This window comes from Watersipora subatra, chromosome 7, assembly GCF_963576615.1.
Source record: "Watersipora subatra chromosome 7, tzWatSuba1.1, whole genome shotgun sequence".
Taxonomy (NCBI): Eukaryota; Metazoa; Bryozoa; class Gymnolaemata; order Cheilostomatida; family Watersiporidae; genus Watersipora; species Watersipora subatra.
In genome coordinates, this window is record NC_088714.1 from 46,451,028 (window position 1) to 46,589,999 (window position 138,972).

Sequence of the window (138,972 nt, forward strand, 5' to 3'; positions counted from 1 at the left end):
TGATCAGAGCTATCATCACTCTATGAGATGATAATAAGCTATATAGTTTTTATATAATAAATCTGTCTGTTAACCAAACTTAAGTATTGACTCAACTAGATTGTTACATGTGTATGTACCTTTATATACCCAGTAGTTACATGTAGTTAGCAGAGTGTGCAAACAAGTGTTGCAGTGATGTTCTGCCTGATTAAGAGTTATTTCCTCGCAGCCATGCTCTCTAATACATAGGGTAGACAATCGTTGTATATTACTAATCACATTCGAGGCTTGTTCTATATATTCGATATAGAAAGTGAAATTTTCTGTAAATTATAAAATTGATTGTGTGCGGTTTGGTAAAGCAATCAATCTATGCTCTTTATGTTAGTGATAGACCATTAATCATTAACAAATATCTTGGCTCATATTTTCCAGTTCTGTTCCATATATGCGTACGCATGCTGATTGTTGACAAACCTTTTATAGCTCATGCATGGATAGCAATTATACAATTGTGTAATAACCAAATTTTAAAAGTTCTGACATTTGGTTTTTTGTGAAAAAAGTACCGTTTCATAACCAAATTTTAAGCAGCATTTTAAAATTAAAATTCTGTAAAACATTCTGTTTTTAGTTCACTAAGCAATATCACTCACACCAACCAGCTTTAACTTCAGTGCGTGGCTCCACTCCGGCGATCGAGTCCTTAGATGGTGATCCCTAATCATCAACGCTATGCACTAGTAATCAGGAGTTGGCAACCTTTTCCACTAAAAGAGCCATTTGGACCCGTTTTCTGCAAAAAATAACGCAGCGGGAGCCACAAACCCCCTTTAGTACTTTTAATTAAAAAAAATACTACATGTAACTTTTTTGTTTAACTTTTAATGCTTTTATACCATGATTACACCATAAAACGCAAAAGTGTGGCATGTATAATGATTTAACTGTTGAGAAAGCAAAATTACACTTTTGCAAAGAACAATAAAATACCTTTGGCGGTTTTATTGGCGCATAAATTGTTATAAAGTGTACTACCTGCATTAGTGTTGTTGTTTGTCAGTAGTGTTGTTGACATAATATCAGAAGGTATCTCGTAGCAATCTGGCCCTCAATGCGAATCCGGTAGTACGTTTTCTGTACTTTTATGCTAAAGTTAAAGCGGCGTGACGATCATGTGACAAGGTACTAATAATAATTATAGAACAAATAATGACGCATAACAAACAACAATGTTTGATTTATCACCACAATTACATTTTTTTAAATTATATTACTAACTCTAGGGATAAAGCTTCTACATTTTCATGAATTACTAGGCATATGGTGGAAAAGGAAAAAAATCCAAAGTCAGAGGGAGCCACAGTGAGGAGATGAAAGAGCCGCATGCGGCTCTGGAGCCACAGGTTGCTGACCTCTGCGGGACTAGTTCAAGGTCAGGGTGTGGTACGTTCAATGCATATTTGTAACAACTAGTCTCAGGTATTGCTTCAACATCACTTTTGAATCTTAACATGATAAGTACAATTGTACAGTAGTTGTTACCTGTATATTTATTGTTCTCCCTGTTATATACTAGTGCTAGCCATGAGAGACCATCATGTGTAATCTTTGTGTGCATAATTGTTTTATAATGGTCTGGTAGAGCGCTTGGCTGCAAAGCTCTGATACCAAAGTTCAAATCCTGTATGGAGCAAATATTTTTAACATTCTTTGCGTGGCTTTGGACAGACAGACAGACAGACAAACATGGCTATTATTATAGTAAAGACTAACTGAATGCCCGGTGCTGCACAGATAATAAAATAATTACCCGCTGAATTTGAGTAACTTAAGCTAGTAATTTAAGCTAGTTTAAATCTTTATTATAATAAAAGCCATTTTCGTTTGTCTGAAGCCAGCATGTGCTTATAAGTGTGCTTATAATCATTACGTTACGCGCCATGATCTCTCACGCAATCATGATCTTCAGGTGCGCTAGAAGTAACCAATAGTATTTTTGCAAGCGCTTTGAGGATGCGTATTTGAACTGGTGTGCTAAGTATGTGCACAATTATTTAATTATTCATAGTATTTACTATAATATTAGCTATAATCTTTACTATAATCTTAACTATAATCTTAACTATAATCTTTACTATAATCTGTACTATAATCTTCACTATAATCTTTACTATAACCTTTACTATAATCTTTACTATAATCTTTACTATAATCTTCGCTATAATCTTTACTATAATCTTTGCTATAATCTTTACTATAATCTTTACTATAATATTTATTATAATCTTTACTACAATCTTTACTATAATATTTACTATAATATTTACTATAATCTTTACTACAATCTTTACTATAATCTTTACTATAATCTTAACTATAATCTTAACTATAATCTTTACTATAATCTGTACTATAATCTTCACTATAATCTTTACTATAACCTTTACTATAATCTTTACTATAATCTTTACTATAATCTTCGCTATAATCTTTACTATAATCTTTACTATAATATTTATTATAATCTTTACTACAATCTTTACTATAATATTTACTATAATATTTACTATAATCTTTACTACAATCCTTACTATAATCTTTACTATAATCTTTACTATAATCTTTACTACAATCTTTACTATAATATTTACTATAATATTTACTATAATCTTTACTATAATCTTTATTATATTCGTTACGATAATCTTTACTATAATCTTTACTATAATCTTTACTATAATATTTACTATAATCTTTACTATAATCTTTACTATAATATTTACTATAATCTTCTTCTCTACTGCAATAAGAGCCATATATGTCCGTCCTTTCGAAACCATGGTTGGAGGTTAAGAAAAAATATTGCATCATGCAGGACTTGAACTCGCAACATTTAGCATAGTAGTCTGGCACTCCACCACCTGAGCTAAGCAACCGAGAAAGTCTCCGTGAGTAATTATATAGATAGTTATTATCTGTGCTTTATCAGCACACCTGATGAATTCTCACAGCTCACTAGCCTGCCAAGGTGCTAGTATAGATAGGTTTTTATTAACATGGATGGTAAACTTAAAATTACTTTTGGCAAGATTTGACAGCATACCTCAACAATATAAAACTACACGTGTAAAACCTAAAATTTGCCAGAAATATTTAAAAAATATACAAAACTTTTTTGATTGTAAAAAAGAATACATTAAGTGTTCGCAGGCTAATGATCACACTATATACATTTGTACACCAATATTAAAGTTATATTCTTGTATCAGATGGCTTGATTTAGAACTTGGGTCAAGGTGAAAGAAGAAGCATTTCCCTTTCTATGAATGGCTGTGATTTATCTGTGGAACTCTCACTCGATGTTTCATTCTCAGACTCCTCTACTGAGATCTGTGACAGCGACTCATCATCCATTTTATTGGGCTTGTTCTGTCAAGCAGATCGAACGTTAAAGCATTGAAGATAAATTTATAAATAGAACTGAATTAGGTCAAGGTTAAGAGTTGGGTTTTAGTAGCAACAAATTCAGAGTATACATAAGAATACTAATAATTTATGTTATCCTTTTCGTAGAAGGTAAAAATTGAGCGAAAGATTTGTTTTAGCCACTATAAAATTGAGTAGGAAACACGCTAAAAATTGTATAGCAAAGTATTTCTTTCTGCTGCAGAAAAATTAAGGGATGAGGTGTTCTAGCAATATTATCATATATCATTTTCTACTTTAACACCCCTGGTTATCCTTCATACAAAAGCAAGATAAAACAGAGCGGATCGTTCGAAAGTGTCCTCACTTAAGGCTGGTTCACACTGTATCGCAATATGTCAAGGTTGCCCTCTTGGCCATTGTTCATCGCTCATGTGCACAGTAAACCCATGGCGTCGCCAACGCGAATACGTTGGAAAGCATTGCAGCTGTCAAACTTTTCCAATATTTCTTCAATCAGCCACGGCGGCATGTAAAATGTGCACCACTTCTCTTATGCTGATTGGCTGTCCCGAATTATTTAATCTATATTTCCCTTCATCATAGTTGCTGCGGGACTAGCATTTCAGCAAGTCAGTAACTGCATTGTGTAATGAGAACTTTATGCTGCAAACTATTGGCTGATGTAAACGTGTATGTATTGGTGATAGCGTAAACAGCATTATCACAGACAATCACCTATGTATGGTGGGATTACCGCCGAATTACTGCGAGACAGTGTGTACCAGCCCTGAACAAAAGAGGAAAGGTTTATGATTTTAGAAAAAGAAACCAGCTTAAAAGCATTAAAAATTTCTTATCTTATATTTGTTAATCAATCTAATATTTTATCAATATTTTTTGTAAATATACCTCATACAAGTAACCGTTGTTTCAAGATGATACACAAGGGAACAGTGTTTGTACATAATGATCTTTAAAAGTGGAATTTCATACACTTCTAATAATTTTATATCTTTATTTTTGGCAACTTTGATGTGTTTGGTTATTGGAGTTCAGAGGCTAATGAAACAACAGTCCCTCTATCCAGTTGCTGATCAAGCTAAGGCATATTATATCGCTATAGCTAAACATTTGTGGTGTCAAAACCATCCAATTTATCAAGATCGTTGTAGCATTTGTTTAAAGTAAAATTTAGTCATCAACTCTGAATAAAGACTGGAAGAAGATCGATTGGCTGATGCCATTGTTCGAAATACCTTTTTCCAACAGTGATTGTATGACAAGTAGAGGGCAGTGGCTATGAGCAGTGGTATGGGGGTGAGAATGATGCCCCAAACAACTGGAGCTATTGCTAACTCAAGGTCTGGAGAGGCAAAGGCTTTTTGTATAACAAAGAATGGAATAGCAGAGTTCTGGAGTCCTGTCTCTATCGACAGCGTCTGAAAGAAGATAAAGTTTGTTAAATAGGCAGCAAAAAGAAACGTTTTGTATCTACTGTCAGATGAATTCTAGATCCTACCAACTATATTGAAGTAATATTTTTCTTTGTAACTTTTTGAGAACGTTGATAAAAATTATTTTTGTAATTAACCCCACAGTATCCCATGCAACAGATATGTGACAACAGGTTTGTAGAGTTGTCCTACCACAAATATGCATATGAGTGGAAAACTGTTTAGTCTAGAAAGTCATCATTTAGCTACAAAATGATAAAAAATTTGATTGGTTTACAATAAGTCATGTGACCTGGAACTATGTTTATTCATTTTCCTCTGAATTTAAAATAACTTGTACACTAAAACTATCAGGCATGAAACATCAAAATAGTTAGTAGAATAGTGTTAAATTAATAGTGTGTAAACTAGAGCTATAATACAAAAATAAAATTTTAGTTTCTATATCGTAAAGTAAGAGTGGAAATTGATGCGAGTTGAAGTAACATTGAATATTTTTTCAATTTCAATCTGAGTATTGCAAGGTTAAAACTAGAAACATGAGAAGCTAACAGCCAAGGCTAAGTTTTAATAAGACAAATTGATAAAGTCAAGGAAAATTTTGAGCAAAATACAGCAAGAATAAAGTAAATACAAATAACTGTTGTTTGATTTTCTTCTAGGCTGGTGAATAAGAAATGTTGGCAACCAATTCAATTATTTCGCATTTACACCAAAAGTAGCCTAATAACAGTCGACCCTCGTTGAAACGGACCCTGTTGGTTTGAATATTGGATAAGCACGATTACGCTCAAATGATTGATAATTAGCTTTCAAAAAAATAATTATAAAAATAACGAGTTTTAGTAAAAACTTGGTAAATTATTTAATATAGAAAACACTTGTATATTGGAAGCACTTATATGAATCTCTCGCAAAAAGTAAAATACGTTTTTCAAGCTTATCATTTGTATGCTATTTGACTGGCATGATGACGAAATATAATTTTATATGATTTATAAATATTCTATAAAACCACAACATACGTATGAAGGAGTAACTTATTCAAAGCTTAATTAAATGAATGTGGCAAGTCGTATCATTTTCAATACAAATGTGGTATTTTATATGGTGCACAATGGGCTCCCAAAGTCAAAAAATTGTCTATATAGCCTAGACTATTGTGATGCCAAGTCACTTCCAACATTCATAAAAATGTGATGCTTGTAGCGTGCGGTTGCTATGACCTTCCTAAAAGTCAACAAAAACTACTGTTTAAAATTCAATCCATAATCCTCGAAGACAAATTTCTCAGTTTTTTGTGTGGACCATATTGACCAACACCATTTTCAATAAAAAGCTGTATCTCAGGTTAAATTGTTTCGAATTCTATTCCAAAAGCATTTTTGAAAAGCTGAGAGATTTCTCTATTACATAATGCTAAAAACTAATTTCATAATCTGGCTTCATTTATATTGAAAATGATATGACCTGTCACAAATATTCAAAACAACAAATCAGTTGTAATACTTTGGCGAAAATTGTCGCAAATAATTTGTCATTGCAGGAGTTGTGTAACCTTTGTAACTATTTTTTTAAACTTTCACAGCTTAAAATTTTTTTGCTTTTACAAGTAAAATTTTTCAAAGTATTTACAGTACAGTGCACAGTATATATTGTAATGTATATAGGTCTTATCAATGTGATCTTTGCGGTATACATAGACCTATATATAGGCCTACGGCTTAAACCAGACGATCTATTAAATCAGACCCCTATTAGCCAGTTTAGCAAAAGTAGACTTCAATAATGGTAATCAGTCATTATCGTAAGTACTTCCAGCAAAACTGCCGATTATTTTTCATTTGATGTTTTATGCTATTTTCAGGCAGGTAGATTGCTTTGGGCATCAATATTACGCTTGCAAACCCTCATCAAGTGAGCCCAACTAAATAATTAAAAAAACAAAAGGAATGCAACTCCTGTTTGTCAGCTTTCTATTTTCAAATTCACAACATCCTGTAATTCAGAATTGATTCAAGATGATTAAGAATAACAACATTGAGTCAGTTATCTGTGAAGGTCATTTCCATCCACTCACCATCTAACAGTAATAAACTATAGTACTACCTTTATGAGTTTCCAATCAAGCCTGAACGCAAAAGCAACGAGTCCTCCAAGAAGGAAGCCGCCATACGGCAGCAGTGCCGCTGTCAGCATCACATCTAGTTTCATCATTTCAAAAACATATCGGCTAGAATAGATTCCACCCGTAAATATGAAAATCAAAGCTATCACCATGGCAACCTGCAAGGTAAAATGAGAGTAAGTCATGACCAGAGAAATGTTTTGTTGTAAAGACAGTTTCTAAGACCACAACTTACAAACAAAAATTTGAAAACTCGTGTAATATTTGTTTACTTCATAATCGTAATTGTAATGATTATAATAATTGTATAATTGTAATAATTGTAATAATAAAGTAATTGTCATTTCAAATATAGTTGGCGCTTGCTTAAGAATTGTCCGTTCTTGTAGTTAGTAGGAGACAATTTCCTAAGCTACAATAGCATTGGCATAGTTAATGCATAGGATGCATATAATAGTATAATGAACAAATGTGAATCAGGAAAATGTGTTTTTAATCTTGAACATGTTTTGCTTGTACACTCTGTCTAAGAACTATGACTGACCTTTGACCCAAGTGCCTCTCTGGCCAATATGAGTACTAGTGGCATTTTATGTTAGATTAACTATTTACCGCGATGATAACATCGGGATCATATAAGGTAACATTGTGGCTTTCTAAGTGTAAAGGATCACAAGGTTTTCTAAGACTGACCCTGAGGCACTTAAATAAGATAAAGTACAAGTCATACTCACTTTGAGAGACTTTCTAAGAACTTGGGCTATTTTAGGCAGCTTGTACTGGATTAACACTCCGATGCCAAGAGGGATGCTGATAATGCCTAGAGTTTGTGCAATCACAGTAAAAGGTATGATATTCATCTGAACGTCTCCAGGAAGAGTGGAGCCCAGTGTGTAGATCCAGAAGGGTATGAAAGCTGCAATACACAAAATGTGAAGACTGCAAAAGAGGAATATTTAGTTAGTCTGGGAGGTCCAGTTTCTGGCAGCTAAGCCACCAACTCAGTTGACTAAATGTATATAATTTGGGCCGTTCTGTATGATAGTTTTTAGACTAGCAATTAGTGAATCACAGAAGGAATTTATTCAATTCTTATTCTTATAGGGTATTAAAACAGGGCATACATTGTTTAAAAGTTAACAATTTGCTAGCAGTCTGGACATAACCGAAAAGTGTAGGTTTATCTTTGTTAACAATTAATGTTGTACTAATTGCTAACATAATTAAGATAGATGGATTGCTTTCCTAAACAGCACAAAATCATTTTTATAATTTTATAATTTACGGAAAGTTCCCCTTTCTATATTAAAACAAGTCTTCAATATGGTTACTCATATTAAAGTTGTCTACCCTATGTAATAGAGAGCATGACTGTGAGGGAATAACTCTCAATTGTGCAGAATATCCTATTATGTAGGTAAGTAATATCAATTAGTTAACACTGGCTGCAAATATAATACTCATATTTGCAGACGATATTAACTAATTGCTAGGCGTATAATGGTGTAACAGTGTAATCCAGTCAATGCAACCTATAAGCAAGAAATGAATACAGTTTACGAGAAAAAATATGCTTAATGACGTCATTAATGCTGATTTTTTACTGTGTTAGTTTATTTATACTACCAACCATTTTGCGAAATATACATATAATAATATTTATAATATAATATATATACAACAGAATTCTAAATATAAATTTTCTAATCAATTACAAATTGAATAGTGCTAATTTTACTGTACAAACAAATATAATATATAAATATCAAATATAGAAATAAATATTGGTGTTATATTTTTAGCAAAATATAAAAAAGTTTTTTATAGTTTGTGCACTAGTTGAAGAACACAGGATGTAGAAGAACAAATTTGAAGGATTAGAGTACTGATTTTGAGAGTAAACATTCATACTGCATCTATACACTGATGTAAGTATTTGCAGTGAGCGGTCTTGAAAAATGCCTGACAGTTGAGATCAAAGTTGTACTGATATTTTATGGCAAAAGCCTCTCAATATCACACCTCAGTACTATGTAAGAGTTATCTCTGCTACCAACAGTTATCAGCTGTAGACAAGAACAGTTTAAACTGTCATGATGCTAAATTGAGAGGAGATCGGTTTAAAGAAAGTATTTGATAGCATGAAACAGGTGCTTCAAGATGACACAAGAAAACAGTGTTTGTACATAGTTATCTTTAAGATAGAAGCTCAATACACTTTCAGGAATCTTGTATCATTCATTTTTGGCAATTTTGATGTGGTTGGTTATTGGAGGAGCTCCAATTGTTATCAACTAACTTCAGAGGCTAATAAAACAGTATTCCCTCTATCCCATTGTTGATCAAAGTTCTGTAGGTTAACATTGCTTATGTGTGTCACATTACATTCTGTTTTATTTCATGATTTGTATGTGAGTTCTTGGTTTGAAATCACTGATCTCCAAAATCACCAGAAAACAAAAAGGAAACAACTCCTGAATGGAGTTACTCAGCAAGAAGTGAAACAAACACAGAAAAGGAACCTGGGTTTAGAGGCAGGTTGGTGCAGCTAGAAATAACAGTGCTACTCATTTCAAAAAATTTTGTTCATATCAATTTATCATGCACTCATGTTTATTTTTAAATGAGTAAACACATAACATGAAATTTTGCCGAAAAATAACGTGTGGCAGATATCAAGTTTATAATCTACCTGCACAGATGCTTTCTCCTATGGATTACACTAATATCGGTGAGATTTCCAGGTGCCGATGCATAATCCTCAAGACTCTGATAGTAAACTCAATGATTAGAACGATAGGCTAATAATTCATGGCCTCACCACATGCCATACATACTCTAACATTGTCTCTGATAGGGCATATCTAAAGATTAAAATAGATCATTTCATCCCAAGGTGCAAACTGCCAGAAATTGTGGTGAGGTGAAAACTACATAATATAATTACTTGACCACCAAAAACCATAATCATTAACTTGATCTGGTTTAATCAGCCTTCCAGTCATTACATCATAACGAACTTTTTTGGCTTGAGTCTGTTGCTAAAGTCACTACCAATTGATTAAAACGAAAGGGTTTGTTTGCCATTTTTCACAGTATTTTATGTTGACAACATATTTATGCTTTCAGAAAAAAAGGTCTTGGAGTTTATTTTCGGATTCCACTTAATACAACCTAAAAACAAAAAGACTATTTGTTAATTTATCTGTTTTTGTCGAATAACTTGTACATTAAGGAAAAATACAAAATAGTCTGCAACTACCTTGATGATGTAATTTTTTGACGTCAATTATTTTGATGCCAATGTTCAAACACTGTTTTTAAACACTGAAAAAGTCTAAACAAGTCTGGCTCGGTGTATTAAAAACGGTGCCCCACATCGGCGCCAAATAGTATCATTCTAAGATTACATTGATATATAGAATGTTATCATCATTCATCAACTATGTGTTCGCAATAACCTTTTGGAATCTTCTGCAAATGGGTTGCAAAACATTGTTTTTTGCAACTATTATATTGTTATAATTTTTAAAATCGAGCCCCTGTTAAAACTGCTTTCTGTATATAATATATCTTAACTTAATCTTACTAGCACTACAACAACTTCCGTATCAAGGATTTAGCCTGAGAGTTCTACAGAGTGGAACAAAGATTACTAAGGGGTGGTGAGCTGTTTCGTGTTTCCCTAAATAACTCAGCAACAGTCAGATTTAATAATAGAAATGACTCACCTAGACTGAGAACTGTTGAAAGAAGAGTCATTGTGACGCTAGTAGCCATATCACCACCCAGCAAATGTGTGTACATGTTGCTAGGTCCTCCGCCAGGTGCGATTCCAAGCATGAATAGTCCTAGAGCCGTGCCTCCGGTGTAACCTTGCAGCCAGACTATTCCGTACGCCAACTGAAAGGAGTGTTCAATAGTGAGTCCAGTTATTCATGTTTGGTTGATCTTCACCAATCACGCTTCTTAAATTCAGCCTGACACACTGACAATACTGACTAGCTAACAATGCCGTCTTATCTTTACCAAAAAGCTGGCGAAGTCTTCAATAATTATTAATAGCAGTTTTGCATGATGAACTATGGTACACGATAACAGAGGCGGGTTAGGTGCATCAGCAAGTGCTCCGACACAAGATCTCCAAAAATATTCTAATGTTTTAGGCTAAGATGACCTAAAGCTGTCATAAGAACACGCGTTGAGTGTATACTAATAATATTGTATTGAATTGGCTAGTGAGTCATCGATAGAGTAATTATCTTGTAGTTCACATGTCTATGAAAGGGGAGCAGAGAGGGCAACTCTAAGTTTATGGAAACCCATAGTACCCAATCTATGGTCATGCATAGGGAATCCAAACAGACAGCAACTAGTCTTCCGCTGTTGCATAAAAGACTATTTATTCCCATTTGCTGAAAGGCCAAGCTACTGATTGATTGTCAAGAGAGTACACGTGAGAGAGCTCAGTTTGTGGCACAATGTAGGAAATGTTTTAACATTGTGACATTTTCTAGTAACTTCTGGCAGCTCAGGGGCTCAGGTTTGATATAATCACAGATTAACATACCTAATGACCAGTGCCAAACAAAGCAATGACTCAATGCAGGGAGGCAAGAACAAGGACTGACCTCCCTGGGATGTGACAAAACTGGTTACTTACCTAAAATAGTTACTCAAGTCCCAGGGTTGTGACGCATTACAACTGCGCTGCAGCATCACAGTGTAGTGTAATGCAGTTGCAGTGCAGTACAGTGCAGTGTACTGCAGTACACTGCACTGTACATAGCTGTACTGCAGTGTACACTGTACAGTGTACTGTACTATATACTGTACAGTGTACAAACTGATGGTTTTCATTAGATGTCAAAAAGAAAAAATGTTTTTTAAATCTCGATTTCAAATCCCACTCGATACAAACTTGTTTCACAACATTCAACCATTGTTTCAGATGGACAGACCTACACGGCTCTTATTATAGTAAGGACAGTCTATACTTCCTTAGCTGGTGCTATAGAGTAACCTTAACTCGTAAAGGAGAGTCTTTTAAACAGGTGCTGTCATACTGACATGGTGTTGATACAAGTTACTTATTGTTGGCAAGCTTCTAAGGTGTCCAGATGGAGTAGGACGTTATTCTAGAATATTCTGGGAAACACTAACAGTTTCTGCTGGACCTTGTTCAGAAAGTCAACGAGTTTATGCTATCGTTTATACAAGCTCCAACATTCTGCGGTCAAAGATCATACAATCAAAAAAATTTGTAAGTACTTTTTACTAATGGATTATTTCTGTAGCAAGCTATCTAACCAAGAGCTGTTACAAAAATAGTTATTTAGCGGTCTAGAACCCCTGACCTGCAAACAAAAGGTCAACGTTCAACTCTCAAGAAGACTACTGGTGGGAACAGAAATGGCATCCAATCTTACATTACTCTCTACAACTGGGCATGTCCCCAGTCATCGAGATTTCCTTGCCACTGGGCTCAGACATGTTTGGGCTCTGATATGTTCGGCCAAGATCACAGAGCTGCTGTTTGTATAACAATGGCTCTTAAAAAACATGCACAGCCTCGGCTTGTAGTATGCTAAACGGACATACTCAATATTCGGGAATTTCCAACACACGATACTATTCAAAGGTAGATTCTCTGAGTGTATATGACATGGCGTGTGCAGCCTTATACTCACCAGAGGCATGCATAGAGACTGACAGGCTGTTGACACTGCAGGCACCTTTATTAGTCTGAGCACTTCCTTCGCTGTCTTCAGATCTATCTCTGCTCCCATAGACAAGGTGACAAGAAGCAGCTGTACAAAATAAAGAGGTCCAAGACATAATTGTGTGCTCCAAGCTTACAATAGACTTTGCATGGCAGGCGGAAATAAGCCAGAGAAGTGTTAAATTATTCATGAACCGAGATTGGCTGTGGTTTCTAAAATTGATTTGTTATAATTTAGAGAGATTTTGAAGAATGTTGTTAGATTTCAAAAGCTTTTTTGAAATGATGGATGCTTTTCGTGGACGGAAATTAACTGGCTTGTCCGGAGCTCCAAACTGAATAAAGTCCTTTCTTTCAAGGCAGTTTACAATTTAATTCATTTTCTCCAACATGTTTAGCTGTTAAAAATGGACTTATACAAAAGATTTTGTAGATTTTATCAGAAAGTATCAGTATCTTTCTGTTATTTGAGATAGGTTTTCATGTTGGAGACGACCTGACTGCCAAAATGTTTCAAGATTAAAACCGGCAAAATTTGATCATGGCTAAAATATCCAGAAAAAAAACACATGCGAAATGATGTCACTAGTTGTTATTGTTGTGATAGTTGATATCAGCTATTGCGTTCAATGTAAGTGTTACGTATCTCTATTCTATTGGTCTCTTGGCAACTATAAACATCCTAATCGCGCTTTCATTTGATCTGAACGTTTTACCCGTGATCAAATTTTATCGTTGTTAATCTTAAAACATCCCGGCAGTCAGATCACCTCGAACATCAAAAACTTGCAAATAAAAGAAAAATACCCATAATTTCGGATGAAATCTACTAAAATTTTGTGCAAGTTTATTTTTAAAACTATGAATTTGATAAAAAAAAAGCACACACATTCGCTGTTACTCAAGTCTGCACCTCTGACAGTAGTAATGCTCATAGCATTTCAAATGTTGCCTTTAGTGTTCTACAACTGCTTCAAGTTTGATGTAGCTTTGGTAAGCAAGTGGTTCCACTCACCAGAACGTAGACAACATTCTCAAAAATCTTATCTATAAGACTTTTCTCTCGAATGACGGCCATTTTCAATGTGATGGTTTCACTAGCCAGTGTCTTGTTGTCCAATGGCTGATAGGGTAAGCTGATCAATAAATTAGTACGTCCCAGTTCCTTCGCTTGTACTGAAATGTGCACAGACTGTGTTGTGAGGCTGTGAAACTAAACCAGAAGCGTGGTAACAGAGAGTAAATTGACAAAAAATATGTTTTTAATTATGCAAAGAGTTTTAGAGCAAGTTTTGTCTGAAGAAGAGAATTTCTCAAAGCTCTTTCGACATAAGATAGTTTGTGATTGGATGATCAGCAACTTTTTAATACTAGTTTAGCAAACAGCAATGCCGCCGGAATATTTGTTACTGAATGAAAAAGGTCACTCCAGCTACAATCAAGCGTTGAGGAAAAAAGGGCATTTGAGTAAAAGCTTCCTGTCTACAGGTGTTCCTTAGATGAACCCAATTGTTGTGTTTTTTGTAGTGTATCAAAATATTTATTCTTGTATATAAAAACCTGCAATGATAAGACATTGCTGATTATGGAACAAAGGAGTTGATGAATACAATATATTCGCTTGTATATTTGGAATTTTATCTCAATTTTCTAGATTTTTCCAAATGACATTTGAGATTTATATTTAGACATCGCATGCATCATAACAACATTCTAATGCGTGGCAAATTCTTTATAGAGGATTCGTCTACTCATGTGTAGTATAGCGCTCAGAAAACTTTTGGGATTTAAGTCTCTTCTGCCAGACTACTATAATTTGGCTTAGTATTTATCAATCTAATAAAAATATTTGTTATGATGTAATCATTATAGAAAATAATAACATAAAAAATAAAAACTGCATAATATAACAAAATATAAAAGCTGCAAAAAAGTTGTTTCCCTTAGTAACTATTGGCAACTGATGCGTGCGTGAAATGGTGGTCCACTTTCGATCTACCACCAGTAGCGAAGTGCCAAAATAAGTGTTTGTCTATTTCATGAGTATTTTACAGTAAACATTCATATTTGTTTTGTTGGTGAGATATCTGTGTTCATATGGAACACTCATGCTTGCTCAGAATCTTACACTTCAGATCAATAAAAGAACCAAAGGGCTGGTCAGATATTTTGAAACAAGAACTAGTTGTCTTCTCATGGGCTTAAGTTGTGAAACCTTCCTACATTGACTCACAGGGATGGGAGGGTATTTTAATACCTTACTACTAGAATTCTGAAATATTATTCCAGAGATAGGATAATACTAATACATTGTATTAGAGAAGTTATCTGTTATGACATCAACAGTACAGTTACAGGAGCTTGAGACTAACACAAACTGCATTCCATTAGTTCACACAGATTGATTTAGTTATCTTAATGTTTTACACATTTTCAACTTCGACATCTTTCACAGGCCTGTTAGTTCTATCTGTTTTTGAACCTAGTGATTTCATTCTTTGCACTCTAGAGATGACGCAGAGACAAGTGTTTTGATATCAGATGCAAATAACTTTCAAATAAGATAACACTTGAATGAATCATATTATTTTCACTAAGGCAAACGTATTTTAATATTTCACTACTAGAATTCTGTGAAGTTATTTGAGAGATAGGATATTACTAACATATTATATTAGATACGCAATCAGTTAAGGCATTAACAGGAGATGATGTTGTCTGTGAAACAAAGTTTATATATAGCAGTGGAGCGCAGGTGCTGGGGGGCACAATAAAGGGGCGTGTTACTCACTGTTGAGACGGAGACCAATAGAAAAGCTTGAGTTTGCATGAATTAGTTCTGATTCTTCGCTCTGATTGGCTTCGGCTGGAGAGAGAATGGACGACTCCTACAACAAATAGTTGATTATCCAAGGGGATTAAAACAGAAAAAAAGCTTATTGTAAGAAGTATATCGCAATGTCTGAATATGAATATTAAAACAAACAGTAATTCTTTCGAGTTTCATACAATCAGAAGTATATTAGTCTGGTAGTCACATAGAGCCAATAAAGAAGGAAAGTGATTAGTTGAAATGGGCAATACAAGCCTGGTTTCTGTTATAGTTATTACTCTATTAGCTCTTAGAATGAGAATTTATTATACTTGGTGAAGCTTGATTATAAACATAAATTATGTTATAATTAAAATTATTATATGATTTTAATTATATTATAAAGATAATTATAAATACCCAAAAAAATTATAAGTACATTATAAATAATTATAATATATTATAAATTTATAACATATTATGCATATACTATAAATGATTATATATTTCTAAAGTTCTAAATTAGAATTGATCAATTGATAAACATTGCATAAACATTGCAAATTGATAAGTCAGGTGGGCTGCACAAGGAATCAACTTAATCTTGGTAAGGCTTCAAGGCTAGTGGAGAAGCGGTTAGATTTCCAAGAGAGTAGCTTTTGAAATAATATATTCTGCATATTGCATTTACTGCTAGACCCCAAAATACTTTAATAGTGAAATAGATTTGTGCATTAATCTTTGATTCATTGCCCGTAAAAACTCTTTTCTACAGACGTAAAAATTTATAAACTTATAGGTTAAAGTTTTGACGCATAGCAGCACACAAACATACAAATAGTTAGTACCTTTATGACTGTCTATTCATAAATATAACTAACTTCTGACAACATGTCAGCTTGGCAACGTGTCAGGAAGTCAACGTGTTAGAATGTCACTATGACATCATATCAGCATGTTAGCATGTCAGCCTATTCTGATACCTTATGACTAACCCATTAGCCCTATCAAACAGCCCTACACTGCTGAACTATCCTAAGACGTAGCGACATTTGATTAGCAGGAGGTTTTATACCAGCAACAACACTGTGTTCTCGTGAGTTTAAATATCAACATTCTTAACTTTTTCCCTGAAGAGCAGGAGAATGACCGATTGTTTCAGTTAAGATTTAAACTGCTTGAGGGACTAGCATTGTTTCGCAACTACGATGCACCTGAGAGCCGTAAAGAATTTTAAGCATACTTACCTGTTGAGCTGGCTTAACTTTAAATACTTCCAGTTTACGTCATAAAAACTTCTACTGAAAAATCTGACCACTAATTCTTACGAGGTGTCTAGACAATAATGGTGGACTTGGTCTGTGGTTACTTCTTTGTAACACAGCTACTGGTGAGTTATAATATAAAGAAAGATATCGGGAATACTGTGAATTATTTCAATATTTGAATGTTGCAAACGTTTTTTAATATTACAAACTTACACTTTGTTGATACCTTATAGTGAGTAGCCTACAAGTTTTTCCTATTTATTAATAGTTTTCATTGTTTTCCGTTAGTTTTTGTTAGTTTTTGGTAGTTTTTTGTTAGTTTTTGTTAGTTTTTACTATGATACTATTCTTGTTATTTTTATATCTAAATAGAAAATTTAAACTACATACAAGGAGTTCCGCTATACTTTCATCTTCAATGGTGATCAGCACGTCTCCTGATGGCACCCCTGAGAACTGAGTGGTGATGTTGACATAGAAGGTAGTCGGGTCAGACTTCCAAATGAGGTTTTCTAGCAGATCTGGAGAGACCTGTACGTCTACACCAGCGCTATGAGTTCGGTTCAGCTGGTCACCTATTAAAGAATGTCAGAGGGATGTAAAGTGTTTGTGTCTTTAGTATTGTTGGCTACTTATTCTGGTATGAAAATACGGTAGAGAAGTGTTATCAATTGTTTTTGGTTTTTGAAATTTGGTGCGTATAATCAACACACTTTAAATAATTATTTGTTGATTCCACCAAAGTAATGACTTCTTTGTTGTAAAAATAAAGGCAATTGAGAATTTCCAAAAAATAAAAGCAAACATAAAGAAGACCGAACAGATATACAAGAAAATGAAAATAAAAACAATAGTTTAGCTGAATTTCTCCCAGTTCATTTTTTAACTTGAAAAATAAATGGTTGTTCATGAAAGTACAGTTTGCATTATAAGTAATAAATAAAAAGATTTCTGTTCGTGTCAAAACCTAACAAGCTGCAGACGCATTAATCCTTTCATACTGCAAGGTGACCTGACAAGGCATGTCATATTTGTCATCGAATTATTTCCCAGGCTTCTAAAGAAATGGAAAGGAATTTGGAAACAAATATTGTGGTCTGAATTAAGTTTACTTATGTCAATGTGGCCAATCAGAGCCAGAGGTTTGATATAGAGAGAGCTTAATAAGGTATGATGGATTGATAGGAAGATGAACATAACTTCTACATTTGCATTTGAGATTATTTTAACCCATTTAGGAATGTTATAAAAAACTTAGTGAATCTAAAACACCCATATATTAGACGGATTAAAATAGAAGACCGGTATGCAAATTAAGCGACCCAAATCGCCATGGATACAAGACAGGCAATGTAGTCGCTAACAATTAGGGAGCTTACAAGTGTAAAAAGGCTTTTCAAATCTTAATTGCTGTTTGCTTCTGTAAAGTGGTTGAAATGTAATTACCAGCTAGTGAGTTACTGATTAGGAGAACCTTGTACGAATAGATCAATGACTTCCCATAAATTTCAGGTAAGCTACCCAAATGACAAGACAAACTGAATAGGGCAATTCGAATCCCAAATACTCTAACGTTGCGGCGGTCTGAACACCTTAGCGTTATCTCTATGAATAAATTCTATTTTGTCATGCGCTTGTGTGTACTCGTGCGCGTGTGTACTAGTGCGCGTGTGTGTGTGTGTACGCGCGTGTATGTACGCATGCAACACATGCGTGCGTGTGTACACATGCATGCGTGTGTACATATGCGTGCCGGTGTGTGTCATCAAAAATATTGGGTTTCAAAACTCCATCCGGGTTCTGAGAACTGAGAACCAACCTCTCAAACAGCGATTTGAGTTGAAACTCAAGAATTCGCCTTCGCATACATTTAGGGCACTTGTCATCATTTCCAAATTGTCATTCAATTGTCATGAACGCGCTTGTGGATAGTTGCTGAAAATTGTGTTTGATTTGTGTTGAAAATCTACACGCGTTTTGCGGGCCATCTAACAGAACATGAAAGAAATCTCGGGCAACACCGGTCTTGCAGCTAGTATCAGAATATAGTAGCATCCAGCTTGCGATTATTTGTTTTGATGACCATAAACAGGTGCTTTCAGTTAATGTGGCAAATGAAAGATGGCATGTAGGTGTTGATAAAACTGCTTTATTGCCGTGAAAAGCCAAAATGTGGAACTGATGGTTTTGCTTTCTCATCTGGACATGAGTTAAATCTATGTTGCGGCCTGGCATGACATACACACACACCCAAGTATTTGTGTAACAATGATATATATGGTAGGGCTTAGAGCCAAGATGAATTTAGCAAATTTCTACATTCATTTTGTGGCATAGAACTGTTTTTGGTTAAAATAGTCGTGCCTGGAATATTCCGGAATAAATTTAGGAAGAATCTGGGACTTGTTTGTTTAGCAACATCAAAAAGATGCTATGATTGTTTCCAGAAATACTATCTTACTTACAATGAAAGAGGAGCTTTGAAGGTTTAAATATTTCTAAAGTGGTTAACAGGAATTCAGTAGGAGCCAAGGCTAAAAGAACACCCCCCCCATTTTAGTAGAATGCCTGTGGTCACAATGTTGTAATATGGTGAATTACGAATGGAGGTGACATAACGCATTGTTTAGCCTGTCAAAGAGAGATCGTTGAACCTTTGCAACATACCACCATTATAATTGAACATCGGGTGAATTACAGAGGCTCTGATAAGCATAGTCACTAAGAACAGGTGAACATCTTTTACTTTGCTTAATTTAGTATATAAATATGTTAAGTTTCCATACAGTGATTGCGGCAGTGACCTCTGGGCAGCCATTGCGACAGCGCTACGTTGGACCGACAAGCAGATCGTGTTTCCATTGGCCGCTATAGTTGAACGATGCTTATGCAACACCCTATGTCAAGGCATGTCAGCAAATACAAGTATTTAAACCAACAGGAGAGCAAGACCTATGTGCACACACTGGTGCGGCGCTGTTGGTCACTGTTTCCATGGCCCAAAGATGGGCATCACACAGGTGTTTCGCTTCCAAGCAGCGACGCTGACTTTCGACAAGAGAGCGATATGGCTGTATCCATGTTGGTATTGCGGTGCCACATGGAAGTGTGTTGCTAGGCTATCGCTGTATGGAACTGGGTATCGCTGGATGGGGGTGATCATAAATAATAAAGTCTCATAATTTCCAGCCAGTTGACACGTCGAAAACAAAATAGGTTTGCAAAGAAATAAACCAACAGGTGCATATAGCACAGCTGTCATCCTAATCAGGTAGGAAGTGATAGCAGTTTGCGATGTAAGTAGATCTTTTTAGGTTACATATATTTGAAAGTTTTATAGTAATAAAGTTTTATGGTTTCTGTTTTAACTTTAAAAAATGCAAAAATGTTTTATATATCAGACCTTCATGTGCATAAATGGGAGCAATTGATTTCGCTATAAAGTCTTTAATACAAACAGGATATGGCTCAGTTAAAATTTTTAATGACTTCCGTTTCCATTATAGGACAAATTCTTGGAAAAATATTCAAACAAGGAAAGACACTTTTCAAAGGATTCAATCTTCATAGAGTTGCAATTTGAAAAACATTAAGAGATGCTATGAAAACTAATATTTAAAGTGATGAAATGCACTGATTCATTCAATAGTGTTTCACACTCAGACAATAGAGTTTTATTTGGTGCATGCATTAAGTAACGTCTGCGAGTCTACAGACGTTGAAGATTTTATTTCACGCATATATAATTCTCAGACTACGAACTTTCTAAACAACCAGTTTTCACTGGCTGGTTTAACTCGACCGAATAAATAAAACAAACTCAATGATTTTTGTAAACTATAGACAAGAGTAGACGAACCACAGACTTTTTTCACTGTCCAATCAGCAGTTTTACACTAAGTGACAAAGGATTTTAGCGTTAATTTTAACTAATAAAATATAATATTTTATTATATTTTGAAGTAAATCTGAGATTTCGTTCATTTTTAGTCAAATATCTCAAAGGTGGAGGTTTAAGAGGCGCTCAGGAATCAGACGGAGTTTTGAAACCAAATATTTTTAGTGATCTGCCGGGAGACAAGAAGCATATGTGTGTAAATTATGGATGAAATCGACCAAAATATGTGGAAGCAGCATAGCATTTATGCTGACAAACAAACACACAATCGCATAGATAGTAACAAAGTGGAAATCATTAATATGAATATTTTAGAAAAATTAATCATAAATTATATTCAGTAACCTATATTGCAAACAACTACAATGATTTTTGCAGTATATAGGTAAACATTTAATTATTAATGCACTGTTATTAAACCATGAACATATAAGGCAGACAGTGCAGTGGCCGTTCAACTCCATCAACCATGTACATTCCGCTGATCCGAGTAATGAACAAGGTATCAATGATATATATTAGGGATTATGCCAGGGAGAATAAATCAAAGTCGTAGGGTCAAGTTGTTAAGTTTGAGATGAACTTCATAGACCAATTTTTTTGGAAAGATGAAATACTCAGTAATAGCAACTAGGCTAGATGATGCAATAGGAATAGCTTGCAATCTGAATTAATTAGTCAAAATCCTACACTGAGTTTTTCATTAAATGCTTTGCTCTTGGAGATCTGAATTTGATGCACTCGATAATGAATCTTACCTTCCCAAGGTGGGGTGTGAGCTAGGACTGGAAATAGTACAGCTTGAGTTCCCAACATTACCATATGAAATGGGCCGATGTTAGCCGCCCCCACTCTAGCCATCAACCACATTGCACAAGTCAGTGAGGTCATCAGCAAACCAACGGAAGGCTTCATGATCAAAGCTGCCAAATAAAACATATAAACATAACGAGAGGTTATAAGATATTTTATCAGTTCCTTGGTCAAGGTGCAATTCCTCAGACCACAACGCTTGACTACAAAAATGTATTTGTGGTCAGCAGGCAGCATGCAGCTCAGTAAAATCAATACTACAGAAGTTTCAGAGAAATTCCTTAGCTAGGCTTCATGCATATGCTACAGGCGCTGCTTTGTCCAGAGAATTTGATGTTGCGGGTAAATGCGTGTTGGTATTTGACTTCCTTGCAAATATCTGTTGCAAAGGTCACACATATTGCGGTTAAATCAGAATATCATTGCAGTCATAAAAGAAACATTTAATAAAACACATATAAAAAATAAAACTTGTGTATACAGTCAAATCTGTGCTTTCGATTATCTCTTCAAACAAATTTTCGGAGTTACATCATGAACTTAGAGGAAAACTTTGTTTCGGTGTACAAATTTATTTCCAACAAACAATGTTAAAATTTTCTAAACATTACAACAAGTAAAAGATAAAAATATAATAAATAACATAAAAATAAATACATATATATATTTATATATATTATATATAATACATATATAATATATATTACATATAAACATGTATATATATTTATGTATATAATTATATACATTTACATATATATTATATATATAATAGACATTATATATTCATTATATATAATATATATTATATCTAATACATATATAATATACATAAATTATATGTTTAATATATATTTTTTTGTATGTATATAAATAAACATATACATATATTAAACATATGATTTTAAACTACATGTATACCGTAGATGGTGCGTGTAACTACACGTGCCTACCACTCACTTTATCACTGAATTTATGCACTGCTGAGGCTACAAATCCGTTTAGTTGTCTATAAAATAACATAAACAATGAAAATATATTTTTACTGATCATTACTTTATTCATTGTTTGTAAATATTTTAGGTTTGTGAGTTTAGTTGGTTTACATAAGCTTACATCATACATTTAATACATACGTAATTACTTAATGTATTTATTGTTTTTGTTTCCTTTGAAATGACTAAAACAAAATACAATGTGTTCTTATAGGAATACTTGCCCCAACACATGACAGTTTAAAGTACAAGTAAGCTTAACCTAAGTCAGCGGTGATTGGAGTGGCAGCGCTTTATGTGGGTTAATCTAATCAGCTGACAGATCTCCAAGAGCTGATTGGATGGCAGCAAACAGAACATTTAATTAAAAAACTCAAGAGTAGCGTTTGGGCTAATTAATATGTACATAAAATAGTTTTGTTTTTTAAAATATTTTTAAAAAACAAAATAATTTTGTTTTTTTTATGTTTGAATGCCCTCAAAATAAACTTACATAAAATTTTAGTAGATTTTATCAGAAATTATCAGTATTTTTCTATCATTTGCGATTGTTTTTATGTTTGAGCTGATCTGACTGCCAGGATGTTTCAAAATTAACAACTCGACAAAACTTGATCGAAGTGAACATGCTCAGATCAAGCGAAAAAGCAATTATGATGTTTATAGTTGCAAAGAGGCTGACAGAATAGAGACATATAACGCTGCAACATAAACTCAATAACTGATTTCAACTATATATATAGCAAGGATAACAACTAGTGATGTCATTTTGCATGTTTTTTTCTACTAAGTGTTTGAACCATAATAAAGTTTTGTCGATTTTTATCTTTAAACATCCTGGCAGTCAGATCACATTAAACATAAAAACAATCACAAATGATAGAAAAATACCGATATTTTCTAAAAACAATGTACTACAATATTGTTTAAATTCATTTTTTAAGTGACTATTAAGAATCTGTTAGGAACCAAGGCTACAAGTACTCCCACCCATCTTAGCAAAATAGCTGTGGTCGCAATGCTGATGAAATGGTACATTATGAATGGAGGTCACATAATGTATTGTTCAGTAAGGGAGATAGGCTTCTACTGTAACATAAGCGCACAGACTAGCCAAATATCCCAACTGGCTGACTTCCCAAATTAAAGTATCGGAATTTTCTAATTCGATAATAAGTTGTCATATCCTGCTATTTGAGAGTATTGAAGAGTTTCTCAAAAGAAAGCTTATTGTACAACTAGGAAGTAGTTGTTTAAAGAATCATCAAACCTTCAAGTGTTTAGATTTCATCACCCCCCCTCTACCTTTGACGACTCCGTAATTATCCATTAAATTTTCTTTCAGACGACATTCAGAAAAATAATATGTTTGCCTGAGTGATAATAATATGATTCATTCAAGTGTTATCGTATTTGAAAGTTATTTGCATCTGATATAAAAACACTTGTCTCTACGTCATCTAGCGCAAAGAATGAAATCACTAGGTTCAAAAACAGATAGAACTAACAGGCCTGTAAAAGGTGTCGATGTTGAAAAATGTGTAAAACATTAAGATAACTAAATCAATCTGTGTGAACTAATGGAATGCAGTTTGTGTTAGTCTCAAGCTCCTGTAACTGTACTGTTGATGTCGTTACAGATAACTTCTCTAATACAAAGTATTAGTATTATCCTATCTCTGGAATAATATTTCAGAATTCTAGTAGTGGTATTAAAATACCCTCCCATCCCTGTGAGTCAATGTAGGAAGGTTTCACAACTTAAGCCCATGAGAAGACAACTAGTTCTTGTTTTGAAATATCTGACCAGCTTGCTGGCCCTTTTATTGATCTGAAGTGTGAGATTCTGAGCAGGAATGAGTGTTCCATATGAACACATGTCTCTCACCAACAAAACAATTATATGAATGTTTACTGTAAAATACTTGTGAAACAGACAAACTCACGTTATTTTGGCATTTTGCTACTGGTGATAATTTGAAAGTTTACCACCATTTCACGCACGCATCAGTTGCCAATAGTTACAAGGGGTGACAACTTTTTTGCAGCATTTGTCTTTTTTGTTGCTATTGTCTAGAATGATTACATCACTATGAATATCTATGTTATTTTGATAGATGCTAAGCCGATGTCAGTAGAGGCTTCAACACCAAGTTCGCCATGCACTATACTACACATGAGCAGACAAATCCTCCATAAAGAGCTTGCCACACGTTAGGATGTTCTGGTTATCTGATGCCTAAATATCATCAACCTCTAATGATCATTTAATGATACATTTTGGCGCGAACAGTTCAGAAAGTTCTGATGATAATCAACATGCAAAAGTGGTGTATGCTGTAGCTCTTCCATTCCAGTTATGAATCTCTTGTAATTAGGACGTTGCAGGGTTTTATGTGAACGAATAAATACCTTACTTTGAAAAAAAGTTAAACATTACCTTTACGTTTACATTACCTTTACATAACAGTTACCTTACATTTAAAAAGTGCTACAAATGGTTTCACCTAAGGAACACTTGTAGACATTAGGATGTTTAAACAGACATTCTTTGAGAACTTGGCTAAAATGGTAGATTGAATAATCTTTATTTTACAGTTACATGTAGCTCACTGTTAGAATTGCAAAGGCTCACCTACTTGGTGAAGGCACTATCCAGCTAGTCACTAATTCTGTGGAATGATTTAGACTGTGTAACAACCTCTCACCATTTATTGCTATGATTATTATAATACTGTTTCCTCACCGCTATGAACCCAAGTGTGAATGTTGCATAACTTAAGCTTGAATATCAAATAGGAGACTGGCACCCTTGTTCCATGTAAAGCACTCTATCATCACCAGCTGGCACTGATCCTTGAGGGTATGCGTGTAAGCCATGTGCGCTAAGAGATTTTTGTCATTGATTTTACCTGTGAGCAGCTTTTCATTAAATTTTACATATAAATTATACATTTTTTTATTATGTTGTTTAACCAAACATTGAGCGGAAGGTATGAGTTTACAATTTGGTACTACACAACTACTACGACTATTTGATACACATCTATTTGTACGGTACACAGATGTATATACCTGTGTACCATACTGGTAGATGTGTACAAACTAGTGGCAGCAATTTAGTCCAATATGTATGTCCTGTATATACATACATACATATTGGACACATTGGCCATATATAAGTACATGTATATATATTGAACATATACATGTATATCTAATATATATAGATTGGATCTATTGTATATATCCAATCTATTGTATACGGATTTACAATATATTGTATGTATATATGTACAAATAAAGTTACCCTAGGACACTTATATTTCGCTAGTATTTAATTTCATGAGTAGCATACAGAGTAAAATTTCGCTGTAACTTAATTTTGCAGCTCTGATGAGTGCGAAAATATAGTGATTTGAAAATAAATGCAGTTGAACAAACATAATTAGATTCTTCAGGTCCAGTTCAGTGGTAAGAAAATAAGAAAAAATTTTCAATTTGGGACTAGTTTATAATTGTGAACTGCAGGTAGAATTGTGTGGGCGATATCGATGATGCAATTTGATCATGCAACTGCCATTTTTTTCTTGGACTATCAATGAACAAAGCTATTTAATTTCGCGTTTTCGCTCGTTCGTTATGATAGTTTATTTTTGCGAGAGGATGACTCCGTGAAAACGCGAAAGTTAGATGAGGTGAATACATAAGTGTCCTAGGGTAGTCTGATTGTGGTGACTTCATGTATAAAGTGCTCTACTTGAAAAGGAGCAAAATTAAAACAAGTTATATGTACAAATATATTGGACGATTGACATCGAACCTATTTTTTAATATATGTAAATTCATTCATCAGAATAAACAGTGCATACATATATTATATATACACACATATACACAATACACATATATATTTTAGCAAAACTAAATTTGTTAATGGTTCAAAACCAACAACTGTGTTGTAGACGAGAGAGAACATACCCCTGCACAATCTATTACAGTGACCTTATAAATAAGCATAAGCTTGCAAGGTATAAAAGCATTGTCCACACCTTAGCAAAACAACAATTATAAGTGAACTTACAATACGCTGAAGTCTGTCCGATATGACCCTAAAGTTTCCAACAAATACAGAACTACGAACCTAGTTGTAAACACCTTGCAAGAAACTGCAGGTTACAGAAATGCATGGGTTTTGAAGTCAGAGTAACATATATATCCCTGATTGACCTATCAGACGTTAGGAGTAGGTATACATTCATTTCCATTGGCCAACAAGCGCTAGATGCAAATGAGACACCAGAGTGAGAGAAATAGATGGTGAATTAAAAAGGCATAACATCATGTTCACTAGCATGAACTGCGTGCAAGCTGATCTCATGAAATGCTGTGCAAGGCAGGCGCTACATCCTTCACCACAAAATACTATTGGCTTAGCAAATGAGCCATTCATATATCTCAATGACAATAAATACATGTAAAATAGATAATTAACCGACAGGAAGAAGCATTAGAAACTCGTTGGCAACAATGAGACACATCCATGTTGATTTATACAGAGGAATGAGCAGCTCGGCTTCTCTTCGCTTATGTAGATTGTCACTTGATATAACCGATGACCATTCTGCAACAGACAAGGTCTATATCAATAAATCCTTTATCACTTTGTCTATTAGCCAGCGTAAACACTACATTGCCACTTATTTGACCAATTTCGATTTTGACCATCCCTCCCTCAGGGTTCCCAAAAATACTTATTTCAAAACTACATCCTGAAAGGCGAGCCCCTTTTAAATATGCATTAGAAACGCGAGAATGCCCCTTTGCATGCACTCAGGACAATTACCTTCCATGAACGCGTTCGTAGATTGTTGTCGCGAAAGCGGTGTAGCAATTTATGTTAAGAATTTGCACGCGTGCTGCCGACTATCTGATCAAAAAGAAAAAAATGCTGGGCAACACCAGACTTACTGCTAATCACACACACACACACACACATATATATACATGAATATAAATAATATAAATATATATATCTAAGTGTTTGTTTATTGGTTTGTTGATATGTCAAATGCCCAGTAATAGCGACGCAATACGCAAGCTTACAACGCTTGCTAACATTACGAATGAAAAAGTTGCTTCACACTGCAATCAAACTCGGAAACACTGGTTTTGTAGACAGGTGAGCTAACCCCTACACCACCTTGCCATAATATGAAATAATTGTGGACATACTTATTACACCTGTCAATCTTTAATGGCGCACAGGACTGTCAGTGTACTAGAAGAAAAACACGTGCCTCAGACTTGCCAAAATGCTATAAACATATGTATATATAGCATGAACACATCTAGCATAAAATGCTATAAATATATGTATATATAGCATAAACACATATAGCATAAAATGCTATAAATATATGTATATAGCATAAACTTAATTAAAATTATAGCACATACAGAAATAAACACCCTCCTTTGGTTAGAACAGTGAATGTTGTACGTGTTGATTAAAAATTAACTTTCTGCACAAAAACATTTTTATTCCCCATGCAACGCCAGGCTCAAAGCTAGTCACATATAAAGTATAAAGACAACTACATTAGGTGACATTCTATGCGCTAAGCCTCGTTAAAATGTAAAACTGTGACAATTGCCAACTGATCAACAACACTTGATAAGATCATTTTGGATCAGCTCCGTAATATCATAATTCTATATGTTGATAAAGACCAAAGTATAATGGCACCAGCCATTTCAATGATGCGTTATGGTCAATGGCGTGGATTGCAGAATTCTGCTATTGTAATTTTATTTGGATCTTTTATTCGTTTTAAATTTACCCCTTATATAAATACTCAAGTCAGAATTTGACAACAGCTCGTCTGCCATGCTCTATGCTATGTGACGTGAAGACTACCATAAGCGACAATGGCGACTACCATAAGCGACAATGGCGACTACCATAAGCGACAATGGCGACTACCATAAGCGACAATGGCGACTACCATAAGCGACAATGGCGACTACCATAAGCGACAATGGCGACTACCATAAGCGACAATGGCGACTACCATAAGCGACAATGGCGACTACCATAAGCGACAATGGCGACTACCATAAGCGACAATGGCGACTACCATAAGCGACAATGGCGACTACCATAAGCGACAATGGCGACTACCATAAGCGACAATGGCGACTACCATAAGCGACAATGGCGACTACCATAAGCGACAATGGCGACTACCATAAGCGACAATGGCGACTACCATAAGCGACAATGGCGACTACCATAAGCGACAATGGCGACTACCATAAGCGACAATGGCGACTACCATAAGCGACAATGGCGACTACCATAAGCGACAATGGCGACTACCATAAGCGACAATGGCGACTACCATAAGCGACAATGGCGACTACCATAAGCGACAATGGCGACTACCATAAGCGACAATGGCGACTACCATAAGCGACAATGGCGACTACCATAAGCGACAATGGCGACTACCATAAGCGACAATGGCGACTACCATAAGCGACAATGGCGACTACCATAAGCGACAATGGCGACTACCATAAGCGACAATGGCGACTACCATAAGCGACAATGGCGACTACCATAAGCGACAATGGCGACTACCATAAGCGACAATGGCGACTACCATAAGCGACAATGGCGACTACCATAAGCGACAATGGCGACTACCATAAGCGACAATGGCGACTACCATAAGCGACAATGGCGACTACCATAAGCGACAATGGCGACTACCATAAGCGACAATGGCGACTACCATAAGCGACAATGGCGACTACCATAAGCGACAATGGCGACTACCATAAGCGACAATGGCGACTACCATAAGCGACAATGGCGACTACCATAAGCGACAATGGCGACTACCATAAGCGACAATGGCGACTACCATAAGCGACAATGGCGACTACCATAAGCGACAATGGCGTAACCGAATCAACATTTACAAGATGAACTTACACAAAATTGTAGTAGATTTTATCAGAAAGTATCGGCAATTCTCTAACATTTGCGATTGTTTTTGCTGTTTGAGGTGATCTGACTGCCAGGATGTTTCACGATTAAAATCGTCAAAACATGATCGCAGTTGAAACGCTCAGATAAAAACACGTGCAAAAGACGTCACTAGTTGTTATCGTTGCAATGGTTGATATCAGCTGGTGTGTTCAAGTTTCAGCGTTACGCGTCTCTATTCTGTCGGTCTCTTTACAACAATAGACATCATAATCGTACCTTTGCTTGATCTGAGCATTTTAACCACGATTTTTCAAACGTGATCGAGTTTTACTGGTTTTAATCTTGAAACATCTTGGCAGTCAGACCACCTCAAACAGCAAAAACAATCACAAATGTTAGAGAATTGCCGATACTTTCTGATAGAATCTACTATAATTTTGTGCAAGATCATCTTGAAACTTTATGACAATAATTATATCAACTCAACGATTATCGATCTTTGGCGCCCCCATACGAGTTGATGTTTATATATCTTTTAATGTAACAATTTTTTGTCTATCAATCAAATTTGCGTCGTCTACAGTAGCTAACTGACCCTAACTTATCATAAATGAGTCCTGTTTATTTTGAAATATATGTCAACAATTGCCACGCGATACAACATCTGAAAACCCTCTATTCCTCTCAAAAATCATCTGGCTTCCCTCTGAGCCTTCTTAGAACCTCCTTGGTCTTTCCTACCCTTTTCTACCACCTTCTACTTCCCTTTATCCCTCTACAAAACTCTGAAAAACTTTCACCTATTCATTTGTAATAAGGAAACCTAATTTTCACAAACGATATTATCCGACTGCCAGACTTGGTGATATTAGACTCACAAAATAGACACATTGGGTGACTTCAATACTTCATGATTTAAATAACATCTACAAAACTTGATAAATGATGTATTACAGCCTTAAACAAGAAAGAAAACGCGTGACTAAAACTGGCCCAAACTAAAGTTGTGTTTATACCATATGGCGATTACTTGCAACTCTCGGTGAAAAGAGAATACATTCATCTAGGTTAAATAGCAAAACGCTCAAAAGATCTGGAAGAATTTCAAAGAAACGCAAAACTAGTTGCAGTGATAAAAATGTCTGCGGTAGTCTATCACTGTCCGGCACAAAAGACAAAAAGCAGACTCGCTTATATTTCTGGTGAATCATGCACAAAAATTTAATATTTTTCTGATACTCACTGCTGGTTCATTGGAGATGATAACCACACACTGTCAGTGAGTGTGATTCATCTCACTTGTCAATATGTAACCAACAGCAAATACTTGGCCTAGTTAGCTCAGTGTAAAACTCACGACTAAAAATTTTCAACTTACCAGCGCTTGGCATTTCAGCAACTTGATACAAAAAGATACCCTTTTAAACAAAGCTTTAAAACATTGTTGATGAAATATCAAACATGTTTACAGAAATAAGCTACTGTATTACAAATCATAAAGGTCAACAATTTCTCAGTTACAATACTTTTGGTTTTTAGCCGATGAGATACTCAGAGTGCTTTTACACCATGATGATTTGTGGGAGTTGTGGTTTCGCTGAGAGTTTAAGTTGGAATGGGATTTAGTCTGTTTATGATTTGAAATATGTTATGCAAAGACTACACTAAACAAACTCAAACCCCGGCTATACAAAATGGATCACTTTTTTAGCCAATGAAATACAACATTGATATCCTTTTCCATTTGCTTGCATTTTTGGAGCTATTAACATTGCAAGATATGATGGGTCAATTCCATGTTGTACTCTGTCAATGATGGACAGCAAAAACGGACAAACAGTATGTAGCATTTCAACGATCTTGCGTCGGTGACTGAGACAAAGCCATTTTCACATCCGATTTGGATTTTACCCCGAACAGACCACCAATATATCGTTTTGGTATAAACCGACCTTCATATGCTATTGGTGAGCTTCATAATTAGGAGCAATGTGAATACATTTGCATGAAAACTGAATGCTGGTGGCTAAAAAGATGCAATGTCTTTTTGATTTTGCATGAATGTGTTGACAAGAACACTGATGAACATATTTCCTATGATAAAAGAAGACAGAACGATCCATCCAATGATGTAAAGTACAACTTCATATCCTTCTACAACCTGAAAATGACTCAACCTTCCAAAGGATTTAATAAACTATGCATATGCCCTTAAAGTCTAAGACACACAAAGAGACAACTCCGGACAACTCTGGCCTTGATATCCAAACTGTTGTATGGTGACTGGGTAGTCTGATTCACGTAAATGTTGGATTAAGGCAAATGTTTTTATATACAAAGGAGTTGTCTCTCTTTCTTTAGGTGAGCTATTCAACAAGCAATTTTATACTTACGTATAGGTAAGTTAAGGTAAGTTAGGTAAGTTAAGGCTGCAACCTTCATCATATTTGTGTGAAATATTTATAATATAATTTATTTAAAATAGCCATAATATAATTTTAGCCACAATTTTACTACAATGCCGTAACTGTCAGTGATACACACAAGTAGTGCAAGAACTGATAACTCATATAACATTCCCATGACTTGAGAACATATATAAAGGTAGACCTCGTCTAACAAGGTACTCGGTTAACGACAACTCGGAACAATAACGGACTTTGAAACTGCTCCAGTATTTGTTTAACACGAATCTGTTATAATTACGACGATTCAGTAGCAAGTCAGTTGTGAGTGTAACTGCATGTGTATGATAAGTTTAAGGCAACATAACCACCCTCTCCCCATCTCTCACTCGGCACCTTCCTATGTTAGTCATACACTTTCTAGGATTATATCAGTGTGTAGGGTTCGGTTTCAAGTTCAATACTCTTATATCTTCTCTAAATAGTGCAGAAAATCCAAAATACTCCTCAAGAATTAATAAATTTATAATAATTATATATAAATAAATATACATAACTATATATAAATATATACACATAAATAATAAAAGGAGAAATATTAGAAAGTAAAAAATACTGTCTGTGCTGTAGTACACTACCATACTATTGTCGAATGGTGACAAATTGGCTAGGCCCATTTACTTCTGATATTCTAGTTTAGCCTAGGTATTCAAAATCTTGCAAGTTATTACTACAATATCAAATGAGACTTGAATATCCTACCAAAAACCTAAGTAAAGATTTAATGCATGAAAAAAAAATTAAAATACAATATATTGCCAAATGATGTTGAAATAGCCGATTTAACGGCCAATTTTAGTTTATCGACAGGTTTTCTGGTATGAACTAGCGCCATTAAATGAGCACTGCCTGTATTATAATTTTATCTCAAGAAATATGTTTTTCTAGCGTTCCACCAAAAAATTGTTAGAAATGGTTTGTTAGTTTGTTGTCAATAACGACTGCGTCTGAGTACAAGAGCACAACCATACATGGTAATCAGGTGCTTCCATTGAATCATTAACTGCAGTGTACTTAAGATGCAAAGCTATAGTAATAACAGCGAATCATTTGACATTTGCATATGGGATTTGATACTCTTCAAGTCTTTCTACAAATGAAATGACTTTCCAGTGCTTTTTTTACGCTTGCAACTCTATGATAGATCAGCTTCCTGATATAATCCCCTCAACCATTGTATATGAACTAGGCTCGTTTCTTACATGAATAACGAGTGCTTACAATGACGCGCCACACAGATTAGCTGTTAATTTGAACGATTAACGGTTGACTTGCAACAAAATTCACATTACAGTTATTTGGTATCAGAAGATTCACCATGCCTTACTCTGCTGTGTTGTAGGTGCAAAATATGTGGAAATATGATTACAAGCTCTTAAAAGCTCAAAAACGAACAGTTAATTGCAGCCATCACAAAACTGCCGTAGGTTGGAACCCCTCCACAAAATGGCTCAAATTTGACGTCGTAGAACACAATATGCTTCTGTTTATACTTTCATGCAACCTCATTCGTAGAAATATTTTCACAAATACACTTCACACATTTAATAAAACCATGTCTATTGTACTTATGCGTCTATTTCATTATTATTGTAATGCTGGCACTTTGAGGACTGATATCTCAAAACTTGGCCAGAAAATTAGTTTAATTTTTTAACCTTAACTAGATGAGGTGCATATCATCCTCTGATAAACATGAGGAGCCTGTTGGTCACCTGTGATAGTCAAAAATGCTGCCGAAGTTGTTCGCGCCATTTGGCAGAATATGGATCGCACGTTCAAATGATGACTAGATGATTAGACCAAGCTGAAACGAAAATGTAAAGTAGCGAGCATCTATACAGGCTTTGCAGTAAAACTCAAAGTGATTATCATAAACTAGTGCTACAAAAAGGGTTACATTGAGCATTTTATTGGCCTTTCATTTCACGTGATAACATCACGTGTCAAAACAATAACCACGTCGAGTTGAGTACGTCATCAAAATAAAGGAATTCCAACATACGGCCATTTTTTTAACTGTTCATTTTTGAGCTTTAAGAGTTTGTAATCACATTTCCACATATTTTGTACCTACAACACAGCAGAGTAAGCCATGGTGAACCTCTTGATACCAAATAACTGTAATGTATATTTGGTTGCAAATCAACCTTTAAGCTCCTGATAAATTTTTCTTCGGAGTTAAAAAAAATCTCTGTTTATCATGATCAGCAAAGACTATTACATCGTTGGTTTTCACAAATCACCAAATACATGTATATCTGGCTATCCAATGTAAAACCTCTACTTGAACATCACCTCTTATAGAACACCATTACAAAAGGGTTGGAAAATATAGTGCCACCCTTTAATTGAACGCCACCTCTATTTGACCGCCACTTTGACTTTCTTTAATCTCCACAAACCCATAAAAAAGTGACCAGTAAAAGTGTCCACAAAATGGTACTAATAAATTAATAATGGCTCATTTACACCAATAACAGTTAATTCCTTGTTGCTGTAGTGATTGTCATGGTTCTAGTGGCAGTGTACCTGACAAGATCGATTGTTACAATCATCAGAATTACACTTTGATTCGAAGTCACTAAAGTCTAAATCCGATCCATTGCTTTAAGATTCATCCATAATGTGGTTTACAATCTTACCTGAAGACTTAAAAGTATTTGGATGAACAATAAGAATACTCTTCAGGAACATATAATAGTACGATATAATAGCATCTATTGTTATCGCATATCAAAGTCCATTTTCTAACTCCAAACCTTGATGGTTTTATCTTTAAACTTTAAAAGTGAAATCGGAATAATTAATTAATAATATTGAAATAATAACTGCCAAAATATCGAAACAATTAATAACTGTATCCGAAAACATTTTTTTAGTTATAGTAGTACCATGTTTAACTCGATCTGATACTTAGACGTATATGAAAAACGGTTTAGCAAAAATGCTGGGGCGGACAGCATTAACGTTGCTTCACCCGAAGGAGAGTGCAAAATGTAGGTGACATTAGTATCGCTTCACCCGCTTTTTGTTCGGAATCTATCTTTCAAAATTCTGATGAGCTAGTCAGAAATACAGCGCCGATCTCTGTTTGAACCGTTGCCTTTAATAAAACGCCACCATAGGGGAATGGTTGGAAAATACAGCTCTGTAGCGTTCAAATAGAGGTGTCACCGTATATTATTCACTTACTTACTTTGCTCTCAGTTTATTGTATACACTTTCACTCTATCATATAAACTCTGGCTCTATTGATTATAGGCCTACTCTTGTTTGTTTTCTATATATAATTTCTGTTTATTGTCTATACTATCACTCCATTGTCTATACTATCCCTCTATTGTTTATACTTTTGGTCTATTGTCTATACCTCTCACTCTATTGTCTATACCTCTCACTCTATTGTCTATACCTCTCACTCTATTGTCTATACCTCTCACTCTATTGTCTATACCTCTCACTCTATTGTCTATACCTCTCACTCTATTGTATATACTCTCTATACTATATATATGAAAAATACAGCGCTATGGCGTTCAAATAGAGATTTTACAGTTTTTATATACAACCTACTATAGTCATACCTCGACATACGAGAGATTTGAGGTACGTGCAAAATTTCGAGCAAATTTCTGCTTTGAGAAACGAGACAAATTTGGGATACGAGCCGGTTCTCGAGGCGGCTGCTAAGTGGTCAAGTGTGCGAGAGGTCAATTTTGACAACAGCATTGCTAAGTGCTTCTCATCGAATCAGTTTAGAAAAATTTCAAAAAGGCCGGCTAAGTATGATAGCGAAAGCGAGGCATAAAGCCAGAAGATAATAGAAAATAAAAATGAAGAAGACAAAATTGGAATTAAGATTAGTGTAAGATTAAAAATTATCTTTAAGTGTGTGTTTAGTAAGCTAAATTTATTTCAGTTAAATATAAAGTTTATGTAATGTAGCGTCACTAGAGTCTAGTGTACCAAACGCGTTGAGGGCAAGTCACTCTCACACTGCCGTTAGCGGCTACCGTCTGTCTCAAAAATAAGAACTACATACAGTACATAATAATGTTACATTTTATTGCATATCATTACCACTGAATAGGTATTTGTTACTTTTTGAGCGTAGTAAGTAAATTACAACAAGTAAAAACACATTTTTCCTTCGTAATATCCTGTTTTAGGTAATTTTTTTGGAGTGTGAGAACGGTTTAATTTGTATTTAGTTATTTTATATAGGAATTATTGCTTTGAGATACGAGAAAATTGACATACGAGCTCAGTCCCAGAATGCATTAAGCGCGTATGTCAAGGTATGACTGCACAATCAACAACGAACTACCTTGTAGTACAATACTGATTGTGCAAGATTAAAATCACTAAAATAAAATTAACAAGAGATCTGACTGCTAATTTTTAAATCTTAGCAATGAAATGATTAGCTATAATTTCTATCACTGTATATTTTCATACTAACACCTGCGACTAAATAAAAACTTTTTTAAAAGCAGCCATTGAAAGAAAAAAAATCATTACTATCACTAACACATAGAGGCAAATTTTACTTATACGCAGCAATTGCTAAAACAATCACCCTTTTCCCACATGAGAGATGCTGTTATCAAATGTTACACTTTGCTAGATCAGTTGCAGGTTACCACCTTTAGGAATGTTTCGGTTCTTGAATGCTATCTACCGGCAGCATTCATATAATGTAAGGATGATAATAACTATATAAAAAGATCACTAATTAGCATTTGCTATTCTGATGCTCTCAAGGTACGTATACTCGCTAAAGGTAAATGCACTCGCTAAAGGCACATGGCCTTGCTAAAGGTACGTGCACTCGCTAAAGATATGTGTACCAGATAAAAGTACATGTACTCACTAGTGGTGCATGTACTTTTGCAGAGTTGGTACAGCCCTAGTCAGCTGGTCTCGACTAGAGCTGCTAATCAGACAAGATGTACATTCTAACAGCCACTTTTAAACTTTAAAACTGCGCGAAGGATAAGACATATTCACATTGCTAAAGCACTGCACCACGGGTCAACCTAGCTTAGCTTGTTTTAAGTAAAACCTTTAATATTGCTTTCTAAGATCATGAACTTATGCTTTCAGCCATGATGGTGAACAGAGAACGGCATACAGACAGTAAAAGCTGCATTGTAACTGAAAGTACAAAAGAGTGTGTTGTTTTCACCATATGCACCACCTGTTGTTCACCTATTTTTGGGGCTAGCAACTTGACCGAAGGGAAACTGTGCACAACAAGCGAACCAGCTTTTCTCTCACACGGTATGCTTACAAGTGAGCGTATGAGTGTTTCATACGACTCTGACAATCATATAATTTTGCTGGTGTGAATTTGATTAATCGAAAACTTTCATGCAGTTGCAATCCACCTATATGTACGTTATATGAAATACCCTTTGCTGCAATAATATCCTTCCATCCATCTGAAGCCACGGTTGGATATTAGGAAAAAAGATTGCTTTCACAGAAATTGAACCTGTGACATGTGGCACAGCCGTAGGGTACACTAGCCCCTGCACCAATCATTCCCATTTCTGTGTTTTATAATATTGTTCATGTAGTTATTCTCAATGTTTTATCGACACACTCGATGAACACTCTCAACATTCGAGGCTTTCAGATTACTAGTGCGTGTGATACATGGCTGCTAGCTTCACAAGTTGGGATTGAAAAGAAATAATTTAAAAGCACATTACTAGATGGAAGCGTTGAAATTGTATTCTATCCGATGCTTGGACAAGACCTCAAAAGTTATAGCAAATTTTGTGAACTCTTACGTCGTTCTTACCTTCATGGAACCGAAAAAAAAAACTTAACAAGTTCCGAATCTGCCTTAATCTAATCCTGAATCTGTCTTAATCTGATTCCAAATCCATATTAATCTGATTCCAAATCCATGATAATCTGAACCAGTTTCAAAGTGCAATGCCTTATGTTATGTAATATGCTGAAACCTACTGGTCCATGTAGAACATAATATATCCAGTCTCTTCCCTTCTCTTGCACACCTCTTCCACATCGGTGATCGTAACTCGTGAGTCATCGTAGCTCAACCACAAGTTTTCCTTCACGTTGTACACATCGTTGATGTAATGACCTGGCAGGAGAATTATTAATCATATGTGCCATGAAATCAAGTAATATGGTTGATTCAAGAATGAGAAAAAAATCGCTTATTTCATATATTCCAATGTTTATTCCATAGAGCTATTTAAACAGCTGCCTCAGCAATTGGGTTTTACCAAGCAGTCCATTATTTGCAGCGCGTCACTAAAGTTAGACCAATCTCCTAAAAGATCGAACTTGATAAAATATAAAGTTGTGATAAGTGTCAGTTGGCCGGCGACTCTTTGCAAGATCGATCTTTTCAATCAGATTCATGACGACCGGACTCAATCTACTGTATTATTATTGGGAGTTGTCGGCTATATATTCATTCTTTCCGTTACAAAGCGCAGAGAACGAAAAATGGCACAATTATTCTGAAGTTTTGGAAGGTGGCTGAGCAGCTCAGTTGGTTAGATCGTTAGTTTAACAAACTGAATGTCATGGAATTAGGCTGTTTTATTGCCCCATTTCACTGTAACACTTTACAAATTGTCTGCCATATTTATTATTTGGGACGATAAGACAGCTCTTTTTACACAATCAGTAATTTCAAAGCCGAGTTTCTTTCATGAACAATCTTTTTCCTGACATCCTGATATGACCTTTTAATACTCTGCATCGATACTAGTTATGTTGATCTTCGCTGGTGCGATGTCAGTCCATGACTACATTCTATCGATCTTCCAATTTACTGTTTACCTTTTATCGATCAAAGTTCTGTCATGGAACTTGGCTTATTTATGATGAGTGTCACATGGATGCATGTCGATGTTCTTTACACAACGCTTTACACACCCCGACTATCTGTTAAAAATATCCCTTCTTGGGCATGTACTGCCCAGGGAATTAACCCGCATGAGGTTATTTTCAAAAATCCTTTCCAATTTTTAGTTACCAAATGAATTATTGCAAGAATAGGCTTATTAGCTCCGTTACTTTTGAAAACGGAATAAATGTAATTGTGATAACATAATGAGACAAAGGAAAAGACTTCCGAAAAAACACTAATATGACAAGCGCACAGGTTGCAAACATTGATACCACAAACTAGCAGCTTGCGTAGCCAGACTGCAGTCTTACAGTGACTGCATTATTAGTTGATATCCCATATCGTGTCTTTATAAATGCTAATTACAATAGTATTATTAATTCTAAAGATTGGACAAGTTGTTATGATAGAAAAAACTTAGAGAATATATACAGAACGATTGTAAAGATCAATTTGTCACTTCTAGTCATAGCTTTCTCCACTGTTAATCATTACAAGTGCGGGAATGTCATATATTGGACAACTTTTTGCTTACAAGCCAAATCTGAAAAGTTTTGAATGTCTAAGTTCGAAGAAAAAGTTTAAGCGATTTATAAATCTCATTGTATTGGCTAGACTAAAGCCATCTCCTGTGAAAAAAAACCACCACATTTTCGATGCTGTCACGGAAATCCTGTTATACAGCCAATTTTAACGTTTTTAAATAATGCACTTTATAGTTACTCATCAAGGAAGAGTACAAAACTATAGGGATATATTTGTACATACCATATGAGGAACTGGAACCCAGATGACTGACGACTCCAACCAACTTGTAAGAGTAGCCCAGTTCTGCTCCGGTCTGAATAACACACAGCATATGGAGGTTGATACATGGGCAGACAACACATGGTTAGATAAATTATTGCTTCGACTCGGTACAACAGCTACTACCATTGCTAAACAAGATACAAGTGAAAAGACAAAACTTGGCTGAGGCCACTGAGAGGAAGATCTGGGAGAGATGCAGTAGCAATGAACATATGTTAGAAATGCTTTAGGTCTATTTTTAATAATCAATAAATATGCTTTTCGTATTATTTTGTTGTAAATAGAATAATAAAAAACCGTGTTTGCTGAACAAAAATATTAAAAAAAATTAGAGTAGATTTTAGTTACCTGCCCATTTTTATAATTCTATAATAAAAAATACTATCTTCACCAATTAGGTATAAATATTATCTTTTTTCTGACATGCCAACAAATTAAAAAAATTACATTCTTATAAATTATAAATTCTTTGCTTGCAGTTTATCATTAACAATGGAATAAAATATCTGCTTTGAGAAAGACAGAACCATCTACAGAGCGAGCAATTTTTGTACAGCTGCAGATGGTCTACATACTTTGTCATCGAAAACTACTAGACTAATGGTTTGACAAGGAATTAAAACAAGAAAATAATTCTTTGAATAAAAATTAGCAAATGAGTTCATAGATGTGTGTTATATTCTATATTAATATATGTGGTTATTATTGTCATTATGTGGTTATTATGGTTAGTATATGTATTATGGTTGAATCTATGAAAACCTGATGAGAGTATGCATGAGGTCCCATGAATTGCCAGCACTTTGATGAAGCTAAAAAGACCTCCAGTTGTAGAGAGAATGAGATGAAACGAGAGAAGTCAACTAAACTAAAGTTCTCCACCAGTAGAGGATAGTGTGTGGAGGGTTGACAAATGTAGCACTGAAATGAAGAAAAAGAATAGCAGGAGACATGACAAGGAGGGTGAAGATGTGATGAAAAGAAATAACAGGAAACATAAAGAGGATGAAGATGTGAAAAGTAAGAACAGGAGGCAGGAAAAGGAGAATAAAGATGTAAAGAGAAAGAATAACAGAAAACCCGCAATCAGAATTGAGATTTTAAGCATTTTTATTTAAAGTTTGAAATTGTTAGAAATCGTAGAAAAATTGACTTTTTATGGCTTATAGTATAAAGTCTTTGAAGGTCAGCTTTGGGAATTCCTGGTGTGGTTTAATCAACAGTTTACAACCCATTGTGACGCTGAACATAGATTAACTCACTGAAAGGTACGAGGAACCCATGCCAACCACCTGTTAGAAATAATCAACCTCGCAATAGCACTCTGCAACTGACCAAACTGATATTTTTTGCATTACGATATCTGATAAACCTTCTAATTGTCCCTTTGTTCAAGTCATTTTCCTGGATTATTGCCACTCGAACAAGCAGATACATCTTAGATTTCAAGATAACATGACGGCTTTCCACTTGTTATTTTTTGCAAAACACCTTTAAAACCTGCACTGTGGAAAACAGCTGGAAGACTTGAACAACTATTTCATAACAAAATACGTATCGGCTGAACTTTCGTGGGAATCGAAACTTATTTCAGCTCTGCCAGAAGAAACGAAACATACCACTACAATCAAGCACACCAAGTAAAAACCGACATTAGACAAACTATGATAATTTTCAAGTAAAAACTGACATTAGACAAACTATGATAATTTTCAAGTAAAAACTGACATAAGACGAACTATGATAATTTTCAAGTAAAAACTGCCATTAGAGAAACTATAATAATTTTCAAATAAAAACTGACATTACACAAACTATGATAATTTTCAAGAGAAAATTGACATTAGACGAACTATGATAATTTTCAAGAAAAACTGACTTTAGACGAACTATGATAATTTTGTACAGCCCAAATCATTTGAGGATCAACTCTGACTGATCAGAAAAAAAAGAATAACACGATAATGTACTGTTTATTATGAAGTTGACTTCTATATATGCAATCGATATGTGGACAGTGAAATCAGTTCGAAAATCTAACGACTGCGAGTTAGCAGTTACTTTTTTGTAACATTTAGACGATGCCGGCGTTAAATTTAGTGTCACTCAAGAATTTTACAAGCTTTATTCAGTAATATTTATGCTATATTTATACTGCTTGTATTACTGTATATTTATACAGTAATATTAACACAAACAGAAAATTTGAATTTGTCATTTCAGTTTGCCCTTTATTTGCAGATGTGCTGTTCTCACACCTAATTTGTAGAGTAAACATTGGTATGGAATTTAATTAATACTAAGATTAGAATATTATTGTAGTAGTAATATATATTCAGAAATGTCTAGCGTTACTAGAAATTCTTTGGTTGTTTTTATCAAACATGTTTAACTACTACAAAAAGCGCATACAGAATCTTCAATATTTAGCAACACTTAATATAGCACATTTTTGCGATGTAAACACATAGCAACTATCCAAAATATCGCAAATCTATATATCGTAAAACCTCTATTTGAACGTCACCTTTATTTAAACGCCACCTCTAATAGAATGCCACTATAGAAGAAGGATTGAAAAATACAGTGCCACCATTATATTGAACACCACCTCTAGTTGACCGCCACTATTTGACATTCTTTGATCTTTATGAACCCATCATAGAAAGAGATCAATAGACAAGTGTCCATAAAATAGTACTAATAATGACTTGGTTAAATTAATAACAATTAATTTTTTCGTTGTTACTGTAGTGGTTGCTATGATGTTAGTGATGGTGTACTTGAGAAAATTGATCATCACAATTATCAGAAGTAAACTATGATTCTAACTCACTAAAATCAAAATGATGTCCATTGTTTTCGGATTTGTCCTTAATAGAGCGTACAATCATACCTGAAGACTTTCTGATGAACGATGAGAATACTCCAAAGGATTGTACGACGTAATAGCATAATTGTTTTGGCATATTTCGACATTCAAACGTTGAAAATGTCTTTAGCAATTAAAAAATATAATGTCCGTTTACTAACTCTAAAGCTAGTTGCTTGTTTAACTCAGTCTGATACTTCGACGCATATGAAAAATGGTTCAGCAAAAATGCTGAGGCTGACGGCATTAATGTCGATCCACCCAAAGAAGAGTATAAAATATTAGCGACATAAGCATTGCTTCGCCTGTGATAGGGTTAAATTTATCTTCCCAAAATTCTGACGAGCTAGTCGAAAAATACAGTGTTATACCCTTTATTTGAACGCCAATTCTAATTGAACGCCACTATAGGTGAAAGGATACAAAAATAAACGACATGGTATTCTAATAGAGGTTTTACGGCATATATAAATTTTAACAATTGTTTTTTGTTTGTCTTCTGTTGTTTTTTGTTTTCTGTCTGTCCATGTATACGGTTATATTGATTAAAATCTAGCAATGTAAAATCCACTTTGCAGAGGATTTCATCTCGGAACCTCCTGGTCCAAAGACCAGTCATCTCAACCGCTGCACTACAATCGTTCAGCTGACCACAACAAAGAATGATCGTAATGACATTCATTACATCGGTTACAATACTCAAACCTAAAGCGTTTGGGGTTATCAACTAGCACAGTTGATTGTTACATGTAATGTTTAAGCTGGTTTCAAACATTGCTATTGTTTTAGTAAAGATTTAGACTACTAGCTTACGAGGTGACTCACTCAAATTCATTGAGTAATTATTTTATTAACCATGAAACGCCAGGCTTTCAGCTGCTACAAAAACAAAATTGAATAAAGTGTGCCACTATATTAAGGCCAACCGAGGGAGACAAATCCACATATCAGAATATTGAATTTAGTGCTGTATGACATTTGTAGTGTTTTCATTTCTCAATATTTCCAACTGGAATTTTAAATATATGACCCAACAGCTCTCGATGAATGATTCACCTTTAACATTCATAAACAGATGTATTTTAATCACTTTTCTCAAACTGCATGTAGAATAAGTCGGTGTGTTTGACAATAGAGTCAAAATAATTTGCGCTTAGTGCTTTTTCACTCTCCTTAGCCTTATAATAATATAAAAAACCACCAATTATGTTAACCAAAAAACATTCACTTGTTGCAGGATTTCCGGTAATAGATACACTCATTGCGAGCCAAAACATTCCTGCGGTTCTTAAGACTCCGCTACTTACACCGACAAAATGCGTCTTTTGTATTGGCAACATTAAAATGAACATGTTGGCGTATGTCGGCAGAGATAAAACCGATGCACCTGACTGGCTGAAACAGTTTAGTGCAACGAACATAATCTTAATTACCTTACATCTATTTTCAACATCAGCTAGTTTAATCTAAAATTTGCTGTCAAATGTTGGTAATAACAGGGAATGTTGGTAATCACCCAAATAACTATTTGGAAATGAACAGAGATATTCTCATCAGGCCGCTAGACTAAATTGGACTGTTTAAAGATGAACTCAACACAGAATTTTAGAAGATTTCATCAGAAAGTATCGGCATTTGTTATTATTTGAGGTAGTTTTCTAAGTTGGAGGTGAACTGGCTGCCAGAATGTTTCAAGGTTAAAATTGACGAAACACGTACAAATGATGTCACTAGTTGTTAGCATTGCTATAGTTGATATCGGCTATTGCGTTCAAGTCGGAGTGTTACGTGTCTCTATTCTGTCAGTTTTTTACAACTATAGACATCATAATCACACTTTCGTTTGATCTGAGCGTTTTAACCGCGATCAAATTTTGTTGATTTCAGTCTTGAAACATCCTGACGGTCAGATCACCTCAAACGTCAAAAACGATCGCAAATAACAGAAAAATAATTATACTTTCTAATAGAATTTACTAAAATTTTTTGCAAGTTAATCTTTATGAAACCTTTCAAATAGTTCTTCACATAAGTAAACTTGTTGAAGCCAAATTTTTATTTATTTTTGATTCATGTTATGACACCACACAATTTTTGTAGTAGGCTGTTTTTAACATTAATGTACAAGTTGTCTTGAACAAAAATTTAGCAAACCAAATAGCTGCACAAATGTTTCCGCTATCAAAAATTCTTGATGATCAATATTGGTTAATAACTATGCTGACGATACTCCAATAAAAGTATAGTATTCCCTCGTTTATTATGGTTAACAGAGACCAGAGCCAGCGCGATGGTGAAAATCTGTCTTGAAAGTAGCATTGCGCTTATACTGATGTACACACACATATATATCATTATTATTTTAAAGCCATTTAATGGTATAAGTACCGGGGTTAGATAGATATGAAATGTATTCACACCGGTCAATACTGTTTAAAGCAAATAAAATCATGAGATAAAAAACAGAACAAAAAACAAAAATAGTAAAGTGAAGTAAATTATGTGTATTGAAAAACAAAGCTCTTTTTGCATAACGCTGTTCAGGAATGTAAATTGGCAAGGTGTTGGTGTCTGGTATAAGGTGTTGTTGGTTTTTGTAGAGAAGTAGCAATATAGTGGACGGTCAGGCAGATTGGAGATACAATTAAAATATTTTAAGTAGCAATTAATTAAAAAGACATTTAGCTCCTAAGCATTAGGGGCAATTAGACACTGGTCATAGCTGTCCATATCAGGCAGCATAAGCCTAAAGCATGATTTTTGAAATCATTCCAAGTTTTCTTTATCGGTTTTCGGTACACAGAGATACCAGCATGGAGCAGCTTAAGACAACATGGACGATATATGATTCTAGTAAAAGAGTGGTAGGCTTTTTTGTTTTGCACTTTTCTTTCTGAGCTGAATTGGATTATGAGTTGATGGTCTAGTTTTTTAGATAATAAAGTCGACATGGCTTAAGAACCTACAACTTAAATAATTGTCTATTTGTACGCCTAGAAATCTGATACTGACAGTATTTATATGTTCACATCGTTTATGCTAACACAAGGGCTGTATACGGTTTTCCTGAAGGTTAAATTGATTGTCTATGACTTGGAAGTATTCAGAGAAATGGAGTTCTGTTTACACCAATGTGATGCATAATCTGCTGCGTGCTGTAGTGAGTTTTGACAAGTATATGATATTTAGTCCTGGTTGATTCAGTGACTGACACTCCCTATCAACTTTACAGTATTATACAAGGTAGTGTTACCAGCATACTTTATATGCTTGACACTTGGTGTGAGTTCATGCACAAAAAAGTCCATAACCAAGGACCCAGAATGGTATGTTGGGGGATTTTGATCTTGCAGTGTTCGTACGATGAGGTAGAGGCTCCGTATTTTACTCTTTGCGTACGGTCTGTGGATAAACCTTTTAAAATAATTACCAAGAATGGTTTGGTACTAAGCATTAGCAATTTTTCAACAGCTAGATGGGGCAACATCTTGTCGAAAACCTTGTTGAAATCTAACAAAGCTTGTATTGCCAGTGTGTCTTCGCTATCAATATGGTAGCGTATATCAGATGTGAGCTTGACTAGAGCATCTGGCGTGTTACGGTTCTTGGTAAAAGCAAATTGGTTAGCTAGTGTAGGAAAACGGACTATAACGTGCCGGGAGATAACAGCTTCAGCAATCTTTCCAAGATGGAAAAGAAGAGATATAGGTCTTAATTGCTTGAAGTTTGGTGGTGATTTCACTTCATTTACTGGGATCACCTCAACTTTTTTTCCAAAATGCTGGAAATACTGTTTATGATGTCTGTCATTCGGTCAGCAAGAAGATGGACATTGTTTTCGCTTACCAAGCTAGAGAAATAATTTCTGTTATTTGATTTGGAAGGATCAATTTTGATCAAGTTTATAAACTCTAAGGACGCCAACATTTACAATAACAGGTTTACTGTCCAAATCAGAATGGGTGGGTATATAATGTTTATGATCATTGAGGCATTATGAGTTGAGCTGCTTAACAAATTGTGTGGAATTCATTCAAACTCCATCCATCGCTATAGTAGTATTAATACTGTACAGCTGTACATATAAAATGTAAAAAAATTTATAAATAGATATATATATATTAATATGTAAAAAATAAAAAATATACTTTACAATACATATTTTTAAAACTATTTTGAGACAATATCAAGGTAGTTTTATGGATGTTAGCTTCATCCTTCGTTATGTGGGTACTAGGCCTATGTATATATTCAGACCATGGTTTTTGTGGCTGACTCGAAGCTAATGCCTACCTTTATCTTATCTAATAAAGTCATTTTTTTATTCATTGGATGACATTTTCCTCTTTTTCATAGGTTCATTAGACAATTTTGAGAGCCAAGGATGAAGGCATGAGGTTGAGGCATGATGAAGGGTGTTACAAAGGCTTTACACTAACACTTCATAAACTTAACAGGAAAACAGCACACCATGACAACTGCTATCACAATGCTCGCAGAGGAATCTCATTAGGCCAGAGTATAAAAGAGATTAAAGGAACTCCATTTATTTTTATCTTCAAATCTTTTGTAATTTTTCTATTTTTACTAATTTTTTTGATTAATATTTTTCACCCTGTGAAATACTAAAGCTCGGAAAGCTGAACCTTCCCTGTGAAATACTAAAGCTCAGAAAGCTGAACCTTGAAGTAACGGAGAGAACACTGTAACAGCAAACCCAGAAAAGATGTCGTGGCCTTCGCACGACTGCGGCTAATTCTCCCTGATCAATCTGTTTGTCAACACGATGTATCATTTAGCAGCGTCAGTACTCCAATCACTACTCCACATGTCGGTTATGCACTCTGCTGATGTGTGTGTAACCAGAACTTTACAAGAATGATGCCTTAAGAATAGTTTAAATGTGATAAATTTAAACAGTGATGCTACTAGCTATGACCTCTCTTAGCAGCTACATCAAGGTCGTCACACAAGGTTACAATGCTTATTTTCTAACCAAAAGAAACACTATCTTGTTTTGGAACTTCTTCTTCCGGCTTATTCCATGTAGGGGTGCCACTGCAAATGGTATATCATAGTACAGAATATCTTGTGACCATTTGCTCATGGGATTTGACCGAGGAGTAATTGTGGTTGAATATCCTTCTAACACCAATAATGGTCCTTCTGGGATTTGAACCACTGACCTACTGATTATATGCCAGCGCACTAGCCACTGAACCACAGCTATCATGTTTTGCAACTGACAAATGGAATATGAGTAGTTAAATTAGACAGAATTGTGATAAATACATAGTTTGTATGCATAACTGTTTATTGGCATTGGAGGTCATCAGCAAAATGTTTTTCATTACATGCAAAAAAATAAAGACAGAAATCAGGAATTAATGAGTGAACAGAGTTGTTTTAAAAGTTGGTAATCCGTTAATATTGTCCACGTATCAACTGCATATAGAAGTCAACTTCATAATAAACAATACATTATCGTGTTATTCTTTTTTTGACCAGTAAGTTATTCCTGAAATGAGCTGAGGAGTTGGGATAGTGAATTGAAGGATGTAGTAACAATCTTCAATTCACTATCTCGTTTCCTCGACAACTTATTTGAAAATGTTCATGAGCTGAAACATACGATGGTGTATGTTAATAGTGGTAGCCCTTTGAAATCAGAAGTAAATTCAGAAGCGATAGAGCACACTTTTGGGACCCGGAATGCTTGAGCTATGGCAACAAAAACCAAGCTTAATGTAAAATAGACATGAATTATGTTTCTAATGCAAGTACAAAAAATTGATTGTCTAACTTAAACATTTCTATGAATTTTGGGAGAAGATTTTTGACGTAAACCAAATAACTGCAGCTACTGTATTATTGTTTTATAAAAAAACATATTGTTTTGCAAGCAATAATTCAAGATCAGACATATCTTGTGACATATTATGTTTGTTGCACAAAATTAACGAGCTTCGCATTAATTAAAAACTTTCAATGAAAGTGCGCCTAGATTAAACCACAAGTCATAACTCCTAGAAACATCTGGCTGGAGTGATTTATGTTCAGGCAAGATATTGAAATGCATGTATCTCTTTTATTTACATAAACCGGTAGAACGTGCAGTATATTCCTAACCACACTTATGTATTTATAATTTATCATCAACATAATTTAGTGTTATGTATTCAGATATCATCCATACAAATGATAATGCACTAAAATTATGGAAATTGATAGCACCAACTCAAGCTGTCACCAAAGAATATGATTGCCAACAATATTTCTGATTCAAGGGTAACTCTTTTGGCAATGTGTATATACTAGTATCCTGGCAGTCTGGTGTGCTTAAAGAAATCATCACGTGTATTGATAAAACAAAGATAATAGCTACTTGTAAAATTATTCTAAATGCCGGAATGTGGTTGATTACCGCAGGTGTTAGAGTGTGGGTCACCAGTTCGAATCCTTGCAAAGGAATCTTTTATCCTAACCTCTAACCCTGACCGCGGACAGACGGACAGAAACCGCACTTACTATAGGAAAGATTGACTGTTAGGCAACATAAATCATGGCTTTACATAATAAATATGAACTTAAACAAAACTTTCATAGATTTTATCAGAAAGTATCAGTATTTTTCTATCATTTGTGATTGTTTTTGATGTTTGAGGTGATCTGACTGTCAGGGTGTTTCAAGTTTAAAATCGACAAAACTTGATCGTGGTTAAAATACTCAAAAGAAAACTACGTGCCGAAATGCCACCAATAGTTGCGCGGTTGCCTGTCTCTCTCATTATTGAAATCAGCTATTGCATTAAAGTAGCAGCATTACATGTCTCTATTCTGTCAGCCTTTTTGCCAAAGTGCAACTATAATAGATGTCATATTCACACTTTCGCTTGAATCTGAGCGTTTTAACTGCAATTAAGTTTTGGCGATTTTAATCTTGAAACATTATGAGAGTCAGATCACCTCAAACATAAAAAACAATTGCAAATGATAGAAAAATTCCGATACCTATTGATAAAATCTACTAAAATTTTGTGAAAATTCATCTTTAATGCAGAAAATATGACGGTTTTTAGACAGGATGTATGATAGCTTTAGCATGCTATTGTCAACACAAACCATGAGCTTATAGTCTCCAGGTGTCCTTACACTTTGACAATTTTATGTCCTTTTTAGAGAAAAAGGTTGTAATTGTATAATTACTTACATCAATGTTCCTTAACCTTGTTGGACATACAGAACCCTACCAGTTTCTTATGTACTTTCACTACAATGTTCTTCATTAAAAAATAAAATATGATTATTCTCACATTCAAGATAGGTATATTGTTTTACTGGTGCACAAAATGAACTGCGCATTAACATCACTGTGTTCAAAGAACGAAGCCAATGCAATGCATGAACTCACAGCAAATTACATATTTTCATAGAGACATGACCTTGCGAATCAGTGTAACGAGACTTCTGCAGCTGCTTTTGAAAGACTAGTTCAGAAATTCGTGGCTTCACATTGGCAAGTGTAACTCTGATGTCATTTTCAAAGCAAAGTTTGTTCCTTTTCTCCATTTGTACGCCGGGTATCCGCGAAAAGGATAGCTCGCAAAGATATATATTGTTAAAAAATGGAATAAAAATTTCCTTAGATTATTTAGATAGCCCTTACAGGGCTTTCTTAGCAATGGCAGGATGTTACCATTGATTGCCTGTGTCTTGACCTCCACTGAACCTCTGAGACTGACCACTGAACACCTAGGGTTCGATCGAACCATGGTTAAGAACCACTGACTTGAATATACGAAAACCAATGACATGCACACAAAAATTGGTAGGAATGTATCACTACAGCTGGAGCAACAGAATCATATATGAGAGCCAATCAGTACGCAGTCTAAATAGTAGCAAGTCTACTTGACCATTTATAAGACCGCACACAGAAATGGTTTATTTAAGCATTTGATTTTCCAATACTGAACAAATTATGGAATTCCTGAAATACCGAACTCAATGTAAAATGTTCATCAGCCAGATGGCAACAGAGCAACAACCAGGCATTTTAGCCGAACAGTCAAAATTGGACACTTGTTGAAACGTTGTCACGAGAGTAAATGCTACTGATATTTAAAGAGCAACAGAATTCAATCCGAGGATTATGAGAGTTAGTTGACGCTAAGAAGCGCTAAGCTGATAAGGTGATTGTAAAGACAATTCTTAAACCCTGTATAAAAGTCACGCACTTGAGCGGTGTAAAACCTCCAAGGTGATCGATGAGTTAATTTTTACTTCTCAAAACCAGAAGATATTTGAAACATTTCACTTCATCATCCTTAATGGAATAAAGTTTCATAAAAATCCTGCAAGCAGCAAGTGTGACAGGCAAATTACCAGTTATTCTGAGATTTAACAAACTTAAAGATTGACTTGCAACAAAATTCGCATTACAGTTATTTGGTATCAAAAGATTCACCATGTCTTACTCTGTTGTGTTGTAGGTGCAAAATATGTGGAAATGTGATTACAAGCTCTTAAATGCTCAAAAACGAAAAAGGCGCCGTAGATTGGAATCTCTTTATTTCGATGATGTAACCACGAAATTTGGTTATCGTCTTACCACGTATGTTCTCACGTGAATTGAAAGGCCAATACAAAGCTCAATATAAAACTTATCGTAGTACTAGTTTATGACAAACACTTTGGGTTTTACCGAAGACCTCGTATCAAATATAGGTGCTCGCTACTTTACAGTTTTGTTTCGGCCTGGTCTAATCATCTAGTCGTAATCTGATCATGTGACCCAATACTTCGCAAATAATTTCTGCAGCACTTTTCGATTATCACAAGTGACCAACAGGCTCGTCATGATTATCAGACAATGATATGTACTCCTTCAAGCTAAGGCTAAAAAATTAAACGAATTTTTACGGTAAGTTATAAGATATCAGTGCTAAAAGTGACAGCATTACGATGATGATAAAACAGATGCGTAAGAACAATGGACATAGTTTTATTGAATGCGTGAAGTATATTTGTGAAAATATTTCGACGAATAAGGTTGCATGAAAGTGAAAACAGAAACCATCTCTCATAACTACATCACATTTGAGCCGTTTTGGAAAGGGAATCCAAACTACGACGGTCTTGTGTGGCTGCGATTTTCTGTTCGTTTTTGAGCTTTTAAGAGCTTGTAATCACCTTTCCACATATTTTGCACCTACAAAACAACTGCAGAGTAAGACATGGTGAATCTTTTCATATCAAATAACGGTAATGTGAATTTTGTTGCAAGTCAACCTTTAAAGATTGACTTACAACAAAATTTATATTACAGTTATTTGGTATCAAAAGGTTCACCATGTCTTACACTGCTGTGTTGTAGGTGCAAAATATGTGGAAACGTGATTACAAGCTCTTAAAAGCTCAAAAATGAACAGTTAAAAAACCGGCCCACATTTCTACATATTTTGCACCTACAACACAGCAAAGTAAAATGTGGTGAATCTTTTGATACCAAATAACGGTAATGTGAATTTTGTTGCAAGTCAACCTTTAGGGTTGTTTAAAAAATGAAAATTTTACAGCTGCAACTTGATCTGCCACCAAAGATAAGTGCTGCCAATGTGACAGAACTTATGTAAAGGCAACCTATTGTGAGATTCCACAAGCATTTTTACAGCAACACACCGACCTTTTATGGAATTTCTGAAAAACAAATATTTAGTGTAATCGTAGTCTCCAGGTGACAATATCTGAAATGCATGACAAATTATCTCATTGGGTCCATGATAACCACGATAACCATGACAACTAAGCTACAGAAAGTTGAAAAGACTTCAAACGCTGGTACTGCAGTCATCAGTTGAGTGTAAAAATAAGAATTATGACAAACAAGATTGTTAAGCTAAACAGATTGAATGCTGCCGACTGCTGACATCAGTAGAATACTGTTATCCAATTTTCGTCTTTAGAAAGCTTTCAATACAGAAAGGCTTGTCAGAAAATCTGGTTATCAAGTAACTCTCACATGAAAGTTACAGGTGTGATTAGACGCAAAAAGAAATGCTTACTATAAGACCTGGTAAATTTTACACCAGATAGCAGATGAAGGTCCGCACAACAAATTAAGATACATTTAGAATGGGCCACTATTAAATTTAAGGGTGAGCAGCTTGAATGACTGAATTGCTATTCTGGTCATATAGGTCAATATCCGTTAGCTTATTGTTTATTATAGTAAGTTAGCGTTGTTTTTGGTTCAATGGAGATTATGATGAAAAACTGGCATGCAGTTATGACAAAGCTGTCATATGAACAGAAGAAAAAGCCAATAACAATTTTTCTTTTCTCTCATATAGTACCCACTAGTGAGCTTACACAAGATGATCTGCTTGCCCCAGAAGCACTTCAGAACAGATTTCTTCTTACAATGAGCACTCAGTGGCTCCCCAAGATATCAATATCTGCATGGTTACGAATTACATCAATAGGCAAACGTCTACGTACAGTATACAGCCCGATAAGTTGATCCTCTTTTTCCATAAATTCCATTTAACATAAAGAATTTAGGGAAGTTTTGGCGCATTATGTAAAAAACTCCATACAATGGAAAGCGTCGAGTCAGAGCAAGTTATCAAAACCGATTGGAATAACAAGAGTCCCCCGTTAGCCTTAAAAATATCATTTTCTCTCTTGCTGTCCTTGGGGAAAATGATGTATAGAGATACGTATTACGCAAATATATTTTACTTTAATTTAAACAAACAATATTTTTTGTACGTAGTATAGACCTAGCTGTGGAGAAAAAATGTGAACAAAGTAAATTTATATTGACAGGGAATCTGTGCGCTTCTTAAACCATAACTGCCACGAACAACTTTTATCGTATTTACTAAGTAAATCAGACATGCTGATTCCGATTTTGTAATTAAAATAAAGATTAGGCCACTAACTTTCAGAGTAATAAAGGATTTTTTATAGCGTTTTAATATCGGTCTCGAAAACAACACGATCGGCATAACAAGCTCCGCCCATAAATACTTGACGTAACCTAGCTTTTTAGGAACAGAAATTACGTAGATATGTTTAGACCGATTTAGAATAATAGAGATGGGTGTTTTAAAATCTATTAATATCTAAATCCAGCTTTAAAAATAATATCAGTCTTTTCTGAAAGGTAGATGAGCTATTTAGCATTGCATATTTAAAAAGCGCGATAACAACGCTAGCTCGTGATAAAACCGCGCTTTTTGAGCTCGTTTTTCTCAGCGTCCAGCCCATTTAAACGTCATGTAACAAGCTGCGAGCAATTTTAAATAGTTTATATCCCTTTCATAAAAAACTGAAACTATTTTACAGGCTGGATTTAGATAATAATGGGTTTTAAGACACCCATCTCTATTATTCTAAATCGGACTAAACTTTCCTAACTTCCGTTTCTGAAAAAGCTAGGTTTCGTCACATATTTATGGGCGGAGCTTGTAATGCCGATTGTGTTGTTTTCGAAACGGATATTGAAACGCTTTAAAAAAGCCTAAATGACTTTGAAGGTTAGTGGACTAATCTTTATTTTGAGTACAAAATTGGAATCAGCGTGTCTGATTTACCTAGTAAATACAATAAAAGTTGTTCGTGACAGTTATGGTTTAACATAAAAGCATCGTAATGATGGACCCTAAATCAAGTGAAAGTGATATGAAAAAAGAGAAAAGTTGTCAATACAAATCAATAATACCTCTGTTACTGTACAGTCATTAAATTAGGAAGTTATGTTTGGTCTTTTCATTTGGAAGGGCAGAAAGGGTGAGTTTTAACGATTTTGGAGTGTATTAGGCTACCTACATATATTTTGCACTTTGTATAACGTAAAATCCCTCAGCGTAAATGTTCCTGCAATCGATTATTACATTGTAGATGAAAAGTGCAAAGCTGACAGGTTTTGAGAAACAATGAATAAGCTCTCATGCAAGTAATTTGAAAGTTGAAAGAAAGCTATCATTAATATCATGAGGTGAAATTGATTTCTTTGCGTTCAAGGATACAGGCCTAACTAGGCTTATTGATCTTACAACTTTTTGTAACATTTATTATTTATCTGCCCTTGTCCAAGGTTATTTCCTGCGTTTGGGTTTATCTTAGGTCAGCCTATACAACTCATTGACAGTATAAGCAACGAGTGCCAAACTCGGGTGCAAAAAATGTACCTTGAAACAAAAAGTGACCCTGCAAGTGATACAGAATGTTTTTTCAACTTCAGAGCCGGACACAAAATTGTAGTTTTTCTGTAGTTTAATCTCCTGTAAGTTTTTGTTGCTTAGAAACTACGTGACAGAAGAGGGTAGGATTCGGTTTGTACTAACACTACTTATCATATCAAACCAGATTTCATCAAAATGTATTTTAGGACAGCAGCCAAGAGAGGACGATTGACTTAATAAATAAAAAATGAAGTGAAGAAAAAAGGCTGATGAAAATTGCTACACAGCATTAATTTTTTGTCAATTCCATGCACCGTGTCTAACCCTGGGAGATTACTAGGTTGAAATGGTACAAACAGAATGACTTATAAAAATTAGTTCAACATGCTTATCAAAAATAACTAGCTTCATGATATGGTGATATAATTGTTTGATTTAGATTTTGAAGGTAGATGGTTTGAAAATTGCCACCATTTAAAGAGATATTGCCAGTCGTATAAACAATATAATGGCGATTTATTTCACACCTGACAGAGTGAAATAAATTCAGAGTGAGCGATACTGGAACTGAAACACACGGGTTAGTTTTATAATAAGCTTATTCCTCTGCCTTCCACACACGGGCAGCCATGAAATAAATGTTTCTAATTATTACAAACACAAAACACTTTCTCTTTGAGTTAAGATTTTACAAGTGTTTTTTTTAACATAATATCGCGATTTGATATTGCAAATTTACAACCTCGAATTGTCTGGTGATTTTTGGGAATTGCAAAGCTCTAAAAATGACATCGTAAAAACGGAAGTGTACCATCTCTACAACATAAACTGTGAACAACTCAACTTAATTACAACAGAAATTATTCACTACATAATTTTTAGTAAAACTATAATTTCTAAAGCTCAAAGAATTTCTGTTTAATACTTTTAACCATGGTGAAGGTTGCACGAATTCTATTAATTATGTCATATCACTTATAGTCTCACATAACAATGTTCCTCTCATATCACTTACACTCTCTTAAACGTGTTTGTGGGCAGCTAAACGTTTGGTTTCTTTTCACAAAATTAAAACAACAACGCCAGCAGACACTCCTAGAATGGAAACCTCCTTTTACGAAAAATCCGAACGCAAAGAATTTATGTAAAGTGTTTGCTTCATACTACATAAGAAACTCCATATAACGTAAAGCGCCAAATCAGTGAACGTTCTCAAATTTATTTTAATGACAATAATCCCATAGTTGGCTTAAAACATATATTTTCTCTCTAGCCGCACTTGAGAGAGAGAGAACCACATATAGGGGTATCTCTATTATATATATACTGGTACTCTTGTAGTCTAATGTGCCGTGAGAGATCATCAGCGGTGATGATAAAGCACAGAAAATAAGTAGCTGTACATTTATTCAAAAAGGTACAAGTGTTAGAGTGACGTCCTACCGATCTGAATTTCACGAGCTGAAATCTGTTTTACCCTAACCTTTAACTTTGGCTTCGGACAAACGGATGAACAGGCGCAGCTCTTATTATAGTAAAGATATATTTTTGTTGTACTTTATTTTAGATATATACAAATTTTTTGTAACTATGGAACAAAAATTGTGAACCATATCGATTTACATTAACGTTGAAGCAGACCGATCTCCTTAACCTAATATAAAATTACTGTAATCACAGGCCTAAACCAAGTGAAAGTGATAAGAAAAAAGATATAAACTAATATTACCACATTTATTGTATAGTTATTAGGTTTGGTTTTGAAGAAGGACAAGCTTAAGATGCTCCCATGTTTAAGAAAACTGCTGAAATAGACCAATCAGAGATGAGGATTACTATCAGCTAATCCACCAATAAGCTAAAGACATAATTGCTGATCAAATATGATTTGCTTGATAACCAGATATAAAACATCACAATGGTGAGAGCATATCTTGGATTTCTATCACGAGGGAGCGGTTTGGCTGATGCCCAAACATAAAAATCAAACTAAAATCACTCTCTTACCAAAGCTGAGGTTTCTCAATTCAGGATTAACGGTTGGTGTGAAAGGAACAGAGAAATAAGGCACCGGTTTATTTTCCCATGTTGTAGGCCTGCCTAAACGCATAGATTAAAAATGACTCAATACTGAGGGAGGCCTATAAGTTCAAAATGGTGCTAGCTTCATGGGAAGATGACCTGACAAGACGACTGGAGTTGAGCATGATAATGAGTTATTAATATTATGCAAATGAAGTATTTTACATAACTAATAATGCAGACAACAGGTCCGCATGCGTGTCAGGTGTTGCCTCAGCTGAACACGGGGTAATGATGCAGGTAAAGAACGAATCTCTTTGTTTCTTCTAATTACACTTTGTTACAACACAAATCCTGAGTCTCGTAAACAAACAAATCTAACGATTATTTCATCAAGAACTATGTCGATCTTTTGTTAACGACTTTGCACTAAATTGGATATGACACGCATCCTGAACCAACGCAAGGTTGCGCCAAGCCGCCTAGATCAATTAGAAATAAATCTATAATCCAAAACATTTGAATTACACCAGAACAAGTGATTTCTGCCTTCCCTAATAATATTTAATAATATAATAGATTCTCCAATAATAATCCAGCTTGCAATTCAAGAAAAAAGTAAAAACATATATATATATATAACTGTATATAAAATGTATGGTGGTTCTACTCATCGATATAGTGGAAATCATTATTTGCTTCTAATAATTGTAATATACTAGAAGGTAGATAGATATTGATGAAATACACAATTTTTGATGAGTACCGCAAATTGATACATCTCCACAGTCAGATAGGCAGATCTCATGAGGCATTATGGCACTCAGATAAACCAGAGTGTCATAATGCCTAATAGCATCATATGCTCAATTACATTGCAATAAATAAGATGACGTTTGTCAAGAACATCGTTTAATTTACTGGTGATAAAGTAATTGCTTCATCATTATGTTCTGGCAGCAGATTCCACAAAAATTGTTAAATCTCCTTGTTGGGAGGAGATGTACAGCTATTTAATAAACAAACACAAATTAACAGTTTCGATATGCAAATTTAAAGGTTATTATATCAATAAGTGACTGCATATTTCAAAGCCCACTGCAATATGCGGTAGGCTACAGGCAGATTATAAAACCTGCTTCAAAGCCTTCTGCAACCAAGCCAATTTGGCAAGAATGAAAACAAAAAAATAAAATTTTACCTTAAAAGAAAAAATACAATTGCAGTTACGCACCACGCTTTACGGGTATGCTCAGATTCTGAAAGTGTACACTATGATAATCTCTAAATGGAATTGATATCAACGTCATCATGATAATGAAATTAACAAAAAAATTTATATATAAATATTTTCAATTGTAAGCGAGAGGCATTTGGAGGAGCCTTTGCTATAATAAAAACCAACAGATAGAAAATGTGTGTAACACGCCACTGTTCTAGTCTAGCAGTTAACACACACACACTACTCACATAGTGGTTATTACACGCTATAAAGAGATGCATCCACCATCAGCGTTAACATTAATGTATGTTGTTAATGTCCACACACTCAGGATAACTTAATGCCATTTAATCCATAAATAATTTATTGCATAATATCCAGTCTGAACTTATATGGTACCTTTGCAAACCTTGCCAAGTATGACTATTTATATATTAGCAATACTCTCAACTAGGGCAAAGTCGAAACGCATGCAATGACCTCTGACTAGACATATGTCATAAATGAGGTTGATAGCTACTGCATTTGAAATCGTTAGTTATAAAAATGTCTCACGAATTATAAGGGCAAACTATGTTTATCTTGAGTCATTTTAGCTGTAAATGGCCCCTAAAAAGTGATACTATATTAACTTATTTCCAGCCTTGACACGAACAGGACTATCAATATAGAGCCTGTAGGAGCGGACAGTTTCACTTATTACAGCGTACTGTGCAAAAACCACTAAGAATAATATTCTTTCCTGAACTTCATTTGCTAAATCATAGTTCCCATCAACAAACAACTTTAGATTCTCCCCACTATTCTCTGTCCCACTATCTTTGAGACAGAATCATTTGTTTCAAATAAAGAAAATAATTTAACTAAAATAAGAATTGCTCAAAAATATCTCTTCGCAACTGAACATTAAAATATGACAATATGACAAATACCTGACATATTTTAATGTTCAGTTGCGAAGAGATAGTTTTGAGGAATTCTTATTTTAGTTAAACTATTTTCTTTATTTGAAACAAACAATTCATAGTCGGCCAATGTTACACAACTTAATATTAGTCAAGTAAACTAACAGCTCTCTAGGATACAGCTGTCCTGAGTTTATATATTTTGTAATCATACGTCTATTAATACTATAACAACCATTTAACATATGTGCTTCCACATTAAATACAAATATTCGCCAACTATAACAATATCCGCTAATTATAACAGAATACTTAAAAAGCCACCTCAGCTGATTATTACTATGAAGGATTTAAAAGGAAAGGCAATAGATCACAATACTGCCATCGCTGACAAAAGATATAGCCTGAGGTCCATGATTGCGACTAATATGTGAAAAAACTAGAAGAAAATAAAATTTAAGTTTAAGTTTGTCAGATTATTTGCTATATTTTGATTGGAGGAAAATACGAGGAGCGAACCAGAACTTACCATCATTTCATAACTGTTACTTACAATTATATATATTGATATGCAAGACACTGGTAATTGACATTTACCAAGTCTGAAACATTCGTTTGAAACAAAACTAGAGCCTGTATTATGAAGATTGTTAAAAGCTTATACCTAGCACTCGTAATAACACATTTTGACTGAGTTGATCACATGCATTCCTTAAAAGTTATGTATATTACGGATTGGCAGTACACTGACTACAGCAACAAGCTATATATATACACTTTGCATACTCAACACTACCGCACTTTTCGGACTATAAACCGCACCCCTATATAAGCTGCACCCCTATATAAGCCGCATCTGCTTTATTTTCTAAAAACCGATAATAAAACAATACATAGGCCGCACCTTTGTATAGGCCGCAGAACTTAGGACGGTGCTTTTTAACGCGGCAGCAACTTTGCTGTTTAAAACGAAACAGTGCCTAACGGCATGCGTCGTGTATTAATCGACGCTTTTTAACCTAGTGTCTAACGGAACAGTACCATTAGGCATTGTTTCGTATTTTCTTTCACCCCTAGACGCGCCGCACTAACCAGAGATTCTGGTTAATGCGCCCTAGCGGTGAAAGAAAAAGCCACAGAATAGCCGCACCCTTATATAAGCCGCATGGCTCAAATCATCAGAAAAAAGTAGCGGCTAATAGTCGGAAAAGTACGGTATATATTTTTAGTTTAAGATATAACCTACATGTATAAGGTATATAATTAGAGCTTCCTAATTTTCAAATATCACCAGAGTTTGATATTGCAATTAGGCGATTCGCAATATATCACAAGATTAAGATGTAAAAAAACTTGTAAATTTCTGTTATTAATTATTTGTACATTTCAACTTAAAAAGCAGTTTCATTTCATCCGATGCCTGTGTGCGTGGAAGGCCATGGAATGAGTTTGCTATATGACTAGAAGGCCCGTGATTTTTAGTTCCCATATCACTCACTCTATATATCATTAGGTCTGAGATAAATCGCCATTACATGATTATATCGTTATATGATTGGCAATAGATATCTCTTTAAATGGTGGCGACTTTCAAATCGTCTACCTTAAAAATGGCTACCAATCAATTGAATCGCCGTATCGTGAAGGTGTAACTCTAAAGAAATAAACCAACCTACCTTATTGTGTGCCCTAAGCTGTCGGTATTCTTCTCCTGAACGCATCAGTTTAGTAGCGCTGCCTTCATCTACTGACTCTCTGTCTGCTTCTGGATGCACATTTTCTTTTTCTGTAGACAGTTACACTAATATAACGACTAGATAGAGTAATAAAAATATAATGATAAAAGAATGTAACAAACAATTTCAGCGAAGAAGCCATAACTACCGGTAACAGGAGTCCTAGAAGTACAGTGTATATGCTGACAATATCAGATATGTAGTCCGTTAACACCATCCTTACCATCAGAACCGGAGTGGTGCTGATCCTTTTGTGACATAGAATGCCTCCTCTTTGGCGAGTCTGAATCAGTCTTCAGTTTGTTTGTCATCTCCTGGCTATGTGAGGATTTTATCTCTCGCACTCGTGTGAAACTTGAATCAGCATCCTGACCATGAGATGATTTCATGTTTTGTACTTTTGCGAAGCTAGCCTCAGTACCCTGGATATGTGATGGTTTCATCTCTCTCACTCGCGTAAAGCTAGCCTCGTTATCCTGTCTTACATCTGGTGTAAAGCTTGCCTCACTGTCTGTTGAACCAAACAGTCCTTCATCCTCTGTGACTATGGGTGAGTTGGTCAGCTTGGGATGGACCTTGTCATCATAAGAGAGACACCCTCCTTTCAGTCCTGTTAGCTGATGGTTGGAGCTAAGAGCAGCCAGCGGTCTGCCGTTTTGAGGAGAGCGTTGACAAAGGAAGGGATCAAGTTTTCGTTGAGAAAAGTGAGACGCTGCGAGTTGGCTCTCCTCGAGGCTTCTCTTGAGAGCCAACTCTAATTGTTCCTCCTCGGTCATATCAGACTTGTAAAGACTACTGTCTAGCTTTGATCTTTTATCTGAGAAACCAGAATTACTGAACATGATGACTATCTATGAAAAGCTGAAATTCAGAGGCTGCATATTATATCACCACTTATTTCCATCTGAGGTACAAGTGTGTATATAGCCTACATTGTAGTTATCGTACTGACCAATTTTACAATTAGCAGTTGCCTTTCCATGACATATTTTCATGGTGATACAACTCTAAAACCCAAGCAATTTTCTAGCAGGCACAGTCCTATACATACTCATATACATGCTAATTTTTATAATTAGTAAAAATATTATAATAGTAATAATTTAGTTTATCTAACAGAGGTTTTTGCAATGATTAAACAAGACAAATGATTTGAATGTGTGTGGTTCCAGATAAAAAATTGTGGCTGCAACTCAGTAATCAGTTGCTCAGAGTTTATCGATTTCAATGTCATTTTAAACTGATCCTGTAGAACAGGATACACCACCATTTTTTTAGGCTTGTAATTTTTGCACTACCGCGAGATATGATTGGTCAATTTCTTGTTGTACTCCGTCTATGATAGCTATCAAAAACGGACAAGCATAATATGCAGCATTTTATAGATCTCGTAACGGTATCTGAGACAAAACAGTTTTTACAACCGATTTGCGTTTTACACCATTTCGACTTGATGGTGTTGAAGCCACTTCGACAAATTGTCATGGTGTAAACGCACCGTAAACTGCAATTAGGTTTTGTCAATTTTACTCTTGAAACATCCTGGCAGTCAGGTCACCTCAAACATCAAAAACAATCGTGAAATGATAAAAAATACAGATACATTCTGATAATATATATGTCTATATATAATATATGTCTATATTTAAAGGCACAAAATGGACTAGCTACTACAACTTTTTGACAGTCATGAAACATTGTTGAATAGCGAGGTACATAGAATTGGCAGGTCAAGGTCTGTGTCATATAAAATTCTCAAATGAAATTGAAACGTGGACACTACTATTTGGACAGCTAATGTTTGGGTTCAGACCCAAGATGACACAGATCAACATACACATATTTTCTAAAATTTTCTTTACCTAAAAATGAAGGAATTTTGACCGGCGGAAATGTAACAATTTTATAGCTAAGGTCATCTGGTCAATAGATGACGAAACTGACAAAAATAAAAGTTAGATTCATTTACGTAATTATTCTTACCGGAGAAGCATATGGAAATAGTACCATAAGCAATGCAAAAGAATTGCACACAAGTACACACCAAGTGAAGCTGCAGTCATTAGGTTATGGCAGTTAAGCATTCCCCTCATATTGTTGGCAGTATACAAGATATTTACCTGAAATACCTTCTTGCTTGCTCAGATTGATCGCTGCTTCTAGTTCCTCTCCTTCTCTTTTCACTGCATTTTCCTTCTGGGATGGGGAATTGTCTTTTCGACTCTGTGCGAAGTCGTCTTTAGCTTTGTCTACTGTGTGGTTTCCTTTGTGTTTTTCATAATTGCTGGACACGTGGCTAGATGAGTCGGCCATCTTGAAGAGGGATCTCTGAGGCATGCGTTGTCTAAAATTAAAATGGTAAACATGTAAACCCTCAGAAACCAACAGATCTTGCCCAGCGACACATGTCTGAGTACAGCTGTGTTTATAATTGAAGGTTTGGTAAGTGGTTCTGCTGCTTCAACAAGAAAAAATGCTTTCAAATGGGCTGAAGCAACTTTTAGATTAGCAGAAACAATTTTCAATGGTTGAACATGATTTTTAAACAGGTTGAATGAAACAATTTTTAGATGAGATGATGTAATTTTAGACTAGAAATTCCACTGTCATACAGCCCACGACCATAGTGATATTGGAAAAAAGAAAGGGTACTGATGGCTGAGAAATGAAATATTAGCAGCCAAATAGGATAACTGCAATGGTAGCTGTAATGTACTGGGTGTGGGTGTTATTATATACAACAAATAGCAATAATGAAAGGAAAAGATTGTATGTTTATATCTCTCCTCCTGCAGAAAGATAAATGCAATATTGGCCAATATTAGAAGTAAAATGCACTGATATTATTAGAATAACCAATATTACTAATATAGTACTAATATAAAACCAATGCACAATTTTGTTTACATTTCAAAACGTCATAGCTAACAATATCACGAAGTTGTGATATTTATATAGATTTTTACATAATCTGTACTACGTAGCCATTGTTCTGTAGTCATCCAAACCTATAATTAACTATTGTAATAATCTCATTAGAACCGTTAGAAAAAATATCATCGTCTTTCCCTTTACTTACACTGCGTTAGATTTTTAGAAAATCTGTACTACGTAGTCATTGTTCTGTAGTCATCCAAACTTATAATTAATTATTGTAATAATCTCATAAGAACCGTTAAAAAATATCATCATCATTTCCTTTACTTATACTGCGTTGGACATCAGTTAGAATACGAAAGTACTCAAATGTGTCGGCAAATGAAATTGAAAATGAAAAAATTGAAATCGGCAAGAATGAAACGATTTCTGTACTCCTATGTTAATTGCCGAAACCTTCGGTAATTCGACAATGCTATAGACTGGTGAAAAGTGCAAGTTTTTTTCGTGAAATGCGCAAGACTTTATCGTTCTATTCTCTTTCGCTCGGCGTGTCAATTTCCGGTCTTAACTTTTATTAAACCAAGCTTTTCAGGCGTTTTGTGACGATTTTCGTCCTAATAAATCTGTCTATTTATGTATAATCCGATCAGATGGGTTAGTTTTAGGAATTTGCGGTAACCTTTCAAAGGCTTGGTAACATATTTAAATAGGTTTATATGCGTTTTGTATCATTATTATACTTAAACGACTTTACTGAAAAATAGTTAAATTTGTTGATAGGATTTCGTTGCAAGGGTTTGATGACGGCCGTTAACGAATAATTTTTCGGGAGTTGTGTGCACATGTGCATTTATCATAAATCTCTCAATCAATCGCTTCACTCTTGTTTGGTCGTGGGTGTTGTAATGATATTAGTACAAGTGCGAGTTATCCTCTCATGTTTATGTTTTCATTAAGAGTAGACAACTCTTGCATTTAATGAGCACATTATATTTATGTCTGGGGATGACCATGCGTTTTCGGTTAAATACAAAATTGAAGAAAAACGATCTTATATCGTTCTCGTTATAATCCAAGCCATCCTCTCCATCTGTGTAATACAACATGGTGGCAGCAGTCTAAACTTGTTCCTGGGTGTCATGCAAGGTGTTTCGCCTCCACACGGCTTAGATCTGAGGGCTGATGATATCTCTGAAGAGTGGAGAAAATGGTCCAGATCATTTGAAGATTATTTGCTGGCCATAGATTTGGTGGCAACAAGCAAGGCTGCAGAAAAAAGGAAGCTTGCCTTGTTCAGACATGTAGGAGGTGAAGATGTAAGGGAAGTATATTCACAGCTGGAATTTACAACTGACTCTGATGAAAATGGTCTGATTCATGAGATAGAAGAAGGAACAGAGGGGAGGAAGTTAAATGACGTGTTAAAGAAATTTCAAGATTATTGCAACCCAAGGTCCGGAACTATAGTGAATAGATTTCAATTCCACGGCTGCACTTAGTCAGGTGAGTCATGTGATGTATATCTTATGAGGCTGAAGAGGCTAGCTGAAGGGTGTAAGTTTGAAACACAGAGGGATTTACTCATCAGAGATAAACTACTCTTTGGAATGGATGATGTGAAGCTTCGTGATAAGCTAATGAGAGAGCCTGATGAGAAGCTCACTTTAGAGTACGTTGTCAAGGCAATTCGAGTGCAAGAAATGGCAGTCAAGTTCAAAAATGTGACTGCCACCCCACAGCAAGAAAAGCAGGAAATCAAGGATGGAGATATTGAGGTAGTAAGGAGTGAAAGGAAAAGCTGGAAAACCAAACCAGCAATAAAAACAGTTGGTGGAGGCTTTTGTGGCTGATGTGGAAGGAATCATAGCAAGCAAGTAAGGTGCCCCGCTATGGGTCAAAAATGCAGAAACTGTGATAAATTTAACCACTTTGCCAGACAGTGCAGAGGAAGAGCAGAAATAAATGCTCTAAAAGAAGATGAAACTGAGGTTCAGGAGGAGGTTTATTTAGGGGAAATAAACCTAGTGGAATCCATCAACACAGGAGCATGGCATTCTACAGTCAAAGTAGACACAAGCTTGAAGAAGGGGCAAACAGCCAGCTTCAAATTGGACACTGGGGCTGCACTAAGTGTTTGTGGACCAAATCACTTCAAAGGGAGATTGGAGCCTTCAACTAAAAGATTATACGGGGCAGGTAAAACACAGTTAAATTACTTAGGGGTTATAAGATGCCGCATCCAAGCTGGTAAATTTGCCACAAAAGAAGATATATATGTAGTTGAGAATCAACAGACACCATTGCTGAGCAGAAAAGCCTGTGAAACACTACAGTTAATATCAGTGGATGTTGACAGATGTGAAGTGAGTGATGTGAATGTGGACCAGCAGCTGTTCAAGGGTCTAGGAAAAGTGAAGAGTGAACATTCTATCACACTAAAGGAGGATGCCATACCTTTTGCCATACACGTCCCTAGACCAATAGCATTCCCGCTAAAGAAACAAGCAGAGCAAGCATTAGATGAGATGGTGAAGGATGGAGTCATCACGCCAATTACTGAAGCAACACCCTGGGTTGCAGCAATGGTCGTTGTACCAAAAAATGGCCAATACAAAGTTAGAATTTGTACAGACTTCACCCAACTCAAAAGATATGTGATGAGGGAAATTCATCCAATGGCCACTGTAGAGAGCAGTCTTGCTAGTCTGAGAAACGGTGTAAAGTTTTCAAAAATTGATGCTAACAGTGGATTTTTTCAGATACCACTCAGTCAAGAGTAAAAAAAGTTGACTACTTCTTTGACTCATAAGGGAAGATACATGTATGAAAGACTTCCCCAAGGCCTTTGTAGTGCCCCGGAAATATTTTCAGCAGAAATGAATAGAATGCTGAATGGGATTGAAGGAGTGATAGTTCATATGGACGATGTGTGTGTATTTGGAGAAACGGAAGAGAAACATGACAAAAGTTTGGAGCTAGTCCTGGCCGCAATCAAGACGGCGGGTATGACACTGAACAAGTCAAAATGTAAGTTTGGTCAAAAAAGTGTGGAGTTTCTTGGGTATATCATCTCCAAGGAGGGTATAAGCGCTGAACCGCGAATACAAGGAATACAAGACTTTCCCACACCCACTTCCGTGACAGCTGTAAGAAGTTTCCTTGGTCTTGCAAATCAATATGCATGCTTCTCAGAGAAGCTGGCTGAGAAGAGTGCCCCTCTGAGGGCTTTGCTGAAGACAGGTATTGAATGGCACTAGGGTTATGCGCAGGAGAGTGCATTTCAAGAAGTCAAAGAGCTGTTCAGCAAACCAAGCATCCTTGCTCCATACAGTACAGAAAAGCCCACATTTGTGACCACAGACGCCAGCAATCAAGGACTAGGAGCTACTCTGAGTCAACTTCAAGGTGACGGCACTCGTAAGCTAGTGGCGGCTGCTAGTAGATCCCTTAGTGAAACTGAGCAACGTTATGCAGCAATAGAAAAGGAGGCGCTAGGAGTGTGCTGGGCAATGGAGAAATTTTCTCATTGTGTCTTAGGAATGAAAGATGCAACGATTGAAACAGATCACAAAGCCCTCATTCCCTTGTTCGGTAATCAGTTTCTAGATAGGCTGCCTCCCAGAATTCAAGGCTTCAAATTGCAACTACAGAGATTCTACTATGATATCAAATATGTGAGTGGAACTGACAACAAGGCAGCGGATGCACTATCACGATATAACACTAGGGAACCAGAACAGAGTGATATAGTACGAGTAGAAGTGATTGAGAGCTACGTACGAGAGAGTGTGCATTGGAATGGAAGCTGCGACAGATTGGAGAAATTCAAAATGGAACAAAGGGAAGATGAAACTTTGAGACAGGTTATTCATTATGTTGAACAGGGTTGGCCAGTTTACCTTTCATCCATGGACACAATCCTGAGGCCATACTTTGAAAGGCGAGGACTACTTACTATGAACAAGGGACTGCTGATGCTAGGCATGAGATTGGTGGTTCCCCTATCCCAGAGAAGTCAGGTTCTTGAAGATATACACAAGGGACATTTAGGCATTACTAAATGCCAAGCAAGGGCTAGAAACAGTTTGTGGTGGCCGTCTATGGCAAAGGCAATAGAGGTACAGATAGCTAATTGTGAAGTGTGTAAGAGAGAATTGAATATAACATACGAACCCCTGAGACCTTCCGCTACCCCTGATCGCCCTTGGCAAATGTTAGGCACTGACTTGTTTCAACTAGAGAGAAAAAACTACCTGATAGTGACAGATTATTATTCAAGATACCCTGAGATAGCTTTACTAGGTAGAGATACTACATCAAAGAATGTCATATCCCACATGAAAAGTATGTTTTCCCGGCACGGTACTCCAGATTGTTTAGTGTCTGACAACGGACCGCAGTATTCATCTGAGGACTTTTAGATATTTGCAAAAGCATATGGATTCACCCATGTAACAAGTAGCCCGAAGTATGCTCGCGGCAATGGTGCAGCTGAGAGAGCGGTTGCAACAGTAAAATCCTTGCTCAGCAAGGAGAAAGATCCATACATAGCTCTCCTTGCCTACAGAGCATCACCACAGTTAGGAGTATACTCTCCTGCTGAATTGCTTATAGGACGGATGCTGAAAACAACTTTGTCAGTACATCCTGATAGTTTAATGCCAAAGCTACCCGATCATGAGAAGTTTAAAGCCAAGAATGAGCTTTACAAAGAGAGAATGAAGATGAACCACGATATCAATCCTAAGGTAAAGGATCTTCCAGCAGTGTGTGGTGGAGATCGTGTTATGGTGAGAGATAGTAGCCAGGAGGGCACAGTACTCAGAGCTAACCAAGATGGCGATCGAAAGGTTATCATAGAGGGAGATAATGGTCAGCACTTGGTACGGAACAGGTCAGCAGTAATCTCAGTTAATGACTCTAATGTAAATGCGGAAAGACGCAGAGTTAATGTCAGATCAGCTATGACGGCAACCCCGAGGATGAGTATGCGGCTCAGGCAACAGCCAGATAAATATGAGGCATAAGCTTAAGAGTATGGTAACTACCATACTGCGACATGCTGCTACATCATATCGCTGAGCAACAAACTATGAACTATGGTAATTACCATACTGCGACATGCTGCTACATCATATCGCTGAGCAACAAACTATGAACTCTAGACAATCACTATTGCATATTATTACGTACCTTATCTTGACAAATATTCTTGTTGTTTACTTGCGTTGCATTTACCCATACAAATTTACGATAGCTTATGTGGTTGTCACAGGTTTTATGTGCCGATTTATCTTAGTAGATCATTATATAGATATGCCAGCTTTTGAGCTTGTGAAGGGATGTTGTAATGATATTAGTACAAGTGCGAGTTATCCTCTCATGTTTATGTTTTCATTAAGAGTAGACAACTCTTGCATTTAACGAGCACATTATATTCATGTCTGGGGATGACCATGCGTTTTCGGTTAAATACAAAATTAAAGAAAAATGATCTTATATCGCTCTCGTTATAATCCAAGCCATCCTCTCCATCTGTGTAATACAACAGTGGGATAAGTTGATGTGATTTTTGATGAATCGGTGTGATTTTAAAATGAATGGATGATTTTTTAGATGGGTTGATATGATTTTTAGATGAGTTAATGTGATTTTTAGATGAGCTGGTATGAATTTTAGACCGGTGGAAGTTATTTTTAACTGTCAAATTATCTATTGTAGGTCATTTTGGTTAGCAATTACACATTTACATGTTACTGGACACTGACTCTACACAAATGTATTACAACCGGTTAATAATTTTTATGTTAAGTTAATGATGTGTTATTACCATTCAACGGCCAACAATGAAATCAACAGGTAAGTAAATCTTCTGTATAAATAACTAAAATAAGCACTAAATTGTTTGGAAATTTTCTAAAAATTTTGACTACAGAAGTAGCATGACAAAATTGTATGACAATGGCTACTTGTTTAAGAGTTGTCTTACTATGAAGCTATGACAGGGAAAGATTGTGTGTATTATAGAGGTACACAAAAGTATATTATAGGGGTACACAAGTGTGTATCACAGGGGTACATAAGTGTGTATTACAAGGGTACACAAATGTGTATTACAAGGTACACAAATGTGTATTACAGTGTCCGTTTTACAGTGTCCAACTTACATGTGTAGATGCACAGATGATTATATCATGATATGAATCACAATAAGCCACATGTTATGATATTTCTAACAAGCATAAACATGTTGTGTTTAACTGTATTTTAAAGTGGATAGGCAGTTGATCACCAGCAAACAAAATCAAACAATTAAGGTCTAACCAAACTTTGCTATGACAGTGACTGTAACAGAATACCGTAAAGTCCTTATTTGAACGCCACCTTTATTTGAATGTTACCTCTAATAGACCGCCAGTATGGGAAATGGGTTGAAAAATACAGCGCCACCTTTTAATCGAATGCCACCTCTATTAAACCGCCACATTGATATCATTTGATCTTTACGAACCCACAATAGAAAGTGATCAGTAAAAAGATGTCCACAAAATACTACAATCATGCCTAGACATATGAGAGCCCAGCATTCGACAAACTTGAAATAAAAACTGCGTTTCGAGCAAATTTCTTCTTACAGATACAAGTAAACTTTGAGATACAAGCATATGAGCTGATTCTCGATGGCCACTATATGGAAAAGTATGCGAGAGGACACTTTCGAGAACAACATCGCTCGGTCTTTCTCCTTAAATCAGTTTGAGAAAAGTTATTAAAAGTTTGGCTAAAAGTTATAGTGAACGCGAAACAAAAAGCGTCAAACTGGGAATGGATAATAAAAAATTAAGATGACAAAAATTCAGTCAAGTTAAATTCAAAGTTTCAAATACGTATCCTCTGAGAAGTTTTGTGTACCGAACGCATTGTTGTCAAGTCTCTCAGGCTACCATTAGCCACTACGGCCGTCTTGAAGGTAAAAACTCACATTAGGGTACTTAGTAATGCTACATTTTCTTGCAGATTTTAACAACTAAATAGGCATTTGATACTTTGCTAGGGCAGGTACAGAATTCAACAATGAAAAACATGTTTTTACACCATGATATCCTGTTTTAAGTGGGTTTTTATAGTATGGTAATTTGTTTTTAATTATTCTAAATAGGAAATAGTGCCTTGAGACATGAGTAAACTGACATATGAGCTCAGCTCGAGAACGCATTACGCTCGCTCGTATGTCGAGGTATTATTAATAACTTAGTTGCATCAATAACAATTAATTCTTTCTTTGTTTCTGCAGTGATTGCCATGATTTTAATGATGGTCTACCAGAAAAGATCGATCGTCACAATCATCAGAACTACACTCTGATTCAAAGTCACCAAGGTCTAAACCATATCCATTGTTTTCAATTCGTCCATAAAGTGATTTACAATTTTACCTGAAGACTTTAAAGCGTTTTGATGAACGATGAGAATACTCTCCAGGAACACTGTGTATAACGTAATAGCGGCCATCGTTATGGCGCATTCTAACTTTAAAACATTAAAAATGTCTTTAAAACATGAAAAAGTTTATGTCCGTTTTCTAACACCAAAGCTTTACGGTTTTTCTTTAAAGCTTTAAAAGTGACACCATACAAATAATTAATAAATTTATCTCACTAATATTTTATAATCAAAAAAGTTCCTTGTTTAAATTGGTCTGATACTTTGACGTATATGAAAAACGGTTTGGCAAAAATGCTCAGGCCGACGGCATTAATGTCGATCCTCAGGAAGGTGAGCAAAAAATATAGGTGATATTCACTCTTCACCCGTAATGATGTTAAAACTATCTTCAAAAAATTGAGATGAGCTAGTTGGAAAATGCAGTACCACCATGCATTTGAATGTCACCTCTAATAAAACACGACTATAGAAGAAGGGTTGAAACATAAAACGCCATGGCATTTAAATAGAGGTTTTATGATATTTTATGACATACCTCTTATACGATGAGCTCTGGGTTTCTCCATTCACAGACTTCCTCCTTGATTCAAGGGGGCTCTTATCCTACATAAGGAGATTATCGCTGAGTTACATTACAGGTCAAAAGGTCAAACTGTATGAAATGAGCCAGAAAAATCCAAAAAGCTGAACAACTTGCGTTCAAGCCCCGTTGAAAATCTCTAACTGTGATTTTGGATGCACCGATGGAGGGACACAGACAGACAGACACCTTATTATGGTAAAGATCATTATTATTGTTGTACCCATGCCTTCATTATTTCTAAAATATAATTACAATAATTCCAGAAACGCTATCAACCATTTTTTATTATAAGATATGTTATAGTTACCATTAAGTCGAAGAATATTAATCTTTAGCACCCATGAGTAGCACATAGTAATATATCGCATATTATAAATGCTAGTTAAAGACAACTACCCTTGTAAATACAAACAACTCTTGTAAACAACTCTTGCAATTAATTTATTAGATTACACGATAATTATACAAGTTTCATAAATTAAACATCACCACAACCAAAATATAATTCACCATTAGGCCTATGCAGCCTGGTGGCAAGCATGTTATAATGAGCATTTATAGTAACAAAGACAAAGAGTCTTACAGCAATCGTGTGCTCAACCTTCACAAGAAAGAAATAAACAGGGGGCTAATAATGGGTGTATTTGTAATTCACGTAATTGCAGTTTTAATTGTCAAGAGAAGACAACTACTTTAGTAATCACTGTATTTATAACAATTAAGAATACCTTTGTCACAGAAAGGCTTCTGGTTGTATGCATCCTATGTTGATTTAGTTAGTTCAAATTTCCAAAAGAAGATAACTACCACAATAGTTAAAATGATTCAATATCGCTATCACTGTAAGACTTGTGATTGTAGGTATGTCCTTCAATTAGCTCAAACCACAAAGAGAAGACAACTAAGACAACTCTCTCCACAAGTTAAGTTGCAATGATACAGGAACGACAGGAGGCACAACCCTGACAAAAATCCTTTTGTTTGCCTTGAATCTTCGTAAACAAAAACCACAAAACACGGGCATATAGTCTGTAACATTGAACAGGTTTATAAACCAAAACACTTAGCGCATATAGATGCAGGACAAACCGCTTCATTTCAGTCTAGAGAAAATTTATTATGGAACTAATTTATAATCGGTCAGTACGCCTGTCAGCGGACAAGAGGGCAGGTCATTGACGAGCATGGATTGTTCTCATTATGACTACATGAGCTGATTATAGCACAGGTTGTCTGATAACTTACAATGATTGTGTCTCAGGTTTTGTAGAACTCTGTTTCAGATAAATTAAATACTTCTCAGAAAAACCAATCCTATTAACTATACAATTGCAATCGAACAATATTTCTTCAAACCAGGTTTCTAAGGAAACCAAGTCTATGATATGCTGCTGTCGCTGCCCATCATAAGCACTGTTGTATCACTTGTGTATTACTTCAAAAATAAGCAGAGTTAATGACCCTTCAACTATTTTTCGTTCTTACTAAAATTTCTTCAATACGATAAAAGTAGGCCTTCCTTTTTAGTTAGACTAGTTGTAGTAAAACAGTTTAAATTTTTCTTATATATATTTATACAAACAATCGAATCGGCAGAGGAAGAAAAGTGTAGTCAACAGTATTAAAATTTTCCATGACATATAAGGTAGACCAGGGGAGGCAAATCAATATTAAGTTTTTTTGTAACTCGAAATATAAAAAAGGTATTCTTTTGTGAGTTTTTTAAAATTTTTGTGTCACATATTTGCAAACAACGAGTGAAAAAATGCTAATTTTAAGTTTATTGAGCGTCTTTCTCCTTGAACATATTCAAAAGATTGTACTTAGCTGAATTTGAGTTTAACCATTTTTACACCAGTTCACTGGCACGATGTCAAGCTTTGATGTGATACCTTTTTTGCCAATTACAGTCAGTCACCTATTTTATTTACAGAAATGCTAAAACTCTCTTGACAATAGAGTTTTAATGCTACGAACTATTTAAGTATTAACAAAAACAAAAAACCAAACAACTATACCATGTTAATCGACATGCCGAGATGAGACAAACCTGAATTTACCAAATATATCATGGAAAGTTTGCCACCCCCATCCTGTTACTCCAGACTCAAAACAAAACACAAACTAAAAAATAATACCAACAAAATCTGACCTATTTTTAGGAGACTATAAATTAATGTTGCTCTGAAAATCTTTTCAACCCTGCCAGTATATCCAGTTTAAACACGTTACTACATGCTTGTTTAATTTCAGCGTAAAATAAGAATACAGACATATTAAGAAAGAGAGATGCTGAGCCACACGTGCAATAACTGCCTCAGGGCAGGCTGCTCTATGATTAATATTATACTTGCTGTGAAGCCATGCGTTGATTGCTAGATGTGAGATACAAAGTTGATTTCTCTTTGACTCATACAAACGATTTACACGGCCGAACTAACTCTGTAGGGCCTATATTGTAAGAAAAAAGCTTACCATCATGAGTTCGAGGCCAGTTGAAAATCGTGAACTTGGCTTTGGGTGGACCGGTGGACTAGTTTAGAACCTTAAAATCAAGGATCTAGTATTATGTTCAAAACATAAAAACTAAACGTGTGATGTTCATTAGTTTAATGGAACTAATGAACATTTTAAATAAATTCAACTATTAAATTTAACTATTTATAAGTTAAATTAAACCAATAAATTTAACTAAGGTGTAACAGCACCGCCCCTTTATCGGGGAGGAGCTGAGTGTAGCTATCATTGCATCCCCACCGTCCATTATTGGGCAGATGTTTAGCAATTCACAGAAGTATATCGTGTCTAGGTCATCTCTAAAGGAATATTAGTTCATTTGACACAGCCAGACCTCTGAGTGGTGGCATATTACCACCTGGCAATGTTATGGCACCTAAACAAAAAACCGAGTTCAGATGCTTGTAGTATCGCCTAACTGTCTCTTGGGTGATGATCCAAGCATCACGCTAGTAGAGACAACAGTTAAGTACAAGGTGAATGAGGATGCTAGCAGAAGTTCAGTTTTTAGTTACATAAATTTAACTAATAAAGAATTCCCTACAGAATTTTAACCCCTAATAATTTTTACCATGAGTCTTTTGCTCTAAGGTGAATATGCGGAAAATTTATTTTAGGTCATCACAACAGCTAGTATTATTCTAGTAGCTAAACAGCTAGTTATTATTCCAAAACATGTTGTCTCTTCATTCCCCATTTAACTGCATCGAGCAGCACAAAGCGGCTAGTGATACTAATAGTACGATATGACAGTTTCAACTGAGCCGAATGAAGCCAACACTGGATTACAATGATTGGCATTTGGTAGTCATTAAACACTCCGGAGATAAAAGGAATTTAAACAAGCCTGCATTCTTCTAATAATCCAATTTTGTGGTTAAAAAGAAATTTTCTCAACCAAAACTTGAGTAATGAAGCGATGTAGTTGCGGTCCGGTCCGCATACCTAATCACAAGCATGAAGCAGTGGAGTGCATATGCGCACTACCCTTCTATCTATACATGCACATCTGTAAATAATTCTCACACTGCACATGTACACTAGACTGCATCTACATGACTGCCCGGCCGAGAGACGCAGGCATGTCGGTGACCGTATGATTCACAAGTGAAAATGACAAGGTACTGCTTGTGTCTAGTAGTTGTTTTGCTTGTGTCGGGTTTGAGAGCTGAGCGAGGCATCATCCATACGCAATGCCAGTGTACGTGCCCGATCTACGCGCAACAGTTGCAAGGTGGGTTATAAGTTGTGTATATCATTCATAAGAATAAAGTGTATTTTAGGTATTTTATTAATGGATTATATATATACATAGAGAAAAGAAGAGTTAACCTCCACTGTACTTGCCGTGTTAATACAGAAGAGACCCTACAACATGATATTCCGTTCCGTGAACATTTGCATTATAGGGATTTTACGTTATACGAACAGTAAGATACATGTAGCCTAATCCATTCTAAGATCTTCCCAAACTCACCCCCTTTAGCCCTTCAAAATGAAAAGACTAAACTCAACTTCTTAATTTAGTGACTGTACAGCAACTGTGATATTATTGGTTTGTATTGACAACGTTTCCCTATCTTTCTTATCACTTACACTTGGTTTAAGGTGATAAACCCTAAACCAAGTGTACCAACTCCTACTTCTTGATTACAGTAATTTAACGGAAGGGCAAACCTTAAATGTCAATTTATATAAATTTTTTCAAATTTGCCTTTCACAGCAAGGTCAATGGTGCAAAAAAAAGTTGTATTTGTCTAAACTTCAGTAAAAAAGAAATACAGTGAAACTCGGATAACTCAAACTTCAAGGGACCGAGCAAAAGTGTTCGAATTATCAGAGTGTTCAAGTTATCAGAGCACTGTCACAAGTCCATGTATTTACTTATTTATTAGTAGATACATGAACATATACAAACTATAATATAAATCAAAAGCACAAATGGCTTGTTTCAAATTAAATGCTTCTAATGTAAAGTTTAAAACGTTTTTATCAAAAATTATAGAGATTTTTCTATCACTTGAGATTGGTTTGTTGTTTGAGGTGATGTTAGTGCCAGGACGTTTTTTAGATTGACATTGGCAAAACTTGATCGTTGCTAAAAAGCTCAAAGAAAAGACATATTTTTCTTTTGAGCGTTTTACCCGCGATCAATTTTGCCGATCTTTCTTGAAGTTTATGCAAAGATTACCTTACTTTATCTAGGATTCGTTAAGAGCAACACTCCGAGGCAGTTCAATTAAAAGTTTTACGTTAATTCAACACGGAATCAACGTCGGAAAACTATTCATCACGGGCTAGCCGGGTCACGCACTCAAGGATTTTCGCCACGCAAACACAAAACAAAAACAACATGCTGTTTTTGTTTTGTATGTGCGTGGCGAAAATCCTTGCGCCCGTGACCCGGCTAGCCCGTGCTATTCATCGTAAAGCAGTATAAATCAAATTTCACCAAACCTTTAGAACAGTCGTTGACAAAAATATTTCGCCGATGGAGGTAATAACGACGCTTATGAATTACGAAAAGTTGAGGTTTACCTCTATGGCTTGGAATAAAGTGATTTTCTAAAGCGATAGCAACCGTTTCGGTAGCCGTTGGGCAAAAGACAGTTCGTTATAACAGTGTTGAGTTCGAGTTATATAGAGCCATTTATCATTGCGTGGGAACGGACCAAGCAAATCCAGTCGAGTTAACCATGTGTTCGCTATATCCGAGGGCGAGTTATCCATGTTTCACTGTATATCATAAATACGTCAGATACCCCCACACATCGTTTTCCCAAGTGCGGCAAGTGAGAAAACGATACTTTCAAGGATAACTATGGGACTCTTGTCATCCAAATCGAGTTTGAGAATTTGCACCAACTTGACATTTAATGTTATATAGAATTTCTACGCATTATGATGGAAAAACTTAACATAAATTCTTTACGTTTGGTGAAATTTACATAAAAGGATGTTTAAAGTCATAGAGCTGTTTACTGCACGTTCATATCTTGACATAGAAAGTTAATCTATTCCAAAAATCTCTACATATGTCGCGGTGTAACGTATGTTGTGTGTATGTTGGAGCAAATATTCTCGTAAGAACACACTGTATTTCATGTAATTCATTCCACGTCTTAAAAACCTAATGATGAATACTTCAGGTATTCATATAGAGCATTAAAACAAATGCTCTATATGAAACTTTGTAAAAAAATACTGGCTTGTTCAGTTTGAACCTGCGATGTTTCAAGAGAAGTGAAGACGGTAGCCTAAGGTACTACTCTATCTAGTGTTTGTTTTGTTTGCGTCTATTTTGAAAGCCGAGTTATAAAGGTGGTTGTGTATAAAGAAAATGTGAACTATTTCAATACAACTAGTTTAACTAAAAAGGGGGATGGTACACGCCTACTTTTATGGTATTGAAGAAATTTTAGTAATAACAAAAATAATTGAAGCGTATTTAATTCTACTTATTTTTGAAGTAATAAATTAGTAATACGACATTGCTTATGATAGGCAGCGACAGTGGTATATCATAGACTTAGTTTCCTGAGAATTGCAGATTTAAGGAAATAAGGTTCGATAGCAAAGCAACTACAACTTGTTTTGGATATAAAATTGGTTTTCATGAATAATAACTGTAGTTCCCAAAACAGTTTCTATGATTACCGATTATTATTATTATTTAATTAGACTGAGGAAACATGATCTTTAAACAGTTTCACAAACTTGACTCGAGTGCAATTAAAAGACTCAACCGCCATCAAGGAAACAATATAGAGAGCAATGAAATGATCTAACAATTAAAGGAAGACTTTATTGAATGAATGGCAATGGCCATTGCTCACAATGTACATCCTCGGGACGTGCCTAAAGCTGACCTATGATGATACTCCCTCAAGCATTAAATTCCTCACTGGAATTGATTAATTTTACAGACACAATCAATGGAAAAGCAGAGGAGTCAAGGATTGACCAGTTTCTGCCAGAAGATGACCCAGCTACAACTCCTATAACAACGCAAACATTGGTCACCTCAACTGTATCAATGGGTTCTGGTGAAAATGACATCTATTCTTATGACAATTATAATATTGATGAACTCTTTATGGATGATAAGGAAGATAACACGATTGTGATACCGCGACCTGGTGGATATCCGACAAGTGATGCCGAGAATGCCATGAAGATAAAACCTGAGGAAGCGAGAGCACCAGGACCACCGGTTATGGGTCAAAAAGGAGAAAAGGGAGCGATGGGTTTTCCGGGTCCAGCTGGCCTCAACGGCGACAATGGACTAGATGGAGCTGTGGGAGCAGCAGGTGAACCAGGACAAAAAGGGGAACAAGGACAGCAAGGAATGCCAGGTAGTCAATAATCGGATTTATAGATTGTGCTGAGAATAGTTCTAGCAGAATATATATATCACTATGTTTTTATGACGTGCATGATTCACAAATTTGAGACAATATGCAAGTTAACCCTTTGAACCCTGGCCGTTCTACTCAATGCGTGTCAGTAACCCTGGGCTATTTTTCCAACAATCCTCCAAAGTTTTTTAACTTTTATCAAATATATTTAAATGTGCTCATAATACAATGATATTTGGTAAAACACTAGTAAAATAGTTGGGCAACTGAGAGCAAATCTCATCAAACAGAAACAACCAGTATTTCACAATTATTCAGGCTGAAACTATAAAAGTTGGTACGTTTAAAAAAAACTCAGAAAAACATTTAGAGTAGTATCATATCCATCGAGCACATGCTAATCATAATTTCATAACTCAAAATATAGGCCTACTGGAAAATTATAGTTAGTATAATAAAATTCTTCATTTGCATAAAAATCATCTTATTACCTACCAACGAACGAGTCGTATCGATTTTTTTGCGATTTCGTTCAAATAAAATTCTTTATTATAACGAAGGAAGTAGATCAAGATATTTGAAAACCGTTAAAAATGGAAGTGAAATTTCTGATCTAACATCCTGTGCAAGAATCAATTCGATTGGTTTACGCTGTTACTTAGAAACAGCTTTTGTAAACAGAGCTATGTGAATGCCGGTATTTTGGCCGTTCGGGTTTTTGACACACCCTACGCAATGCCGGAAAACCGGGCGTTAGGGTTCAACGGGTTAACCGCATCATGGAAACGGCATAAATCCGCAAGCTAAGCGAGTTCGGCGATTCGCAAAACTTCATCGAATCCGTCATGCTTGCAAATAATGGAAACAGCACTTGCAAATGATGGGCATTAAAATACCACGCTAGCTATCCAATTTTAAACATTTTCAATACTTACATCGTCCTTTCTCGATCGAGTTTCGTGTGTTTGCGTCACTAACACATGTGTCGCGAACTGCATTGTTAATTATTAACTTATAGCGTACAATTCCTTACCTTTTTTTCAACAAGGCGCCGGAGTCAATACACATCATGCTTATGTCCATAAAAACACTCAATTCGCAAGGTAACACAACTCTAAATCCTCATGATATGCATGATGCACGTCATGAAAACAGTGTATGCCACCTTCTGAGGGAGCAGCCATGGTTCATGGTCAGTAGGTCGGTGTTTTGAGTCGAGTCGCCCGAGGACCACTGGTGTAACACTGTTAGAAAAAGCATTCAACCATAATTACTTCTGCGCTACATCAGTTCAAAGTCTGTAGAACTTGCCCAGAAAAAGAATGTAAAAGGTGGCTTTCTCAAAGGGTATCAGACACTAACTATAAACTGTAAACAATATGCAAGTTTTACAGCCAACGTCTCATCTCCAAAAAGCATAGTAAAAGATAGCGAGTCAACCAAATGTCATTAGTACCTCGATTGTGAACGGTAAAGGTTTTCTATACACCTTGGAAACTTTGCAGGGCTGAAGGGAGAACAGGGAAAGCGGGGGTTTGCTGGAACTATGGGACTGCAGGGGTATAGGGGGCCACCCGGACCAATGGGAGAGCCTGGTAGGCAAGGACCAAGAGGCAACGATGGGGCTCGAGGTCTGCGAGGTGAGCAAGGTCAACCTGGCAGACGAGGAACCCCCGGAAAACCTGGCATCAAGGGTGAGATCGGCGAACCAGGAATTCCTGGAAAAGACTTACGTACAGATTCAACGCAGGTATTTATTGTAATTATATTTTTGAAATCAATTTTCAAGTTCCTCAGCTTCATACGATGAGAACAGATCTGTTCAAAACTGAATGTTTGGTGTCCGATTTCATTCTCTACAGATGTTATAATAATATTTCTCTACCTTGCAGCGACTATGTTGCAGAAAAATAATTAATGTGTATGCATCAATAAATCTATCCACTTCAGGTATCATTCTTGGCCCGGCTGTTAGACCACTTTGGACCATCAGTCGAAACGACACACATAATATTTTCTCGGATTGATTTAAATCTGGGTGATGGATATGAGCCAGCTAGTGGTGCTTTTAATGTCCCAGCAGATGGAGTCTATGTTTTTCACCTGGAGGCCATGGCAATGGCAGACCACATAGCGTGGCTTGCTATAAAGGTGAGCACCCCTTATTAGCTGTACTAGAATACTTTCATTGTTATAAGGGAGAGGAGGATGCGCCAACCAGAGATTCCTGCGTCACTAATTAGGAAAAACTCGTGTGGTATGGGCCACTATTAAATTATAAGACTGTTGCTTCTAGAACTATCTTCATCAAAAAACCTAGACATCGCAGGCTGACATGCCTTAGCTTTGTAGCTAATGTAAATTGTTGTTTTTATTATTTCTAGCAATTACAAAAACTCTAGTCTCTTGAACATGGATTCAAATGACAATTGGTATAGTTTGCGATCCCACACTTGAGTGATACATGTAAAACGGTCACCCTCTCTAAATTAATAGTCATGCTGTTTGGTTTTACCCAGAAAAACACACCTCATTAATCTACTAGCCTATATAATGGCTCTCACAATCACACATCTAATCATTTTACCAATCGAGTTTTATTGGAAGTTCACTTCTCTCTGAAGATAGAAATTTATTGTCTCAAGGCATATTTAACTGTAACTAATTATCATTTTAAGAGATACTATTACAAAAATGCGCCAGTACAGGATGTATGACATACAAACATTGCTAACCGCACAGTTGTAAGCTATGCGGTTGCTTTTCATCTAAAACAAAGTAGAGGAAAAATAAGGGCTATTGGGCAGCCTCTTTCTAGGGAATGACCTAGATAAGGGATTCTTCATAAGTAGACTAGTCCGGCATCATTATTTTTAAAGTTTTCAGATGCTTTTTGAAAGAGGTTTTTATTGTGCAAATTTTTATTGTTTATATAATTATATATGAACAAAGAGAAGAAAACTCCATCTGATAACTTTGTGAGTATAAAGCCTATAAGTTTAAAATGTCAACTTGACTAAGAACAGGAATGCAAGACGAGACAAGTTGAAGAAATCAAATCTCCGTTTCAGTAATGTTATGCACGCAAGCCAATAACTTTTTATTGGCTTTAGTAACCATTAACAAAATGATGTTTATCATTACATACCAGAATATGCAATGAGGAATCAAAAATTATTTGAGTGAGTTGAACAAAATTGTTTTAAAAGTTGGTAATCTAATACTATTGTGGAGGAGTCGAGATTATGAACTTCACGTAGTAGTGACAGAAAGTTCATAAACTGAAAGATACGATGGCGGATGCTGGTATCATGAAATATATCTAAGCAAATGAAAATTTGCTAATAGCGAACATAGAAACTCTAACGACCATGACAGATAGCTATTTATGCCAGAATGGCTAGAGTAGATTAATCAAGTAATAATTTACTCTGGTATCTCTCACGGACATGTTTAACACAACAGGTACCGTACTTTTCGGACTATTAGCTGCTACTTTTTTCTGATGATTTGAGCCATGCGGCTTATATAAGGGTGCGGCTATTCTGTGGCTTTTTCTTTCACCGCTAGAGTGCATTAACCAGAATCTCCGGTTAGTGCGCCTCTAGCGGTGAAAAAAAAAATGAAACAATGCTTGACGGTCCTGTTCCATTAGGCACTAGGTTAAAAAGCGTCGGTTAAGATGAAACAGTGCCTAGCTGCACTGTTCCGTTTTAAACAGCAAAGTTGCTGCCGTGTTAAAAAGCACCGTCCTGAGTTCTGCAGCCTATACAAAGATGCAGCCTATGTATTGTTTTATTATCATTTTTTGGAAAATAAAGCAGATGCGACTTTATATAGTGGTGCGGTTTATAGTCCGAAAAGTATGGTAATTACATTGGTATCTCTCACGAACATGTTTAACACAACAGGTAAATGGAGACCCAGTGGCATACGCTTGGGCGAATGGATACACATCAGCGACAGAGCAGATGGGAACAGCGATGACCATACAGCAGCTGCGAAGGGGAGATATAGTCAATATTATACAGAAGGCCTCGAGCAACCCTCCCAACTATCTTTATGCTCATTATACTTTATTCTCAGGCTACAAAATTGGCTAAAAGGTTTCCTTTTGCCTATTTGTCGAACCGAGATAAAAAAGGATCTCTTATCTCTAGTAACATGGCGAAATGTCATGATGAACAAGTATTTTCAGTTTTTTTGCATTGCTTAGACATTGCATGACAACATATATTTTTTAATGAAGGATTACTAAAATAAAAGCGAGTCATTCTATGAAATTATCAAAACCATTGACACATTTCACACACGAACACACACCATGTGTAAAATGACGTTGTTGTTTTAACGATATTAGATTGCAAAGGTTCAGATTATGAATTATGTATGGAATGTTTGCAGTCAGCAGAGTCAACACTTGCAAACAAGCTGATGCCTGGTTTACAGGGTTAGAGAGTGCGACCGATCTCTTCAAGGCTCTCATGATTATCTCATTATTTTTTCCGGTCAACTCTAGAGCATAACGATCTGCTGCGTGCGTATTACATTGTATAACGTTACATGTATGCAGTCCTGTTAGCACACATTATGCTAGTGTTAATTAGTGAGTGGAATGAAAGGGTGATATAGTATCATTAGGTGCTAAGATGGCCAGAACAATGAGCATGTTTTTAGGTGGCCTATTCAAATGGGTGCACTGGCCTGATAGAAGTTTATGATATTATATTGATTTAATTATTAGGGGGCCAGTTTAAATTGTCTGAACCCAATAAGGGCTCGCTAGAAACTACAACCAAAACAGCTTCAGTCTTTGATAATGTTAATTATTTGTTTGCAAAAAATTACCAGAAACCATGTGCAGACAGGCTGATAGTCATGTACCTGAGCGTGGTAAAGACCTAAATGTAATATGGTAAGTCAGCACCATATTGTTGAAACACAATTTATATTTAATACTGTGAACATGAACACAATTTAATAAATTTTATGATAATAAACTTATGACACCATACAGAAAAGTGGTAACAGGTTTGCAGAGGTAGATTCTAGTTGCCATATAAACACCAACATGATTTGTTTGCTTTCATTGTTCAAATAAACTTAATACGACATTTTTGCCAGCTTCAAAAATATACAGAAAAAGCTGGTTTTATAGTCTACAGAGTAGAATTTCGGTAAAGTATTTGGTAACATTTCGATTATTTTGCAAGCTGATGCAGACATAGCATTACTATGGCACGTTGGTCAAGGTTTCTTGTTGAAAGTGAAGACTGGTTCACACTAAATGGCTGTATCTTGGCATTGATGATAACAATGTTCACACCATCACAAACCTATCCACATTTGCATCCCGAATTGCTCTGTGACGGAGTGTTCTCATTTCTCTTTTTACATTTGCGGGAAGAAACCTCTTTGTTTTCGCGACCTCGAATCAAAAACTAGTCCCGCAGCGACTATCATAAACGGATATGAACAAATCACTCTATCAGCGACCGCGAATTACTATCGCCAAACTGGTTCACATTTGAAAGGCAGTCGTCGGTGCTCGGCAAAATATTGGGAAAGTTTGACAGCTGCAAACTTTCCCGACGTGTCCGCGATGCTTCGTCGAGGCCATCGGTTCACAGATCACATAATCGACAATGAACGCCAAAAGGAAAACTAACGGCGATATAGTGTGAACCAGTCTTAAGGGAACTAAAATTCATCACCTTAGTCAGGTTTTACCTCCAGCTCTAAAGGAAATCCAATTTTAAAAGCAACCAACATACAAAACCAGCTAAGCACGGACCGTAGCCAATCACGCTGTGGCTGGTGACAGCTGCATTTGATAATCACTGTTTCCATAAAGTGGTTAATCCGCGAGTTTACATCATCCGCAAGATGCAAACTCTGACAAAAGCCAAAGCCCAGCGAGTTTTGGAGTTTGGTTATTCGCAATTTTTTATCAAATGTTTCATGTTTGCAGAAGATGGACAAAGCACTTGCGAATGATGTGCACAAGAATGGCGCGCAAACTGTTCCTCTTCAAACATTTCCACAATTCAACTATTCCAATTTTGAAACGTGCTGCTAAGCGAGACAGGAGTGCGCCGCAATGACCTCTGACGTATAATTTTATATATTTTTCAACAAAGCGTTAATCCGCTTTTTAAAAACTGTTAACCGGCAACATGCGAATATTCCTTAAAAAGCTTATCGCACGGTGAGACAATATGCGCACAATTCCAGATCTGCATCGTCCGCGCAATGAAAACATAGTAACTGAGCAACTAAGGAAGGCATCAGCCTTATTACTGCCAAATTAACTACAAATACTGACCGATCGTAACCCCATCATGGTCATTAAAGATGAACTTGCACCAAATTTTAGTAGATTTCGTCAGAAATTATCGGTATTTTTCTATCATTTGCAATTGTTTTAATGTTTGAGGTGATCTGACTAAAATGTTTCAAGATTAAGGTCGACCACACTTGATCACGGCTAAACCCTCGAAAGTGAAATGCTTGTGAAATCTTGTCACTAGTTGCTATCGTCGCTACAGTTAATATCGGCTAATGTGTAGAAGCTGCAGCGTTGCGTGTCTCTATTCTGTCAATTTTTTTGCAATTGTAGATGTCATAACGGCACTTTCACTTGATCTGAGCATTTTGACCAAGTCTTATCAATTTTAATCTTGAAACATCCTAACAATCAAATCACCCCAACATCAAAAGATCGCAAATGATTGAAAAATACTGATACTTTCTAATAAAATCTACAAAAATGTTATGTATGTTCATATTTAACAAGAAACTGCTCTATGATGCCCATTGGAGCAGTCCCTAGCTAGTATGTACTGACTGTAGCCAGGCAGGTGAACAAGGGTTGTTGTTTAGAATACCTCCTTCCGTATGTCAACATATGCGCTGACTCTAGTCTACATAGATATGTTGATTTAAGTTAATGACATGGGAAGATACTAATGAGAGCTAATTGATTCCATGTCACTGCAATCACCAGTAATCTGATGATCATATCGCTAATGGATAGCATTCAACTTAAAAGTAGCTGAGTTTATTTTCACTGTAGATAGTTTTAGGGCTACTTATACATGTATGTAGGAAGTCAGACAGAGTGCAACCAGACTTTAAACTTTGTTCAAATCAAAGCAACAAGATTTTGATTATTATAACACCAGTAACCATATGGGTGACACGAAGACTTCCCAAAATGGCCACGCTAATATTTTAGGAGTTATATCTCCTGTCTTTTACATAAACAGCGGGTTTATTGACCGCTCATCGAAATATACCACGTCACGATTTTATTTGTTGTTCTCAACTACTGATAATATATCTATAAATCATCTAACAATTTTATCCTTTTTCCTTTCAAGGGTTTCTTGCGAGGCATTTATCGGCAAGAAAATTCTCGGCAAATGAGATTTATACCAAGAAAGTTCCCATAGATATATTCACGTGCTTTTGCGCAGTTTGCCAAAACAAGAGCTTCATAGACACATACAGGACAATTTACAGAATCGGTAAAACCATATTCAACAACCATAAATCCTCATTTACCATAGCTGGCGAGAAACCTAACAGAAGCCAGCAAACACATAGAAAAAAAACTCGTAGTTTGACATAAAATGCAAATTCTAAAAAAATGTAAATCATATTCCGGTTACTCTAAAAGATGCAACCTACGTACACATACATTAAAAATTTATTATAATTTACAAACGGGAGTTGTGCTCTCTAAACAAAAGAACTGAACTAACTTAGATTAAGGATTCCCAGAATTAACTGCTGAGTCATAATAAATAACCAATTACGTGTGCACATAAAACAATGACATCATAAGAGTAGCCTCCGTCCAGCGCCTGATTAAAAATTGTGATGCGAGTACATTTTCATAAAATGTATTAATTCTAAATATAGATACATATCTATATTTACTAGGTGAACACCCTGCATCGCACGGATGATACACCGGTGAACACCCGGTATCGTTTGTATAATAAAAAAAGTTTTTGCATAGAAAAATTTATCTTTAATCAAAATTAAGCTAATATTTTAATTACTATAACTTTTATGATAATTTATAGTTTATTATAATTTATCAACTATAAAATTACAATTTTATTATAATTTACAATTTAATTACTATAATATGTTGTTAGTATAATAAGAACTGTGTCTGTCCAGAGCCAGCTAAGAGAATTGCGAACAAAGATTGCACCTCACAGAAATCGAACCCATATATTTGGATGGGCGGATATGAAGCCAAGCGCTATTACTAAACCATGCAGCCACCTTGCAACTGATAAAAATAATTGAAGCATGCCAGCGACTATAAACGTGTAAGCGTATGCCTGGACATCTATGCCTGGTCTTTCAAGGTACATATTTAAAAAAATTGCTATTAACTCGACATACGACGACAGACACTTACATGTAGTTATATATACATACGCTACTGAATGCCCGGCATTGCTCGGGTAATAAGAGTTTTTGCGTAGAAAATTAATTTTTATCTAACATATAACAACAGTTACCATTCCAATTCTCAAACTTCAAATCATGAGAAAAGTGTTTTGTGAAGTTTAAATAAATTAAGAGAAAAAATAAAACAACTGTAGAGGTTTTCAAACTTTGACAAAAACTGTAACTTTCGGACTTCACATCATGAGGAAAATGTTTTGTGTGGGTTAAATAAATTAAGAAACAAAATAAAACAACTACAAAAGTGTTTAAATGTGAATGTGACATAATTAGCAATTAATAGCTAAATTAAGTCTGTTTTGCTACAATGATTACTATTTAATATGATTCGGTAATGATACAATTATTACGAACTGACAAATAAAAACAAAATAAAAGTCCTGAATACGTTGAATTAATAATAACAATGAAAATATATTAGCTAGTTTAAATTGCTTCATTTTTCATCCAACCAATCATCTGCATAGAGAAGACAAATCTTTATTGCATATTTGAATCTTATTGATGTCTATACATACTCAATTCAAAATAATAGACAATTGCTCAGGTGGTGCGCTGAACATACCAGTTTCAAATTTTGATGATGTCATCAATTGCATATCAGAGTTTAATATTTATCTTTATGATATGTAATAAGCTTCATGGTGACAGATTTATTTTATAAAAAACATTTCGAAGTGCATGTGTATATATAAAAAGCTTCTGTTCCAGCAGAAGCTATCCATCAAAACTCTCAATACAACGATACTGGTACCTCTCGTTACTGGTACAAATGTAAAAATGAGATATCATACTGTCTTTGTCTGGTACTTTGTCTGACCAAAAGGAGTGAGAATGTAGAGGCTATTCCTACTCGAAATAATAAAATTGTCCACGCGCAAAGTATTAGCCTTTAACGATTTAGCAATTGAACCTTACGCAAAACCAGAAATAAAAGTTCACGAATAGGACGTTGTGTTTCATAGTTTCAATTAATACGCCATTTAGCGTGTGGAATCGGGAAAAGGGTGTATGCAGTATATAGTAAGACCTATGAATTGTAACATCCTTCGTAGACTCGCGGTTAGGCAATTGGATTACAAACCTGCGGCTGCAATCTTCAAGAGTTCAAATTCAGCGGGATGCGAGATTTTAACTCCAAGATTTTAATAGTTACAGTCGGACATACTTAGAGATTTATATACATGTATATATATAACTATGTCTGCCGACGTATGTTGTGTGTATATTAGTGCTGGACACAGGTAATAAAGCTTGTTGAACTCGAAAGTTTATTTTCTCTTGAGTAATAACAATTTTGAGCATTTCGATCTTGCGAGTTCGAGTTTTGGTACACGAATCCGCCGAGTAGAGTGGACAAAAACTCGGTCTATTGCACCCTGCGCTCTAAACACTGTTATACAACCCACCTGTTAATGCTGCGAGCACGAATATCGGTCGATAGGAAATAGTAAAAAATAATAAATAAATTGAATAGAATTATAATTACATTGTAAACTTTAAGATGTCTGATTTTTAGGAATTTTAGACATAAAACCCGTATCAACAAACCCGATACCCGAAATACCCATTGGCTAAGAAGTACTCGTGCCAAGCACTACCAGCTACCCCATACTCGAAAACCTCGGACAGAAATGGCGAGTCTAAACTAATTGGCCAAGGAGTACTTGCGCCCAACACTAGTGTATATACCTACGCACTTACTCTATATATATATATATTAATCTCAAGGTCTTCATGGTGTGCGTACGTCCTGCAGTATTGATTAAAATTTAGCTATGAAACATCCCATTACGCTGGGTTAGAACTTCAAACCACCAGTTTACCTTGCAACAATGTAGCCTATTAAGCTACAAGGGATGCAATGAATTCATTGGTCAGATCGTCATTACATCAGTTAAAATACGCATAGCGACCCTGTATTACGCGCATCGTCACTAAAGCTTGCTCTTACGGCTTTTATTAGTAAGTTTAGCAATACGGATACTAGCTTACTCAAATTAGCCAATGTCAACTACATTACCCGCCACTGTTTATAAGATGTTTTGTATTAATCATGCAGCTCCAGGAATTCAACTAGTATACGTATATATACAAATATGAATATATACATGTATATACATAAAATCATAACAGAATTGTAACGAAATGAGGTAGTGACAGGCGCTAATGAGCAAAGATTATCCAGTCATCGCCTGCAATAGAGGGCATTTTACTAACAAAAAATGACTTACCTTTACAACTGGGAGTAATGGAGGAACAGATGATGACTTCTGATAGGGAGATTTGTTTTCAACAGACGATGTTCGAGGCTGGCTATGCTTTACAGCGCTTGACTGGGTGTTTAGGTGTGATTTTTCCACATCAGGTGAAGATAACTTCCTATGATTAAAAGTGAATGATATGAACCAGTGTAGGGTGAACGCACTAAAAATTCAGCGATATTTCTGTTTCTGCAGTCCTCTGTAACAGTAAGAAACTCACCATAAAATACCATAAGGTATGGCAAAACTTCTTTAGGAATTATCCCCCTCCACAGTATCAATATGACCGCAACAACTTCTGGTATAAAAATTACGCTCAACTCAGCAGTCATACAACAAAAGCTAAGCTAATCAAACATGTACAAAACATACAATACTTGGAGTTATCTACCCACTGAAGATCTCAGTATCACACTAGTATCAAAACTACATAATACGGGACTCACACAGGTATGGTGGGTGTAGATGCAGGATAGACATCATCGGAACAGTGGCTGGCCAAGCTGAGGTACTTATTAATAGCTAGCCTGTGTTCAATCTTTTTAGAGAACCCCATTGCGTACCTCTTCACGACGACAACAAGAACTCTGCAATACCAGTTGATCTTGTTTACGCATTTTCTTTGGTACACTAACGCCTGACCAATCAGAGAACGCTACATTTAATCATCATAAAACTGTATTGTTGATACATCTATCTCTTGTGGCATGAACAGTAAAACTAAACTCTATAAGGAAATTCTCCCAAAATATGATTCGCATAGGGTTGGTTGTGTATAGATAGGTTTATAGATATATATATAGATAAATATTTTTATATAGGATAACCAACTACTTATACACACACGCACACACATATAAATACACTAGCTGTGCTACCCGGCGTTGCCTGAGTAATAAAAAAGTCTTTGGACAGAAAATTTATTTGTATTTAACATAAACATTTACTATTCTAACTTTCAAACTACATATCATGAGAAAATCAGTGTTTGATGTAGTTGAAATAAATTAAGAGAGAAAATGAAAAGAACTGTAAAGGTTTTCAAACTTTGTTAAACAACTGTAACTTTCAAGATGATTTTGTGCAGGACAACTAATTTAACAACAAATAAAACAACTGTAAAGGTTTTCAAACAACTGTAAGTTTAAAATTTCATAACTTGAAAGAAACGTTCAGTTGAAATAAATTAGAACGGAAAATAAAAAGGTAAAGGTGTTTAAATATAAATGTGAAATCATTAGAAAGTAATGGCTAAATACAGTCTATTTCGATACGATTCCAATCAAAGATTACTTGGTATACAATTATATGATTTCAGTTCGTTTCAGTGTTGGCATGCAAAAATTAGCATGAAATGTGAAAATTGGCATGCGAAAATATCGTAGGCTATAGGCATACATAGAGTGGTATAGAAACCCGTAGTCATTATCCAATGCAATCACCTTATGGTACAAATTACCATCATTAAAAATAGTACCAAAATACTATGTTAAAGGTTGACTTGCAACAAAATTCACATTACAGTTATTTGATATCAAAAGATTCACCATGTCTTACTCTGTTGTGTTGTAGGTGCCAAATATGTGGAAATGTGATTACAAGCTCTTAAAAGCTCAAAAACGAACAGTTAATCGCAGCCACACGAGACCGCCATAGTTTGGATTCTCTTTCCAAAACGGCTCAAATGGAACGTAGTTGTTACAGGATGGTTTCTGTTTACACTTTCATGCAACCTTATTCGTCGAAATATTTTCACAAATATATTTCACGCATTCAATAAAACCATGTCTATTGTCTCTGTTTTATCATCATTGTAATGCTGTCACTTTTAGCGGTGATATCTTATAACTTACCGTAAAAATTTGTTAAACTTTTTAACCTTAGCTCGAAGGAGTGCATATCATTGTCTAATAATCATGACGAGCCTGTTGGTCACCTGTGATAATCGAAAAGTGCTGCAAAAATTATTTTCTTAGTATTGGGTCACATGATCAGATAACGACTTGACGATTAGTTCAAGCCGAAACAAAACTTTAAAGTGGCGAGCATCTATATTTGATACGGGGTCTTCGGTAAAACCCGAAGTGTTTGTCATAAACTAGTGCTATGATAAGTTTATATTGAGCTTTTTATTGGCCTTTCAATTCACAAGAGAACATCAAGACAATACAAGACAACCAAACTATCATGACTACGTCAGAGAAATAAAGAGATTCCCATCTACGGCGGCTTTTCATTTTAGAGCTTTTATGAGCCTGTAATCACATTCCCACATATTTTGAACCTACAACACAGCAGAGTAAGACATGGTGAATCTTTTGATACCAAATAAACTGTTATGTGAATTTTGTTGCAAGTCAACATTTAACCATGGTAGTAACTATAGGTACCTACAATGACTTTAGTGCATTTTCTGGTTATGATCTCCAAGACAAAACATTACAATGTACTACCATGAGAGTTCTTACATTTGAAACAGACGTGCAACCTAAACGCTGAATTTAACTTAAGTGAATATAATTTACTAAACACATACACATACTTGAAGGAAGTTTTAGTATGTATTTTAGTAAACTTCAAACTGAAATTTTATCATTTACGTTAGTGAATCGTGTTTATTATAGCGGATACCGGATATACTGGATACGTATAACTCGCCATAGCGAGTTCAGTGACGTGCATTTTTTAATAACGTATATAATCGGTAAACTAATCGCCAAACTTCAAGTTCGAGATGATTTATTGTTGATTTTGTGGGCCGAAGAAATTAGCCCTAACAAAAAAAAAAGATGCATACAGTTAGGTCCCAAAATATTTTAATATATTTGTCTCCGTGAGAAGAATTGGCCTTGACCCCAGATATAGTACTTGAACCTTATGAAAAATATTTCTTAACAGGGGCATCATAATACATGGCCGCATTGGTAAAATAATCAGCGTGCGCTATAGCTATAACTATAGCTGGACGCACCTACACACCAAACACTTAGAAATGTATAGATATAGAAACTAAATATATATATAATCTCTATTACATCATAAAATATAATTATAATTATTCAACATATAATAATCATAATAATATTTTATTATAATTTTTATTACATTGTATAATATATAATATATATATTTATTACATAGTTTAATGATATATAAAAATTATTATAATACTATATTATGTAACTTCTAGTGTATTATATAATATTGTATATTTAAGATGTATATTATATATATTAAGTAGTATCAAATACTTATGTATATTGTATATGTAGATAGTTATCCTATGTTTATGTTCAAAAGTATTTCTATGACTAAACATGAATAAGGGAAAGTTTGAATTCAAAGCTATAAAAGAACTAATATATAATAATAATAATAAATTGAGTAGTTGTTTCGACTGAAATTTATCTGGAAAGTCTAGTTCTTCCTAGTAAAAAATCTGTTTCGCGGCGTCACTAGTCGGTGTATTTGTTTGAAACAGATTTGTGTCTAATTTGTGCTTTTGCCACATTTCCGGTCGCATATATAGAAAAGTTTTACTTGTACATGTGGACAAAGATATATCTACATTCGGGTAAATAGCAATGCATACACTGAAGTGCAATAATAAACATACAGTAACAATTGCATAAAGTAGTTTTGCAGTGAAATAATTATATAAGAAACCATGGTGTGTATCTACCAACATTACGTGACGTAGCATGCAACGAAAGTTTTTTTTATCGCAAATAGCAGCATTTAATCAAATAACGAAACAGCACTACTGCATTATAGTAAAGTATTATATGATTATATTATAGTATTAAATTGATATATCTTGGAATTGTGAAGAATTCCTATGCTCAATAGAATAAGTTGTAAGTAGACAAAGCAGAAATACCTTGGAACTTTCTTGAAGGAGAGGTTAGACCGAAATGTCGGACTGCCGCACATATCACAGAGGTATTCTATTAGCTCCGACTCAAAGTAGGCATCCACAGCATCCTGAATGTTCGCATTGATTCTTCTCCTTGCAATCAAATCACACAGATTAGTTTCACTAAGAAACACACTACACTACTATTATCATTTTGATTATTATTTGCAGTGAAAATAGTGGACAGGAGCCATTGAACCAAGTGAAATAGCAGTAGACGTTTGCTAATAGCAGTTTACTCTGCATGTACACAACCACTAAGGATCTTGACGCTTGTACAAAGGTGCTCGCTGTTGTCCATTCATTGCCTTATCAGTTTGTATGTTTATGTCTCCGTTAGATATTTACTATCACTAAGGAGACAAGGGAAGGTTAAGAAAAGGTCATTAAAAATGTCTTGTAGCAGGTCCTTTTATTCTTGACAGCAATTAAATTGCAAATACATAGACCCCGCCATACAGTAGACCTCGTCATACGACATTAATACAGTAGACCCCGCCATACGACATCAATACAATAGACACCCGCAATACAGTAAACCTCACCATACGACATTAATATAGTAAACCTCACCATACGACATTAATACAGTAGACCCCGCCATACGACATTAATACAGTAGAGCCCCGCAATACAGTAGACCTCACCATACGACATTAATACAGTAGACCCCGCCATACGATATTAATACAGTAGACCTCCGCCACACGACATTAATTTGTTCCGATGGTGGCATTGTAAGGTGAAAGTGTCATATAGATATATCGTATCTTTTTCAGGCCTTCTGGGAGTAATTTCGACAATTGGCATATCGGCATCTTTGTTATTCCGACGTACGCAGCTCAACGCTCTTAAAAGTCTAAGTTTGAGAGACATTTGTGTTTAGGTTGTATGGCGAAAAGATATCATATAGAGGGGACAAAAAACAGTGTGTTCTCCATCGTCAGGCAAAAAAAACCATAAAACGAGAACATCGTAGCCCGCGGGTGCACCGCAAATATTACGGTCAACTGATGGCGCATTTGAAAGTTTGAATTAACATTCTGTCTGTTTTAACATTCTGAATGTTTAAAATGGACTTGTAGAATTCCTATTTAGGCCTATGACAATAACCTGCAGGCAGCTTTATACTTTCTCTGTGTCACTGAGTATTTATGACATCTTCGAGCAGGTGCAAAATATTGACAACTTTAATATAGTTGAGACGGATTCAGGTATACCTTAATAAAAAAGATGGGATCCGGAAAACCTCAAGGTTTATCATTAAAAACATCACATTTGAAAAGAAAACATTTCGCTAAGCAAATAGATGTAAGAGAAATGCCTTTGAAATTGATGCCTATAGACTTTAGAAAACTAGGACGTGTATATATATATACACGTGTATATACAGTAATCACTCTTACCTTGTGGGGGGTTATGTTTCAAGCCCACAAGCTAAATGGGAATTTCCATAAAATACATACTTTTTTCAAGTACAAGCTATAATCTATATATATAAATTTCAAAGTTTGTTGTTCGTCTGTCTGGCAGTAGCGATTAAAATCTAGCAATCAAAAATCCGTTTTGCATAAGACTTGATCTTGGAACCTCCCGTTCACATGGCATCAATCCAACTATTAAGCTACACAACATGCAATGGATTCCTTGGGCGATATGAGTCATTATCCAGGTTAAAATCTGGGACTCTGCATTACGTGCAACACCATTAAAGCTTGCTCTCACGGCTCTTACTGGTGTTTAGGAATACGGATCCTAGCTTAGTCAAATTGGTAAATGGCAACTACACTACTTGCTACTGTTTATAAGCTTTTTTTAATACCAATGCAACGCCAAGCATTCGGCTAGCGTTAAATGAAAATCAATTTTTTGAGCAAGGACTTATTTTATTACCAAGGCAAGGCCAGGCATTCATCTAGTCTTTACTATAATAGAGCTGTGTCCGTCCATCATGGCCGTTAAGAGCGTTGGGAAAGAATTGCACTGCACGAGAATTAAATCTGAATATTCGGGTTTGGGGTTTGAAACCAAGTGCACTACCGTTAAACCACACAGCCACCTTATGAAATAATTGCTCTAATAGTCATTACACTCGTGACCTCTCACGGCGCGAGGGGAGTGCAAGCGTGCATAGTTTAACCAATCGCTATTACCTGGGCATAAGATGACAGACACTTGAATATGTATAATAAAAACAGCGCAATAATGATAGTAGTGTGCTCTCGAGTTATGATATCCCTATTGTAGGATTTTGTCGCCTTAGGAAATGGAACAAGATGGTTTTTATCCTCGCCATACGAATCTTATTTTGCCACATGAACTTCACATAAGTTTCGCTCAATATTCAAATTTGGCAGACGAATTGCTTTTTACATCAAAATAACAAAGATGCCGATATGCTGTTCGCCAAAAACCTTCTCACAACAACTGAAAGAGATACGATGACCGAGTTATCTCAGTTCAGCATTCCTCGTGTGAAAGTGGTATTTATTTACGTAATATTTTCTTTTCAAAACCAGTAACAAAATTAGAGTTGCGATCCCTTCGAACAGAGGATCAGGCAACAGACAACTTCCCTCAATCTGCTATCAAAAATCTACTTCATTAAGAGAACAGCATCGCTCAGGCTTTCTTGTCGAATTTGGTTAAAAAAGGTTTTAATGAGGTTGGCTAAAGTTTATAGCGAAAAAGAGCCGGAAACCAATAGGTGATAAAATTTTAGCAATGAAAAAGTTGAAGTTCAGTAATATAGTTAAAAATACACACTAAAAATACACTCATGTACTAAAACTTAGTTTTATGTGTGTGTTTAGTAAGCTATATTCATTTAAGTTAAATTCAAAGTTTTTGTTATACGTAGGCCTCGAAGTTAAGAGCTCCCTACGGTATGTATTGCTGCTACTGTGCATACACTGTAATGTTAAATTTTATTGCAGATCATACCCACTAAATACAGTACGCGCTCCTACAACGTAAATAATCCGTTCCAGTAATGTTTACGTTATAAGAATTGTATGTTATATGTACAGTAAAACAGTAAAATACCCAACTTGGCACTCTACGTCATATAGAAATTTTAATGTAGTAGGAAGCAAAAACTTCACATAAATTTTTTATTTTACGTTATCTGGATTTTACGTTGTAGGAGGTATACGTTATAGGAGCTGCTACTATACACTAAAGTTACTGTAGGTACCGTAAAACCTTTAATTGAATGCCATGGCGCTCTATTTTTTAACTCTTCTTCGATGGTGGCGGTCAATTGGAGGCGGCGTTCAAATAGACACTGGCGGTGCATTTTCAAATGCCTCATCAGAATGTTCGGAAGGCAAATCTAGCACTATTACGGGTGAAACGAATGTCGCCTATATTTTGCTCTCTGATTCGGTCGAGCGATACTAAACTTTTGGATGCGATAAATCTGCTAACATGTCTCTAACTTGTCAAAGATCTCTTAATAAATGTGCATCGAGAGACTTAGAAATATCTCTATTAGCTTATAACTATTGCTTGCAATTGACCTGCGATGATATTATAGCCTGTGTTCTTTTTTGCAATTTGCTTGAGTTTTCAATATTTATTTCATTCTAAACTTGAAAACAAATTTTTATACTATATCTGTGTTTGACATTGTTGAATAAAATCTCATTGCACTCTTTGATATGTTTGCTACAATTAGCAGCCAAAACTAGCTTTTTATGTGCAATAGAAGTGGAGTTATGAGCATCGCTCCATCGTAAGCCGTGTTAAGGTAGCTGCAGCTTGCAAGGATGCTAATACTAAAATAACATGCTATAAATCTGCATATTTATATATTATACAATAATAATCTATCAAATGATACAAATATTTACATTTATGAACAAGTGACATAAACGAATCATACTTATATTACATGCAGAAACAAAAATTAATGTTTTTAACACAAAAATATTTCCATCGTTTGCTCGAGTAGCTGCGTTCTGATTGTTGCTTTCAATGGAACGAACATCTTTTAGTTGTCCAATACCTTCCACAATATCTTCTGACCTCAACCCTTCTTTTGCACTTTCACGCGCTTCATTGAGCACGTAACGCGTAAAAGTTTGCTTAGTAAATGTAACCTTTGGTACAAAACTCGTGAACCGGTTTTTATACACATGTCCTTCGAAGTATTAGGATCACGTTAAACAAGGATTTACTATTAGCTTGAGACAGTAGTAGTTATTTTTATGGCGTTGCTTTCAAAGTTTAATCTACCACCGTAAATTTAAAAGTTTTTTTTATGTAGGCTTCTTTGAAGTAGAAAAACCGCGTTTAACAGAGAACTACTACTAGCTTGAGCCCGTTATTGATTATTTCTATGGTGTCGCTTTCAAAGTTTTAACGAAAAAACTGAAAAGCTTTGGAATTAGATAGCGAGACAATTGTTATTGATATAAACGATTCATTATTAATACGATTTTGTGGACACTTTTCTACTGATCAGTTGATATTATGGACTCGCAAAGATCAAATAATGTCAAAGTAGTTTTTCAAATGGAGGTGGCGTTCAATTGGAGGGTGGCGGTCTATTTTTCAACCCTTATCTCAGGGTTTCGGTCAATTGGAGGCGGCGTTCAAATAGAGGCGGCGTTCAATTAGAGGTTATACGGTAACTATAGTTACGAAGGTTAACATACTATTTTGTTACTAATTTTCAATATTTACAGTACTTATATGACATTTTGATGATTTTTACCACGGGATGTTCGCATTAGATAATTACTAAGGGTTTCTATACTTCTCTATACGGCATTTTCGCTATACGATGCCAACCCTGGAATGGATTAAAATCATGTGGCGAGGGCGCACTGTATTTATGTATTTATTATTGATACAATTTCCCAATTAAATGTTTTTTTGTATAAAATAAATCTGTCATCGTGAAGTTTATTATGAATTAAATCAAAATACTGGCTCACAATTGATGACATCATCAAAATCTTAAACTTGTATGTTCAGCACACCACCTGAGCAATTGTCTATTACCGTACAGGATGAATTTATTCGCGGAGTTATATTTCGCGAAAATTGTCTTTTAATGCATATTCGCGGATGAATTTATTCGCGGCTGAAAACTGCCACTCTCTAGGAAAAGTTAACTCTATTACGTCTAGCAATAGAGTTAACCTTACGCATGCGCGGCTACGCGCATTGCGCGTTTTGTTTTCTATTTAGCTTACAACTACGGGTGGATCGTGCTAAGCTATAAATTCTTTGTTGCGCTCAGAGGTTTTCACGAATATTCATAGATTTGGAGGCCTTTGATGAACCAACAATTTGTGGTAAGTAATGGAGTTTTTTTCAAAACCATTTACTAAATTAGTTGAATTTTACTTTGGTTCTTTGGTATAACGCAATATTTATTTTTTCCATCCTTACCGCTTCATTATTTGTTTTAGTGTGAGAGAGATTTTTCATCATACACGCAAGCACAATGACTGCAAGGGTGGTATATGTCATTCTTAAAAGATCACCAATTATTCAGGGAGGTCTGGAAATTGAGGTAGAAGTGACTGCAGCTACTTACAAAGAGAATATATCTGTTTACAAAAAAAGGAACAAAAACGCCTTTACGAGCACAAATCTTTGGCCAACCGGCAGAACTTTGCAATAGTAAGCCACGAGGAGAGTTCTGATGATAACTTCCTTACCAGCTATGTAGTAGCGAGAGAATCGCCTTTAACATCTACCCAAGACAGTGACAGCGATATAGAGCTGCTATTACCATAATAACTAATCAGAGAGCACCATTACACGCTAGTACTCACTTATCAAGAGTATCAGTTTAATTTTATTGCTCTAGACAACCGCCATATAGACTAAACTGTTTATATTTACTCCATTCATCGTTTGTAAAATTGTATTTGTTTTTGAAACATTTTATTTGTACATTCAAGTTTGTAATAAATTATAATATATCTATACATGAAATAAAATATATAATTTAATCATGTTTGCTGCAGCGATATCAAGGAGTTGTTGTCGATGAAGGGGTTGACTGGTTGCTTCTCTGCCTGGTTGCTTTGCTACTAGGTTGACTGGTTGCTTCTCTGCCAATATTTCTGCCACGGTGAATATCACTACTTGTCTCTAGTTTTCGTAATCGGAGTAGGTTGTTTCATTCTCAATCTGCAGTAAACACAAAAAAGAAAAAATATATTAATAAGTGTTAAGAAAGTACAAAAACAATAGCTGAAGTATTTAATGAAAGCGATCGGTTTTTAAACAAATGAATTAACTAATGCAGTTAATTATAGAAAAAACGTATCTGAACTGCAAAACAAATACATACCATAATGTCCGGATCAGAATCATAATCGTCCTCAACTTCGGTATTAGAGATTGATGGAGTTGATTTCAATGTAAAAAGACTAGGAGAGATTTTTTGCGATGACGAAGCCATGTCGAATAACTTGTGAAAACTTTGAATAATTTTGTAAAGTTTGATGCAATGGCAATAAAACTCGAAGCCCAGCGATGATTTTAAAGAAGTTTTGGAGCTCGGCTAAGTTTAGTACTTCTGCCTAGTGGCTATTTTTGCGATGACGCCATTCTGCATATCTTGTGACAACCTTGAATAATTTTGTAAAGAAATGTGATGCATTGGCAATGGTGTTAGCTCAAAGCCCAGGCAATGATTTTAAAAATGTTTTGAAACTCAACTACGTTTAGTATTTATATTAAAAACCAACCTAGCGGCTAGTTTTTAATTTGATGCAGTAGTTATTCTTCCTTGTGATTAAAAATAGAACTAATTATTCACGGAATTTTATAATTCACGGAGTTGTCTGTTCGCGAAATCGCGAATTTTTATAACCAACGAATATTTTCATCCTGTACGGTATTTTGAACTTGTTATATTTGGTAGACAGCACTAAGATTCAACTATGCAATAAAGATTTGTCTTTTCTATACAGACTATTGATTGGGTGAAAAGTGAAGCGGTTTAAACTAGCTAATATATTTTCATAAAACATTCCTAATTAGTTTTGGCTAATAAAACTAAAAAGCATTCACTGATATATACAGTATATAGACAGTATATTATATAATAGTTTTAATAATTTAGAAGACTTTAACTGCTTTCTAACTTTTCATAACATGTACATGAGGTCTACCTGTAAAGTACATTGAAAACACACAATACCAAAATCTATGAGAGATTTACGAGAACAGGACGACAAAGTATGAGTGGCACGAAAATCAAAGGTCAAGTCAATGTTAAATAATCAATGAAGGATGAAAATATGATGAATGCAATAAAACTCACTTGGACAGCACTGGGTCTGTCAGGTAGACTTCAGGTATGCTCACGGTGAGACCATTCTGGACTTGACAGTTGCTCGTCGTATGCCTGCATTGTGTGCATACCAGTCTTGTCTCCATCTGTGGGAAATACACACAAACAGTTTTAGTACTGGCATTATAATTTTATGTATTTCACTTGTTATATGCAGAGTATTGCTCATTTTATATTACAGGCTGCTCATTGTTAGGCCTGCTGGTTGCACTTTACCAAACACTGAATATCACTTTAGGTTGTTCATTGCTTTTGCCTGCTGGTTGCACCCTACTACACTTTGAATATCACTTTCTGTTACCCTGGCTTATTGCTTGTCATTGCTTATTTTTATCATTGCTTATTTCTATCAAGGCTTATTTTTATCATTGCTTATTGTCTGTTAATGCTTATCACAACTGCTTATTGTCTGCTATTGCTTATCACAATTGCTTATTGCCCATTATTGCTTATAACAATTGCTCATTGTTGACTGTTATTGCTTATCACAATTGCTTATTGTCTGTTATTGCTTATCACAATTGCTTATTGTTAACCGTTATTGCTTATTGCCTGTTATTGCTTATCATCATTGCTTATTGTCTGTTATTGCTTATCACTATTGTTTATTGATTGTTATTGTTTATCACTAATGCTTATTGTCTGTTATTGCTTATCACTATTGCTTATTGACTGTTATTGCTTATTACTATTGCTTATTGTCTATTATTGCTTATCACAATTGCTTATTGCCTGTTATTGCTTATCACAATTGCTTATTGTCTGTTATTACTTATCACTATTGCTTATTGACTGTTATTGCTTATCACCATTGCTTAATGTCTGTTAATGCTTATCACAATTGCTTATTGACTGTTATTGCTTATAGTCACCACTGCTTATTGCTTATTAAAATGATGTCATTTTCCATTGAATTTTAACAAGCAGAAAGCATAGCAATGTTATTTGTTAACAATTAAAATGGTCCCTTGTTGCACCACTAAACCTGTTATATCAGAAACATCCAAGCTTGCTCACGTGTCAATACTGATCTGAAATCCCTGTCAGCTTATATTATTCAACCAACGACTTGCCTTAACAATTGACCGCTTACTCTATCTGAAGCGATATAAGTTATCTTTTTGTCAATGATGCAGTATTTGACCGGTGTCATTGCCAATCTGTTTTAGATTATTTTGATCTTCGCGTGCAGAACCCAAAAGTGCCTCAATAATCTCGCAGTCTGCCGACTTTTAATAAAATTCAACTAGCCTACCTTGAAGGAAAATATGAAAATATTGTTGTCAGTTTGTAATAATCTAACTAGCCGCTTACCAATAGTAGTTAAACTTGTATTCTACCATAAAAATATAATATAAACTAATAATATAGACTAATAATGTAAACTATTAATAATATGCAATTATATCACTAATAATGTAATAATCATAACTAAATTATTTATAATGATATAATATAATATTAACTAAATTATGGTATTAATTATAATTAATAAATAAATTACTAATATAATTAAAAACATGTAACTTTATAATAATTGTTATATTACTATTAGTATTAATATTATCTATACTACTTATAATCTACAAAGTGTGAGGAAATCATAAGCCTGTCCCTCGAATCACAATAATTACCTCAAACTGGAAGTTGTCCACCGTTGCGTTGACAACAAGCCCGTGATTGGTAGATGCACTGGTAGCAGGGCACTGATAGATCAAGGGCGTTTTAGGTTTTTCAAGACCTGCAATTTCTTCTTTTATCAAATCAATAACTTCTCCAAAGAACTCGTGTGCATCCTACAGAAAGAACAGCTGATAAAGAATTAACGGAAAAGTAGATTTTTTCTAAGAGCAAATGAGTGAGAATCGCTAGCTCATTGGGGGCATTGTCACACTGACCCCTCCACGAAACTTGAATTGGTTTAGGAATGCAACCCAAGAAATGGCTTAGCCATTCATGAACATGAAATAGGCTGCCCACACAATCAATATTGAATTAAAACCTACGAAATTGAATTTTAACCAAACCGGGCATGTACAACAAAGAAAGGAAGTAGGTTTACTCAATATGATACGCATACATACATGCTGCCTGTAGTCATTGTATTTAGATGCTGCCGTAGCGACTGCATTGGCAGTTTTCTTTAGTAGCTCTTTTTGGTCAACGCGAGACGGGAATTTGCTGCTCTTGTGGAGGGCCAGTTGAGAGAGACACCTGCATAAAGGTAGTTAAATTCATACTCATAGTACAGTAAACCCCCATACATTTTTAATTCGTTCAAGTGTTGGCATCGTAAGGCGAACATTTCGTATTGAGGGGTATAGAAATCCATAGTAATTATTTAATGCAAACACCCCTTAGTGAAAACCGTCAAAATTTTATATACATACTGTCTAGATTAAAAACTAGTAACAAAATAATATGTTAACCTTATTAACTATAGTTACCTACAGTAACTCTAATGTATTTATTGGTTATGATCTGCAATAAAACGTAACGTTACAACGTAATATGTGCAGTACATATCGTAGGGAGTTTTTACTTTCGAAAACCTTGAATTTAACTGGTATGAATTTAGCTTACTAAACACATACTTTTAGTATGTTTAGTATGCTAAGTTTTAGTACATATTTTTTTAATATCTTACCGAACTTTAACTTATTTGTTGATAAAATTTTACCACTTATCTGTTTCCAGTTTTCTTTTTGCAATAACTAATAATGAATAACACCGAACTGAGATAGATCAAGCATTTCTCCGTTCCATTTCTTTCATTCGTTGTTGGAGGGATTTCAGCAAATAGCGTATCGGCATATTTGTTATTCGAACATAACCAGCACACCGACTGCCAAATTTGAATTTCGCGACCAATTTGTGTTGATTTTGTATGGCAATAAATATTTCGTATAGCGAGTGTGAAAAGTCAGCGTGTTTTACATCGCAGGGTAAAAATTATATAACAGGATCAACGTAACCCGAGGGCTCACTGTACATGCCCAACAGGTAACAAGCGGGAGACAGATATACCTAATACCTCTCTGGAAAGTTTTTAGCCACAAAAACTCAGCGAATCGCTATTAACTAGACATGTATATATTATGAGAGTTACAGATACTTGCATTTGAGCCTTGATATGCATGTTATGGTCTATCAAACATAGTTCTTGGAACGGACTTGTTTGTGTACACATATGCAAAACATAATTCCTGGAAAGGACTTGTTTTTGTACACCTTAAACATAATTCCTGGAACAGGCGTATTAGTCTACACTCGGTAAAACAATTCCTACCACGGGCATATTAGTGTACACACCAATAAAATGTAATTCTAGGAACAGACAATTTAGAATTGATTTCCTATACAGGCTATTCGCAAATGTAGCTTATCAACATGGAATATTTGCCAATTGTATTTTGTTTGATTGGTGCAGTCTATCGGTGAAATGCAATGAAACAACTAACAAAAAGATGCAACCCCAAGCAATTTGATCAACGCGAATTTGGTAGATTATGAGGCCTTTTTATTCGTGTTATCAGCAAGAAAGTTGCTGCCCTCTCCTCACTCAACAATTAGAACAATTTTCAATTGAAAATAATTTTGACAAGTTTTTAATCAACCGACACTGATTCAAGAAAACCTAGATTAATATTCTTGATGAATCAGGGATTTGCATTCATTGACGTCAATTTTTACAGAAGAGTCGTTGAAATACCCGAATTAACTTGGTAAAAGATACGGGACACTGTTTTATGTTCACCGAATGTAAAGAGGTACTACCCGCTTCTTGGTTTCTGTTATACATTCTACAATAAAACCATCTATCTACATCAGTTATATCAATATAAATACATCTCTATTAATAAATACCATTTTGTCATTGTGTGTGTTAAGTCTGCGTTAATGCTATGTGTTTCCACATTGTCTGGCTAATTAGTCTAAATATCACGCGCATATGTTCCGTGCCTTCTGTCAGGTTGCTAAAATATTTATTTTCAATATTTCATCTGGTTCCTGAAAACCAGCCTATTAAACGCCGATCTGGTGAGAAACTCATACATGTAATTGCACCTTCGCATGTATTAAAGACAATTGTCCTTAATGAACGCGATTATGGATTGTGAAAGCAGTGAAGCAGTTTGCATTGAAGATGCACGCAATACCAGACTTAATATGTACCAGTTTATAATAGGTAACAAGGACGCTGAAATGTTGTTCGCTGAAAACCTTTTCACAACGCTTGAAAGAGACACGACAACCGATTTCTCTCAGTTCAGCATGTCTCATGTGAAGAAAAATGGTACGTAATATTTCCCTTCAAAACTAGTAGCAAAGTTGGAGTTGCGATCCCTTCAAACAGAAGGTCTAAAATTAGGCAACTTCCCTAAATCTGCTAACAAAAATCCACTTCATTACAAGAACAGAATTGTTCGGGCTTTGTTGTCGAATTAGGTTGAAAAAGTCGGCTAAAAGTTATAGTGATGAAAAGAAGCCGAAAACAGATAAGTGATAAAAATTTTAGCAATGAAAAAGTTGAAGTTCAGTTATATAGTTAAAAATACAAACTAAAACTTACCTCTAAATGTGTGTTTAGTAAGCTAAATTAATTTAAGTTACTAATTTTTAATATGTACAGTACTTATAGAAAATTTTGATGATGTTTACCAAGAGATGTTTGCATTATAAAACTACTGTGGGTGTCTATACCCCTCTATACGACATATTCGCTATACGATGTCAACCCTGGAACAGATTTAAATCATATGGCGAGGGTGCACTGTATAGTAGAAGGCTATGGAAATGTCAACAAATGAACTAGGAATTAAGAAAAACATGTTTTGTCAGAAACAATGGGTTGAATGCCTACCTGAGAAGACTCGTATCACCGAGGCTATTTTTGTGTTTTTCATAGGCATGCAGCAAGTCAGTGACAAAGGTGTCGATGTTGAGCAAACACTGCCAGACGACATTCATGTAGCAGGTGTTGCCGAGGTTAGAAAACCTGCAAGACAGTAAGCCGGCTGCAGCGTAAGAGACTCTAGGGTAATAATATGATATAGCCAGCAGGGTGCTCATGTCAAAAGACAAGGACAAAACAGTGAAGTACAAAACTGATAAACAACACAGGGAAGTACAAAACAGTGACGGACAAAATGGTGAAAGATCCAAAAAGGCCTACCCAACAGGTTTGTGGCTGAGAATCATCTCATCATCCGAAGCAGACTGGATTTCTATGGGTTGGGGGCCTGGCGACAGCCGTGGCAGCTTCTAAAATTAAAAACCGACTACAAAACACCCTTGGAAATTTATAAACTTACCAATTTAGAAAACCATTTTCACCTATGCAACCTATAATATATAATTTAGTGTGATATAATTTAGTATTATATAATAAATTAGTATTATATAATAATTTAGTATATAATTTAGTATATGGGCCATGAAATCTCTACCTTTACTGTTACGGTGGAGTTGGACTTGTGATCTTCATATTTACTCGGAGTAGTCACCCTTGCCAATTCACTGAGGGAGGGTTTGCTAGGCTGCTTGTGTGTCCTCAAGCCCAAGGTCATGTCATACGTCGATGCAGATTTGGAGTTGCTGCCATAGAACTTGCTAGTTGAGCTTGGCCTACTGAATGCAGCATAAAAGAAAAAACGTTGAGTGACTGGAGAGCCTAATTCAAAGACTAAGGAGGTACCGTAAAACACCTATTCAAACGCCCCCTTTATTTGAATGCCACCTCCAATAGAACACCAGTATAAGGAAGAGTTGCAAAATACAGCGCGGCCTTGAATTGAACGCTACATCTATTTGACCGCCACTTTGACATTCTTTGATCTTTACGAACACATAATAAAAAGTGATCAGCAGAAGTGTCTACAAAAAGGGTACTAATAATGACTTGGTTACATCAATAACAATTAATTCTTTCATTGTTTTTTATTTTATTTTCGATTTATTTTCATCAACAATAGTGATTAAACAAAAAAAAAAACCCGGAAAAGTCATGAAGACCATAATACGCATTAGCATAGCTAGTCGTGGCGTCGGGCTTGTCGTCATCGCGTAATCAAGATCAATTTTTAAGAGTAATTAGGTTTTATTCAATTGTTAAAAGATGTAATTTAAGTTTTTTTCTTGAAACTGGCCAACTTCTCTGTTTTTTATAGTATTAGGGAGTTGATTCCAAAAAAATGGCCTGTTGGTAATCCACCCTGCGATGGCGTGCACGGGAAGAAGATTTTGGAGGATTTAGACAGAAATTTGAGAATCGAGTTTGATATATTGTGCGAAAGATGTAATTACAATAAAATTCATGATGGGCTAAAAGTATAATGCGGTATGAATATAGTGAACTGGTAGGTAGTATGGATGATGATTTGAAAAGAGGTTTGGTGTTCGTGAGGCGAGGTTTTTTGTGAATGGTTCTTATCATGCGCTTTTGAAATGTTATCAAATTCGTAAGATGGGTGGGAGATGCGTTGCCCCATGCCTCAATGCAATATGAATGTTTGGAATTAACCGTAGAATAGTATAACAAAAGCAGAGGTTTGTAGGGTAAATATTCAGATGTGCGGTAGAGTAAACCTGATAAGGGTCTCAGTTGTTTTAGTAAATATTCTATGTGTTTTTTCCAAGTGAGATTAGAATCAATGAAAATACCTAAGAATTTAGTGTGATCTATCTGACAAATTGGTTTGTTGAAAATGATAAACGGATGAGTGTTAGCTAAATGAAATTTATGTTGGGTTTTTTTAGTAACATGAAATTAGTCTTATCAACATTTAATGTGAGTTTGTTAGAAGTGCAAAAGTTTTGAATAGCAAGAAGTTCGTTATTCAAACAATCTATGTGCTTGTTGATGTTATAGGATTCGAAATAGAGATTAGTGTCATCTGAATAGAGCAAACGTGTGAAAAGCTTGGTGACATGTGTTAAGTCGTTTATGTAAATTTTTAAAAAGTTGGACCGAGAACTTTGTTGCTTTAGTGGTTGCCATTGTTTTAGTGATGGTGTACCTGAGAAGATCGATCACCACAATCATCAGAACGACACTCTGATACGAAGTCACTAAGGTCTAAATCCGATCCATTGTCGTAAGATTCATCCAAAATGTGGTTTACAATCTTACCCGAAGACTTGTGTTTTTATGAACGATGAGAACACCCTTCAGGAACACCATGCGACGTAATAGCAGCTATTGTTGATGGCTTATCGAAGTCCGTTTTATAACTCGAAAGCTTAACAGTTTTTCCTTTAAAACTTTGAAAGCGACATCATCGAAATAATTAATAACCACATCAGGCTAATATTTTTACTCACAGTAGTTCCTTGTTTAACTCGGCCTGATACTTCGACATATATGAAAAATGGATTAGCAAAAATGTTGAGGCTGACGACATTAACAACACTTTGCCCAAAAAGAGAGTGTAAAATATAGGCGATATTAACATTGCTTCGCCCATAAAAGGGCTAAATTTATCTTCATAAAATTCTGACAAGCTAACCGAAAAATGTAGTGCCACCCTCTGTTTGAACGTCACCTCTAATAAAATGCCACTTAAGGGAAAAATACAGCGCCATGGCGTTCAATAGAGATTTTACGATGTACATGAGAGCAAACTTGATATATTTTGGATACATACATTTGTACCCAAAAATCTTTGGGAGATATTTGCGTTTAAATTTTAAACACAAAACAATCATAATTAATATATAATTATAATACAATTAAATCTTTAAAAAATGACAAACCCTATAACTATTTTCCAAGATGACTTTAAAAGCTGATACAAACAGCGAAAAGATAGCAGACTCTGAGGTCACACTATGTTACTCTATGCATTCACTCTATGATTATACATAGACTACCTTGTTGATGGAGGAGTAGAATCTCTTCTTGACTCCTGACTTTTTGCGGAGTTCACCACTGTCTCGTGCCTCTTTTTGTCCACGCTATCGTCATCTACGCCACCATCATCATCATCATCATATATTGACTGCAGCACGTTCTCTGTGGTGAGCCGTTCATCAGCAGCAGATCCTAAAGAACCAATCACTGAAGGAATATAAAAACCTTACTGGGTTATATATCTTATTTATCATATATAATACAAAATATATAATATATTACATATTTATAAACATAATATTTATAAAATAAAATATGTTATAAATATTTATAAACCAATTAGCTGACGAAACAGAATGTTAACAATTTAACGAAACTGAAAAACTAACGAAGACTGTGATTTTGGACCTCACAGGCTGATAGCTGCTCATGTTCCCAGGCAGCAGCAGGCATCCAATTGCTGCCATGGTAGTTTTAGCAGGCTCATATATTTCCAAATTTAATCACATATGCGACTGGATTGAGACACCTTTGTGAGATTCTCTGATGTAGGTTTTTACAACCAAAAGTATATAACAAAGCGTCAAGGTAGCCTGTTTTGACAAACCGTTGTTTTTGCAAAGTTGTCCCCCATCGAGCGGAGTGAGCAAATCAACAGCTTGTCACAATACGCACTGCACCTGATGCACTGAAAGGGAGTTGTTCTCTTCCTTATATGCGACTTGGCTGCAATGTTATGTAGGTCGCTCCATTGGTAATCATAACGGATTTAGCCCAAAAATTTATGTAGAAAAAATAAGATAAAAACATTAACATTAAAATATCTTTAAACTGCGACTGAGGTTGCAAAAAGTCAAAATGTAATGGCCTGATCTGGCTAATGTTGAACTTCTGAAGCAGAGGCCATGGTAACTGAATTCCGGCATATACCTTATCCATTTATAATCTAATTAACTGAAAACAATGAATGAGTCAGCAACGAAACTTAATTTACTTTAGAACAAATAAAACTGACTGATACAAAAATACAAATAAAACTGACTGAGCGCACAAATAACAACATTTTTAGTTGCTGTTGTTGCCTAAGTTCTACTGAAGTTCACCGCAGAAACTGGTCTCTGGTTAAACATTTGTATCTTATTTTTTTCTACATAAGTTATTGGGCTAAATCCGTTATGATCACCAATGGAGCGACTGACATAATATTGCAGCCAAGCCGCATAAACGAAGGAGAACAACTCCCTTTTAGTGCAGCTGATGCATCAGGTGCAGTGCGTATTGTGACAAGCTGTTGTTTTGCTCGCTCTGCTCGACGGGGGACAACTCCGCAAAAACAACAGTTAGTCAAAACAGGCTAGCGCCAAGGCTGCATATCAGAAGTTAAAATAAAGCCAAGTCTTATCATCGCACTCTGCAATCCAAATCAACATGAAACACCACGATCAGTGTAGAATCTTGAAATCAAAATCTTAGACAAAAAAGGTCGAGCATATCACAAAGAAAATGTTTGGGTAGAAACAAACCGATGTGGGACACAGGCTTAAGGACGGTGATTGTTCCGCGGGTCTTCTTGAGAAGGTGCTGGGGGGTACACGCGGACTCGGGGATTATGGTAAAACTTCCTTTCTCATGTCTTATTCTCAGTCTGGTGTCACTCATCGCTAACTCAACCCGCTGAGGATCATAGTTAGTCTATAATCACACAAAAACTATTGTTATGCCTGGTTAAGACCAATGTCAAGCGAGGTGCTGCGACTTCCTATGCAAGCTTATGCAGGTGTGCGATTGATGCGAACCGTGATAGCTATGAAATCGCAAGATGACGCAAATAAACTCTGCAGGCACTCCACAAGAGCATTGTCCTGCGCAGTCATGGATTCGCTACGATTGATGTGAATCGAGTGAGCAGCATGATTTCAGACTCATTATGAATCCAACAAGTAAAAAGTAAACTGTAGCTATTGTATAGCTGTCAATTGCGCCAGTAATGACATTTCTTTCGTAAAATGTAATAGTTGCGCGACAGTGATTGCGGAGTGTGTGAAGAATAGCTTGTATAGTAGGGCGCAGCACCTCGCACGCTCATACATGTATACGACATTGGAGATGATGAGAAATGTGACAATTGGTTGAACATATTTCGGATAAGGCCTGAGACATTACATAAGAATTCTCGAGTTAAGATATTAGCCATGCTAGTGCTAGGAAGGACATCCCTTGACATAGGTTCCTACGCTTCACACAAGTTTAAATAGAACTAGTGGGGATTAGATGCAACATCGAAAGAAAATCTGCTCATGAGGACCTTTGACAATCCCGAATGTTATCCATTCAAATGAAATAGCTACAACATTTCACCCCATTTAGGTTTGGATATGAGTCAAACAGCAACATGGTTAGTAAGTACAACGAGACAAATTTAGAACTTACCTTAACTCGTACCATCTTGGTACCTTGTTCATTGGTTAGAATCCACTCAAGCCCAAAAGCAACAGAATATCGAAGAACAGCAAATCCTCGTTGCCAGCAAGTAGATTTTCCATCTACAATCATTCATGAAAAAAGTGATGCATAGAACATTTTTTGAACGTTAGCCTGTGTTAAGTCATACTAAATGTGCTACCCGGCGTTGCCCGAGTAATAAAAAAGTCTGGACAGAAAATTGATTTGTATTTAACATATAACAACATTTACCATTCTAACTTTCAAACTACATATCATGAAAGAAGTGTTTTGTGTAGTTGAAATAAATTACAGTGGAACCTCGGTTCTCGAACGCTTCGCTTCTCAACCAAAAAATTTGAGATTTGTTCGTCTCGGATTTCGACCATAAATTCGGTTCTCGACCGGACCATGCGCATTTGAATTAAACATTCGGAACAGTTCCGGAAACAGCATGTTTATACGTTTAACGACGTTGTTATGAGCCACTTTCGGAAGGTTCTAAAAAAGGGAGAAGTTTCATGTCATTAATTCTTTACAAAAAGGAGCCATCTGGGAGGACGTCGCCTCTACCTAAGAGATTTTCTGGAGACACAACTCCTCCAGTCGAGTTACCCTAAATTGTTTTGGAGGAGGATTCTTCTTCAAAGATGTGAAGTAAACGTGCCATTGCTGTTTCTATTTTCTTTTTCACACGATTTTTGACGTAACTGATCTGTTGCATTTTTTTGCTGTTTTATTATCAATTTCTGCAATTTTTTGTATTGTATCGTAACCTTTAATGTTTTTGATGTTTTAAGAGCAAAGCATATGAAGTGTTTACTTTTTGTTTTCTTTTTTCATCCTCATAGATAAAAAATCTTTCATTAAAGTTAAACACGATTTATATCTACCCGTTTTTATTTATAGTATGCAGTCTACAGTACAGTTTATGGTGTAAAATGTTAAAAAATAATTTACCGAGGTTGTTAAATCGACTTGGAACGGATTAAAACTTATATATATTAATTCTAATAAGAAAACCTGTTTCGGATTTCGAACAACTCGGTTTTCAACCAACCTTCTGGAACGGGTTGTGTTCGAGAACCGAGGTTCTACTGTAAGTGAAAAATGAAGACAACTGTAAAGGTTTTAAAACTTTGTCAAACAACTGTAACTTTCAAGCTATTAGCCTGGCACATTGCCAATGGAAAATCCCAGTAAGCTGCTAGGCTTCTAATGACGGTGCTCCATGACATTGCGTCAGCATTGTTGTCCAGCTGCAGTTATTCTAATAATAGCTATAGCCGGAATGCAGATAGACACACGACATACACACGGACATACTTTGAGAAATATATAAGATAGAATAGATGAAGGTATATATAGACAGACTTAACAGAAACGAGACGACTACAAACAAATTCTACTACATGTTAGTAAACATGGACTGCAGCTATTTTACAGTAAAACTGTAAAATATGTTATACTCAATCACCAGAGATACAAATGTATTACACATACTTTTATTACAAACAGTATTTTGCAGAGAAAAAGACAGAACATCCACAAATAAAACAATAGAAGAGCCATGAGTGAAATGAACGACACGCAGATGAGAGTGATAGATGACATACATGAAGAATAATTTTTCTCACTAGAACCAAGCTCCTTCCATCTCCCTTTGATCTTGAGCTTCTCTTGTATGACCATATTTAATGGTTGTCAATAGCTTATATATCTTGCTGGAATACACAAAATTACATATTTAGTAGAGAAAATGTTCTAAAAATATAAAGAATATAAAATGATGATAAACTTTTTAATGGCTAAAGTAGACACAAAAGGCCTTTATTCGCAGGTGAAGAGGAAAAAAATTCGGGTTACCAAAATAAATACATCGATTTAAAATATGTGTATGATCAGATTGATATTTCATTTAAAACATAGCGTATAAATATATCGTGCTATAATTTTAGATGGTAGAGCATTTAGGACAGCTCGGTTGACAAACTTGGCAATTTTTACAATTAGAACAGGTTCACAAACATTAAGCTTCATCCAGTGATCAACGGCAGTTTTAAAATGTACTTTAACTGGTCTGTACCCTGCGATGTCAAGTGGCTGGATAAGATGGGAAGTATGAGGAGGTATTTGCTGTTGTCATTAATATTATGTGAGAAATAGGAAATAAAACACAATCATGGACTTTACAGGCGATAAATGCTTTTGGAGATAAAATAATGATTGGTAAAGTATGATTGACTGTTTCATGTGTTATGTGCATAGCTGTTTCTGTTTTGATTTTGCACGGCATATATGCAATGCCCCTCATTTTTCTCATTCAACAGCCAGCATCCAAAAATCACAAAACGGCACACCGACTGATGCAGTCAAGGTTGAGATGTCTTCTTTTCAGCTTTTAAATATGCCGGCCAGTGTGTTATATTACAAAGTCTATCACTGAACATCAGTTATGTATCACTAGCTGTGTTTTCGGTCTTGCTACATGGTAGTTTACACAAACGTATAGGTAATTTTCCATGAACTGTTCATCTTTTAAGCAGATGCATATCGTTTCCTGCATTAAAAAATTAGGTCTATTATGGGATGTGAATAGTTCACATAAGACCATTTTTAGCGCCCAAATTGGATGTTATTTGATGATACTGGAGGTGATACAAGGCTTGGACTAGAACTGGCTATAAAGAAATGGCACATGTTATAACCCCGATCAAGTTTTGTCGATTTTAATCTTAAACAACCTAGCAGTCAGATCACTTCAAACATCAAAGACAATCGCAAATTATAGAAAAATACCAACAATTTCTGATAAAATCTACTAAAATTATGTGCAAGTTTATCTTTATGGACATACAGTCAAAGGAGACCAGCTGTCAGATCAGCCATACTTCGTTTCAAACGAAAATGTACAAACGGCACAAAGAAGAAACCAAGCTGATCTGAGAAAAATGTTGAATTCGACACAGAAGGGGATGGTGCAGTCATTGATAGATCTGAATCACATAGGCAGGTTCAGCCTGAAACTCGTACTCCTGAATCTATGGTCTCGACGCTAATACAACGCCTGTGAGAGATGAGAATACTGTTAAGCCTCATATTCCTGAATCTATGGCTCTTGATGTTAATACAGGATCGGGGAGAGATGAGAATACTGTTGAAAGAATTAATACAGTCAAACATGGATAACTCACCCTCGGATAGCTCGAACACATGGTTAACTCGAACGGTTTCTTTGGTCCGTTCCCACGTAATGATAAATTGCTTTAGAAAACTCGACCTCAACTCTATTAACTCGAACAGTTTTTGCCCAACGGCTACCGAGACGGCTGTTTATCGCTTTAGAAAATCACTTTATTCCAAGTCATGATACGTAGAGGTAAACCTCAACTTTTCGTAATTCATAGTCGTCGTTATTACCACCATCGGCAAAATAATTTTTGTCAACGACTTTTCTAAAGGTTTGGTGAAATTTGATTTTCACCAAACATCCGCTTAGGGATCGCCCTTCGGAAGCAAGGAAAAGTGAGGTAACCTTCGCATAAACTTCAAGAAAAATCGGCAAAATTGATCTTGATTAAAACGCTCATAAGAAAAAGATGTATTTTCTTTTGAGCATTTCAACAACGATCAAGTTTTGCCAATTTTAATCTAAAAAACGTCCTGGCAATAACATCACCTCAAACAACAAACCAATCTCAAGTGATAGAAAAATCTCTATACTTTTTGATAAAAAGTTTTAAACTTTACATTAGAAGCATTTAATTTGAAACAAGACATTTATGCTTTTGATTTATATTATAGTTTGTATATGTACATGTAGCTACTAATAAATAAATAAATGGACTTGTGACAGTGCTCTGATAACTTGAACGCTCTGATAATTCGAACACTTTCGCTCGGTCCCGTGAAGTTCGAGTTATCCATGTTTGACTGTATATCAACTATTTGCTAGAGGACCAGACCAACCAGCGCCCGAGAAAAGAACAACTACAAAATATAGTAGATGCCACCTGAAATTGATGATAAAAAGTTAAGAGACTAGTCAAATATATCTGGAAAATTAACATTTTGAACTGACAATGAATACAGCTAATCAGTCTAAAAGGCTGAAAGCTAACGATTACCAAATAATAATACTTGCTTTCATTCGTTGGACTTGACTGTCCTTGAATACATTTAAATAATCATTTATATTGGCTGTACCATTTTATCATGTGTTTTTACTGACTAACACATTAGTTTCTACTGTTTCTAATCGATTATGTATGCATTAATTTCTGTTTTTTATTGTTTTAGTCAATATTCTCATGTCTGTCCTGTTTGTGTTCCGTAGATCATAGATTTAGAGTAGATCTCACGTAAATATAGATCATACAAACAACCACTTTAGCAAATCATACTTTAGCAAACTCCATTTAAACTAATCAAGTGTATCGTTTTGAATAATTACTTGTAGTGTTTAGAGTGGACCTTTGATTCAAGAAACTTTCTAAAACACAATCAACAGTAGCCTTTCGTGTCCCATTCAATTATTTACGTTAACAAACATCATAAACCACGCAAAGATACTTGGAGAACCCATAAGCCAAATACAAGGCTCTCCTTCCAATTGCATCTATCTTCAAGTATGTGTCAGGTCAAGTAAACGGTCAAGTATGCAACCGTTTTAGAGTGGTAAAGAGCCTTTTTGAGTTGGCGCATTGACGTGTAAACAACTCTACCTCGTAGATTTTCGCACGTTAAACTATCTAGAGATGTAAGAGGCGTGCCTCCGATAAATGCTTGTATAAATAATTTTAGGTCAGATTTCCAAAAGCTAGATTCATATTCAACTGTAGTTGCTTTCTCGGCGATTGCGTTTACATATACCACAAAACTCAATCTCATGTCAATGTCCCACCAAAAAATTTAAATGAATGGTTTTACCAAGCGTCTACCCTCGGAGACATGATACTGGAAAACGACTAGTTCCATCGATGGTCATGGATACTGGCTGACATTTAATATCATTTACCAGTCTATTTTAACAAATAACGGACGACCTGACAAACGCAAACAAGAACCGCTAATAAAAGTGCAGCAAAAGTAAAATACCAACTACCAACCAACATCTACTTACCAATAGCTAGTTGGCAAAGACTTACCAACCGACAAATTTAATAAATTTTATTCGCAAACGTCCAGATTACGAGAAGATAAACACTAACTTCGCCCGCCAATTTAAAGCCTAATTTCTTAGACCAACTACGGATATCACGGTCAAAGTTTCGAAAATTTGTGACAATGTGATCGTTGGTTATTACCACGTGCAGATTTTACAAAGGGACTAGTTGAACAAGTCTAACGTCTCGTTATTATCGTGTTGTATAGGTGCTTGACTGCCAGTTCTGGAGAAGAACTTTCCAAATATCCTTCGCGTAAACATGTCTTCGTTAAATCGAATGAGGGAGCGCATAGAGCTAGAGGAGTATCAGATAGTTAATGTAATGATTTATACATCTAACTGTTCACAAGCTATTTGTTTTTGTTGTATCTGTACAGAGCCTTTTCTTCGTATGCTTTTTGTTCACTCGATCATTTACTGAGTACCTAGCTATATTTTAGGAACTTAACACAATTATTACTGTTTCTTCAGTTGAAATGCATACATGTTTTTGTTAAAACATAAGCAAACCTGAATTTGACTGTCCTATTTTCATATTTGGTAGACTAACTCGACAGACTTTCCTGGGGCATACTCTTCTGCAGATTTTGACGATCGGTGGAATCTGGAATCTCTTGCAGAGGTTTGTTTTAGTTTGATGTTTTTCTGATCTCAACAGGTTACTTGTTGGGCTTCAGCTTTTTTAAAACTTGATTGTGTTGCTAACTAGGTAGGCAACTAGGTAATGGATCGAGATGGACACTTGAGTTAACATGCTCGCTCAAGTAAGCCTTAAGACTCAACTCACAATTGAATTGGTTCTCTGGTATCTTTTACTTACTGTTGAGTTGACTCGCCGCATCCTACCAATAAGAATTGAATCGACTCTCTTTACCGTCACCATTGAAGATTTGACTCAATTCTCTATTTTCGGTAAGCAAAGTGAGTTGAGTCAAAATGTACCAATCCTTCCCTTTATTATTGTTACCTCTATGATTATTACTGCGCTGACAGAAAATCCATCACGGACAGTGATATCCGCCGCCAGCCCCTCGTAGGAGGAACCTCCACACGAAACACAACAAAAACCATCAGGAAAACAGTAAACTTTTAACGAAGCAATACACAATGAAAATTAGAAACTGACAAAAAAAATTATGTCGTTCACAAGATATGTGCACGTATTAAATTATTTTCACTTAAGTTCACCTTAGTAGCTATAGTTAGCTGCAATAACTTTAGTGAATTTAGTGGCTATGATCTGCAATAAAATATAACATTGCAATGTACTACGTGCAGTACATACCGTGGGGAGTTTTTACCTTCGAGACAGATGTACTGTATAACATAAATGTTGTGTTGAACTTAAATAAATTTAGCTTACTAAACGCATACTTGAAGCTAAGTTTTAGTATGTACTTTACTAAACTTCAACATTGTCATTGGTTAAAATTTCATCACTTATCTGTTTTTGGTTTCGTTTCGATAGCGAGCATCGTATCTCTTTCGGACGATGCAGGAGGTATTTCACCGAGTAGCATATCGGCACTTTCATTATTTCGTCGTAAACAATACACCGACTGCCAAACTTTAATTTCAGGAAAAAATCTTTTTGATATCCTATGGTGAAAAAAAGTCAAAAACATTTCGTCTTAGTATGGCAAGAACGAAAAATTTCATGTTCACTGTATTAATAATAAAAAGTGCGTATTTAATTTAGTGCAATCACGAGAAAGATTTACAATATATGATAAAAACTTCCCAATTTCGAGTTTTCGAATTTCTAGTGTCCACCACTGAACCTTTAGCTTAGTCAAATCACTGACAGTTCGACCCATAATGCAAGTTATAGCTCTGGTGTATTTTCCTAAGATTCTATTTGTATAATATAAATTCTTTAGTTTGTTTGCAGTTATTTATCATTGTGTAACGCGGATTCATAGCAGGAAAGTCAATCTCAATCACTCAATGCTCAACCAACTTTATTAACAGATTTACAGTTTTCTACATAGTCACATGCCCCGTAATATCAATGATGTGGAGAGTTGTCTCCTATTTAATCTTACTCAATAATGGGAGAAGAGCGCACAACTCTATGTTTTGTACAGTTGCGTTTCAAGCTTATGTAATTTTAACCTCAACCCTAATGTTAGAGATCACTCAGTTGAGTGAATAGATGAATAATACAATTCTGTTTGTTAAATTTAATTTTTTATTTGTTAATTCTGTTTGTAACAGAAAATAAGAATTGAGATAGTGAGGGATGAAGAAAATGAACTTGAGTTTGATCTCATCGGAGTTGATGCAGCCATAGCCAATGCTCTAAGACGGATTCTTCTTTCGGAGGTAGGCTAGCAATACCGATGTTCTGCTTCATTCGTGCCAAGTATTCAAAGTGGCTGTCTGCTGTTATTCCCAAACAAAAGCATTTGTTTCTATAAGCAGCCATTTCTTGTTTAGAGTAATACAATTTTGATATTGCAATAAAAATTGGTTGTTGGGTTTCTGTTTTATACAAATACTCTAGCATGATTTATCTAAAAAAAATATTTTGGGCATTATAAACTTGATAAAAAAATAAAACATTATTTTTCACTTGGATACCTTGCAAGCCAACTTGTTTTTTCCTCGGCAGTTGGTTTTTGTTGTTGTCCTTTTTCAGCCATCCATTAACCTGTGCATATCTGAGCCTAGACTTCCCTTTATGTTTACTAGTAATAGAAATTTTGTTTCGTTCATTTTCAACATTTTTATGTCTTTACTTTTACATATATCTATATATCTGTCTGTATGTCTCTGTGTGTAATTGTCTGCAGTTTTTCTCAAGGAGTCACCACGGCTATTGGGGCCGTAGAATGAATTAAATGGTTAACAATGTATTTTAAAAGAAATATTCGATTTAACATGTGACTCTTTTAATATAGGAAGGTTCCAGAACGAACTATTCAGTCTCATTTTGCTCGGCTCACCTTTGGCAGTGATAGGCATGTCGAAATATTTTGTGGTGTATGTGGTGTCTGAACAATGTCCAGAAATTGCAGTTATTAGAGTTATCATGTCTTGTAGAGTGTGCTTCCAAAACAGAATTCAGTCTGCTTCCTGTTCTTAATCAATAGTTTTCAAAATTTCAGTTATGTGAGTATCACAATTATGTGAAAATTTTGATTTTGTCTGCAATGCACGAGTCATGCCCATTCAAGTGAACCTGAGTGGATGTTTGTTGTCTTTGGAATGGTTCATTGCGTCAACATATGGAAGTTATCTTATTAATGCAGGTACCAACGATGGCCATAGAAAAAGTCTTTATATACAACAATACATCTATCATACAGGATGAGATTCTTGCTCACAGGCTAGGGCTCATTCCTATAATGGCTGACCCAAGGCTATTTGAGTACAGACAAAAAGGTGAGTGCAGGTGCTTTTATGACCGCTTCATATTGGTATTCAGTTTTGATTAGCATCATCACATGGTAGTTTCACTAGTCTATTTCGTTTGCTCGCAAACAGCTTTTCACTGGGTTAAATCTATATTAATAAATCCGTCTTTGTCATTGTGTGTGCGAGCGCATTCATGTTACGTGTTTCCACATTTTTGATTAATTTCGTTCACTCACATATGCTCTGTGCTTTCCGTCGAGTCACTAAAATTATTTGGTTTTAAAACTCTATCTGGTTCCTAAAAAGACGGGGTACTTGAACATCCACTGCCTGGCTGATTGAAAATTAAAGAAATTCCGAACTTATTGCTAGGATAGAAATAAAATAAGAGTGATAAAACAACAAAATCAGCAGAAAAAAAACAGTAAAAATATAATATTGATATGATATAATGCTGTGGTGTAGAGCTGGGATGGAGATTTTTAGTAAAGTGCTTTCTTTTAAATTCGTACTAAATAGAAATAGACCGAGGCCTCTGCTCCATTATAGTGGTTGACAGCCTTTACTATTTTGTCTTAGCTTAATTATACAATCAAATACTGATACGTTCATCTCAACATGTGAATATTTTGACAAATGGCTTAAATTTGGAGAAGATGTTAAACTTAACGTGATGTAATTCCACCTGATCAAAATGAATCTGTTGGAATGTAGACTTTGTAAGTTCTATTTATTTAATCACAGAGCAAGGATTATTGTTATTATTGTTTATTGTTAGTATTGATTATTTTGTTATGTAAAACGGCATATGCAGAGTTGGCAAGGCTATAACAACAGTACATCAGTGCAGGCATTATGGCTAATGATTAAGATGTTGGTTGTGTTCTTTGCATACTCATAACTTCTCTGGAGTATTTGTATAACCACATACGTGGTACTCTAAAAATCCTTTGTACAATGTGATATTGATCACTGTATTTGAATAGATACGGATAAAAATGGTGCAAAGTTCATTCATTTAGAGTAGAACAATATAATCGGTTAATCATCAACACAAAGTTAGTTTAATTCATTCCTGGACCTGCTCATACCTATTAAAACAGTTATACTTTAATTGGGATGTTTCTTTTAAAATACATTGTAAACCATTTAATTCATTCCACAGCCTTATAATAGCACTGGTAGCTCCTTGATAAGAACTGCAGACAATTACCCTCAACAGAGACATGCAGGCAGATATACAGTCAAACATGGATAACTCAAACTTTACTGGACCAAGCGAAAGTGTTCGAGTTATTAGAGCGTTCAAGTTATCAGAGCACTGTCACAAGTCCATGTATTTATTAATAGATACATGTACATATACAAACTATAATATCAATCAAAAGCATAAATGTCTTGTTTCAAATTAAATGCTTCTAATGTAAAGTTTAAAAAAAATTTATCGAAAAGTATAGAGATTTTTCTATCTCTTGAGATTGGTTTGTTGTTTGAGGTGATGTGATTGCCAGGACGTTTTTTAGATTCAAATTGGCAAAACTTGATCGCTGTTGAAATGCTCAGAAGAAAAGACGTTTTTTCTTTTGAGCGTTTTAACCAAGATCAATTTTGCCGATTTTTCTTGAAGTTAATGCGAAGGTTACCTCACTTTTCCTTGCTTCCGAAGGGCCAACGCTAAGCGGATGTTTGGTAAAAATCAAATTTCACCAAACCTTTAGAAAAGTCGTTGACAAAAATATTTTGCCGATGATGGTAATAACGATGCCTACGAACTACTAAAAGCTGAGGTTTATCTCTATGGCTTGGAATAAAGTAATTTTCTAAAGCGATAACAACCGTTTCAGTAGCCGTTGGGCAAAAAACTGTTCGAGTTAACAAAGTTGAGGTCGAGTTATCTAAAGCAATTCATCATTACGTAGGAACGGACCAAACAAAACCGTTCGAGTTAACCATGTGTTTGAGCTATCCGAGGGCGAGTTATCCGAGTTTGGCTGTATAATGATTTATACAGTCAAATATATATGTTGTATATATATGTATAAATAGAGATGTAAAGCTAACGACATAAAAAATGTTGAAAAATGAATGAACAAAGTTTATATTATTAGTAAACGTAAAGGGAGAGGAAGACTAAGCTCAGATATGCTCAGGTTAATGGATGGTGATAGAGACATGCAGCATAGCTGACTGTAATTTTAAAGGTTGACTTGAATGAAATTCACATTACAGTTATTTGGTATCAAAAGGTTCACCATGTCTTACTCTGCTGTGTTGTAGGTGCAAAATATGTGGAAATGTGATTACAGGCTCTTAAAAGCTCAAAAACGAACAGATGATCGTCGCGAATACGTTTGGAATCTCTTTATTTCAATGACGTACTCAAACATTGTGGTTATTGTTTTGACACGTGATGGTCTCACTTGAATTGAAAGGCCAATAAAAAGCTCGATATAAAACTTCTCGTAGCACTAGTTTATGACAAACACTTCGGGCTTACCGAAGAGCCCTTACCAAATATAGATGCTCGCTAGTTTACAGTTTTGTTTCGGCTTGGTCTAATCATCTAGTCTTAATCGTAATAGTGCGAATAATTTCGGCAGCATTTTTCGACTATCACAGGTAACCAACAGGCTCATCATGTTTATCAAAGGATGATATACACTCCTTTGAGCTAAGGTTAAAAAGTAAAACGAATTTTTACGGTAGGTTTTGAAATATCAGTGTTCAAAGTGACAGCATTACAATGATGACTAAATAGACGCGTAAGGACAATAGACATGGTTTTATTGAATGCGTGACGTATATTTGTGAAAATATTTCGACGAATGAGGTTGCATGAAAGCGTAAACAGAAGCCATCTTGTTCAGTTACGTCCCATTTGAGCTATTTTGGAAAGGGATTCTAATCTACGGCAGTTTCGTGATGGCGGCGATGAACTGTTCGTTTTTGAGCTTTTAAGAGCATTTAATCACATTTCTACATATTTTGCACCTACAACACAACAGAGTAAGACATGGTGAATCTTTTGATAACAAATAACGGTAATGTGAATTTTGTTGCGAGTCAACCTTTACGGCCAAGTAGTCCCTAACCTAAATTAGCTTATATTCCTGGTTACTACTTCATTTGACATTCACGTTCTCCTGTAGCGTACATGTAATCCTCATGTAACGTACATTTAGTCCCCTTATAACATACATGTCCTCATGTAACATACATGTAGCTCCCATGTAATGACAGGCTCGCTTGAAGATGACTCAAAGTTATGATGAAATTTTAAAAATTGACAAATCTGGTTGACGAAGCTAAATCTTCAGGTTAATTTTCATCATCCAACCGAAGCCATGATTGGATGTTGGGAAAACAGTTTGTATCATATGTGATTCAAACTCGCAGCATTCTGTTTGGTAGAGTGACATGGTAACACCTGCACCAATCGACCACCATCGGCCACATTCCAGAATAATTGTATGTAGGCCTATAGTTCTTACACTTGACGATCTGTCACAGCACACGTGACTGTCAGGGTTTTAGTAAAAAAAAAACTATTGAACTAACCATGAATGTATACATAGATATCATACATGCATGCTATCTATGACATTATTTTTATGCCCGTATGGTATCAGGTGTGTGGCTAATATCTGCTGTAGTTGAAGCAGTATAGAACACAGACCTATGATACGGTAGACCCCTGCCATACGACTTTAATTCATTCCGGCGTTGGCATCGTAAGACGAAAAAATTGTCTGTAGAAGGGTATAGAAACCCATAGTAATTATCTAATGCGAACGCCCTCTGGTAAAAAACGTCAAAATTTTATATACATACTGTACATACATACTACATACATATATACAAAATTAGTAGCGAAAACAACTATAAAAGGGTTTAAATGTAAATGTGAAGTAATAAGCAAATGATAGCTACATTAAGTCGGTTTGGCTACGATTACATTAAAAAATGATTTGGTAATGATACAATTAATGCGAACTGGAAAAAAACAAAATGAAAATCTTGAATATGTTGAATTAATAATAAGAATTGTGCATAGAAGTGTGTGTGTGCGCGCGTGCGTGTGTATGTGTGCATACAAAAGGTTACTGCTCCAGCAGAAGCTATCCATTAAAACTTTGAATACGACGATGCTGGTACCTCTCGATACTGGTACAAATGTAAAAATGAGTTGTACAACTCGAGTTGCCGTGTTGTACAACTCGGCCTGGGTTTTTGATGAACTCGAGTTGCGCTACGCAAAACTAACACGAGTTCGTAAAGAAAGCAAAGTGAGTAATTGGGGTGTCTCATTTACAGAAATTTAATATTAATAATAATTTAAATATGTATACATATTTAAATTATATATATTGGCGAGATTTGCGCATATTCATTTCTATAAATATAAAGAGACAAAAACAATTGTAGAATGTAAAAAGCAAACTAAAAACAATCTATATGAGAACCGAGCAACGAAATTTTTTTTCCCAAACAGGTTTACATACGGCAGTAAAATTTTGGCTCATGATTGGCTTTAGTAATTGAGTTTTAGTAATCAAAACCTACATCATTACATTGAAAGTCAATAGTTATAATTAGAGAGGAACACAAAATTCCAAAATTTTATTCAAAATGGCTTAAATTAATGAGTTTTAAGTGAGCGCCTCTTACGTTTTAACAGCACTTTTTGAATGATAACATCAGTTTTGCTACGTTATTTAGAATTTTGTGTTCTTTTCTAATTATATCTATTGATTTCTAATGTAATGATGTAAGTTTTGGTTACTAAAACTCAATTATTAAAGCTAATCATGAGCCAAAATTTTACTGCCGTATGTAAACCTGTTTGGGGAAAAAGAAATTCGCAGCCAGCCGGGCAACTTCTTTTTCAAATGAAAAAAGGGTCATCTCTCTAGAATCTGACAAGAAACTGAATGAACACCGAAAATGAACATAGAAATTATTTCAACAGCGTTTAATGATGCACCAAAATAAATTCCATATATAGAAAATATTGCTAAAAAAAATAAAATGATGAGATGTTCTCAAGCCGAGTTGTTGAACTCAAGTTGCTGTTGAAAGAACTCGGCTTGGGTTTTGATGAACTCGAGTTGTGCAACTCGAGTTGTACAACTCGAGTTATATTTACAAACTCGAGTTGTACAACTCGAGTTCTGCAACTCGAGTTGTACAACTCGAGTTGCAAACTCGGCACAGTATAATTCTAATTATTCGCTATTAGTTCTAGTTTTACAGTACACACATAGTTTAATTTCTATTAGCTAACGGGTGCCTCTTGATGTACCATCGTTAATATAACCAGATCTACGGTTATGCTACCGTAATACCATTATATTGCACCTTACTTTTGAAAAGTCGTGTTGCGCGTTCACAACTCGAGTTGTGCAACTCGAGTTGTGAACGCGCAACGCGAGGCATTGTAAGGCGCCATACCCTTGCCACGTCTGATTAAATTTTTAATGAGATAGCCTGCAGAATGTGTGTAGATTTTCAACGCAAATTGCTATACTGCTTTAATGACAACAATCCATGAACGTGTTCATGGGGGTAATTGTCCTTAATGCATGCAAAGATGCATTCGTAAGTTTTTATTTAAATGGGTGTTTAAGAGCTTTGTTCTCAAAAACCGAAAGCTTTAAAACCCTAAAGTTTTGGCAACCTAGCAGAAGGCATGTAGCATATGCGTGTGAGGTTTGGATGAAATGAGCCAAAAATGTTAAAAAATACGCACGGCATTTACGATGAGATTTTTAGGAGATATCATCGATTTCCTAGAGTTTTCAATCATGCTGTTGATTTAAGATTGTTTTGTTTATTTGCTGTTTTACTCTCAGCACCTTATCTATAATCAGCCAGACAACTCCATGCATTTAATTTTACAGGCCAAGAAGAGGGGTCAGCTGAAGACACAATCACATTTGGTCTCAAGGTCAAATGTACACACAACACCTCAGCTCCGCCAGACACAACTCAGCCTGACCTCATGTACAAGCACAACAATGTATACACAAAGGACATGGTTTGGGTTCCTGTAGGAAACCAAACTGATTTGGTATGTTTATGCACATTTTCCTGTTGAACCATGTTCTAATGAGATGCTTTTTTATGCGGACAACTCAAGGAAAGGGTTGGTTTTATCTGCATAATAGACATTGATTTTATAAATAGGCTGGTTTTATTTGAATATCATTTGCCAGGCAGTCTGTAATGTCTAATACCCAATATGAGTATTAGACACATGCAGTTTGAGTAACAAAGTGCTTCAAGATATGGAGACTCATAGTAGTTATCTAATTCAAATACCTCCTGGTGAAAGTCATTTAAATTTTATATGCGTACTTGCGCACATTAAAAATTAGTAACAAAATAGTATGTTAACCTTAGCAACTATAGTTACCTACAGTAACTTTAGTGCACTTTGTGGTTATGATCTGCATTGGAATGTAATGCTACAATGTACTACGTGCAGTACATACCGCAGGGAGCTTTCACCTTCGAGACAGACATATAACACAAACTTTAAATTTGACTTAAATGAATTTAGCTTACTGAGTACATAATTCAAGTTAAGGTTTAGTACGTATTTCTAAACTTTAATTTTGTTATCGTCTTAATCTTTGTTACTGGTTTCCATTTTAGTTTTCACTATAATTAATAGGGTCTAACGAATAATGCCGAATGGAGAGAGAGAGAGAGCGAGCATCGTATCTCTTTCAGGTCTTGTTGGAGGGATTTCGACGAATAGCATATCGACACCTTTGGTATTCCGTTGTATTCAGCACATTGACTGTCAAATTTGAATTTCGAGCGAAATTTATGTTGATGGCGAAAAAATGTTGAATAGCGGAGACAAAAAAGCATCGTGTGAGACATCCTAAGGCGAAACACCGTATAACAGGGACATCGTAACCCGAGGGCACACTGTATTAATAATAAAAAGAACACATTTAGTGTGTGCCATCGCGAAAATGATATAAGAGCGATATAGGTATATGGTAAGAGCGATGGGTGTGGTAAGAATGGCTTAGCTTTGTGGTTATGCGTGTTTGTTAGTAGACTTGCGATTCGCTAATCTACTACGAATGGGATTTTTCGTTGCTAAAACTTTATATCTATAGCTGGACAGACGAATGACAGACAAACTTTGAGGTTCATATATATAGATTATTGTGTACTCCATTCCACTTGCAGTTTACCGAGGGCATGATACGGCCTGTCCATGATGATATATTGATAGCAAAGATGAGGCCCGGACATATACTTGACTTGAGACTAGAGTGTGTAAAGGGTATCGGCAGAGACCACATCAAGTTCTCTCCTGTTGGTAAGTGAGAGTTTTAGCATTTAGCAGGACTCAATTACCTACACTTTTTCCAACTGCATTCTTGTTCTGCTGTGTGGATCAATTTCTGATGTCATTTGTTTGTGTCCATTCTCATTATGCGCTACATTTATGCACTCTTTCCGTGTTCAATACCTTATTTTCAATTGGCTGAGTTTCTTTACTCAATGAATTTGTGTAACTTAAGCTAGTAAAATAAGCTAGTCTAAATCTATACTATAATAAGATCCATTGTTAGTCTAAATCTTTACTATAATAATGGCTATTATTATAATTAAATCAGCACTAGAAAAAAAAGCATCATGATCTTTCAGGTGAAGTGTGCTTGCTGGCCGTGAAGCGATTAAAGATTGGCAGGTGTACTGAGTATGACCACAATTATTCCATTAGACAGCAATGTAGTCGCATGGTGTAATGCTCAGCATGCTTATCTGAACACCTGAAGGTTGTGAGTTCAAATCCAATGCAATGTGGATTTTTCATTCTTATAACTTTATCGCTGTAACTGGACAAATATGTTCACTATAATAACATATTTCAGCAATCAAAATTTTAAAAAATTTGATTGTTCAATTCAAAATTAAACTAAAACTATAATAAGAGTCGTTATTATAACTTAAGCCAGCATTAAGAAAAAGATTGCGTCATGATCTTCAAGTGGGCTAGTTGCAGCGGTGTATCTTAACCAATCAGCATTAAAGATTGTCAGGTGCTTAAGTATGTTTACAATTACTCATCACTATGGCCAGTTGGACGCGTAGTCTAGTGGGCAGCATGTCTATCTTTAGACTTACAGACTTACAGGTTCTGAGTTCAAATCCAGTGTAAACCAGATTTCTTGTTCCCAAAACCTTCTCACTGTAGCTGGACACACGAACAACAGACAAACGACAAACACAAAGATTTATATATACGGATTAACAATACGGTCAGAATGTAACAACCACAAGTGAAAGACTGATGTTAGATAGTCTACAATTTTACTTTTCAACTGTAGCAACTGCGAGTTACAGACTGCTGCCAGAAATCACTCTAACAGAGCCGATTGTTGGAGAGTCAGCGCATGACCTCCAAGGGTGCTTCAGCGAAGGGGTTATTGCTATTAAGAAGAATGAGCAAGGTTGGTGGATCATATACTGGCCTTGTCATTGGTGGAAGAGCACTCAGGCATAGACATTGATTGGTTATTTATCTTACTGCTGTCACCACCTGTTATTGGTCAATTGGCCACAGTCACCACTTGTTATTGGTCAATTGATTGCATTCCCCAACTGCTATTGGTCAATTGATTGCCGTCACCACTTGTTATTAGTCTATTGGTTGCAATAAGTTTCTGCGATTTCTCATAAATGGATTGCTGTTCATCAATCCCAACTCATCATGTGTAACTTGTAACTTTTGCTTTAGATTTCAGTAGCAAGCTTTGGATGCAGTAAATTACTTACAAACCACCTGTACTAAGACGGTTTTATCAATTTGAAAACTTGAATGACATTTTACAAGATTTTAAATCGTATAAACTCATATAGATTGAAGTTTACTGACCTTTTTAGGAAAGAGGATAGTTTGAAGTATTTGTTGTTCTTAATTTTCCAAGCATTCCTCAGTTTTTCCAATCATCTGATGCCTTTGTGCAGGTGAGGATGAAGCGTATGTGGCTAATGCTAGGCTAGACACCTGTTCACGTGAAGTCTTCAGGCATGAAAAGTTGAAAAACAAAGTGAAGCTCAGTAGAGTTCGAGATCATTTTATATGTAAGTATGATTGGCTAGAGATCATTTTATATGTAAGTATGATTGGCTAGATATCATTTTATATGTAAGTATGGTTGGCTAGAGATCATTTTATATGTAAGTGTGGTTGGCTAGAGATCATTGTATATGTAAGTATGGTTGGCTAGATATCATTTTATATGTAAGTGTGGTTGGCTAGAGATCATTTTATATGTAAGTATGGTTGGCTAGAGATCATTTTATATGTAAGTGTGGTTGGCTAGAGATCATTTTATATGTAAGTATGGTTGGCTAGAGATCATTTTATATGTAAGTGTGGTTGGCTAGAGATCATTTTATATGTAAGTATGGTTGGCTAGAGATCATTGTATATGTAAGTATAGCTGGCTAGAGATCGTTTTATATGTAAGTATAGTTGGCTAGAGATCATTGTATATGTAAGTGTGGTTGGCTAGAGATCATTTTATATGTAAGTATAGTTGGCTAGAGATCATTTTATATGTAAGTATGGTTGGCTAGATATCATTTTATATGTAAGTATAGCTGGCTAGATATCATTTTATATGTAAGTATAGTTGGCTAGAGATCGTTTTATATGTAAGTATGGTTGGCTAGAGATTATTTTATATGTAGGTGTGTAAGTACTCGAGAGTATTTTATCTATGAACAGAGTACAGTTAGTAACGGTAAGTAAGGTAGTTAACGGTTAGTTTCCTCTATGTGTTCCCTCGAGGCGTATTTTAAATGTTTGTACATGAATGGGTTTATGGACTCATGTTAAAGTATTGAGTTATCAATAAGCTCAAATTATCTTCTCACGATCCATCGAGCGTTTTCCAAGGCTATCTGATGATCCAAATATGTGGCTATAAATTTAGCATATCTTATTTCTGAAATTAAATCTAAAAGGTTAACTTACGGGCTGACTTATTGGGCTGCATTAACAGTAGTAGATAACTTTACAGGTTACGGCTTCAATAATAGTCTTTTGTAGTATCCTTCATAAGTCGCTCGTAAAATCCCCGCTTTGTAATTATTTACCATGATGTATAACAAAATGAGACGTATTAAAAATGGCAACCGATTTTACATTCTTCTGTATTTCATTTATCCGTTGGCTAATTCTTACGTTTGTTTTGAAAAAAAAGGTGGCCAAGAAGAGCTTGTAGACATAGTGTTTTTGCTTCATTCGTCTTCTTCCGGCTTATTCCATGTAGGGGTCACCACTGCAAATGGTATATCATAGTAAAGAATATATTGTGACCATTTGCTCATGGGATTTGACCGAGGAGCAATTGTGGTTGAATACCCTTCTAACACCAATAATGGTCCTTCTGTGAGTCGAATCACTGACCTACTAATTATAGGCCAGCGCACTAGCCACTGAACCATGGCTACTCCCAAGTGTTTTTGTATCCAAAACTGTTTTTTGTTTTACGAACAATAAAAGCATTGCCAAATTATCATGATTTGATTGTTATAAATAGATGTACATTTAAAATGCTGTCAGGTAATCTTTAATGAATTTTACTTCGTAGTTGTTTTTATTGTAATTAAATTTATTTGTTGTTCATTTCTTCAGTGGAAGTTGCTTGTACACTAAAGGCTGGTTCACACTATGTCGCCGTATCTCGGCGTTGATGCAACAATACTTCGGTGATTGTTGATGATGACAATGTTCACACTAGCACAAAGCCATCCGCGTTTGTATCAGGGAACAGTCGTCGACATTACATTCTCATAACGCGGTCACTGAGCGTCAGCGATGGGCGTGGCCTAATTAATAACAGACCATTGAGACGTGCGTAAAGATTCGCGTTTCGGTTTAGTAGCAAAAGCTAGTACCACACGCATCGAGTGATCGCTTTTGTTGAAGATGGATAGAAAATTAAAACTAAGAAAAGTACTTGTCTTAGCATTGCTCAGACGAAGCAACCGACTTAGACAACAACAGCAGCAGAGCTTTACACATGAAAGAGGCATAAAAGAAGATGGTGGGTGCGTCTAGCCTAGAAGAAAAAAAATCAAGAAGGACAATTTAACGCACTCTATTATACATTGCGCAATGAGAACTGTGAAATGTTTTTTCGGTGAGTAAATATACATAGGCCTTACAAGAATATTTTCATAAATTTATCATAAACAAAACGAGTCAGTATAAAATGGTGTCGTGTGTCTCTGGTCCCTGCTAGTCCAACGAGTGTAATATAGTCCAGCAGCAACTATCATAAACAGAAACCACGCTATCCGCGATCGCGAATTGTCTTCGCCGAAATGGTTCACATTACACGTGCTGTCGTCGATGCTCCGCGAACTATCGGGAAAGTTTGACAGCTGCAAACTTTCCCGACGTGTCCGCGATGCTTCGTCGATGCCATCAATTCACGGTTCACATAATCGACGATGAACGCCGAAAGGGAAACGCCGAGATACGGCGATATAGTGTGAACCGGCCTTAAATCGTGTAACTTGCCAGTTGGTTTACCATTGGCGCTATATATCTTTCATTTAAGTTTCTGTGGAGTCTACTGGAGCCCTGCCTTCAGCTGTGTTAGTCTCTGAGGCTATCAAAGTCCTAATAAAAAAGTGTTCTACTCTTCAAGAAAAGTTAGCAGTCAAAGATATGGAAACTGAGTGAACTATGAACCGCTTACGCTGTAGTGTGTAAGACGGGCTCAACAAAGTTGGAGAAATATCGTATACAGAATACATAGAAGTTATCCTCTCCTACTGTTATCACTGCTTTGCTATAAGACCATGGACTGGTATACAGTTTGTAGGTCTAGTGTACCAGCTAAACCAAATGTGAACTGCTACTAATACAATCCCCATGTTTTGGCTCACTCTTATAAATTGTGTGTTTATAACAATACATGTATATGAATGGATGCCATCTTGGTTGTATGGTATAATTTCACCAAGATTTTGAGAAGTAGCTGAACAGTGCAGTGCTATAATGAATGACAACAACAATGTTGTACCGTAAACACATACCGCTATGTAGTCTTACCCTATATAGTTGTTTTATTAACAGGGTAGGTACCAGGTGGTCCTATCAGCACTTTGTAAACATCTATTGCTGCTTTAATAATGCATTGTAAATATAGATGCAAATAACAATGTCAAAGAAATGTGCCGATATAGTCAAAAGTATTCACGCTGAGCCATATTTGATTATTTTGTGAATATTTATAATAACACACGATCAGCCTTTTTAGCTGTATTGAGATACATAACAATGGCAAAGTCGCTGGTGTGTAATATGCAAGATGAGATAAAGGGATTGATGCTAATCAATACGTCGTGTCTAATCACAGTTAACGTTACACTTTCTGAATTAAGGAAAGGCAAGGGGTAAGTAAGCTTTTGGCCTGCCTATAAATCCAAACTATTTGTACAGTTTTGATTAAACTTTATATGTCACATACATGTACTTCTGTCATAACTGAAAAGGAAGAAGATATAGAAAAGGAGAACATAGAGCCATTCTTTGTTTTTACAGGCTTAAAACACTGTCTTCGCCTTACCACTTCGGCACTATTACACTGACAATTCCTGTTTCCCCATACCGAAACAAGAAAAGGTTATTCCTCTTACAGAAATCTGTACTAAGACTTGTGTACTACCGATCATGTATTCCAGCTCACCACACTTCCACCAATCACATCACAAAAGCTTTGAACATATTGCCTTATTCCAAACTTGCTCATTTTGACATTTGTGTTGCGGGTTCAAAATTCTGCTTTGATTATGCACAGAATATTAGTATTTACATTATTTTTGCACACATGACAAACGTCGCTTTCTATTCTGTGACACCAACATTCTACATCGGCCATTAAATGTTTCAGTTTATGAACTTTCTGTTGCTACAACCTTCAAATCACTCTCCCGACTCCTCGGCAATATTATTAAATTACCAACTTTTAAACCACGTTAGTTCAACTCACTCAACTCTTGCTTTCTGTCATTTCTTTTTTTTTCATTTTGGCATGTAGCGATAATTATCATTTTGTTGATGATTATTGATGCCAATAAAAAGTAATACATAATGAAACTAATGACAGAGAAATCTGACAAAAACAAACAATGTATCCTTTTTAGAGTCTCGAGGTAAATTTGTTGGAAGGGAATTGGACAACATGGCTGATACAACAGGAATAAAAGCGCTCCTAAAATCTTACGTCGATGTAAGTCAGCCAATGGACATAACATTGAAGCAGCAGCTGACTTCTATCGAACCAGATCATCGGCACGTGCTGCTAAAAGGTAAGAACGGTGAAATGAGAGACACTGCCATAACGGCAGCAGCACGCATCAGAGATCTTGAAGGCTTGCGATGCGCACTCGAAGGTCTGACCCTTGCCCAGAAAGCTGAGCTATTAAAGATGGGAGACAGCGATGCCAGTACACCACTGATTTGTGCTGTGTTTGGTTTGAGTAACACCAAATCTCCATATAGCTGCTCAGAGATTGTCAAGTATCTACTCGATTCTCTTCCACTGGATATTCAGCTCAAATTGCTGAAACAAAAGAATTCTTATGGCAACACTGTCTTACACATTGCTATGGCGTATGACGAGACAGAACTAATCAATCATGTTGCAGATACACAGCCTTATACAAACTTTGCAGAGCTACTCCATATCAAGAACAGAGATGGACAGTCTGCGGGAGATGCTGCTGCTCCAGTTCTATTCACTATACTGCAAGGTAGTGCTAGACCAATTATTATGTGGTCAGAGGTTTGACACTTATTGCGTTTTTTCATAGCCTCTGGTCCTATCTCTGAGTAGTAATATGATTATTGTTTTTATAAATACTTTCTTAAACGTCAACATATTTTGCTGCAAAGGTATTGCTTAAAATAATCCTCAAAGCTTTACTAGTAAATTTTCTCTCAAAAGGTTGAGTTTGGTGCACGCTGATAGTAGTGAGCTACAATTGAAAGTAGGATTTGAGGCTATGGCAATGCTTTCCTATTTGTTTCATTGCCGAACTCTCTACGACTAACAAGGGTAATCTTCCCTTGTTTTGAATAAAACAAAAGGCTCAAACCATATTGAAAAACAATATATCATTGGAAGGTCATTCTAAAAAGAATTTAATGTTTTCACACAGCACCAACATATGAAAAACAACTCGCTGTATAATCTTTGACCTTTTTCCTGCCTATTTTTTGCCATTATCTTATTAAAATGTGCTTCCTTGTTGGTAAGTGAATTGGCCAGAAAGCATTAGCATTGCAGTTGTCAAACGTTCTTGATACTTCTTCAGGTGTCTACAACAGTCTGTGTGATGTGCACAATGGTGTTTGATTGTCGGTGATTTCTTGATGTATATTCTCCTTGCTGATAACTGCTGTGTGACTCACATTTCATAATTTCGGCAACCACATTTCGTAATGAAAATGTTATGCTATGGACTCTAGGCTATGAACAATGTTGCCACAGGTGATCAGTGATGTGTCGTGCAGTTATCACTGACATACTGCAATACGGTGTGAACAGCCTTTAGATCATGTACTCGTAATATTATTGATTACTGATTTAGTACTTATTGAGTTATTGATGATTTTAGTATAGTTTAAAGATGTGGTTGTGTCAAATTTGAGTTGATTTTAAAAGCAAGGATATTTTTTTGTCTATCAGTTGATATGTTGTTTGTTGTGTTAGGCAATCTTATTGTCAAGTTATTTGAAGATTAAAATCGAAAAAAATTGGTTGAGGTGTAAACGTTCAGGCCAAAAAACAAGCCCAGACTTGCCCAAAAGGATGTAACGCGTGATACAACCTGTTTCTATCTCTCGTATTCACATCGGCTATTGCGATAAAAGTCTAGTATAAAAGCATATATTTTATCTTGTATTTGCTCATGTTGGCTAACATAAAATTTTAAATCCAGCTACAGATACATTATTATCAATGTCTCAAACGCCTCAAATAAGGGAAATTAAAAACGTGTCATATTAGCGTCCTCTAAATGCTGTGTAAACATCTAAGTACCGACTACCAATTCTACCGGTCTATGGTAATTATGTCAAGCAAACTGTAAAATAAGGTCTTTGTATCGGCACAGTTCCGTCGCTACCCACACCAAAAACTAGTTTCTTACTAAGTTAAATAAGCAAGCTGCATCTCTGAAAAGAATATGTGGCAAAACCAACTACATCCCTAAATGTCATGTACGTTGTATAATCAACTGTCAACGTTATCGAGTCATTGATGGTATCAATTTGTAGAAAGAATTCACTGGTCACATTTGATTAGTTGATTCAAGTACTAAACAAATGGTTGAGCTATGCAAAAGTGCCTGTCGATACAGCTTTGATTACACTTCATAAATACATCTATCAGACATGATTTCAGCACAGGTGTCAACGAGACTATGATGTATTCAATGTTCTGCAAATCATGTTTTGCATTATCTTCAACGATATTATTTTATTATATAATTTTTACAAGCAAAAAAATTTTCATTTTGGCATAAAAATTTTATTAAAAATACCATCCAAGTCGTGGCCACTCACATAGTTTCAGCTCATACAATAGGACAAATTCATCTACTGCCGCAAACTCAAACAAAACATCATGGTTTATGCAGCACACATTCAAGTCTCTCTTTCCCAATTAGGGCAGTTTCCACACTGACAAAGCTACATCGGCTGGTGGGACTACATAAACATCCTGTAATCAATAAAACAAATTCAATAAATATATGTCATTCATAGATATGTCATTCTAACGCGTATCTACTGAAAGCTTTTAATTTGGGAGTTAGATAGATTGCGAGTGTAACTTTAAAAATGAATAAATGTTTAACAAAAGCATAAGTACGCCAAGCCAGCAATTCGAAGCTTTGATTATGGAGGTTAAAGATGTGCATTGATCAATCGGTTTTCCTCACTTTCTACAAGTGAGAAGTGAACATCAAAAGTCTAATCATAAAACTGCTTTACTTGCTAAAACCGCCAAAGAAAATTGGAAGCAAATATTGCTAAGTGAAACGATAAAAGATTATAAAACGATGATTGGTGATAGCCAAAATTTATAACTCTATTAATTAGTAAATGTAGTCATGGGTACTAAAATTATTACCTTTAGTATAATTATTCAGCAATTTAAGCCATTGTATTGCTAGATGCTATGGATTAAAAAAATGCCGTCAAGAACTCACTGTGCATCCGTATTTCGCACGCGCGCACAGGAAATTGCATTGTAGCCGCAAACAGGAAATATAATCTGAATGTAAACACAACCGTGTATCTATAGGAGACTCAAAGTAAAAGATAAATTTACCTCCGTTCTCCTATCTTCCTCTGTAGCGTAACGCTGCTGATGCCTGTCAGCTCTAACTATAAGCTGTCTGTTCAAACTTTAACCACCTGATGCTCAGAAAACTCGAAGTCACCTTCGCAGTAACTAGAAGCATTTTTAAAAATCTGTTGTTCATCAATAAAACGTGTCGATCAAGTAATTCATTAAAGTAACGATGTTAATTAATTTAGTAAATGTCGATGTGATCTAATAATAGAGTAAAATTCTTAAATTTGAGATCACAGATAACTCGTTTTACGAGTGATAACATTTATTATGATCTATATAAAAATTTTGTATTGATGATTGGCTAATAAAGCGATCCTATATTTATCGCTTGTGGACTTTTTTCAGATGTATCACTCATTACGTCACGAATAAAGTGCCCGCTAGAATCTGAGCTTTTTAAAAAATGGCCTCATTCAAACTGATATATCTCTGGACAGGGTTAGTCTAGAAAGACAAAAATGACATCAACTCGTAGCTGATGTTTCAGCCTTTTATTAGTTTTAATTTCATTAAATTGACCTTTATGACGCAACCACATCTTTAACAATATTAAGACATTAGCTGTGCCTCCCGGCATTGCGCGGGTATTAAAAATCAGCTTATAAACAATGAAAAGTGATGAAATTTTCTTACCACTCTCTAGCAGGCAACTCTCCTGCAAGCGGCAAGCCATTGCCAAGTAACCTGGCACATTGCCAATGAAAACATCGACTAACCTAGTTAGTAAGCTTCAAATGCCGGTAGCCCATGACATTGTGTCAGCATTGTTGTCCGGCTAGGCTATTCTAATAATAGCTATAGCCGGATTGCAGACGGACATACAACATCTGACACACGGACATACTTTGAGAAATATATATATATATAGATTGAGATAGATATACATATATCTCAAGGTTGAATATATGTAATACATATATCTTAAGGTGGAATAGGTGTAATACTTATGTCTGATGGTATAATAGATGTAATACATATGTCTGTAAATGAAATAAATGTAATAGATATATCTGAAGGTAGAATAGATGTAAGACATATATCTGAAAGTATAATAGATGTAATACATAAATCTGAAGGTAGAATAGATGTAATACAGATATCTGAAAGTAGAATAGATGTAATACATATATCTGAAGGTAGAATAGATGTAGTACATATATCTGTAGGTAGAACAGATGTAATACATATATCTCAAGGTAGAATAGATGTAATACATATATCTGAAAGTAGAATAGATGTAATACATATATCTGTAGGTAGAATAGATGTAATACCCATATCTGTAGGTAGAATAGATGTAATACACACACCCTTGACTAACTACTGTGTTAGTAACTGGTAGTTAAAAAGAAGGTACTTTAATACCCAAACAAAGCTTTCACTTGAGCTTCCAAATTTTGTCATTTTTGAATTCCTGTGACATTTTTCATCTATTAAGCTAATAGTAGCAGATATATTTGTGTACCTTAGCAAAAGAAAATATACACTAGTTTTTGTGGATATCTAAGTGTACATAACATATTTCTGTACTTACAGAGCAGCGGAGAGAGTCAAGAGAAGAGATACAGTCTCTGACAAAAAAATATGACGACCAAAAGCAAGGTACATGTATATGATAAGTGTTCATGGTTGACCTCTAGTCAACCTCGAATTAACATACTAGCTTCTTGCAAAACGTTTTTATTTTGAGAATGCATGAACCTTGAATCCATAAACAAATAAATGTCTTTCTATTTGACTAAAAACATATTTACTTGTCTGTCAACCTTTTTTCAAAAACTTTGTTTTTTTCAAAACTGATTAGACATTTTTCAAGTACTACAAAACTTCAGTATACTTAGCAGGTCAGTTAAAATGTGTTAAACTTTTGTAACAGCTCACCACACGGTGGACATTGCTAGATGAAAATATTTTTAAGTGCCCTGGGTAGCGGATACTGAGGATACTCTCAATTATATAATTGAGGTATCCTCAGTTTCATAATAGAGGCACTCTTAGTTCTGTAATAGAGATACACTAAGTTCTATAGTAGAGGTACTCTCTGTTCTATAATAAAGATAATCTCAGTTCTATAACAGAAGTACTCTCATCTTTAATATAGAGGTACTCTCAGCTCTACAATAGAGATACTCTAAATTATAATAATTGAGGTGTTCTCAGTTTCATAATAAAAGTACTCTTAGTTCTATAATAGAGGTACGCTTAGTTCTATAATAGAGGTACTCTCAGTTTTATCTTAGAGGTACTCTCGGTTCTATAATAAACGTGCTTTCAATTCTATAATAGAGGTACTCTCAGTTCTATAATAGAGGTACTCTTAGTATTATAATAGAGCTGAATTAGTGACATTTTGATCTACATAAACTGAAAATGTTCTTTACTTCTATCCACAACATATGATGCTCACAAATAATCCTAACTCTGCTTCAGTTATTAGCTTTTCATAAAGCATAACCATATGACATAAATATAAGCATTGCCTCAGTAGAAACCTTTGTATTTTATACAGTCATAGCAAAAATGAGGGAGAAACTAGAACAATTTGAAATACATCTGAGGTCATTCACGGTTACGGATGAATCTGGAGACGTGCCACACGATGATTTAGCACGAGGTTCAATTCGGAAAGAGGCTCTAAAGAATTGAACAATTCAACCACACGAGGATATCATTCTTCAAAGATTTCTGACAACTGAGTGCATCTTTAGATCATTACTTTAAAAGCGAACCAAAGTTCTTGACACAAAGTAGGGCTCCCTTACAAGTTCTTCGTACTTTTAACAGTTGAGGCCGAGAAATTTGTAGGTTTTTAGAAGCCACTTTAGCTTGTGGCAATTACGGCCTTGCTATTCGCTATATGTAATAATTATTATAGATTTAGTCTGGTAATAACATAGACAGAGAAATGTCTAATGGCAACAGTTTTAACTATATGTATACAAACGTACAAAGTATGTCTATAGAGTATAGCATATATATAATATATATGATACATATAGTATCAAAGCATGAGTTTATTAAAAAGACATTGATTGATCAAAGGAGTAAGCTTTTGTATCCAATTATTGTGGAGTTAAAAAGACAAACAGCTATCTCAAGGCTCTGTGTGTTACATAACATTTATTTTAAGCAAGAATCAAGAACCTTTCTGTTACCTACCTATGCACAAATGTAGAAAGACTGAAATAACTTTAATAATAAGTAAAACACACAAAAACAGTTAATAAATACAAAACAAATTTTTGTAACTTCTTGGTAAATATTTTACAAAATAAGACAGACAGGTGTACAATCACATAGTGCACAAATTTCTACAAGGAAATATGTC

At 35.5% G+C, this 138,972-nt stretch overlaps 4 protein-coding genes across 4 annotated transcripts; 2 read left to right on the plus strand and 2 right to left on the minus strand.

The window, feature by feature from the left end:
* Window positions 1-3,021: 3,021 nt before the first annotated feature.
* Window positions 3,022-26,667, minus strand: LOC137399564 (ileal sodium/bile acid cotransporter-like). The gene is made up of 11 exons (XM_068085742.1): window positions 26,589-26,667; window positions 21,455-21,619; window positions 17,189-17,373; window positions 15,510-15,606; window positions 13,734-13,894; window positions 12,687-12,806; window positions 10,728-10,899; window positions 7,731-7,912; window positions 6,978-7,154; window positions 4,671-4,853; window positions 3,022-3,414 (listed from the first exon to the last, which is right to left on the minus strand). Exons 2-11 carry the CDS (start codon window positions 21,609-21,611, stop codon window positions 3,277-3,279), a joined length of 1,572 nt encoding a protein of 523 aa, XP_067941843.1. The 5' UTR covers window positions 21,612-21,619; window positions 26,589-26,667; the 3' UTR covers window positions 3,022-3,276.
* Window positions 26,668-26,999: 332 nt separating this feature from the next.
* Window positions 27,000-110,810, minus strand: LOC137400821 (ubiquitin carboxyl-terminal hydrolase 37-like). Its single transcript, XM_068087160.1, has 19 exons — window positions 110,688-110,810; window positions 109,781-109,949; window positions 108,278-108,449; window positions 105,856-106,036; window positions 105,582-105,670; window positions 105,270-105,404; window positions 102,490-102,619; window positions 102,040-102,201; window positions 100,376-100,491; window positions 93,046-93,174; window positions 89,612-89,752; window positions 89,136-89,283; window positions 71,489-71,556; window positions 62,749-62,972; window positions 60,852-61,445; window positions 60,569-60,678; window positions 39,639-39,711; window positions 37,952-38,090; window positions 27,000-27,128 (listed from the first exon to the last, which is right to left on the minus strand). Exons 1-19 carry the CDS (start codon window positions 110,808-110,810, stop codon window positions 27,104-27,106), a joined length of 2,928 nt encoding a protein of 975 aa, XP_067943261.1. The 3' UTR covers window positions 27,000-27,103.
* LOC137400122 (collagen alpha-1(X) chain-like) lies at window positions 75,125-82,688 on the plus strand. Its single transcript, XM_068086433.1, has 5 exons — window positions 75,125-75,287; window positions 77,980-78,408; window positions 79,917-80,161; window positions 80,362-80,562; window positions 82,323-82,688. The coding sequence occupies exons 1-5, from the start codon at window positions 75,167-75,169 to the stop codon at window positions 82,512-82,514; spliced, it is 1,188 nt and encodes a 395-aa protein (XP_067942534.1). The 5' UTR covers window positions 75,125-75,166; the 3' UTR covers window positions 82,515-82,688.
* A 5,217-nt stretch (window positions 110,811-116,027) lies between the features above and the next one.
* On the plus strand, window positions 116,028-131,201 carry LOC137399469 (DNA-directed RNA polymerases I and III subunit RPAC1-like). Its single transcript, XM_068085599.1, has 9 exons — window positions 116,028-116,185; window positions 116,411-116,488; window positions 118,084-118,191; window positions 119,121-119,253; window positions 125,127-125,296; window positions 126,436-126,568; window positions 127,584-127,706; window positions 128,224-128,340; window positions 130,833-131,201. The coding sequence occupies exons 1-9, from the start codon at window positions 116,126-116,128 to the stop codon at window positions 130,955-130,957; spliced, it is 1,047 nt and encodes a 348-aa protein (XP_067941700.1). The 5' UTR covers window positions 116,028-116,125; the 3' UTR covers window positions 130,958-131,201.
* Window positions 131,202-138,972: the final 7,771 nt, after the last annotated feature.

Coding starts and splice junctions, on each gene's coding strand:
- LOC137399564 (XM_068085742.1), bottom strand. CDS start 21,611: ATGAAGCCTTCCGTTGGTTTGCTGATGACCTCACTGACTTGTGCAATG. Junction 15,607..17,188: donor AAAGTATAGCGGAACTCCTT/GTATGTAGTTTA, acceptor TATTTGTTGTAG/GAGTCGTCCATTCTCTCTCC. Junction 7,913..10,727: donor TTCAACAGTTCTCAGTCTAG/GTGAGTCATTTC, acceptor TGTGTATTGCAG/CTTTCATACCCTTCTGGATC.
- LOC137400821 (XM_068087160.1), bottom strand. CDS start 110,810: ATGATTGTAGATGGAAAATCTACTTGCTGGCAACGAGGATTTGCTGTT. Junction 106,037..108,277: donor TCTACTCCTCCATCAACAAG/GTAGTCTATGTA, acceptor TGCTGCATTCAG/TAGGCCAAGCTCAACTAGCA. Junction 60,679..60,851: donor GCACCACTCCGGTTCTGATG/GTAAGGATGGTG, acceptor AACTGTCTACAG/AAAAAGAAAATGTGCATCCA.
- LOC137399469 (XM_068085599.1), top strand. CDS start 116,126: ATGTCTTCGTTAAATCGAATGAGGGAGCGCATAGAGCTAGAGGAGTAT. Junction 126,569..127,583: donor CATCAAGTTCTCTCCTGTTG/GTAAGTGAGAGT, acceptor TTTCAACTGTAG/CAACTGCGAGTTACAGACTG. Junction 128,341..130,832: donor AGTTCGAGATCATTTTATAT/GTAAGTATGATT, acceptor CTTTCATTTAAG/TTTCTGTGGAGTCTACTGGA.
- LOC137400122 (XM_068086433.1), top strand. CDS start 75,167: ATGACAAGGTACTGCTTGTGTCTAGTAGTTGTTTTGCTTGTGTCGGGT. Junction 75,288..77,979: donor CTACGCGCAACAGTTGCAAG/GTGGGTTATAAG, acceptor TTAATTTTACAG/ACACAATCAATGGAAAAGCA. Junction 80,563..82,322: donor TAGCGTGGCTTGCTATAAAG/GTGAGCACCCCT, acceptor TTAACACAACAG/GTAAATGGAGACCCAGTGGC.